The sequence below is a fragment of the Heterodontus francisci genome, chromosome 2 (assembly GCF_036365525.1).
Source record: "Heterodontus francisci isolate sHetFra1 chromosome 2, sHetFra1.hap1, whole genome shotgun sequence".
Lineage (NCBI taxonomy): Eukaryota > Metazoa > Chordata > Chondrichthyes > Heterodontiformes > Heterodontidae > Heterodontus > Heterodontus francisci.
The window spans coordinates 221,237,481-221,371,224 of record NC_090372.1 but is presented as its reverse complement, the minus strand read 5'-3'; the positions used below and the strand labels follow the sequence as shown (position 1 = coordinate 221,371,224).

Genomic DNA, 133,744 nt, shown 5'->3' with positions numbered 1-133,744 from the left:
TAGCGATGAGAGAGAGAGTGGGGAACAGAGCGAGAGAGAGAGTGGGGGAACAGAGAGAGAGAGAGTGGGGAACAGAGAGAGAGAGAGTGGGGAACAGAGAGAGAGAGAGTGGGGAACAGAGCGAGAGTGGGGAACAGAGAGAGAGAGAGTGGGGAACAGAGAGAGAGAGAGTGGGGAACAGAGAAGTAGAGAGAGTGGGGAACAGAGAGAGAGAGAGTGGGGAACAGAGAGAGAGAGAGTGGGGAACAGAGCGAGAGTGGGGAACAGAGAGAGAGAGAGTGGGGAACAGAGAGAGAGAGAGTGGGGAACAGAGCGAGAGTGGGGACAGAGACGAGCAGAGAGTGGGGAACAGAGAGAGAGAGAGTGGGGAACAGAGAGAGAGAGAGTGGGGAACGAGCGAGAGAGAGAGTGGGGAACAGAGCGAGAGAGAGAGTGGGGAACAGAGAGAGAGAGAGAGTGGGGAACAGAGCGAGAGAGTGGGGAACAGAGAGAGAGAGAGTGGGGAACAGAGAGAGAGAGTGGGGAACAGAGAGAGAGAGAGTGGGGAACAGAGAGAGAGAGAGTGGGGAACAGAGAGAGAGAGAGAGTGGGGAACAGAGAGAGAGAGAGTGGGGAACAGAGAGAGAGAGTGGGGAACAGAGAGAGAGAGAGTGGGGAACAGAGAGAGAGAGAGTGGGAACAGAAGAGAGAGAGTGGGGAACAGAGAGAGAGAGAGTGGGGAACAGAGAGAGAGAGAGTGGGGAACAGAGCGAGAGTGGGGAACAGAGAGAGAGAGAGTGGGAACAGAGAGAGAGAGAGAGTGGGGAACAGAGCGAGAGTGGGGAACAGAGAGAGAGAGAGTGGGGAACAGAGAGAGAGAGAGTGGGGAACAGAGAGAGAGAGAGTGGGGAACAGAGCGAGAGAGATGAGAGTGGGAACAGAGGAGAGAGAGTGGGGAACAGAGAGAGAGAGAGTGGGGAACAGAGAGAGAGAGAGTGGGGAACAGAGCGAGAGTGGGGAACAGAGAGAGAGAGAGTGGGGAACAGAGCGAGAGAGTGGGAACAGAGAGAGAGAGAGTGGGGAACAGAGAGAGAGAGAGTGGGGAACAGAGAGAGAGAGAGTGGGGAACAGAGAGAGAGAGAGTGGGGAACAGAGAGGAGAGTGGGGAACAGAGAGAGAGAGAGTGGGAACAGAGAGAGAGAGAGTGGGGAACAGAGAGAGAGAGAGTGGGGAACAGAGAGAGAGAGAGTGGGGAACAAGAGAGAGAGAGTGGGGAACAGAGAGAAGAGTGGGGAACAGAGAGAGAGAGAGTGGGGGAACAGAGAGAGAGAGAGTGGGGAACAGAGCGAGAGTGGGGAACAGAGAGAGAGAGTGGGGAACAGAGAGAGAGAGTGGGGAACAGAGAGAGAGAGAGTGGGGAACAGAGGAGAGAGAGGGGGGAACAGAGAGAGAGAGAGTGGGGAACAGAGAGAGAGAGAGTGGGGAACAGAGAGAGAGAGAGTGGGACAGAGCGAGAGTGGGAACAGAGAGAGAGAGAGTGGGAACAGAGAGAGAGAGTGGGGAACAGAGAGAGAGAGAGTGGGGAACAGAGAGAGAGAGAGTGGGAACAGAGAGAGAGAGAGTGGGGAACAGAGCGAGAGTGGGGAACAGAGAGAGAGAGAGTGGGGAACAGAGAGAGAGAGAGTGGGGAACAGAGAGAGAGAGAGTGGGGAACAGAGCGAGAGTGGGGAACAGAGAGAGAGAGAGTGGGGACAGAGAGAGAGAGGGGAACAGAGAGAGAGAGAGTGGGGAACAGAGAGAGAGAGAGTGGGGAACAGAGAGAGAGAGAGTGGGGAACAGAGCGAGAGTGGGGGAACAGAGAGAGAGAGAGTGGGGAACAGAGAGAGAGAGAGTGGGGAACAGAGCGAGAGTGGGGAACAGAGAGAGAGAGAGTGGGGAACAGAGAGAGAGAGAGTGGGGAACAGAGAGAGAGAGAGTGGGAACAGAGAGAGAGAGAGTGGGGAACAGAGCGAGAGTGGGGAACAGAGAGAGAGAGAGTCGGGGAACAGAGAGAGAGAGAGTGGGGAACAGAGCGAGAGTGGGGAACAGAGAGAGAGAGATTGGGAACAGAGAGAGAGAGAGTGGGGAACAGAGAGAGAGTGGGAACAGAGAGAGAGAGTGGGGAACAGAGAGAGAGAGAGTGGGGAACAGAGAGAGAGAGAGTGGGGAACAGAGAGAGAGAGAGTGGGGAAGAGCGAGAGTGGGACAGAGAGAGAGGAGTGGGGAACAGAGAGAGAGAGAGTGGGGAACAGAGAGAGAGAGAGTGGGGAACAGAGCGAGAGTGGGAACAGAGAGAGAGAGAGTGGGGAACAGAGAGAGAGAGAGTGGGGAACAGAGCGAGAGTGGGGAACAGAGAGAGAGAGAGTGGGGAACAGAGAGAGAGAGAGTGGGGAACAAGAGAGAGAGAGAGTGGGGAACAGAGCGAGAGTGGGGAACAGAGAGAGAGAGAGTGGGGAACAGAGAGAGAGAGAGTGGGGAACAGAGAGAGAGTGGGGACAGAGAGAGAGTGGGGAACAGAGAGAGAGAGAGTGGGGAACAGAGAGAGAGTGGGAACAGAGCGAGAGTGGGGAACAGAGAGAGAGAGAGTGGGGAACAGAGAGAGAGAGAGTGGGGAACAGAGAGAGAGAGAGTGGGGAACAGAGCGAGAGTGGGGAACAGAGAGAGAGAGAGTGGGAACAGAGCGAGAGTGGGACAGAGAGAGAGAGTGGGAACAGAGAGAGAGAGAGTGGGGAACAGAGAGAGAGAGAGTGGGGAAAGAGAGAGAGAGTGGGGAACAGAGCGAGGGGGAACAGAGAGAGAGAGAGTGGGGAACAGAGAGAGAGAGAGTGGGGAACAGAGCGAGAGTGGGGAACAGAGAGAGAGAGAGTGGGGAACAGAGAGAGAGAGAGTGGGGAACAGAGAGAGAGAGAGTGGGGAACAGAGCGAGAGTGGGAACAGAGAGAGAGAGAGTGGGGAACAGAGAGAGAGAGAGTGGGGAACAGAAAGAGAGAGAGTGGGGAACAGAGAGAGAGAGAGTGGGGAACAGAGAGAGAGAGAGTGGGAACAGAGCGAGAGTGGGGAACAGAGAGAGAGAGTGGGGAACAGAGAGAGAGAGAGTGGGGAACAGAGCGAGAGTGGGGAACAGAGAGAGAGAGAGTGGGGAACAGAGAGAGGAGACGAGTGGACAGGTGAACAGAGAGAGAGTGGGGAACAGAGAGAGAGAGAGTGGGAACAGAGAAGAGAGTGGGGAACAGAGAGAGAGAGAGTGGGGAACAGAGAGAGAGAGAGTGGGGAACAGAGAGAGAGAGAGTGGGGAACAGAGCGAGAGTGGGGAACAGAGAGAGAGAGAGTGGGGAACAGAGAGAGAGAGAGTGGGGAACAGAGAGAGAGAGAGTGGGGAACAGAGCGAGAGTGGGGTACAGAGAGAGAGAGAGTGGGGAACAGAGAGAGAGAGAGTGGGGAACAGAGAGAGAGAGAGTGGGGAACAGAGCGAGAGTGGGGAACAGAGAGAGAGAGAGTGGGGAACAGAGCGAGAGTGGGGAACAGAGAGAGAGAGAGTGGGGAACAGAGAGCGAGAGAGTGGGGAACAGAGAGAGAGAGAGTGGGGAACAGAGAGAGAGAGAGTGGGGAACAGAGCGAGAGTGGGGAACAGAGAGAGAGAGAGTGGGGACAGAGAGAGAGAGAGTGGGGAACAGAGCGAGAGTGGGGAACAGAGAGAGAGAGAGTGGGGAACAGAGAGAGAGAGAGTGGGGAACAGAGAGAGAGAGAGTGGGGAACAGAGCGAGAGTGGGTACAGAGAGAGAGAGAGTGGGGAACAGAGAGAGAGAGAGTGGGGAACAGAGAGAGAGAGAGTGGGGAACAGAGCGAGAGTGGGGAACAGAGAGAGAGAGAGTGGGGACAGAGCGAGAGTGGGGAACAGAGAGAGAGAGAGTGGGGAACAGAGAGAGAGAGAGTGGGGAACAGAGAGAGAGAGAGTGGGAACAGAGCGAGACAGAGAGAGAGTGGGAACAGAGAGAGGAAGAGAGTGGGGACAGCGAGAGTGGGAACAGAGAGAGAGAGAGTGGGGAACAGAGAGAGAGAGAGTGGGGAACAGAGAGAGAGAGAGTGGGGAACAGAGCGAGAGTGGGGAACAGAGAGAGAGAGAGTGGGGAACAGAGAGAGAGAGAGTGGGGAACAGAGAGAGAGAGTGGGGACAGAGCGAGAGTGGGGTACAGAGAGAGAGAGAGTGGGGAACAGAGAGAGAGAGAGTGGGGAACAGAGCGAGAGTGGGAACAGAGAGAGAGAGAGTGGGGACAGAGCGAGATGGGGTACAGAGAGAGAGAGTGGGGAACAGAGAGAGAGAGAGTGGGGAACAGAGCGAGAGTGGGGAACAGAGAGAGAGAGAGTGGGGAACAGAGAGAGAGAGAGTGGGGAACAGAGAGAGAGAGAGTGGGGAACAGAGCGAGAGTGGGGTACAGAGAGAGAGAGAGTGGGGAACAGAGAGAGAGAGAGTGGGAACAGAGCGAGAGTGGGGAACAGAGAGAGAGAGAGTGGGGAACAGAGCGAGAGTGGGGTACAGAGAGAGAGAGAGTGGGGAACAGAGAGAGAGAGAGTGGGGAACAGAGCGAGAGTGGGGAACAGAGAGAGAGAGAGTGGGAACAGAGCGAGAGTGGGGTACAGAGAGAGAGAGTGGGGAACAGAGAGAGAGAGAGTGGGGAACAGAGCGAGAGTGGGGAACAGAGAGAGAGAGAGTGGGGAACAGAGCGAGAGTGGGGTACAGAGAGAGAGAGAGTGGGGAACAGAGAGAGAGAGAGTGGGGAACAGAGAGAGAGAGAGCAAGAGTGGGGAACAGAAAGAGAGAGAGTGGGGAACAGAGAGAGAGAGAGAGGGGAACAGAGAGAGAGAGAGCAAGAGTGGGGAACAGAAAGAGAGAGAGTGGGGAACAGAGAGAGAGAGAGAGTGGGGAACAGAGAGAGAGAGAGAGGGGAACAGAGAGAGAGAGAGCAAGAGTGGGGAACAGAAAGAGAGAGAGTGGGGAACAGAGAGAGAGAGAGAGTGGGGAACAGAAAGAGAGAGAGTGGGGAACAGAGAGAGAGGGGGGTACAGAGAGAGAGAGAGAGTGGGAACAGAAAGAGAGAGAGTGGGGAACAGAGAGAGAGGGGGGTACGGAGAGAGAGAGAGCGAGAGTGGGGAACAGAAAGAGAGAGAGTGGGGAACAGAGAGAGAGGGGGGTACAGAGAGAGAGAGAGAGCGAGAGTGGGGAACAGAGAGAGAGGAGAGTGGGGAACAGAGAGAGATGGGGGTACAGAGAGAGAGAGAGAGAGAGAGTGGGGAACAGAAAGAGAGAGAGTGGGGAACAGAGAGATGGGGGTACAGAGAGAGAGAGAGAGAGAGAGTGGGGAACAGAAAGAGAGAGAGTGGGGAACAGAGAGAGAGAGGAGTGGGGAACAGAGAGAGAGAGAGCAAGAGTGGGGAACAGAAAGAGAGAGAGTGGGGAACAGAGAGAGATGGGGGTACAGAGAGAGAGAGAGAGTGGGGAACAGAAAGAGAGAGAGTGGGGAACAGAGAGAGAGGGGGGTACAGAGAGAGAGAGAGAGTGGGGAACAGAAAGAGAGAGAGTGGGGAACAGAGAGAGAGGGGGGTACGGAGAGAGAGAGAGCGAGAGTGGGGAACAGAAAGAGAGAGAGTGGGGAACAGAGAGAGAGGGGGGGGTACAGAGAGAGAGAGAGAGAGAGTGGGGAACAGAAAGAGAGAGAGTGGGGAACAGAGAGAGAGGGGGGGAAGAGAGAGAGAGAGAGCAAGAGTGGGGAACAGAGAGAGAGAGAGTGGGGAACAGAGAGAGAGAGAGGGGAACAGAGAGAGAGAGTGAGGAACAGAGAGAGAGAGTGAGGAACAGAGAGAGAGAGAGTGGGGAACAGAGAGAGAGAGAGCAAGAGTGGGGAACAGAGAGAGAGAGAGTGGGGAACAGAGAGAGAGAGAGAGGGGAACAGAGAGAGAGAGTGAGGAACAGAGAGAGAGCGTGAGGAACAGAGAGAGAGAGAGTGGGGAACAGAGAGAGAGAGAGTGGGGAACAGAGAGAGAGAGAGAGCAAACCAGCAGATCACAGAAAAACAATAGAGATGTGCAGAAAAACAAGAATACAAAAAATATCTACAGAAAGGTGAGAGAGAAACGCTGGTGGGATTTGCTGCTGTAACTTGTGTCTCAATAAACTCTTTGGGGAATTGAGAGAGAGGCAAAGGGAAGCTGGAGGTTGTGAAAGGAAGATTCAAACTTGGGATGTTGTCAGGAGAGTAGAAAAGCAGAGAGATAGTGAAGGGTTTGGGATTGGGTGGGTGCTGGAGGAGAGGAGAGGGGGACCGGAAATAGGAGCCCAGAGGAATATAGGAGATATGGTCAGAGTTTCATTAGGGTCAGGGTCACAGTGATTGTCAGGGTTAAGGTCAGAGATGTGGCTACAGTTCAGCATTAAACACTTGTGAGCAAACTTGTAGCTCATGGAATAAAAGGGACGGTAGCAACATGGATACAAAATTGGCTGAGTGACAGGAAACAGAGCAGTGGTTAATGGATGTTTTTCAGGCTGGAGGAAAGTTTGTTGTGGAGTTCCCCAGGGATCAGTGTTGGGACCCTTGCTTTTCCTGATATATATTAATAACCTAGACCTTGGTGTACAGGGCACAATTTCAAAGTTTGCAGATGATACAAAACTTGGAAGCATTGTGAACTGTGAGGAGGATAGTGTAGAACTTCACAAGGACATAGACAAGTTGGTGGAATGAGCAGACAGGTGGCAGATGAAGTTCAATGCAGAGAAATGTGGAGTGATTCATTTTGGTAGGAAGAACATGGAGAGACAATATAAAATAAAGGGTATAATTCTAAAGTGGGTGCAGGAGCAGAGGGACCTAGGTGTGTGTGCATAAGTCATTGAAGGTGGCAGGACAGATTGAGAGAGCAGTTAATAAAACATACAGAATCCTGGGCTTTATTAATAGGGGAATAGAGTACAAGAGCAAGGAGGTTATGTTGAATTTGTATAAGACACTAGTTCGGCCTCAGCTGGAGTATCGTTTCCAGTTCTGGGCGCCGCACTTTAAGAAAGACTTGAAGGCATTGGAGAGAGTACAGAAACGATTCACTAGAATGATTCCAGAGATGAGGAATTTCAGTTATGAAGATAGATTGGAAAAGTTGGGACTGTTTTCCTTGGAGAAGAGAAGGCTGAGAGGAGATTTGATAGAGATATTCAAAATCATGTCTGGATAGAGTAGATAGAGAGAAACTGTTCCCACTCATGAAAGGATCGAGAACGAGAGGGCACAGATTTAAAGTATTTGTTAAGAGAAGCAAAAGTGACATGAGGAAAAACTTTATTACACAGTGAGTGTTTAGGCTCTGGAATGCACTGTCTGAGAGTGTGGTGGAGGCAGGTTCAGTGAGTGTTTAGGATCTGGAATGCACTGTCTGAGAGTGTGGTGGAGGCAGGTTCAGTGAGTGTTTAGGATCTGTTTTTGCACTGTCAGACAGTGCATTCCAGATCCTAAACACTCACTGAACCTGCCTCCACCACACTCTCAGACAGTGCATTCCAGATCCTAAACACTCACTGAACCTGCCTCCACCACACTCTCAGACAGTGCATTCCAGAGCCTAAACACTCACTGAACCTGCCTCCACCACACTCTCAGACAGTGCATTCCAGATCCTAAACACTCACTGAACCTGCCTCCACCACACTCTCAGACAGTGCATTCCAGATCCTAAACACTCACTGAACCTGCCTCCACCACACTCTCAGACAGTGCATTCCAGATCCTAAACACTCACTGAACCTGCCTCCACCACACTCTCAGACAGTGCATTCCAGATCCTAAACACTCACTGAACCTGCCTCCACCACACTCTCAGACAGTGCATTCCAGATCCTAAACACTCACTGAACCTGCCTCCACCACACTCTCAGACAGTGCATTCCAGATCCTAAACACTCACTGAACCTGCCTCCACCACACTCTCAGACAGTGCATTCCAGAGCCTAAACACTCACTGAACCTGCCTCCACCACACTCTCAGACAGTGCATTCCAGATCCTAAACACTCACTGAACCTGCCTCCACCACACTCTCAGACAGTGCATTCCAGATCCTAAACACTCACTGAACCTGCCTCCACCACACTCTCAGACAGTGCATTCCAGATCCTAAACACTCACTGAACCTGCCTCCACCACACTCTCAGACAGTGCATTCCAGATCCTAAACAATCACTGAACCTGCCTCCACCACACTCTCAGACAGTGCATTCCAGATCCTAAACACTCACTGAACCTGCCTCCACCACACTCTCAGACAGTGCATTCCAGATCCTAAACAATCACTGAACCTGCCTCCACCACACTCTCAGACAGTGCATTCCAGATCCTAAACACTCACTGAACCTGCCTCCACCACACTCTCAGACAGTGCATTCCAGATCCTAAACACTCACTGAACCTGCCTCCACCACACTCTCAGACAGTGCATTCCAGATCCTAAACACTCACTGAACCTGCCTCCACCACACTCTCAGACAGTACATTCCAGATCCTAAACACTCACTGAACCTGCCTCCACCACACTCTCAGACAGTACATTCCAGATCCTAAACACTCACTGAACCTGCCTCCACCACACTCTCAGACAGTGCATTCCAGATCCTAAACTCTCCCTGAACCTGCCTCCACCACACTCTCAGACAGTGCATTCCAGATCCTAAACACTCACTGAACCTGCCTCCACCACACTCTCAGACAGTGCATTCCAGATCCTAAACACTCACTGAACCTGCCTCCACCACACTCTCAGACAGTGCATTCCAGATCCTAAACACTCACTGAACCTGCCTCCACCACACTCTCAGACAGTGCATTCCAGATCCTAAACACTCACTGAACCTGCCTCCACCACACTCTCTGACAGTGCATTCCAGATCATAAACACTCACTGAACCTGCCTCCACCACACTCTCAGGCAGTGCATTCCAGATCATAAACACTCACTGAACCTGCCTCCACCACACTCTCAGACAGTGCATTCCAGATCCTAAACACTCACTGAACCTGCCTCCACCACACTCTCAGACAGTGCATTCCAGATCCTAAACACTCACTGAACCTGCCTCCACCACACTCTCAGACAGTGCATTCCAGATCCTAAACACTCACTGAACCTGCCTCCACCACACTCTCAGACAGTGCATTCCAGATCCTAAACACTCACTGAACCTGCCTCCACCACACTCTCAGACAGTGCATTCCAGATCCTAAACACTCACTGAACCTGCCTCCACCATACTCTCAGACAGTGCATTCCAGATCCTAAACAATCACTGAACCTGCCTCCACCACACTCTCAGACAGTGCATTCCAGATCCTAAACACTCACTGAACCTGCCTCCACCACACTCTCAGACAGTGCATTCCAGATCCTAAACACTCACTGAACCTGCCTCCACCACACTCTCAGACAGTGCATTCCAGATCCTAAACACTCACTGAACCTGCCTCCACCATACTCTCAGACAGTGCATTCCACATCCTAAACACTCACTGAACCTGCCTCCACCACACTCTCAGACAGTGCATTCCAGATCCTAAACACTCACTGAACCTGCCTCCACCATACTCTCACACAGTGCATTCCAGATCCTAAACAATCACTGAACCTGCCTCCACCACACTCTCAGACAGTGCATTCCAGATCCTAAACACTCACTGAACCTGCCTCCACCACACTCTCAGACAGTGCATTCCAGATCCTAAACACTCACTGAACCTGCCTCCACCACACTCTCAGACAGTGCATTCCAGATCCTAAACACTCACTGAACCTGCCTCCACCACACTCTCAGGCAGTGCATTCCAGATCCTAAACACTCACTGAACCTGCCTCCACCATACTCTCAGACAGTGCATTCCAGATCCTAAACACTCACTGAACCTGCCTCCACCACACTCTCAGACAGTGCATTCCAGATCCTAAACACTCACTGAACCTGCCTCCACCATACTCTCAGACAGTGCATTCCAGATCCAAAACAATCACTGAACCTGCCTCCACCACACTCTCAGACAGTGCATTCCAGATCCTAAACACTCACTGAACCTGCCTCCACCACACTCTCAGACAGTACATTCCAGATCCTAAACACTCACTGAACCTGCCTCCACCACACTCTCAGACAGTGCATTCCAGATCCTAAACACTCACTGAACCTGCCTCCACCACACTCTCAGACAGTACATTCCAGATCCTAAACACTCACTGAACCTGCCTCCACCACACTCTCAGGCAGTGCATTCCAGATCCTAAACACTCACTGAACCTGCCTCCACCACACTCTCAGACAGTGCATTCCAGATCCTAAACACTCACTGAACCTGCCTCCACCACACTCTCAGACAGTGCATTCCAGATCCTAAACACACACTGAACCTGCCTCCACCACACTCTCAGGCAGTGCATTCCAGATCATAAACACTCACTGAACCTGCCTCCACCGCACTCTCAGACAGTGCATTCCAGATCCTAAACACTCACTGAACCTGCCTCCACCACACTCTCAGACAGTGCATTCCAGATCCTAAACACTCACTGAACCTGCCTCCACCACACTCTCAGACAGTGCATTCCAGATCCTAAACACTCACTGAACCTGCCTCCACCGCACTCTCAGACAGTGCATTCCAGATCCTAAACACTCACTGAACCTGCCTCCACCACACTCTCAGACAGTGCATTCCAGATCCTAAACACTCACTGAACCTGCCTCCACCACACTCTCAGACAGTGCATTCCAGATCCTGAACACTCACTGAACCTGCCTCCACCGCACTCTCAGACAGTGCATTCCAGATCCTAAACACTCACTGAACCTGCCTCCACCATACTCTCAGGCAGTGCATTCCAGATCCTAAACACTCACTGAACCTGCCTCCACCACACTCTCAGACAGTACATTCCAGATCCTAAACACTCACTGAACCTGCCTCCACCACACTCTCAGACAGTGCATTCCAGATCCTAAACACTCACTGAACCTGCCTCCACCACACTCTCAGACAGTGCATTCCAGATCCTAAACACTCACTGAACCTGCCTCCACCGCACTCTCAGACAGTGCATTCCAGATCCTAAACACTCACTGAACCTGCCTCCACCATACTCTCAGACAGTGCATTCCAGATCCTAAACAATCACTGAACCTGCCTCCACCACACTCTCAGACAGTACATTCCAGATCCTAAACACTCACTGAACCTGCCTCCACCACACTCTCAGACAGTGCATTCCAGATCCTAAACACTCACTGAACCTGCCTCCACCACACTCTCAGACAGTGCATTCCAGATCCTAAACACTCACTGAACCTGCCTCCACCACACTCTCAGACAGTACATTCCAGATCCTAAACACTCACTGAACCTGCCTCCACCACACTCTCAGGCAGTGCATTCCAGATCCTAAACACTCACTGAACCTGCCTCCACCACACTCTCAGACAGTGCATTCCAGATCCTAAACACACACTGAACCTGCCTCCACCACACTCTCAGGCAGTGCATTCCAGATCATAAACACTCACTGAACCTGCCTCCACCGCACTCTCAGACAGTGCATTCCAGATCCTAAACACTCACTGAACCTGCCTCCACCACACTCTCAGACAGTGCATTCCAGATCCTAAACACTCACTGAACCTGCCTCCACCACACTCTCAGACAGTGCATTCCAGATCCTAAACACTCACTGAACCTGCCTCCACCACACTCTCAGACAGTGCATTCCAGATCCTAAACACTCACTGAACCTGCCTCCACCACACTCTCAGACAGTGCATTCCAGATCCTAAACACTCACTGAACCTGCCTCCACCATACTCTCAGGCAGTGCATTCCAGATCCTAAACTCTCACTGAACCTGCCTCCACCACACTCTCAGACAGTGCATTCCAGATCCTAAACACTCACTGAACCTGCCTCCACCACACTCTCAGACAGTGCATTCCAGATCCTAAACACTCACTGTGTAAAAAAGTTTTTCATGTCACTGTTGCTTCTTTTGCCATTCGTCTTAAATCTGTGCCCTCTCGTTCTCGACTCTTCTGCCAATGGGAACAGTTTCTCCTGATCTTCTCTGTCCAGACCCCTCATGATTTTGAACACCTCTATCAAATCTCCTCTCAACCGTCTCCAAAGAAAACAGACCCAGCTTCTCCAATCTATCCAATGAAGTCCCTCATCCCTGGAAGTATTCTTGTGAATCTTTTCTGCACTCTCTCTAATGGCTTCACATCCTTCTAAAGTGCGGTGTCGAGAAGTGGACACAATACTCCAGCTGAGGCCAAACCAATGTTTTATAAAGATTCATCATAACTTCCTTGCTCTGTGCTCTACACCTTTATTTATGAAACCCAGGATCCCATATGCATAATTAACCACTTTCCCAACCTGCCCTGCCACCTTCAATGATTTGTACACATATACCCCCAGGTTCCTCTGCTCCTGCACCTGTGCACCCTTATTTTTATATTTCCTCTTCTCATACTTCCTACCAAAATCTATCACTTCACACTCTCTGCATTAAATTTCATCTGCCACAAGTTCACCCATTCCGCCAGCCTGTCGATGTTCTCTTGAAGTTTATCACTATCCTCCTCACAGTTCACAATACTTCCAAGTTTTGTGTCATCTGCAGATTTTGAAATTGTGCCCTACACGCCCAAGTCTGGGTCGTTAATATAGATCAGGAAAAACAGTGGACCTAATATCCAGCCCTGGGGAACCCTACTATATACCTCCCTCCAGTCTGAAAAACAGCCGGTCACCACTACGTTGTTTCCTGTCACTCAGATAACTTTCTATCCATGCTGCCTCAGGGTCTCGAACTTTGCTGACAAGTCTGTTATGTGGTGTTGTATCAAATGCCTTTTGAAAAGCCACGAACATCACATCAACTGTATTACCCTCACCAATCCTCTCTGTTACCTCATCAAAAAACTCAATCAAGTTAGTTAAACACTATTTGCCCTTAACAAATCTGTGCTGACTTTCCTTGACTAATCCACTTTTGTCCAAGTGACTGTTAATTTTGTCCCGGATTATTGTTTGCAAATGCTTTCCAACCACCAAGGTTAAACTGACTGGCCTGTAATTGCTGGGCTTATCTTTATAACGTTTTCAAACAAGGGTATAAAATTTGCAATTCTCCAGTCCATTGGCACCACCCCTGTATCCAAGGAACATCGGAGCAGGAGTAGGCCATTCAGCCCATCGAGTCTGCTGCACCATTCAATTAGATCATGGCTGATTATCCACCTCAAATCCACATTCCAATGCTTTCCCCATATTCCTTGATATCATTAGTATCCAGAGGAGAGATTCCAAAGGAGGATTGGAAGATTATGGCCAGTGCCTCCTGAATTTCCACCCTTTCTTCCCTCAGTATCCTCGGATGCATCTCATCCGGTCCTGTTGACTTATCAACTGTAAGTACAGCCAGCCTTTCTTTTACTTCCTCTTTATCAATTTTACCCCATTCAGTGTCTCCTCTTTCACTATGACTTTGGCAGCATTTTCTTCCTTGATAAAGACAGATGCAAAGTACTCAACTGTTACCTGAGCCAGGCCTTCCATGTGTCCCTAATCAGCCCCACTCCTCCTCTTATCACCCTTTTACTATTTATATACCTCGAGAAGACTTTTGGATTCCCTTTTATGTTAGCTGCCAGTCTCTTCTCATACTCTCACTTTTCTGCTTTTATTTCTTTTCTTGCTTCTCCTTTGAACTTTCCATAATCAGCTCCTGGTTCTCACTTGTATTATCAACCTGCCATACTCACCCCTTTTCTGCTTCATCTTACTCTCTATCTCTTTCATCATCCAGGGAGCTCTGGTTTGTTTATCCTACCTTTGCACCCCGTGGGAATGTACCTCAACTGTACCCGAACTATCTCCTCTTTAAAGACAGCCCATTGTTCTGTTACAGCTTTACCTGCCAGTCTTCGGTTCCAATTTACCAGGGCCGGATCTGTTCTCACCCCATGGAAATTGATCCTCCCCCAATTGATGTTCCCCTACAGACACTTAATCCCCTTGACCGACCTCATTCCCTAGCACCAGATCCAGTAATGCCTCCGTCTCCATCGGACTGGAAACATACTAATATAGAAAATTCTCCTGAATACACTTCAGAATCTCTACCCCCTCTCTGCCTTTTACACTATTACTATCCCAGTCTGTATTAGGATAATTAAAGTCCCCCATTAGAACTATTCTATAGTTTTTGCGCCCCTCTGTAATTTACATATCTGCCCGGACCGAGTAAGGGCTGCAGATTTCCTTCCTGAAGTAATTTAGTGAAGCAGATGGATTTTTACAATAATCTGACAGCTTCATGACCACTTTTACTGAGACCAGTTTTTTTATTTCCACTGCGGGATTTGAATACCCATGGTCTGGATGACAGGTCTGGTGACATAACAGCAGCGTTACTGTAACCCAACTGATGCACCTCATTTCTGATTGAATTCCTAGGGAGGGTGATGGCTCTTGACGCTGCTGTTGTTATGAACCAGTTCCGCACGGCTCGCCCCGATAAACGGTACCTGCACCATCTGAGGTGGGTGTTCCAGCAGTGACATGGAGCGGCCCACTGGGCGTCTGGACTCCCGGAGCTGCTGCAGTCTTCGTGGGAGATTACACTAAATGGTGGATTGTTTATGCAGCTCTGAAAGAGGAGGGTGCTTCATCAGAATGTGTAACAGGAGGTGGGGACCATCCTGAACCCCAATTACCCCATGAGTAGACCTACAGGGCGTCAACTGCAACCTGTGTCTGGGTGTCCAAGGACTGATAAATTGAGGAAAAGGCCGCCCTCCCCCCCCGTCACCGTTTTATTTTGCTTCTATTTCTGCTGTGTCTAATGCTTTCACACAGGCCTTTGTGACTTCCTTTGTTCCAGCTGTAACAAGAGGTTTTCCAATGGGAATTCTCTGTAATGACAGGTTTGGGAAAATGGAAGGAAGGGACCGATGGAGTGACGTCAGGGCCGAGGGTCAGGGTGACCGGAGGTTTGCTGTTGCTGCAGACAGAGGTGGGGGCTTGTCTTCCCAGGGAAAGCCTTGGCAATAGAGCACCCAGCACCACCCCCTCGATCGCATCACTGCACAGTTCATGCTTGGTTAATTATTTTGGGTCTTTCTTGCTAAGTAGCTGAGTCACTGTAATTTTTAAATTCATTCTTGAGATGTGGGCGTCACTGGCCAGGCCAGCATTTATTGCCCATCCCTAATTGCCCTTGAGAAGGTGGTGGTGAGCTGCCTTCTTGAACCACTGCAGTCCATTTGGGGTAGGTACACCCACAGTGCTGTCAGGAAGGGAGTTCCAGGATTTTGACCCAGCGACAGTGAAGGAACGGTGATATAGTTCCAAGTCAGGATGGTGTGTGACTTAGAGGGGAACTTGCAGGTGGTGGTGTTCCCATGTATCTGCTGCTCTTGTCCTTCTAGTTGGTAGAGGTCACAGGATTGGAAGGTGCTGTCGAAGGAGCCTTGTTGCATTGCTGCAGTGCATCTTGTAGATGGTACACACTGCTGTCACTGTGCGTCGGTGATGGAGGGAGTGAATGTTTGTAGATGGGGTGCCAATCAAGCGGGATGCTTTGTCCTGGATGGTGTCGAGCTTCTTGAATGTTGTTGGAGCTGCACCCATCCAGGCAAGTGGAGAGTATTCCATCACACTCCTGACTTGTGCCTTGTAGATGGTGGACAGTAGATGGGAAGTCAGGAGGTGAGATACTCGCTGCAGGATTCCCAGCCTGTGACCTGCTCTTGTAGCCACGGTATTTATGTGGCTACTCCAGTTCAGTTTCTTGGGCTCCTGACTCTGCAGCCTTGCAAAAGGCAACTGTGTAATTGAGATGCCGACAGGAGTTTTGCAGTTTTAATATGTCCTGTACCTGTAATTTTTCACCTACAAGTAATTTTCCATGGCCCGCACTAGAGGGCAGTCAAGATCTATCACAGTGTCTCAATTCCAATCGGTTTTGTCTGGAGAGTTTCGTGTGATTGGCCCAATCATCCTGGGAGTGGGATTTGCACAAGATTATATTCAGTTCCAACTCAGACAGCACAACACAGAAACCAACCTCACTGTTTCATGTAAATAAAAGCAAACTACTGCAGATGCTGGAAATCTGAAATAAACACAGAAAGTGCTGGAAATACTCAGCGGGTCTGGCAGCATCTGTGGAGAGAGAAATAGAGTTAACGTTTCAGGTCAGTGACCCTTCATCAGAACTGGCAAAGGTTAGAAATGGAACAGGTTATAAGCAAGTGAAGGGTGGGGGGGGGGGGGGTGGGGTTTAGTGGGGAAGAGAACAAAATGGGAGGTCTGTGATAGGGCAGAGGGCAGGAGGGATTAAATAACAAAGTGTCCTGGGACAAAGGCAAAGAGTGTGTTAATGCTTGTGGTGAGAGTGTTAATGGCAGACTAATGGACAGCTCTGACTACATGAAAAACAGGCACATGGTTAAAAAATAAAATATTAAAAAAGACCAGTCATGCTCTGAAATTATTGAACTCAATGTTCAGTCCGGCAGACTGTAGTGTGCCTAATCGGTAAATGAGATGCTGTTCCTCGAGCTTGCGTTGATGTTCACTGGAACACTGCAGCAATCCCAGGACAGAGAGGTGAGCATGAGAGTAGGGGGGAGTGTTGAAATGGCAAGCAACTGGAAGCTCGGGGTCCTGCTTGTGGACTGAGCAGAGATGTTCGACAAAGCAGTCACCCATTCTGTGTTTGGTCTCCCCAATGTAGAGGAGACCACACTGTGAGCAGCAAATACAGTATACTACATTGAAAGAAGTACAAGTAAATCGCTGTTTCACCTGAAAGGAGTGTTTGGGGCTTGGGATAGTGAGGAGAGAGGAGGTAAATGGGCAGGTATTACACCTCCTGCGATTGCAGGGAAAGGTGCCATGGGACGGGGATGAGGTGGTGGGGGTAATGGAGGAGTGGACCAGGGTGTTGCGGAGGGAACGATCCCTTCGGAATGCTGACAGGGGAAGGGAGGGGAAGATGCGTTTGGTAGTGGCATCACGCTGGAGGTGGCGGAAATGGCGGAGGATGATCCTTTGGATGTGGAGGCTGATGGGGTGGAAAGTGAGGACAAGGGGAACCCTGTCACGGTTCTGGGAGGGAGGGGAAGGGGTGAGGGTAGAGGTGCGGGAAATGGGCCAGACACGGTTGAGGGCCCTGTCAACCATAGTGAGGGGAATCCTCGGGTGAGGAAAAAGAAAGACATATCAGAAGCACCGCCATGGAAGGTAGCATCATCAGAGCAGATGTGTCGGAGACGGAGAAACTGGGAGAATGGAATGGAGTCCTTACAGGAGGCAGGGTGTCAAGAAGTGTAGTCGAGGTAGCTGTGGGAGTCGGTGGACTTATAATGGATATTAGTAGACAGCCTATCCCCAGAGATGGAGACAGAGAAGTTGTGGAAGGGAAGGGAAGTGTCAGAGATGGACCATGTAAAGGTGAGAGAAGGGTGGAAATTAGAAGCAAAGTTTTTGGACGGAGCTGCTCATTACTCTGCCATTAACACTCTCTCTGCACTAATGCTTTGTCATTCACCACAAGCATCAACACACTCTTTGCGTTTGTCCCTGGACACTTTGTTATTTAATCTCTCCTGCCCTCTGCCCTATCACACACCTTCCCCCCAACCCCCTCCCACCAAACCCCCTTCACTTGCTTAAAACCTAATTCTTTTCTAATCTTTCCAGTTGTGATGAAAGGTCACTGACCTGAAACGTTATCTTTGTTTCTCTCTCCACAGATACTGCCTGACCTTCCAGGCAGCACTTTTTGTTTTTATTGCCCATTGTTTCATGTATTTTATTTAATTGCTGTCAACATCCTAGGGTTACCATTGGTCAGAAACTGAACTGGAGTAGCCAAATAAATACCGTGGCTACAAGAGCAGGTCAGAGGCTGGGAATCCTGAGGTGAGTAACTCACCTCCTGACTCCCCAAAGCCTGTCCACCATCTACAAGGCACAAGTCAGGAGTGTGATGGAATACGCTCCACTTGCCTGGATGGGTGCAGCTCCAACAACACTCAAGAAGCTTGACACCATCCAGGGCAAAGCAGCCCACTTGATTGGCACACCATCTACAAACATTCACTCCCTCCACCACCAACACACAGTGGCAGCAGTGTGTACCATCTAGAAGATGCACGGCAGCAATGCGCCAAGGCTTCTTAAGCAGCACCTTCCAAACCCGCGACCTCTACCAACCAGAAGGACAAGGGACTCTATCGGAATGTCAGCTTGGAAGTTTGTGTTCAAGTCCTGGAGCAGGGACTCAGAACACTCCAATCAGGCAGCAGCCAACCCCATGCTGTACCTGCACTGGGAGTGTTTGATGGGACAGTGTAGAGGGAGCTTTACTCTGGATCGAACACCGTACTGTACCTGCACTGGGAGTGTTTGATGGGACAGTGTAGAGGGAGCTTTACTCTGGATCGAACACCGTACTGTACCTGCACTGGGAGTGTTTGATGGGGACACTGTAGAGGGAGCTTTACTCTGTATCTAACCCCGTACTGTACCTGCACTGGGAGTGTTTGATGGGGACAGTGTAGAGGGAGCTTTACTCTGTATCTAACCCCGTACTGTACCTGTCCTGGGAGTGTTTGATGGGGACAGTGTAGAGGGAGCTTTACTCTGTATCTAACCCCGTACTGTACCTGTCCTGGGAGTGTTTGATGGGACAGTGTAGAGGGAGCTTTACTCTGTATCTAACCCCGTACTGTACCTGTCCTGGGAGTGTTTGATGGGACAGTGTAGAGGGAGCTTTACTCTGTATCTAACCCCGTACTGTACCTGTCCTGGGAGTGTTTGATGGGACAGTGTAGAGGGAGCTTTACTCTGTATCTAACCCCGTACTGTACCTGTCCTGGGAGTGTTTGATGGGACAGTGTAGAGGGAGCTTTACTCTGTATCTAACCCCGTGCTGTACCTGCACTGGGAGTGTTTGATGGGACAGTGTAGAGGGAGCTTTACTCTGTATCTAACCCCGTACTGTACCTGTCCTGGGAGTGTTTGATGGGACAGTGTAGAGGGAGCTTTACTCTGTATCTAACCCCGTACTGTACCTGCACTGGGAGTGTTTGATGGGGACAGTGTAGAGGGAGCTTTACTCTGTATCTAACCCCGTACTGTACCTGCACTGGGAGTGTTTGATGGGGACAGTGTAGAGGGAGCTTTACTCTGTATCTAACCCCGTACTGTACCTGCACTGGGAGTGTTTGATGGGGACAGTGTAGAGAGAGCTTTACTCTGTATCTAACCCCGTACTGTACCTGTCCTGGGAGTGTTTGATGGGACAGTGTAGAGGGAGCTTTACTCTGTATCTAACCCCGTACTGTACCTGCACTGGGAGTGTTTGATGGGGACAGTGTAGAGGGAGCTTTACTCTGTATCTAACCCCGTACTGTACCTGTCCTGGGAGTGTTTGATGGGACAGTGTAGAGGGAGCTTTACTCTGTATCTAACCCCGTACTGTACCTGCACTGGGAGTGTTTGATGGGACAGTGTAGAGGGAGCTTTACTCTGGATCGAACACCGTTTTTTTTTTGTGCCTTTATACCCCAGGCCCCTTTAATATATTTTATGTCGAGGGGGCCTTTATTCCTCAGGCCCCCTTTATAAACATAAAGTTATTTTAAAAAAATATAAGTATTAAAACCAGAAATAAACAAAACTCAAATTAAAATGCCATTCTCGGCGTCGACAATGCACTCCAGTCCCCGCGGTGCCCTCCGGTCGCGGAAGGCCTCAAGCGTACCGGCGGACACCACATGCTCCTTCTCCAGGGACACCCGGGCGCGAACGTAACCGTGGAAGAGGGGCAGGCAATCGGGGAGGACGGACCCCCCCGATGGCCCGTAGCCTGGACCTGTGAATTGCCACCTTGGCCAGGCCCAAAAGCAGACCGACGAGGAGATCCTCCTCCCGGCCCAGGTCCCTCCGCACCGGGTGCCCAAAGATCAGGAGCGTGGGACTGAAGTGCAGCCAGAAATTGAGGAGCAGCCCATTCAGATATTCAAATAGGGGCTGCAACCTCGCACACTCCGTGTAAATGTGGAACACGGACTCGTCCAGGCCGCAGTAAGTACAGGTGGCCTGGGAGTCCTTGAACCTACTTAAAAGTCTATTGCACGGGACTGCTCTGTGCAGCACCCTCCACCCCAGGTCCCCGATGTAAAGGGGGAAGACTCCCGCGTAGAGAGACCTCCATCGGGGTTTCCCCTCGCCGCCAGATGGCAACGCGGACCGCCAGGGCGTGTCCGGCCGGCTGACGAGGGCGAGGAAGTGGAGAGTGTGCAAGAGCAGCCCGTACAGGAAACCCCTCCGCACCGATTGGAATGGCACGGAGGGCATTTCCGAGAGGCGGCTCGGGTTGTGCGGGACCGGCTCCCGAGGAGGGTTTCAGGGCCTGGGTCCGATGAGCAGTTCCAGCCGAGCGGGGGTCAGCTCGGCCGGGATCGCTCCGCACTCCCGAGCCCCCTCGCCACCCGCAGTGAGGGGCGTCTCGGGGGTTTCGGCTACTCCTTCGCCCGCCGGACCGTCCCCGGAGTCGGCCGCCCGGACAGCCGAGGCGCTCTCCTCCACGGGCGGGGGAGCGCCCTGACTGGAGGCGACCATGTTCCAGACTCGGAATAGATCCCGGTTAAAGACAGGCAACTCACTCAGAGAGGCGCGGCTAACAGACTCCACCGGGAGCTGCGTGTCGTCTTGAAGGCAGTGACACTGGCGGATGAAATACGTCGCCAGCGCACACCATCTGGGAGGACGCTCGACGTACAGGTATCTCTGCAGGGTCCGAAGGTGGAGAGTCGCAGCCTGGGTGCGGATGCACACCAGCGACTGACCGCCCTCCTCAATCGGGAGACTCAGGACCGCGGCAGAGACCCAGTGTTTCCTCTTGCCCCAGAAGAAATCGACGAGTTTCTTCTGGATCTTGGTGGCAAATACAGGGGGCGGGGCCAAAGTGACCAACCGGTACCACAGCATGGAGGCCACCAGTTGGTTTATGACCAACACTCGGCCCCTGTAGGAAAGCACTCGGAGCATTCCTGTCCAGCGCCCCAGCCGAGCGGTGACTTTCGCCTCCAACTCCTGCCTGTTTGCCGGCCAGGCTTCCTCAGCGGGGCTAAGGTGGACTCCCAGATAGAGGAGGTGCGTGGTGCACCACGGAAAAGGTGTCATCTCCTCCGGCAGGGAGTCCACCCGCCACTGACCCACCAGGAGTCCGGAACATTTCTCCCAATTGATCCTCGCGGAGGACACGGCAGAAAAGGTCTGCTGGCAGTCGCGCATCCTCCGCAAGTCAACGGGATCTGTGACCGCGAGGAGCACGTCGTCGGCGTAAGCCGAGAGGACGACCCGCATGGCCGGCTCGCGCAGAGCCAATCCCGTCAACCTCCTGCGAAGCAGGCACAGGAAGGGCTCCACGCAGATGGTATACAATTGGCCGGACATGGGGCATCCCTGACGCACTCCTCTCCCAAAGCGAAGGGGCGCCGTCAAGGACCCGTTAACTTTGACTAGATACTCTGCGGCGGCGTATAAAAGTCGGACCCGGGCCACGAAATGCGGCCCGAGTCCGAAAGCACGCAGAGTCCCGAAAAGGTATTCGTGATCCACCTTGTCGAACGCCTTCTCCTAATACAGGGAGAGAAAGGCGACCGACTGACCAGTCCTCTGGGAAAGATGGATCAGGTCCCGGACCAGGTGGATGTTGTCTTGGATGGACCGGCCCGGGACCATGTAGGACTGGTCGGGGTGGATCATGTGGGCCAGCACGGAGCCCAGGCGGGTAGACATAGCCCGGGCAAATATCTTATAATCAGTGCTGAGGAGGGAGACCGGACGCCAGTTTTTAAGCAGGCGGAGATCGCCCCTCTTCGGCAGCAGGACGATGACCGCCCTGCGCCACGAGAGGGGCATATCCCCGGTTGCCAGGCTTTCCCCCAGGACCCGCGCGTAATCGTCCCCCAGGACGTCCCAGAACGCCCTGAGGAACTCCACGGTCAGCCCGTCCAGCCCTGGGATTTGCCCCTCGAGAGCTGGAGGAGGGCGCCGGTCAGCTCCGCCAACGTGAGCGGAGCCTCCAACCCTTCGGCGCCCTCTGGGCTGACCTGCTGCAGGTCCTCCCACAAAACGCTGCGCGCATCCTCGCTGGATGGATCCGGAGAGAACAACGCACTGTAATAAGTACGGACCAGGAGCCCATTCCCTCCGGATCCGTGATGGAGGATCCGTCGTCGGCCAGCAGCTCGACGAGCTGCTTACGGACCCCCCGCCATTTTTCCAGCGAGTAGAAGAAGGGTGAGGCGCGGTCCAAATCTTCCAGGATCTGGATCCGCGACCTCACGTACGCGCCTCGGGACCCTATGAGCTGCAGGTCCCTCAGCGCGCCCTTCTTCTCTTTGTCCGCCTGCCACAGGGCCGGGTCCACGACGGCATGACCGAGGCGGGACTCCAAGTCGAGCACCTCCCTCTCAAGGCGCCCGATCTCGGCTTCCCGCCTCTTGGTCGACCCCTTCGCGTACTCCTGACAGAAGACGCGGATGTGAGTCTTGCCCCCATCCCACCATAGCCTCAAGGAGGGGAAGCCCCCCTGCTTCCTTCTCCAGTCGGCCCAGAATCGTCAGAACGAGTCCCGAAATCGCTCGTGCTCCAGCAGCCGGTTGTTGAAGTGCCAGTACGCGGACCCCGCCCGCGTGTGGAGCAGAATGAACTCCGCCCACACCAGGCGGTGGTCCGAGCACGGCACCAGCCGCATGGAGGCCGCCGAGATACGGGAGACTTACGCCTGCGAAAAGTAGAGGCGGTCGATTCGGGACCCTCCTCCTCCAGACCTCCACGTGAAGGCGCTGGAGTCGGGATGGAGATTCCGCCAGACGTCCACCAAGTTAAGGGAGCTGATCAGTCCCCTCAACTTCTCCACCGACGCTTGGCCGCGCTGGGGACCGGAGCGATCCCCCACCTCGAGGGTGCAGTTAAAATCCCCCCCGAGGATGATGCACTCGCTGCTATCGATGGAGCTCAAGAGAGCGGACACTTCTTCAAAGAAGCGCGCTTGCAACGCGCCGGGCCAGGGCGCGTACACGTTCACAAAGTGGAGCGGCACGCTACCCAGGCGAACGGCGAGGTGGAGCAAGCGGCCCGGCACTAGCTCCTTGACCCCCAAGATCTCCGGCTGAAAAGTCGGGGCCAACAAGATAGCCACCCCACTAGAAATAGGGGTGAGGTGACTCATGTAGACCCCATCCTGCCAGTCCAGGACCAGGTGGCTTCGTCTCCCGGAACGGTGTGGGTTTCCTGCAGAAAGCTCACCGCGTATGTCCCTTCCCTAAGGACTGAGAGATTGTGAAATCTGCGGTGAGACCCCCTGCTGCCGTTGATGTTGAGGCTGGCTATGGTTATCTTCATGTCAAAGGTACTTAAAACCCGTCACCAACACCTCACTGTGAGGAGGGAGTGGAAGTGTACCTGGCCTTCCACTCCCCCAGCAACCCATTGAGGAACACATTAAACCGGCGCCTCTCAACCAGTTTCACGCCCGTCCGCTTGCCCGCTTTCTTCAGGGCGGCACGGACGGACTGGATGATCAGCGCCAGATTCAACCAACGGCTGAGGGCCAGCTGAACTTTATCGCGGCAACCCCTGCAAGCCGCGTGGAAATCCCGGAGTTCCGCCGTGGGGATGAGAGGAGATTTGGTGGGAGGCACGAGGGACTCCACCACCTCACTGGCGATGGAATCAAGGTCATCCTCCGTGCCCCCCACCGAATCCCCATCCTCCTCCGGGTCGTCACCGCCAGCGGCCGACACATCCACCACACACTGTGGGGCGGACGTCCTGGCCGCGCCAGCTGATCCTGCCTCCGTCACGATCCCACCCCCAGGATCGATGGCAGAGGAGTCCTCTCTGGGTTCTACTGTGAAACTGGAGCCTGTGGGCACCAGCAGTTCAGGACCCCCCTCCACCTCCACTCCCAGGCCAATGAGTGGTCCAGGGGAGACAGAAGTTCCCGACTCCGGAAATCCAGCCGGAGCCGAGACCGGAGGTGGAGAGAGGAGGCCATCTCCCGCTCCGCCAGCACCCACAGGCCCAGCAGATGGGGCAGCATTCTCGGTTATAACCGGGTCGGGTGTCTCCTGGTTGGTGGTGGACTCCGGCTGGGAGGGCAGACCCTTTGGGGCTTCGCCCTCCCCTCTACTCAGGGCACCCGACCCAGTAGCAGTGGCAGAATGGGCGGCGTCCTCAGGCTCCCCCACCACAAGCAGGGCCCCACTTACTCCTTCAGGAAGGGCCTCATGTACCGGGGCCTTCCCCTCCCCTCCAGCCTGAGGAATAGGGAGCTCCTGCCCGGACTTTGTAGCCTTGGTGGTGGCGGTAGGGGAAACCTGGGGACCCGAAACAGGAGACAGCTCCCCTCTAACAGACGGGCCCTGCGCCTCAGGGTCCCTTGTTACCTCTGTGGAGGGGTGCCTTCTCTTTTTCCCACTAGGGCGCAGAGGCTCAGAGACCTCCATGTCGTCAGAGGCCTCCACTTCCGCACCCTCCTTTTTTTTAGTCACCCTGGGCCTGAGCCCAGCCCTGGGACAGGTGGATTCCGTGGGATTGAGCTTTGGGCTGAGCTCAGGCTCGGGTGTCAACGTGTCCAGGGGATGCGCCTCTTGATGTTTCTTTTTCCTCCACGTCTTCCTTCCACTCGGACGGGCACTCCACTCCCCGCCGGAGGCTGTGAAAACCACAGCCTCTGGAACCGACTGAGCGGTGTCTGTTGGATGTGTGGGGGGAGTGGGAGGAGGTGCTGTGGAACCACCCTGGCCCGCCAAGGTGGAGCTGGCGGCCGGGAGGTTGGGGCAGTTCTTACAAACATGCCCCACCCCCTTGCAGACGTGGCACCACGCCCCGTCCGAGGTCCAAAAGACGCGGTAGGCCGTCCCCTGGAACTCCACATTAAATTGGCCCTCCGTGTCCTCCTCCCGCGCCAGCTGCATAAATAACTGGCGGCGGAAGGAGTAGACATGTTGGAGGCTGTGTTCCCGAAGACCAAGCCGGACTGGGGTGAACCCCGACCTCACCTCCCCCAGATAGTGCAGGTGGGGGAGGAGGAGCTCACTGGGAATGAAGGGTGGGACGTTGGACAACATTATCCGATGCACAGTGGCCCCCAAAGGGTCCACTGGCAGGAAGGTCCCCCCCACAGTGAGCCCTTTACTCAGGGCCAGGGACACCGCCCGCTCGGTCTTCAAAAAGAACACAGTCTTCCCATACATCTTTGAGGCCGCAACAATGGCCGAGGGGCCGACAACCTCGGCCATTGCCTTTACGCAGGCCTCAATAGACATGTTGGGGTGGGGATCGCTCTTCACCCCATGGCTGCATGTCAACAACTTAAAGGGTGACGGGGCCACGTGGGCAGCCACAGAGGCTGCAGCTGCGTAGGTAGTAGAGGGCCCCGCCACCGGTGATGAAGGGCTTGCCATGGGTCCAAGAGCTAAACCCACCCCAAATTGTGGGCTTGCACACCAAATATCAGAGATTCACTGAAAATGTTGAATATGTATTAAAAACAAACAAACAACAGGTTAGGGGAGAGGCTGAGGTAAGAGAGGAGAGGCAAAGGCAGGCTGGAAGGGATGACTTGCTTTCTGGAGGTGGTGCTCACAGTACACTTAAAACAGTCTTTGAACTTGGTCTTCTGGTTGGGGGAGTCGTCTTCACCTGGGTCAGCTGAAGCTGCCCAGGCACTATCTATCCCCTTCCGTCTGTTTAGCTGGGCAGCTTCAGCTGACCCAGGCTTGGCAATTGGGGTGGGGAGGGAGCTTTCCTGCATGCTTGTTCCAGCAGCACAGATTCCTGCTGAATTGGCAGCCCCACCCCTTGTTGTTCCAGCCACTTGTTCCTCCCCCAACAGTCCAAAGTAAATTACTGGTGTTCAGCACCCACCTCCAGACAAAGCCTTGTTTCCAAAAAATGTCCCTTTCTTCTCTTTAATGGCGATTGTTGTTGAAGTTTTCCTCTGCTTGTTTGTAGAAGCTCTCCCTTGCTCAGTCTAGCTCCTCTCTCCACCTCTGCAACCTCCAACTGTCACCAGCACTCTCAGCTGAGGCTCGTTGCTGCAATCAGCAGTCAACACTCCAATTGGCCAGCAGCCAACCCCAGTGCTGTCCCTGTCCTGGGAGTGTTTGATGGGGGACAGTGTAGAGGGAGCTTTACTCTGTATCTAACCCCATGCTGTACCTGTCCTGGGAGTGTTTGATGGGGACAGTGTAGAGGGAGCTTTACTCTGTATCTAACCCCGTGCTGTACCTGTCCTGGGGAGTGTTTGATGGGGACAGTGTAGAGGGAGCTTTACTCTGTATCTAACCCCGTGCTGTACCTGTCCTGGGGAGTGTTTGATGGGGACAGTGTAGAGGGAGCTTTACTCTGTATCTAACCCCGTGCTGTACCTGTCCTGGGGAGTGTTTGATGGGGGACAGTGTAAGTTTTATACCAATGTTGCAATGTGTTGGTGTGTTTTCTTCCAGCCAGATTATTGGAGTGTTTTACCGAACTGCCAGTCTCCTGGAGAAGGGGATCAAGCCGGTATTTGTGTTCGATGGACCTGCTCCGAGAATGAAATCCCGAGTGGTCAGTGTCATTACCTCCTGATAACACACTTTGTCACAAATGCTCAGCCCACCTCCACACAGTCAGTGAGGTATTCATCGCAGGTTGGGGTGTGTGGGTGGGGCTGTGGTGCTAACCAGTAAGAATCTTGCATTTGGGTGCATCTTGTCCAGAAACATCACTTCCTGTTTTATGATTTGTGGCCAGTGCTTTTCTCTGTATGGTTCAGTATTGACCAGTACAGCTGCTGCTGTGGTGGTTACAAGACAAGATCATGGGTTCAAATTCCTTCCCATAAGAACATATGAAACAGGACGAGGAGGAGGAGGCCATTCAGCCCATCGAGCCTGCTCTGTCATCCATAAGATCATGGCTGATCGTCCACCTCATCTCCAATTTCCTGCACTATTCCCATATTCTGTAACTTCCTCAGTGTCCAAAAATCTATTGACCTCAGTCATAGTCTTAGTCATAGAGATACAGCACTGAAACAGGCCCTTCGGCCCACCGAGTCTGTGCCGACCAACAACCACCCATTCATAATAATCCTAAATTAATCACATATTCCCTATCACATCTCCACCATTCTCCTACCACCTACCTATACTAGGGGCAATTTATAATGGCCAATTTACCTATCAACCTGCAAGTCTTTGGATGTGGGAGGAAACCGGAGCACCCGGAGGAAACCCACGCAGACACAGGGAGAACTTGCAAACTCCGCACAGGCAGTACCCGGAATTGAACCCGGGTCGCTGAGGCTGTGAGGCTGCGGTGCTAACCAGTCTTAAACATACTCAATGACTGAGCTTCCACAGCCCTCTGGGATAGAGAATTCCAAAGATTCACTGTCCTCTGAGTGAAGAAATTCCTCCTCATCTCAGTCCTAAATGGCCTACCCCTTATTCCGAGACTGTGACCCTGTGTTCTAGATTCTCCAGCCAGGGGGAAACATATTCCTGGCATCTGCCCTGTTAAACCCCTTAAGAATTGTGTATGTTTGAATGGAATCACCCCTCATTCTTCTAAACTCGAGGGAATAAAGGTTTAGTCTCCTCATCAGACAATCCTCTCATCCCAGGAATCAGTCTAATGAACCTTCATTGTACTCCCTCTCGGACAAGGTATATCATAACGAGATGTGAAACTGGAACCTTGTCTGCAGTGACCTGGAACTGGTGTGTCAGATTATCGTCAAACATGACCAAGAAAGAGTTGCATTTGTATAGCGCCTTTCACCATTTCAGGGCAGCCGAAGCACGTCACAACCAATGAAGTCCTTTTGAAGTGTAGTCACTGTTGCAATGTAAGAAATGCAGCAGCCAATTTGCACACAGCAAGATCCCATAAACAGCAGTGTAACAATGACCAGATAATCTGTTCTGATGTTGATTAAGGGATATATATTGCCCAGGACACGGGGGAGAACTCACCTGCGCTTCTATAGAGTGCCCCTGGGATATTTTGCATCTGCCTGAGAGGGCAGACAGAGCCTCGGCTTAACATCTCATCTGAAAAATAGTACCTCCGACAGTGCAACACTCCCTCAGCACTGACCCTCTGACAGTGCAGCACTCCCTCAGTACTGACCTTCTGACAGTGCAGCACTCCCTCAGCACTGACCCTCTGACAGTGCAGCACTCCCTCAGCACTGACCCTCTGACAGTGCAGCACGCCCTCAGCACTGACCCTCTGACAGTGCAGCACTCCCTCAGTACTGACCCTCCGACAGTGCAGCACTCACTCAGTACTGACCCTCCGACAGTGCAGTACTCCCTCAGTACTGACCCTCCGACAGTGCAGCACTCCCTCAGTACTGACCCTCCGACAGTGCAGCACTCACTCAGTACTGACCCTCCGACAGTGCAGCACTCCCTCAGTACTGACCCTCCGACAGTGCAGCACTCACTCAGTACTGACCCTCCGACAGTGCAGCACTCACTCAGTACTGACCCTCCGACAGTGCAGCACTCCCTCAGTACTGACCCTCCGACAGTGCAGCATTCCCTCAGTACTGACCCTCCGACAGTGCAGCACTCCCTCAGTACTGACCCTCCAACAGTGCAGCACTCCCTCAGTACTGACCCTCCGACAGTGCAGCATTCCCTCAGTACTGACCCTCTGACAGTGCAGCACTGACTCAGTACTGACCCTCTGACAGTGCAGCACTCACTCAGTACTGACCCTCCGACAGTGCAGCACTCCCTCAGTACTGACCCTCCGACAGTGCAGCACTCCCTCAGTACTGACCCTCCAACAGTGCAGCACTGCCTCAGTACTGACCCTCCGACAGTGCAGCACTCCCTCAGTACTGACCCTCCGACAGTGCAGCACTCCCTCAGTACTGACCCTCCGACAGTGCAGCATTCCCTCAGTACTGACCCTCCGACAGTGCAGCATTCCCTCAGTACTGACCCTCCGACAGTGCAGCACTCCCTCAGTACTGCACTGGAGTGTTGATCTGGATTTCACACTCATGTCTCTGGGGTTGGATTGGAGCCCATGACCTTCGGACTGAGAGTGAAAGTGCTCTCCGGGTGGGTACAGCCTGGATCAGATGTGAGAGAGCCAGCCGTATTGCCTAAGCAACCAATAGGTTCACGAATGTCCTTTGGGAAGGTCCCCTAGGTACCTGCACAATGAGGCTCTGAGTGGTCGATCAACTACAAAGAGTAGAGTTTGCAAGCTCATTCCCACACCTGTGAAGGGATTTTGGGAACACAGTTGTGACCATAGACGACAGTATATTTCCACTGTACTACATGACTCCTCACCTCTGACACCCAGTCTCATCCAACTCCAATTGAACCCTCACTGGCAGATGTGATAGGCTGAAAGGAATTCAGACATCATCAGGCCACTGCACTGAGACCTACAATCACAAAATAAAATCAGGCAGAATTCAGCAATCTCACTGAATCAGCTTTACTCTCTATCTAACCTGTGCTGTCGCTCATCCAAAAGGCAGCATCTCTGACAATGAAGCATTCTCTCAGTAATGCCAGCCTAGATTTTTGTGCTCAAGTACTGGACTCGGAGGCAAGAGTGCGCCCCAATGAGCCACATCTTAGAGGGAGCTTGACTCTCTACTTAAGCCTGTTTTTTCTCTTTTTATAATTTTTTTAATCTAACCCCTTTTTTGCAAGGGTACCGGGGAATACCCGGGCGCGGACGTAACCTCAGAAGAGGGGCAGGCAATCGGGGAGGATGGACCCCCCGATGGCCCACAGCCTGGACCTGTGAATTGCCACCTTGGCCAGGCCCAGGAGCAGACCGACGAGGAGATCCTCCTCCCGGCCCAAGCCCCTCTGCACCGGGTGCCCAAAGATCAGGAGCGTGGGACTGAAGTGCAGCCAGAACTTGAGGAGCAGCCCCTTCAGATACTCAAAGAGGAGCTGCAACCTCGTACACTCAGTATAAACGTGGAACACGGACTCGTCCAGGCCGCAGAAAGTACAGGCGGCCTGGGAGTCCGTGAACCTACTTAAAAGCCTATTGCACGGGACTGCTCTGTGCAGCACCCTCCACCCCAGGTCCCCGATGTAAAGGGGGAAGACTCCCGCGTAGAGATACCTCCATCGGGGTTTCCCCTCGCCGCCAGATGACAACACGGACCGCCAGGGCGTGTCCGGCCGGCTGACGAGTGCGAGGAAGTGGAGAGTGTGCAGGAGCAGCCCGTACAGGAAACCCCTCCGCGCCGATTGGAATGGCACGGAGGGCATTTCCGATAAGTGGCTCGGGTTGTGCGGGACCGGCTCCCGAGGAGGGTTTCGGGGCCTGGGTCCGATGAGCAGTTCTGGCCGAGTGGGGGTCAGCTCGGCAGGGAGCGCTCTGCACTCCCGAAACCCCTCGCCACCTGCAGTGAGGGGCGTCCCAGGGGTTTCGGCTACTCCTCCGCCCGCCGGACCGTCCCCGGAGTCGGCCGCCCGGACAGCTGAGGCGCTCTCCTCCGCCGGCGGGGGAACGCCCTGACTGGAGGCGACCATGTTCCAGACTCGGAATAGAGAGGCATGGCTAACGGTCTCCGCCGGGAGCTGTGTGTCGTCTTGAAGGCAGTGACACTGGCGGAAAAAATACATCGCCAGCGGACACCATCTAGGAGGACGCTCGACATACAGGTATCTCTGCAGGGTCCGAAGGCGGAGAGTCGCAGCCTGGGTGCGGACGCACACCAGCGACTGGCCACCCTCCTCAGTCGGGAGACTCAGGACTGCAGCAGAGACCCAGTGTTTCCTCTTGCCCCAGAAGAAATCGATGAGTTTCTTCTGGATCTTGGTGGCAAATGCAGGGGGCGGGGCCAAAGTGACCAACCGGTACCACAGCATCGAGGCCACCAGTTGGTTTATAACCAGCGCTCGGCCCCTGTAGGAAAGCACTCGGAGCAGTCCTGTCCAACGCCCCAGCCGAGCGGTGACTTTCGCCTCCAACTCCTGCCAGTTTGCTGGCTAAGGTGGACTCCCAGATAGAGGAGGTGCGTGGTGCTCCACACAAAAGGTGTCATCTCCTCCGGCAGGGAGTCCACCCGCCACTGGCCCACCAGGAGACCAGAATATTTCTCCCAATTGATCCTCGCGGAGGACGCGGCAGAAAAGGTCTGCTAGCAGTCGCGCATCCTCCGCAAGTCAACGGGATCTGTGATTGCGAGGAGCACGTCATCGGCGTAAACCGAGAGGACGACCTGCATGGCCGGCTCGCGCAGAGCCAATCCCGTCAACCTCCTGCGAAGCAGGCACAGGAAGGGCTCCACGCAGATGGTATACAATTGGCCGGACATGGGGCATCCCTGATGCACTCCTCTCCCAAAGTGAAAGGGCACCGTCAAGGACCGTGTCCGAATGCGCGCAGAGTCCCGAAAAGGTATTCGTGATCCACCCTGTCGAACGCCTGCTCCTGATTGAGGGAGAGAAAGGCGACTGACAGACCAGTCCTCTGGGAAAGATGGATCAGGTCCTGGACCAGTTGGATGTTGTCCTGGATGGACGTCCCAGAAGCCCTGAGGAACTCCACGGTCAGCCCGTCCAGCCCCGGGGATTTGCCCCTCGAGAGCTGGTGGAGGGCGCCGGTCAGCTCTGCCAACGTGAGCGGAGCTGCCAATCCTTCGGCGCCCTCCGGTCTGACCTTCAGCAGGTCCTCCCACATAACTCTGCGTTCATCCTCACCGGACGGATCCAGAGAGAACAACGCGCTGGTGTGGACCAGGAGGCCCATTCTCTCCAGATCTGTGATGGAGGATCCGTCGTCGGCCAGCAGCTCAATGAGCTGCTTACGGACCCCCCGCGCTATTTTTCCAGTGAGTAGAAGAAGGGTGAGGCGCGGTCCAAATCTTCCAGGATCTGGATCCGCGACCTCACGTACGCGCCTCGGGACCCTATGAGCTGCAGGTGCCTCAGCGCGCCCTTCTTCTCTTTATACGCCTGCCACAGGGCTGGGTCTGTGACGGCATGACGGATGCGGGACTCCAAGTCGAGCACCTCCCTCTCTAGGCTCCTGATCTTGGCTTCCCGCCTCTTGGTCGACCCCTTCACGTACTCCTGACAGAAGACACGGATGTGAGTCTTGCCCACATCCCACCATAGCCTCAAGGAGGGGAAGCCCCCCTGCTTCCTTGTCCAGTCGGCCCAGAATTGACGGAATGAGTCCCGGAATCGCTCATGCTCCAGCAGCCGGTTGTTAAAGTGCCAGTACACGGACCCCGCCCATGTGCGGAGTGGAGTGAACTCCGCCCACACCAGGTGGTGGTACGAGCACGGCACCAGCCGCATGGAGGCCGCCGAGACACGGGAGACATACATCTGCGAAACGTAGAGGCGGTCGATTCGGGACCCCCCCTCCTCCAGACCTCCACGTGAAGGCGCTGGAGTCGGGATGGAGATTGCGCCAGACGTCCACCAAGTTGCGGGAGCTGATCAGTCCCCTCAACTTCTCCACTGAAGCTTGGCCGCGCAGGGGACCGGAGCGATCCCCCACCTCAAGGGTTCAGTTAAAAACCACGGCCTCCGGAACCGCCTGAGCGGTGGTTGTTGCAGGTGTTGGGGGAGTAGGGGGAGGGGCACCAGCACCACTCTGGGCCACCGAGGTGGAGTTGGTGGCCCGGAGGCTGGGGCAGCTCTTGCGAACGTGCCCTACCCTCTTACAGGCATGGCACCGCGGTAGGCCGTCCCCTGAAACTCTATACCGAAGTGGCCCTCCAAGACCTCCTCCCGCGCCAGCTGCATAAATAGCTGGCAGCGGAAGGAGTACACATGTCGGAGGCTGTGCTCCCAAAGACCGAGCGGGACTGGGGTAATCCCTGACCTCACCTCCCCCAGATGGTGTAGTTGGGGGAGGAGGAGCTCATCAGGACTGAAGGGTGGGACGTTCAACAAGATTACCCGATGTGCAGTGGCCCCCAGAGGGTCCACTGGCAGGAAAATCCCACCCACTGTGAGCCCCGTACTTAGGGCGAGGGACACAGCCCGCTCGGTCTTCAGGAAGAACACAGCCTTCCCATACATCTTTGAGGCTGCAACAATGGCCAAGGGGCCGACAACCACGGCCATTGCCTTAACACAAGCCTCAATAGTCATATTAGGATGGGTGTAACTCTTCACCCCATGCTTTGATGTTAAGATGTCATCCGAGGCCTCCGCCTCCGCACCCTTATTTTCCTTTTTAGTCACCCTGGGCCTGAGCCCAGCCCTGGGACAGGTGGATTCCATGGGAATGGGCTTTGGGCTGAGCTCAGGCTCGGGTTGAGTCAAAGTGTCCAGGGGACGCGCCTCATGATGTTTCTTCATCAGGGCCACAGGAGCAGCTGTCGCAGCTGCTGCAGCATAGGAGGGCCCCGCCACCGGAGAGGACTGAGAAGTCATGGGGTAGAAGAGTTACAGGCACTTTGTTGAGAGAAAAAAAAAGAGCAAATACAATAAATCAAAAAAGCAACACTTAAAGGATGTAGCACAGGGGAAGAGGCTGAGGGAGAGGAAGGCCAAGAGGAATCAGTCTTTGTTAGTATTGCACAAGTCTTGTAGCTGGTCTTCCAGTTGGGAGGGTGGGGTGATGTCTTCACCTGGGTCAGCTGTGAGCTGCCCAGGCACACGCCTCCTTCGATGTTCAGATAATAAGTCTCTTCACCTGGGCAGCTCCAGCTGTCCCAGGCTTAGTAGTTGGGGTGGGGAGGGAGCTCCCTATCCAAAGATGTTAAACACAGGAGCTCCCTATTGAACAATACAGCCCCACCCAAGGTCTTCAGGTCTCTTCTTTCCCCACCCCCAACAATCAATGAAAAAGACTTTCAGTACCAAGCAAACTCACAAAAGAGCTTCCAGTTCTTCCAGTTCTCTGCCTTCCTTGCTTTGTTGAAATTTGGAAAAAACTTTTGTTTCAGTTTGAGTCTCCCTCTTGCAGCAGTCACACAGCCTCCAACCTCTGCACACATCCACAGTCAACTGCACCTCGTTGATGCACTCAGGCTCCCAAATCAGAGAGCAGCCAATCCCAGTGCTGTACCTGTCCTGGGAGTGTTTTTGGGGACAGTGTAGAGGGAGTTTTACTCTGTATCTAACCTCCATGCTGTACCTGTCCTGGGAGTGTTTTTGGGGACAGTGTAGAGGGAGTTTTACTCTGTATCTAACCTCCATGCTGTACCTGTCCTGGGGAGTGTTTGATGGGGACAGTGTAGAGGGAGTTTTACTCTGTATCTAACCTCCATGCTGTACCTGTCCTGGGAGTGTTTTTGGGGACAGTGTAGAGGGAGTTTTACTCTGTATCTAACCTCCATGCTGTACCTGTCCTGGGAGTGTTTGATGGGGACAGTGTAGAGGGAGCTTTACTCTGTATCTAACCTCCATGCTGTACCTGTCCTGGGAGTATGATTGGGACGGTGAAGTCAATATTAACATCAGGTCGGAGGTGATCTGAACTGTGAGTGATATTATTCGAGTGATTTATGTGTGTTGTTGGACACGGTTTATGGCAAAGGCCCCACAAAGACTGAGATGGAATTTTACAGAAAGCCCAGGATTTGGATATGATTCAGGTAAACACCCAGACGGGAACCAGTTCTATCCTGTTCTCTCCTGCACCAACAGGCTATCCAGAGATTAACACCATAGTTCAGTCAGTATTCCCTGTTTCCATGGTGACTCACGCTGATTGTGCTCTGGATTTCAATATCGGCCTTTACCTGTGTTGTGTGTCTGACTGTTTGCAGCTCTCTAAAAGGCATGGCTGGACACCTGTGGCACAAACTCAGCAACCAGCGGCAAAAGGTGAGGAAACAAGCGTCATAATTTTAAATCGAGGTTGTTGGAGAAAGATTTCCCAGAAGCAAACTGCAAGAACATATTTCATTTAATTTAAACCTTAAAGATTGACCGACCATCAATCACCGTCCCCACTGACCATCAGTCTCCATCCCCACTGACCATCAATCACCGTCCCCACTGACCATCAGTCTCCATCCCCACTGCCCATCAATCACCGTCCCCACTGACCATCAGTCTCCATCCCCACTGACCATCAATCACCGTCCCCACTGACCATCAATCACTGTCGCCACTGACCATCAGTCTCCGTCCCCACTGACCATCAATCACTGTCCCCACTGACCATCAGTCTCCGTCCCCACTGACCATCAAGCACTGTCGCCACTGACCATCAGTCTCCGTCCCCACTGACCATCAATCACTGTCCCCACTGACCATCAGTCTCCGTCCCCACTGACCATCAAGCACTGTCGCCACTGACCATCAGTCTCCGTCCCCACTGACCATCAATCACTGTCCCCACTGACCATCAGTCTCCGTCCTCACTGACCATCAATCACTGTCCCCACTGACCATCAGTCTCCGTCCCCACTGACCATCAGTCTCCGTCCCCACTGACCATCAATCACTGTCCCCACTGACCATCAGTCTCCGTCCCCACTGACCATCAGTCTCCATCCCCACTGACCATAAATCTCCATCCCCACTGACCATCAATCACTGTCCCCACTGACCATCAATCTCCGGCCCCACTGACCATCAGTCTCCGTCCCCACGGACCATCAATCACTGTCCCCACTGACCATCAATCTCCATCCCCACTGACCATCAATCACTGTCCACACTGACCATCAGTCTCCGGCCCCACTGACCATCAATTACCATCCCCACTGACCATCAGTCTCCGTCCCCACTGACCATCAATTACCATCCCCACTGATCATCAATCACTGTCCCCACTGACCATCAGTCTCCGTCCCCACTGACCATCAATCACTGTCCCCACTGACCATCAATCACTGTCCCCACTGACCATCAGTCTCCATCCCCACTGACCATCAATCTCCGTCCCCACTGACCATCAATCACTGTCCCCACTGACCATCAGTCTCCATCCCCACTGACCATCAATCTCCGTCCCCACTGACCATCAATCACTGTCCCCACTGACCATCAAGCACTGTCCCCACTGACCATCAGTCTCCGTCCCCACTGACCATCAATCACCGTCCCCACTGACCATCAGTCTCCGTCCCCACTGACCATCAATCACTGTCCCAACTGACCATCAGTATCCATCCCCACTGACCATCAGTCTCCGTCCCCACTGACCATCAGTCTCCATCCCCACTGCCCATCAATCACCGTCCCCACTGACCATCAATCACTGTCGCCACTGACCATCAGTCTCCGTCCCCACTGACCATCAATCACTGTCCCCACTGACCATCAGTCTCCGTCCCCACTGACCATCAATCACTGTCCCCACTGACCATCAGTCTCCATCCCCACTGACCATCAATCACCGTCCCCACTGACCATCAGTCTCCGTCCCCACTGACCATCAATCACTGTCGCCACTGACCATCAGTCTCCGTCCCCACTGACCATCAATCACTGTCCCCACTGACCATCAGTCTCCGTCCCCACTGACCATCAATCACTGTCCCCACTGACCATCAGTCTCCGTCCTCACTGACCATCAATCACTGTCCCCACTGACCATCAGTCTCCGTCCCCACTGACCATCAGTCTCCGTCCCCACTGACCATCAATCACTGTCCCCACTGACCATCAGTCTCCGTCCCCACTGACCATCAGTCTCCATCCCCACTGACCATCAGTCTCCGTCCCCACTGACCATCAGTCTCCGTCCCCACTGACCATCAATCACTGTCCCCACTGACCATCAATCTCCGGCCCCACTGACCATCAGTCTCCATCCCCACGGACCATCAATCACTGTCCCCACTGACCATCAATCTCCGGCCCCACTGACCATCAGTCTCCATCCCCACGGACCATCAATCACTGTCCCCACTGACCATCAATCTCCGGCCCCACTGACCATCAATTACCATCCCCACTGACCATCAGTCTCCATCCCCACGGACCATCAATCACTGTCCCCACTGACCAGCAGTCTCCATCCCCACTGACCATCAATCACTGTCCCCACTGACCATCAATTACCATCCCCACTGACCATCAATCACTGTCCCCACTGACCATCAGTCTCCGGCCCCACTGACCATCAATTACCATCCCCACTGATCATCAATTACCATCCCCACTGACCATCAATCACTGTCCCCACTGACCATCAGTCTCCATCCCCACTGACCATCAGTCTCCGTCCCCACTGACCATCAATCTCCGTCCCCACTGACCATCAATCACTGTCCCCACTGACCATCAATCTCCGTCCCCACTGACCATCAATCACTGTCCCCACTGACCATCAATCTCCGTCCCCACTGACCATCAATCACTGTCCCCACTGACCATCAGTCTCCGTCCCCACTGACCATCAGTCTCCGTCCCCACTGACCATCAATCACTGTCCCAACTGACCATCAATCTCCGTCCCCACTGACAATCAATCACTGTCCCCACTGACCATCAATCACTGTCCCCACTGACCATCAGTCTCCGTCCCCACTGACCATCAATCACTGTCCCCACTGACCATCAGTCTCCGTCCGCACTGACCATCAGTCTCCATCCCCACTGACCATCAATCACCGTCCCCACTGACCATCAGTCTCCGTCCCCACTGACCATCAATCACTGTCCCAACTGACCATCAGTCTCCGTCCCCACTGACCATCAGTCTCCATCCCCACTGACCATCAATCTCCATCCCCACTGACCATCAATCACTGTCCCCACTGACCATCAGTCTCCGTCCCCACTGACCATCAATCTCCATCCCCACTGACCATCAGTCTCCATCCCCACTGACCATCAATCTCCATCCCCACTGACCATCAATCACTGTCCCCACTGACCATCAGTCTCCGTCCCCACTGACCATCAATCACTGTCCCCACTGACCATCAGTCTCCATCCCCACTGACCATCAGTCTCCATCCCCACTGACCATCAATCTCCATCCCCACTGACCATCAATCACCGTCCCCACTGACCATCAGTCGCCATCCCCACTGACCATCAGTCTCCGTCCCCACTGACCATCAGTCTCCATCCCCACTGACCATCAATCTCCGTCCCCACTGACCATCAATCTCCGTCCCCACTGACCATCAATCACTGTCCCCACTGACCATCAATCTCCATCCCCACTGACCATCAATCACTGTCCCCACCGACCATCAGTCTCCATCCCCACTGACCATCAGTCTCCGTCCCCACTGACCATCAGTCTCCATCCCCACTGACCATCAATCTCCGTCCCCACTGACCATCAGTCTCCATCCCCACTGACCATCAATCTCCATCCCCACTGACCATCAATCACTGTCCCCACTGACCATCAATCTCCATCCCCACTGACCATCAGTCTCCGTCCCCACTGACCATCAGTCTCTGTCCCCACTGACCATCAGTCTCCATCCCCACTGACCATCAATCTCCATCCCCACTGACCGTCAATCACCGTCCCCACTGACCACCAATCTCCATCCCCACTGACCATCAGTCTCCATCCCCACTGACCATCAATCTCCATCCCCACTGACCATCAGTCTCCGTCCCCACTGACCATCAGTCTCCGTCCCCACTGACCATCAGTCTCCATCCCCACTGACCATCAATCTACGTCCCCACTGACCATCAGTCTCCATCCCCACTGACCATTAATCACCGTCCCCACTGACCATCAATCACTGTCCCCACTGACCATCAGTCTCCATCCCCACTGACCATCAGTCTCCGTCCCCACTGACCATCAGTCTCCATCCCCACTAACCATCAATCACTGTCCCCACTGACCATCAGTCTCCGTCCCCACTGACCATCAGTCTCCGTCCCCACTGACCATCAGTCTCCATCCCCACTGACCATCAATCACTGTCCCCACTGACCATCAGTCTCCGTCCCCACTGACCATCAATCTCCATCCCCACTGACCATCAGTCTCCGTCCCCACTGACCATCAATCTCCGTCCCCACTGACCATCAATCTCCATCCCCACTGACCATCAGTCTCCGTCCCCACTGACCATCAATCTCCGTCCCCACTGACCATCAATCTCCATCCCCACTGACCATCAATCACTGTCCCCACTGACCATCAGTCTCCGTCCCCACTGACCATCAGTCTCCATCCCCACTGACCAGCAATCACTGTCCCCACTGACCATCAGTCTCCGTCCCCACTGACCATCAATCTCCATCCCCACTGACCATCAATCTCCATCCCCACTGACCATCAATCTCCGTCCCCACTGACCATCAATCACTGTCCCCACTGACCATCAGTCTCCGTCCCCACTGACCATCAATCTCCGTCCCCACTGACCATCAATCTCCATCCCCACTGACCGTCAATCACTGTCCCCACTGACCATCAGTCTCCGTCCCCACTGACCATCAATCTCCATCCCCACTGACCATCAATCACTGTCCCCACTGACCATCAGTCTCCGTCCCCACTGACTATCAATCTCCGTCCCCACTGACCATCAATCTCCGTCCCCATTGACCATCAATCTCCGTCCCCACTGACCATCAGTCTCCGTCCCCACTGACCATCAGTCTCCGTCCCCACTGACCATCAATCACTGTCCCCGCTGACCATCAGTCTCCGTCCACACTGACCATCAATCACTGTCCCCACTGACCATCAGTCTCCGTCCCCACTGACCATCAATCTCCGTCCCCACTGACCATCAATCACCGTCCCCACTGACCATCAGTCTCCGTCCCCACTGACCATCAGTCTCCGTTCCCACTGACCATCAATCTCCGTCCCCACTGACCATCAGTCTCCGTCCCCACTGACCATCAGTCTCCATCCCCACTGACCATCAATCTCCGTCCCCACTGACCATCAATCACTGTCCCCACTGACCATCAGTCTCCATCCCCACTGACCATCAATCTCCGTCCCCACTGACCATCAATCTCCGTCCCCACTGACCATCAGTCTCCGTCCCCACTGACCATCAATCTCCGTCCCCACTGACCATCAATCACCGTCCCCACTTACCATCAGTCTCCGTCCCCACTGACCATCAATCACTGTCCCCACTGACCATCAGTCTCCGTCCCCACTGACCATCAATCACTGTCCGCACTGACCATCAGTCTCCGTCCCCACTGACCATCAATCACCGTCCCCACTGACCATCAGTCTCCGTCCCCACTGACCATCAATCTCCGTCCCCACTGACCATCAGTCTCCATCCCCACTGACCATCAGTCTCCGTCCCCACTGACCATCAATCTCCGTTCCCATGACCATCAATCTCCGTCCCCACTGACCATCAGTCTCCGTCCCCACTGACCATCAGTCTCCATCCCCACCGACCATCAATTACCGTCCCCACTGACCATCAATCACCGTCCCCACTGACCATCAGTCTCCATCCCCACTGACCATCAATTACCGTCCCCACTGACCATCAATCTCCATCCCCACTGACCAGCAGTCTCCGTCCCCACTGACCATCAATCTCCGTCCCCACCGACCATCAATTACCGTCCCCACTGACCATCAATCTCCATCCCCACTGACCATCAGTCTCCGTCCCCACTGACCATCAGTCTCCGTCCCCACTGACCATCAATTACCATCCCCACTGACCAGCAATCACTATCCCCACTGACCATCAGTCTCCGTCCCCACTGACCATCAATCTCCATTCCCACTGACCAGCAATCACTGTCCGCACTGACCATCAGTCTCCGTCCCCACTGACCATCAGTCTCCGTCCCCACTGACCATCTATCACCGTCCCCACTGACCATCAGTCTCCGTCCCCACTGACCATCAGTCTCCGTCCCCACTGACCATCAATTACCATCCCCACTGACCAGCAATCACCATCCCCACTGACCATCAGTCTCCGTCCCCACTGACCATCAATCTCCATTCCCACTGACCAGCAATCACTGTCCCCACTGGCCATCAGTCTCCGTCCCCACTGACTATCAATCTCCGTCCCCACTGACCATCAATCTCCGTCCCCATTGACCATCAATCTCCGTCCCCACTGACCATCAGTCTCCGTCCCCACTGACCATCAGTCTCCGTCCCCACTGACCATCAATCACTGTCCCCGCTGACCATCAGTCTCCGTCCGCACTGACCATCAATCACTGTCCCCACTGACCATCAGTCTCCGTCCCCACTGACCATCAGTCTCCGTCCCCACTGACCATCAATCTCCGTCCCCACTGACCATCAATCACCGTCCCCACTGACCATCAGTCTCCGTCCCCACTGACCATCAGTCTCCGTTCCCACTGACCATCAATCTCCGTCCCCAGTGACCATCAGTCTCAGTCCCCACTGACCATCAGTCTCCATCCCCACTGACCATCAATCTCCGTCCCCACTGACCATCAATCACTGTCCCCACTGACCATCAGTCTCCATCCCCACTGACCATCAGTCTCCATCCCCACTGACCATCAGTCTCCATCCCCACTGACCATCAATCTCCGTCCCCACTGACCATCAATCACTGTCCCCACTGACCATCAGTCTCCATCCCCACTGACCATCAATCTCCGTCCCCACTGACCATCAATCTCCATCCCCACTGACCATCAATCACTGTCCCCACTGACCATCAGTCTCCGTCCCCACTGACCATCAATCACTGTCCGCACTGACCATCAGTCTCCGTCCCCACTGACCATCAGTCTCCGTCCCCACTGACCATCAATCACCGTCCCCACTGACCATCAGTCTCCGTCCCCACTGACCATCAATCTCCGTCCCCACTGACCATCAGTCTCCGTCCCCACTGACCATCAGTCTCCGTCCCCACTGACCATCAATCTCCGTTCCCACTGACCATCAATCTCCGTCCCCACTGACCATCAGTCTCCGTCCCCACTGACCATCAGTCTCCATCCCCACCGACCATCAATTACCGTCCCCACTGACCATCAATCACCGTCCCCACTGACCATCAGTCTCCATCCCCACTGACCATCAATTACCGTCCCCACTGACCATCAGTCTCCATCCCCACTGCCCATCAGTCTCCGTCCCCACTGACCATCAATCACCGTCCCCACTGACCATCAATCTCCGTCCCCACCGACCATCAATTACCGTCCCCACTGACCATCAATCTCCATCCCCACTGACCATCAGTCTCCGTCCCCACTGACCATCAGTCTCCGTCCCCACTGACCATCAATTACCATCCCCACTGACCAGCAATCACCATCCCCACTGACCATCAGTCTCCGTCCCCACTGACCATCAATCTCCATTCCCACTGACCAGCAATCACTGTCCGCACTGACCATCAGTCTCCGTCCCCACTGACCATCAGTCTCCGTCCCCACTGACCATCAATCACCGTCCCCACTGACCATCAATCTCCGTCCCCACTGACCATCAGTCTCCGTCCCCACTGACCATCAGTCTCCATCCCCACTGACCATCAATCACCGTCCCCACTGACCATCAATTACCGTCCCCACTGACCATCAATCACCGTCCCCACTGACCATCAATTACCGTCCCCACTGACCATCAGTCTCCGTCCCCACTGGCCATCAGTCTCCGTCCCCACTGACCATCAGTCTCCATCCCCACTGACCATCAATCACCGTCCCCACTGACCATCAATTACCGTCCCCACTGACCATCAATTACCGTCCCCACTGACCATCAATCACCGTCCCCACTGACCATCAGTCTCCGTCCCCACTGACCATCAGTCTCCATCCCCACTGACCATCAATCACCGTCCCCACTGACCATCAATTACCGTCCCCACTGACCATCAATCACCGTCCCCACTGACCATCAATTACCGTCCCCACTGACCATCAGTCTCCGTCCCCACTGACCATCAGTCTCCGTCCCCACTGACCATCAATCACCGTCCCCACTGACCATCAGTCTCCGTCCCCACTGACCATCAATCTCCACCCCCAATGACCATCAATTACCGTCCCCACTGACCATCAGTCTTCGTCCCCACTGACCATCAATTACCGTCCCCACTGACCATCAGTCTCCGTCCCCACTGACCATCAATCACCGTCCCCACTGACCATCAGTCTCCGTCCCCACTGACCATCAATCTCCATCCCCACTGACCAGCAATCACCATCCCCACTGACCATCAGTCTCCGTCCCCACTGACCATCAGTCTCCGTCCCCACTGACCATCAATCACCGTCCCCACTGACCATCAGTCTCCATCCCCACTGACCATCAATCACCGTCCCCACTGACCATCAATCACTGTCCCCACTGACCATCAGTCTCCATCCCCACTGACCATCAATCTCCGTCCCCACTGACCATCAATCTCCATCCCCACTGACCATCAATCACTGTCCCCACTGACCATCAGTCTCCGTCCCCACTGACCATCAATCACTGTCCGCACTGACCATCAGTCTCCGTCCCCACTGACCATCAATCACCGTCCCCACTGACCATCAGTCTCCGTCCCCACTGACCATCAATCTCCGTCCCCACTGACCATCAGTCTCCGTCCCCACTGACCATCAGTCTCCGTCCCCACTGACCATCAATCTCCGTTCCCACTGACCATCAATCTCCGTCCCCACTGACCATCAGTCTCCGTCCCCACTGACCATCAGTCTCCATCCCCACCGACCATCAATTACCGTCCCCACTGACCATCAATCACCGTCCCCACTGACCATCAGTCTCCATCCCCACTGACCATCAATTACCGTCCCCACTGACCATCAGTCTCCATCCCCACTGCCCATCAGTCTCCGTCCCCACTGACCATCAATCACCGTCCCCACTGACCATCAATCTCCGTCCCCACCGACCATCAATTACCGTCCCCACTGACCATCAATCTCCATCCCCACTGACCATCAGTCTCCGTCCCCACTGACCATCAGTCTCCGTCCCCACTGACCATCAATCACCGTCCCCACTGCCCATCAGTCTCCGTCCCCACTGACCATCAATCACCGTCCCCACTGACCATCAATCTCCATCCCCACTGACCATCAGTCTCCGTCCCCACTGACCATCAGTCTCCGTCCCCACTGACCATCAATTACCATCCCCACTGACCAGCAATCACCATCCCCACTGACCATCAGTCTCCGTCCCCACTGACCATCAATCTCCATTCCCACTGACCAGCAATCACTGTCCGCACTGACCATCAGTCTCCGTCCCCACTGACCATCAGTCTCCGTCCCCACTGACCATCAATCACCGTCCCCACTGACCATCAATCTCCGTCCCCACTGACCATCAGTCTCCGTCCCCACTGACCATCAGTCTCCATCCCCACCGACCATCAATTACCGTCCCCACTGACCATCAATCACCGTCCCCACTGACCATCAATCACCGTCCCCACTGACCATCAATTACCGTCCCCACTGACCATCAATCACCGTCCCCACTGACCATCAATTACCGTCCCCACTGACCATCAGTCTCCGTCCCCACTGACCATCAATCACCGTCCCCACTGACCATCAGTCTCCGTCCCCACTGACCATCAATCTCCACCCCCAATGACCATCAATTACCGTCCCCACTGACCATCAATCACCGTCCCCACTGACCATCAATTACCGTCCCCACTGACCATCAGTCTCCGTCCCCACTGACCATCAATCACCGTCCCCACTGACCATCAGTCTCCGTCCCCACTGACCATCAATCTCCATCCCCACTGACCAGCAATCACCATCCCCACTGACCATCAATCTCCGTCCCCACTGACCATCAGTCTCCGTCCCCACTGACCATCAATCACCGTCCCCACTGACCATCAGTCTCCGTCCCCACTGACCATCAGTCTCCGTCCCCACTGACCATCAATCAACATTCCACTCAGTTTGAGGAATGAATCTGAATTGTTCAGTTATTGCATTCCAGAAAATAGGAGCATGGATCCCATCGCAATCCCAGACCTAGCCAGGACAGAGGACAGAGAGTCCCAGGAACGAGCCAGGCATCCGGTAGTGATCAGGGTAAGAATGAAACAGAATCACTAATCCAAATTTTTTGATGCTAAATTGTTCAGATTTTGATGAGGAAACATTGGTGTGTCCCTATCCCAGTATGGAGTGTTTCTGGGAGTGAGTGTGTCCCTATCCCAGTCTGGAGTGTCTCTGGGAGTGAGTGTGTCCCTATCCCAGTATGGAGTGTTTCTGGGAGTGAGTGTGTCCCTATCCCAGTATGGAGTGTCTCTGGGAGTGAGTGTGTCCCTATCCCAGTATGGAGTGTCTATGGGAGTGAGTGTGTCCCTATCCCAGTGTGGAGTGTCTATGGGACTGAGTATGTCCCTATCCCAGTATGGAGTGTCTCTGGGAGTGAGTGTGTCCCTATCCCAGTATGGAGTGTCTCTGGGAGTGAGTGTGTCCCTATCCCAGTATGGAGTGTCTCTGGGAGTGAGTGTGTCACTATCCCAGTGTGGAGTGTCTCTGGGAGTGAGTGTGTCCCTATCCCAGTGTGGAGTGTCTATGGGACTGAGTGTGTCCCTATCCCAGTGTGGAGTGTCTCTGGGAGTGAGTGTGTCCCTATCCCAGTGTGGAGTGTCTATGGGACTGAGTGTGTCCCTATCCCAGTATGGAGTGTCTCTGGGAGTGAGTGTGTCCCTATCCCAGTATTGAGTGTCTCTGGGAGTGAGTGTGTCCCTATCCCAGTATGGAGTGTCTCTGGGAGTGAGTGTGTCCCTATCCCAGTGTGGAGTGTCTCTGGGAGTGAGTGTGTCCCTATCCCAGTATGGAGTGTCTCTGGGAGTGAGTGTGTCACTATCCCAGTATGGAGTGTCTATGGGAGTGAGTGTGTCCCTATCCCAGTATGGAGTGTCTCTGGGAGTGAGTGTGTCCCTATCCCAGTATTGAGTGTCTCTGGGAGTGAGTGTGTCCCTATCCCAGTGTGGAGTGTCTCTGGGAGTGAGTGTGTCCCTATCCCAGTGTGGAGTGTCTCTGGGAGTGAGTGTGTCCCTATCCCAGTATGGAGTGTCTCTGGGAGTGAGTGTGTCCCTATCCCAGTGTGGAGTGTCTCTGGGAGTGAGTGTGTCCCTATCCCAGTGTGGAGTGTCTCTGGGAGTGAGTGTGTCCCTATCCCAGTATGGAGTGTCTCTGGGAGTGAGTGTGTCCCTATCCCAGTATGGAGTGTTTCTGGGAGTGAGTGTGTCCCGATCCCAGTATGGAGTGTCTCTGGGAGTGAGTGTGTCCCTATCCCAGTATGGAGTGTCTCTGGGAGTGAGTGTGTCCCTATCCCAGTGTGGAGTGTCTCTGGGAGTGAGTGTGTCCCTATCCCAGTGTGGAGTGTCTATGGGACTGAGTGTGTCCCTATCCCTGTATGGAGTGTCTCTGGGAGTGAGTGTGTCCCTATCCCAGTGTGGAGTGTCTCTGGGAGTGAGTGTGTCCCTATCCCAGTCTGGAGTGTCTCTGGGAGTGAGTGTGTCCCTATCCCAGTGTGGAGTGTCTATGGGACTGAGTGTGTCCCTATCCCAGTATGGAGTGTTTCTGGGAGTGAGTGTGTCCCTATCCCAGTATGGACTGTCTATGGGAGTGAGTGTGTCCCTATCCCAGTCTGGAGTGTCTCTGGGAGTGAGTGTGTCCCTATCCCAGTGTGGAGTGTCTCTGGGAGTGAGTGTGTCCCTATCCCAGTATGGAGTGTCTCTGGGAGTGAGTGTGTCCCTATCCCAGTATGGAGTGTCTATGGGAGTGAGTGTGTCCCTATCCCAGTATGGAGTGTTTCTGGGAGTGAGTGTGTCCCTATCCCAGTCTGGAGTGTCTATGGGAGTGAGTGTGTCCCTATCCCAGTATGGAGTGTCTATGGGAGTGAGTGTGTCCCTATCCCAGTGCGGAGTGTCTCTGGGAGTGAGTGTGTCCCTATCCCAGTATGGAGTGTCTATGGGAGTGAGTGTGTCCCTATCCCAGTATGGAGTGTCTATGGGAGTGAGTGTGTCCCTATCCCAGTGTGGAGTGTCTCTGGGAGTGAGTGTGTCCCTATCCCAGTATGGAGTGTCGAGGGAGTGAGTGTGTCCCTATCCCAGTGTGGAGTGTCTCTGGGAGTGAGTGTGTCCCTATCCCAGTGTGGAGTGTCTCTGGGAGTGAGTGTGTCCCTATCCCAGTATGGAGTGTTTCTGGGAGTGAGTGTGTCCCTATCCCAGTGTGGAGTGTCTCTGGGAGTGAGTGTGTCCCTATCCCAGTATGGAGTGTCTCTGGGAGTGAGTGTGTCCCTATCCCAGTGTGGAGTGTCTCTGGGACTGAGTGTGTCCCTATCCCAGTGTGGAGTGTCTCTGGGAGTGAGTGTGTCCCTATCCCAGTGTGGAGTGTCTCTGGGAGTGAGTGTGTCCCTATCCCAGTCTGGAGTGTCTCTGGGAGTGAGTGTGTCCCTATCCCAGTATGGACTGTCTATGGGAGTGAGTGTGTCCCTATCCCAGTATGGAGTGTTTCTGGGAGTGAGTGTGCCCCTATACCAGTGTGGAGTGTCTCTGGGAGTGAGTGTGTCCCTATCCCAGTGTGGAGTGTCTCTGGGAGTGAGTGTGTCCCTATCCCAGTGTGGAGTGTTTCTGGGAGTGAGTGTGTCCCTATCCCAGTGTGGAGTGTTTCTGGGAGTGAGTGTGTCCCTATACCAGTGTGGAGTGTTTCTGGGAGTGAGTGTGTCCCTGTCTCAGTGTGGAGTGTCTCTGGGAGTGAGTGTGTCCCTATCCCAGTGTGGAGTGTCTCTGGGAGTGAGTGTGTCCCTATCCCAGTGTGGAGTGTCTCTGGGAGTGAGTGTGTCCCTGTCTCAGTGTGGAGTGTCTCTGGGAGTGAGTGTGTCCCTATCCCAGTGTGGAGTTTTTCTGGGAGTGAGTGTGTCACTATCCCAGTGTGGAGTGTCTCTGGGAGTGAGTGTGTCCCTATCCCAGTGTGGAGTGTCTCTGGGACTGAGTGTGTCCCTATCCCAGTGTGGGGTGTTTCTGGGAGTGAGTGTGTCCCTATCCCAGTGTGGAGTGTCTCTGGGAGTGAGTGTGTCCCTATCCCAGTGTGGAGTGTTTCTGGGAGTGAGTGTGTCCCTATCCCAGTGTGGAGTGTCTCTGGGACTGAGTGTGTCCCTATCCCAGTGTGGAGTGTCTCTGGGACTGAGTGTGTCCCTATCCCAGTGTGGAGTGTCTCTGGGAGTGAGTGTGTCCCTGTCCCAGTGTGGAGTGTCTCTGGGATTGAGTGTGTCCCTATCCCAGTGTGGAGTGTCTCTGGGACTGAGTGTGTCCCTATCCCAGTGTGGAGTGTCTATGGGAGTGAGTGTGTCCCTATCCCAGTGTGGAGTGTCTCTGGGAGTGAGTGTGTCCCTGTCCCAGTGTGGAGTGTCTCTGGGAGTGAGTGTGTCCCTATCCCAGTGTGGAGTGTCTATGGGAGTGAGTGTGTCCCTGTCCCAGTGTGGAGTGTCTCTGGGACTGAGTGTGTCCCTGTCCCAGTGTGGAGTGTCTCTGGGAGTGAGTGTGTCCCTATCCCAGTGTGGAGTGTCTATGGGAGTGAGTGTGTCCCTGTCCCAGTGTGGAGTGTCTCTGGGAGTGAGTGTGTCCCTGTCCCAGTGTGGAGTGTCTCTGGGACTGAGTGTGTCCCTATCCCAGTGTGGAGTGTCTCTGGGACTGAGTGTGTCCCTGTCCCAGTGTGGAGTGTCTCTGGGACTGAGTGTGTCCCTGTCCCAGTGTGGAGTGTCTCTGGGACTGAGTGTGTCCCTATCCCAGTGTGGAGTGTCTCTGGGACTGAGTGTGTCCCTGTCCCAGTGTGGAGTGTCTCTGGGACTGAGTGTGTCCCTATCCCAGTGTGGAGTGTCTCTGGGACTGAGTGTGTCCCTATCCCAGTGTGGAGTGTCTCTGGGACTGAGTGTGTCCCTATCCCAGTGTGGAGTGTCTCTGGGACTGAGTGTGTCCCTATCCCAGTGTGGAGTGTCTCTGGGACTGAGTGTGTCCCTATCCCAGTGTGGAGTGTCTCTGGGACTGAGTGTGTCCCTATCCCAGTGTGGAGTGTCTCTGGGAGTGAGTGTGTCCCTATACCAGTGTGGAGTGTCTCTGGGACTGAGTGTGTCCCTATCCCAGTGTGGAGTGTCTCTGGGAGTGAGTGTGTCCCTATACCAGTGTGGAGTGTCTCTGGGACTGAGTGTGTCCCTATCCCAGTGTGGAGTGTCTATGGGAGTGAGTGTGTCCCTGTCCCAGTGTGGAGTGTCTCTGGGACTGAGTGTGTCCCTGTCCCAGTGTGGAGTGTCTATGGGAGTGAGTGTGTCCCTATCCCAGTGTGGAGTGTCTCTGGGACTGAGTGTGTCCCTGTCCCAGTACGGCATATATTTACTTGGTCTCTGTGATCTCCTTTCTTTCTCGATGTGTATATTGACCAACACCCCCCTGCCCGGTTGCTGACTGAAACCTCATTCTATAATATTGGCACAGAGGTCCCAGGATCATGTTTATCAAATTATATTGCCTGTCATCAAGTGTAACGTGCAATAGGAAATAGACAATATCCACAATGACTACAAAGCTGGAGACTGGCAGTGCGTGCACCACTGTCCTAGTAATCCAGAGGTACGGATTTCAAATCCCACTCTCACAATATCAATTCACTTTAGAAAGCAGGAAATGAAAAGCTGATCTCAGTAATAGTGCCCACAGAGCTGTCGGATTGTCGGAAAAACCCATCTGGTTCATTAATGTCCTTTCGGGAAGGAGATCTGCCGTCCTTACCTGGTCTGGCCGACATGTGACTCCAGACCCACAGAAATGTGGTTGACCCTGAATTGCCCTCTGAAATATTCCAGCAAGGCACTCACTTCTATCGAAACGATACACAGAGGTTCAAGAAGTTGATTCATCACCAACTCAGGGCATTGAGCAATGGGCCGTGAATTAATGATTGAAGGTGTTGAGGCCGTCCAGCAGATGTACCATTGTGAGGGTGTCAACTGGGAGGGGGCAGGGCCAGAGAGTAGGAACCGACAGGGAAGGTGCAGGAGGAGAAAAGCATGGTCAATCGTCAAAACAATTTGAACAAAACTGTACAAGTTAGGGCAAAGGGCAGAAGGGGATTTGAAAGTGATTCTTGTTCAATATCTTCTCCCATTGGCTGTTGGTGTCTTTCTCTGAAGAAATATTATTTTCTTTTACAGCCAAATGAAGAAATGGAATCACAGCCTCAAAGACAGATTACAAAAGGAAATGCAGGTGAGAATGATATTCAGCAGGACAATGGGCCAGGCAGAACAAAGGTGAAGTAGTTACAAAGCAGGCCATTCAGCGCTTTGTGTGTGCTAGCTCATTCCGAGAGCAATCCAAATCTAATCCCACTGCCCCACTCTCTCCCCATAGCCCTGTATCAATCCCAAACTAATCCCACTGCCCCACTCTCTCCCCATAGCCCTGTATCAATCCCAAACTAATCCCACAGACCCACTTTCTCCCCATAGCCCTGTATCAATCCCCAAACTAATCCCACTGCCCCGCTCTCTCCCCATAGCCCTGTATCAATCCCCAAACTAATCCCACTGCCCCGCTCTCTCCCCATAGCCCTGTATCAATCCCCAAACTAATCCCACTGCCCCACTCTCACCCCATAGCCCTGTATCAATCCCAAACTAATCCCACTGCCCCACTCTCTCCCCATAGCCCAGTATCAATCCAAAACTAATCCCACTGCCCCGCTCTCTCCCCATAGCCCTGTATCAATCCCAAAACTAATCCCACAAACCCGCTTTCTCCCCATAGCCCAGTATCAATCCCCTAACTAATCCCACTGCCCCGCTCTCTCCCCATAGCCCTGTATCAATCCCCAAACTAATCCCACTGCCCCGCTCTCTCCCCATAGCCCTGTATCAATCCCCAAACTAATCCCACTGCCCCACTCTCACCCCATAGCCCTGTATCAATCCCAAACTAATCCCACTGCCCCACTCTCTCCCCATAGCCCAGTATCAATCCAAAACTAATCCCACTGCCCCGCTCTCTCCCCATAGCCCTGTATCAATCCCAAAACTAATCCCACAAACCCGCTTTCTCCCCATAGCCCAGTATCAATCCCCTAACTAATCCCACTGCCCCGCTCTCTCCCCATAGCCCTGTATCAATCCCCAAACTAATCCCACTGCCCGACTCTCTCCCCATAGCCCTGTATCAATCCCAAACTAATCCCACTGCCCCACTTTCTCCCCATAGCCCTGTATCAATCCCAAACTAATCCCACTGCCCCACTTTCTCCCCATAGCCCTGTATCAATCCAAAACTAATCCCACTGCCCCGCTCTCTCCCCATAGTCCTGTATCAATCCCAAACTAATCCCACTGCCCCACTCTCTCCCCATAGCCCTGTATCAATCCCAAACTAATCCCACTGCCCTACTCTCTCCCCATAGCCCTGTATCAATCACAAACTAATCCCACTGCCCCACTTTCTCCCCATAGCCCTGTATCAATCCCAAACTAATCCCACTGCCCCGCTCTCTCCCCATAGCCCCGTATAAATCCCCAAACTAATCCCACTGCTCCGCTCTCTCCCCATAGCCCTGTATCAATCCCAAACTAATCCCACTGCCCCGCTCTCTCCCCAAAGCCCAGTATCAATCCAAAACTAATCCCACACACCCGCTTTCTCCCCATAGCCCTGTATCAATCCCCAAACTAATCCCACTGCCCCACTCTCTCCCCATAGCTCTGTATCAATCCCCAAACTAATCCCACTGCCCCACTCTCTCCCCATAGCCCTGTATCAATCCCTAAACTAATCCCACTGCCCCGCTCCCTCCCCATAGCCCTGTATCAATCCCAAACTAATCCCACTGCCCCGCTCTCTCCCCAAAGCCCAGTATCAATCCAAAACTAATCCCACACACCCGCTTTCTCCCCATAGCCCTGTATCAATCCCCAAATTAATCCCACTGCCCCGCTCTCTCCCCATAGCCCTGTATCAATCCAAAACTAATCCCACAGACCCACTTTCTCCCCATAGCCCTGTATCAATCCCCAAATTAATCCCACTGCCCCGGTCTCTCCCCATAGCCCTGTATCAATCCAAAACTAATCCCACACACCCGCTTTCTCCCCATAGCCCTGTACCAATCCCAAACTAATCCCACTGCCCCGCTCTCTCCCCATTGCCCTGTATCAATCCCCAAATTAATCCCACTGCCCCGCTCTCTCCCCATAGCCCTGTATCAATCCCAAACTAATCCCACTGCCCCGCTCTCTCCCCATAGCCATGTATCAATCCCCTAACTAATCCCACTGCCCCACTCTCTCCCCATAGCCCCGTATCAATCCCCAAACTAATCCCACTGCCCCGCTCTCTCCCCATAGCCCTGTATCAATCCCAAACTAATCCCACTGCCCCGCTCTCTCCCCATAGCCCTGTATCAATCCCAAACTAATCCCACTGCCCCGCTCTCTCCCCATAGCCCTGTATCAATCCAAAACGAATCCCACTGCCCCGCTTTCTCCCCATAGCCCTGTATCAATCCCAAACTAATCCCACTGCCCTGCTCTCTCCCCATAGTCCTGTATCAATCCCCAATCTAATCCCACTGCTCCGCTCTCTCCCCATAGCCCTGAATCAATCCCAATCTAATCCCACTGCCCCACTCTCTCTCCATAGCCCTGTATCAATCTCAAACTAATCCCACTGCCCCGCTCTCCCTCCGTGGCCCTGTATCAATCCCAAACTAATCCCACTGCCCCACTCTCTCCTCATAGCCCTGTATCAATCCCCAAACTAATCCCACTGCCCCACTCTCTCCTCATAGCCCTGTATCAATCCCAAACTAATCCCACTGCCCCACTTTCTCCCCATAGCCCTGTATCAATCCCCAAACTAATCCCTCTGCCCCACTCTCTCCCCATAGCCCTGTATGAATCCCCAAACTAATCCCACTGCCCCACTCTCTCCCCATAGCCCTGAATCAATCCCAAACTAATCCCACTGCCCCACTCTCTCCCCATAGCCCTGTATCAATCCCAAACTAATCCCACTGCCCCACTCTCTCCCCATAGTCCTGTATCAATCCCAAACTAATCCCACTGCCCCACTCTCTCCCCATAGTCCTGTATCAATCCCAAACTAATCCCACAGACCCACTCTCTCCCCATAGTCCTGTATCAATCCCAAACTAATCCCACAGACCCACTCTCTCCCCATAGTCCTGTATCAATCCCCAAACTAATCCCACTGCCCCGCTCTCTCCCCATAGTCCTGTATCAATCCCAAACTAATCCCACAGACCCACTCTCTCCCCATAGTCCTGTATCAATCCCAAACTAATCCCACAGACCCACTCTCTCCCCATAGTCCTGTATCAATCCCCAAACTAATCCCACTGCCCCGCTCTCTCCCCATAGCCCTGTATCAATTACAAACTAATCCCACTGCCCCGCTCTCTCCCCATAGTCCTGTATCAATCCCAAACTAATCCCACAGACCCACTCTCTCCCCATAGTCCTGTATCAATCCCCAAACTAATCCCACTGCCCCGCTCTCTCCCCATAGCCCTGTATCAATTACAAACTAATCCCACAGACCCACTCTCTCCCCATAGTCCTGTATCAATCCCAAACTAATCCCACAGACCCACTCTCTCCCCATAGTCCTGTATCAATCCCCAAACTAATCCCACTGCCCCGCTCTCTCCCCATAGCCCTGTATCAATCCCCAAACTAATCCCACTGCCCCGCTCTCTCCCCATAGTCCTGTATCAATCCCAAACTAATCCCACTGCCCCGCTCTCTCCCCATAGTCCTATCCCTTCCCCTGTTTCAAATACAATGGTCTCTGCTTATGTTGGGTATTCATAGGCAGAGAGGAAGTCAGGGATGTGCCATTAGCTGGAATGAGTTAGGAAGAGTAAAGGGTGTAGGAGACTGAGTGAGGAATGGCTTAACTTGGAAGAGCCCATCCCAATTGCAGTAACGTGGAGATGGTCAGATTTCCCTCAGAAAGACCATAAGGGCAGTCAGTATCAGAGAGTTTACTGGAAAAATTATAATTTAATAGATATTTGTTGAGCAGGTTGATCATAGGTAATCTGTGCAACTGAAGTCGGCAACCAGCACATGTCCAATACCACTCTAAAGTGTCACACTCAAGGTGTAAGTGTCACTCCCTTATCACACTCAAGATCACACTCAGTCACATTCCAGGTCTCACACTCAGTGTCATCCTCAGAGTCACGCTTAGTATCACACTTTGTATCGTAGAATGGTTACAGCACAGAAGGAGGCCATTCAGCCCATCATCTTTGCCTTTATCCCGTAGTCCTGCAAATCTTTACTATTCAGCTAATTATCCAATTCTCTTTCGAAAGCCATGATTGAACCTGCCTCCACCACACTCTCAGACAGTACATTCCAGATCATAAACACTCACTGAACCTGCCTCCACCACACTCTCAGGCAGTGCATTCCAGATCCTAAACACTCACTGAACCTGCCTCCACCACACTCTCAGGCAGTGCATTCCAGATCCTAAACACTCACTGAACCTGCCTCCACCACACTCTCAGGCAGTGCATTCCAGATCCTAAACACTCACTGAACCTGCCTCCACCACACTCTCAGACAGTGCATTCCAGATCCTAAACACTCACTGAACCTGCCTCCACCACACTCTCAGGCAGTGCATTCCAGATCCTAAACACTCACTGAACCTGCCTCCACCACACTCTCAGGCAGTGCATTCCAGATCCTAAACACTCACTGAACCTGCCTCCACCACACTCTCAGACAGTGCATTCCAGATCCTAAACACTCACTGAACCTGCCTCCACCACACTCTCAGACAGTGCATTCCAGATCCTAAACTCTCCCTGAACCTGCCTCCACCACACTCTCAGACAGTGCATTCCAGATCCTAAACTCTCCCTGAACCTGCCTCCACCACACTCTCAGACAGTGCATTCCAAATCCTAAACACTCACTGAACCTGCCTCCGCCACACTCTCAGACAGTGCATTCCAGATCCTAAACTCTCCCTGAACCTGCCTCCACCACACTCTCAGACAGTGCATTCCAGATCCTAAACTCTCCCTGAAACTGCCTCCACCACACTCTCAGACAGTGCATTCCAGATCCTAAAGTCTCCCTGAACCTGCCTCCACCACACTCTCAGACAGTACATTCCAGATCATAAACACTCACTGAACCTGCCTCCACCACACTCTCAGACAGTGCATTCCAGATCCTAAAGTCTCCCTGAACCTGCCTCCACCACACTCTCAGACAGTGCATTCCAGATCCTAAACTCTCCCTGAATCTGCCTGCACCACACTCTCAGACAGTCCATTCCAGATCATAAACACTCACTGAACCTGCCTCCACCACACTCTCAGACAGTGCATTCCAGATCCTAAACTCTCCCTGAACCTGCCTCCACCACACTCTCAGACAGTGCATTCCAGATCCTAAACTCTCCCTGAACCTGCCTCCACCACACTCTCAGACAGTCCATTCCAGATCCTAAACACTCACTGAACCTGCCTCCACCACACTCTCAGACACTGCATTCCAGATCCTAAACACTCACTGAACCTGCCTCCACCACACTCTCAGACAGTGCATTCCAGATCCTAAACACTCACTGAACCTGCCTCCACCACACTCTCAGACAGTGCATTCCAGATCCTAAACACACACTGAACCTGCCTCCACCACACTCTCAGAGAGTGCATTCCAGATCCTAAACACTCACTGAACCTGCCTCCACCACACTCTCAGAAAGTGCATTCCAGATCCTAAACACTCACTGAACCTGCCTCCACCACACTCTCAGACAGTGCATTCCAGATCCTAAACTCTCCCTGACCCTGCCTCCACCACACTCTCAGACAGTACATTCCAGATCCTAAACACTCACTGAACCTGCCTCCACCACACTCTCAGACAGTGCATTCCAGATCCTAAACTCTCCCTGAACCTGCCTCCACCACACTCTCAGACAGTGCATTCCAGATCCTAAACACTCACTGAACCTGCCTCCACCACACTCTCAGACAGTGCATTCCAGATCCTAAGCACTCACTGAACCTGCCTCCACCGCACTCTCAGACAGTGCATTCCAGATCCTAAACACTCACTGAACCTGCCTCCACCACACTCTCAGACAGTGCATTCCAGATCCTAAACACTCACTGAACCTGCCTCCACCACACTCTCAGACAGTGCATTCCAGATCCTAAACACTCACTGAACCTGCCTCCACCACACTCTCAGACAGTGCATTCCAGATCCTAAACACTCACTGAACCTGCCTCCACCACACTCTCAGACAGTGCATTCCAGATCCAAAACTCTCCCTGAACCTGCCTCCAGCACACTCTCAGGCAGTGCATTCCAGATCCTAAACACTCACTGAACCTGCCTCCACCACACCCTCAGGCAGTGCATTCCAGATCCTAAACACTCACTGAACCAGCCTCCAGCACACTCTCAGACAGTGCATTCCAGATCCTAAACACTCACTGAACCTGCCTCCACCACACTCTCTGACAGTGCATTCCAGATCCTAAACACTCACTGAACCTGCCTCCACCACACTCTCTGACAGTGCATTCCAGATCCTAAACACTCACTGAACCTGCCTCCACCACACTCTCAGACAGTGTATTCCAGATCCTAAACACTCACTGAACCTGCCTCCACCACACTCTCAGACAGTGCATTCCAGATCCAAAACTCTCCCTGAACCTGCCTCCAGCACACTCTCAGACAGTGCATTCCAGATCCTAAACACTCACTGAACCTGCCTCCACCACACTCTCAGACAGTACATTCCAGATCATAAACACTCACTGAACCTGCCTCCACCACACTCTCAGACAGTGCATTCCAGATCCAAAACTCTCCCTGAACCTGCCTCCAGCACACTCTCAGGCAGTGCATTCCAGATCCTAAACACTCACTGAACCTGCCTCCACCACACTCTCAGACAGTGCATTCTAGATCCTAAACACTCACTGTGTAAAAAAAGTTTTTTCTCAAGTTGCTGTTGCGTCTTTTGCCAGTCACCTTAAATCAGTGTCCTCATGTTCTGGATCTGTCTGCCAATGGGAACAGTTTCTCTCTATCTACTCTGTCCAGACCCCTTATGATTTTAAACACCTCTATCAAATCTCATCTCAACCTTCTCTTTCAGGAGAACAGCCCCAGCTTCTCCAATCTATCGGTGTAACTGAAGTCCCTCATCCCTGGAACCATTTTCGTTAATCTTTTCTGCACCCTCTCCAATGTCTTCACATCCATCCTAAAGTGTGGTGCCCAGAATTGGACACAATACTGCAGTTGAGGCTGAACCAGGGTTTTATAAAGGTTCACCATAACTTCCTTGTTTTTGTCCTCTATGCCTCTGTTTATAAAACCCAGGAACCTGTATGCTTTATTAACCACTTTCTCAACCTGCTCTACAACTTTCTATGGTTTGTACTCATGCACCCCCATGTCCCCTTGCTCCTGCATTCCTTTTAGAATTGCATCCTTTATTTTATACTGCCTCTCTTCATTCTTCCTCCCAAAATGTATCACTTCACACTTCTCTGCTTCAAATTTCATCTGCCACATGTCCACCCATCCCACCAGCCTGTCTATGTTTTCTTGAAGTCTATCACTATCCCCCTCACACTTCCAAGTTTTGTGCCATTTGCAAATGTTGAAACTGTGCCCTGTACACCAAGTGCAGGTCATTACTATATCAGGAAAAGCAGGGGTCCAAACACTGACCTCTGGGGAATTCCACTATAACCTCCCTCCAGTCCAAACAACAATTCACCACTACTCTCTATTTCCTGTCACTCAGCCAACTTCGGACCCACACGGTCACTGTTCCTTTTATTCCCTGGGCTTTAACTTTGCTAACAAGCCTGTTATGTGGACTTTATCAAATGTTCTTTGGAAAGTGTGTCACACTCAAACGGCCCTTTTTGGCAAAAAACACTCCTGATTATTGTAAATCAATCGAGCAGCAAATGACAATTAATTGGAAGATGCTGATTGGCTGCAATATGACTGCACTGCTGCCAGACTTTCAATTAACCAATTGCCAAAAACCTGCCAATCAGCAAACAGGATGAACCACAGCACTGAGAGTCTCACAGACTAACCACACTTGCTCAGTTTACATTCGGAGTTCCTGAGGAATCTGCCCTGCTCACTAACCCCTCTCTCCGAGACTGGGCAGGAGTGGCGAATGAATGTCCCCATTGACCTGGTTGTTGTCGAGTCATTTTGGCACAGAAGGAGGCCATTCGGCCCATTCAGTCCACGCCAACTCTCTATGGAGCAGTCCAGTCCGTCCCCCTCCCCCCGCTCTATCCCCGTTGCTCTGTAAGTTTATTTCCCTCAAATGCTCATCCAAATTCCTTTAGAAATCTTTAATTGTCTCTGCTTCTACCATCCTTATGGGCAACGAGTTCCAGGTCATTATCACTTGCTGTGTAAAATAAGTTCCTCCTCACATTCCCCCTGCATCTCTTGCCCAAATCATTAAGTCTGTGTCCCCTTGTCCTCGTACCATTAGTTAATGGGAACAGTTTTTCTAAACCTGTCACAATCTTGTACGCCTCTGTCAAATCTCCCCTCAATTCCTAGTCCTGATGAAAGGTCACTGACCTGACACGTTAACTCTGCTTCTCTCTCCACAGATGCTGCCAGACATGCTGAGTATTTCCAGCATTTCTTGTTTCTTTTTTTCAGATTTCCAGCATCTGCAGTATTTTGCTTTTATATTATTGCTGCTCTCAATCTCCTTTGCTCCAGGGAGAATAACCCCAGCTTTTCCAACCTAACCTTGTAACTAAAATCCCCCATCCCTGGAACCATTCTGGTAAATCTCCTCTGCAGCCTCTCGAGGACCCTCACATCCTTCCTGAACTGTGTTGATCAGAACTGGGGCCTAACCAGAGCTTTATAAAGGTTCAGCATAATTTCCCTGCTTTTGTATTCCATGCCTCTATTTATAAATCCCAAGGTCCCCTATGCTTTACTGACACTCTCTCAGTATGTCCTGCCACCTTCAAAGATCGATGCACATTCACCTCCAGGTCCCTCTGTTCCTCTACACGATCTGCCATTGAGCCTATATTGCCTCACCCTATCCTTTCTGTTAAAAAGCATCACCTCACACTTCCTGTCCTATCCTGCTGATGTCTCGCCCCCATTCACCATATTCCAGCTCAAACGGAAGTCAGTGACAACCGGATAACTGTCATTTTAATCCCGACAAAATCCCGGAGCCACCAACATTGTGCCATAAGTACAGCAACAACTTACATTATTCAACAATTTAAAGATCATAAAACATCCCAAGGAGCTTCAGAGGAACAATCACCAAACAAAATTAGACACCGAGCCACATAAGGAGATATTGGGGAAGATGGCCAAAAACCTGGTCCAAGAGTTTTAAGGAGTTTTAAGAGAGAGAGAGGCGGAGAGGTTTAGGGAGGGAATTCCAGAGCTTGGGGCCCAGGCAGCTGAAGGCACGGCCACCAATGGTGGAGGGATTGAAATCAGGGATGCTCAAGAGGCCAGAATTAGAGTATAGATATCCCGGAGGGTTGTGGGGCTGGAGGAGATTACAGAGATAGGGAGAGGCAAAGCCACGGAGGGATTTGAAAACAAGGATGAGAATTTTGAATTTGAGGTGTGACTTGACCAGGAGCCAGTGTAGGTCAGTGAGCACAGCGGTGATAATTAACCAGAGCCATCACTCTCTCTAACTGAAATAAATCAACTCGGGACTTTCTGAATTAATTGTTCAGAAACAGATCAAGACAGAGGAGAAAACTCCCCAAGGTATTCAGTTAGAGGGAAGAAATATTCTGAGAGGGGATTGGAACACAGAACTGAGTGATACCAAGCTAGACAGGGCATGTGCTTTTCTCCTAGTCATCAGCTGTTTTATTCTTTCTCTCCATTAGATGCCTCTGAAAGTGAGTCCAGACCAGTGTTTGTACCAAGGAATGGCCGGAGAGATTGCCAGCGTCTCCTCACCCTCTTAGGGGTCCCTTATATTGAGGTAAATACAACGAGTCACACAGAATGTGCAGCACAGAACAGGCCATTCTGCCCAACAGCACCATGCTGTTTTGGACTATCAACTGTTGCTGCTGCTACTTGTCCCAAGTTAGTCTCAAACTAATATCAGCTGCTCGGTCAGTCCAACGACACGTCAGATTGATTAACTGTACTGGTGTTAGCTGTGGATCACAGACTCACCTGAGTCACTCAGTACTGACCCTCTGACAGTGCAGCACTCCCTCAGTACTGCCCCTCTGACAGTGCAGCACTCCCTCAGCACTGCCCCACCAACAGTGCAGCACTCCCTCAGCACTGCCCCACCAACAGTGCAGCACTCCCTCAGCATTGCCCCTCCAACAGTGCAGCACTCCCTCAGTACTGCCCCTCCGACAGTACAGCACTCCCTCAGTACTGCCCCTCTGACAGTGCAGCACTCCCTCAGTACTGCCCCTCTGACAGTGCAGCACTCCCTCAGCACTGCCCCACCAACAGTGCAGCACTCCCTCAGCATTGCCCCTCCAACAGTGCAGCACTCCCTCAGTACTGCCCCTCCGACAGTACAGCACTCCCTCAGTACTGCCCCTCCAACAGTGCAGCACTCCCTCAGTACTGCCCCTCCAACAGTGCAGCACTCCCTCAGTGCTGCCCCACCAACAGTGCAGCACTCCCTCAGTACTGACCCTCTGACAGTGCAGCACTCCCTCAGTACTGACCCTCTGACAGTGCAGCACTCCCTCAGTACTGACCCTCCAACACTGCAGCACTCCCTCAGTACTGACCCTTTGATAGTGCAGCGCTCCCTCAGTACTGACCCTCTGACAGTGCAGCACTCCCTCAGTACTGACCCTCCGACAGTGCAGCACTCCCTCAGTACTGACCCTCCGACAGTGCAGCACTCCCTCAGTACTGACCCTCCGACAGTGCAGCACTCCCTCAGTACTGACCCTCCGACAGTGCAGCACTCCCTCAGTACTGACCCTCCGACAGTGCAGCACTCCCTCAGTACTGACCCTCCGACAGTGCAGCACTCCCTCAGTACTGACCCTCCGACAGTGCAGCACTCCCTCAGTACTGATCCTCAGATAGTGCAGCACTCCCTCAGTACTGACCCTCCGACAGTGCAGCACTCCCTCAGTACTGACCCTCCGACAGTGCAGCACTCCCTCAGTACTGATCCTCAGATAGTGCAGCACTCCCTCAGTACTGAACCTTTGATAGTGCAGCACTATCTCAGTACTGAGCCTCACTAGCCTCACACAGCACTGTGGGAATGCTGCACTGTCAGAGGGTCCATACTGATGATAAGACATTAAACCAAGGCCCCGATGATTGACCTCCAACAGCCATCTTCCTTTGCACTGGGTATGACTGCAACCAGCGGAGAGTTTTCCCCCTGATTCCCATTGACTCCAGTTTTGCTAGGGCTCCTTGATGCCATATTCCGTCAGATGCTGCCTTGATGTCAAGGGCAGTCACTCTCACCTCACCTCTTGAGTTCAGCTCTTTTGTCCATGTTTGGACCAAGGCTGTAATGAGGTCAGGAGCTGAGTGGCCCTGGCGGAACCCAAACTGAGCGTCACTGAGCAGGTTATTGCTGTTTAATTGGTGCTTGATGGCACTTTTGACGACACCTTCCATCATTTGGCTGATGATTGGGAGTAGACTGATTGGGTGGTGTAAGATTTAGGTCTGAGAGTCACAGATACCCAAAGAAGGGGGTCGAGCTCATAATATGATTTTGAACGCAGTGGTTAGCACCGCAGCCTCACAGCTCCAGTGACCCGGGTTCAATTCTGGGTACTGACTGTGTGGAGTTTGCAAGTTCTCCCTGTGTCTGCATGGGTTTCCTCCGGGTGCTCCGGTTTCTTCCCACATGCCAAAGACTTGTAGGTTGATAGGTTAATTGGCCATTATAAATTGCTCCTAGTATAGGTAGGTGGTAGGGAAATATAGGGACAGGTGGGGATGTGATAGGAATATGGGATTAGTGTAGGATTAGTATAAATGGGTAGTTGATGGTCAGCACAGACTCGGTGGGCCGAAGGGCCTGGTACAGTGCTGTATCACTAAATAAAAATTAAAAAATAAAATAAATAGCTGTGGAGCCACCTCCTCCAGTTAGTTATAAAAGCAAAATACTGCAGATGCTGGAAATCTGAAATAAAAACAAGAAATGCTGGATCCACTCAGCAGATCTGGCAGCATCTGTGAAAAGAGAAGCAGAGTTAACGTTTCGGGTCGGTGACCCTTCTTCGGAACTGACAAATATTAAAAATGTCACAGGTTATAAGCCAAGTGAGGTGGGGGTGGGGCAAGAGATAACAAAGGAGGTCTAGATTGGACCAGACCACATATCTGACCAAAAGGTCATGGAGCAAAGGCAAACAATATGTTAATGGTGTGTTGAAAGACAAAGCATTAGTACAGAAAAGGTGTTAACGGTCTGAATATTGAACAGCAGCAAGTGCAAACATGAAAAAAAACAGTGGATAAGCAAACTGAACAAACTAGGATGAAATGAAATAAATGCAAAAAAAAAGGTTGTAAAAAATGTCAAAAAGAAGAAAAAAGAAAAAACAACTAAAAATGAAAGTAAAATGGGGGGCTGTCATGCTCTGAAATTATTGAACTCAATGTTCAGTCCGGCAGGCTGTAGTGTGCCTAATCGGTAGATGAGATGCTGTTCCTCGAGCTTGCGTTGATGTTCACTGGAACACTGCAGCAATCCCAGGACAGAGATGTGAGCATGAGAGAAAGGGGGTGGTGTTGAAATGGCCAGCAACCGGAAGCTCGGGGTCCTGCTTGCGGACTGAGCAGAGATGTTCCGCAAAGCAGTCACTCAGTCTGCGTTTGGTCTCCCCAATGTAGAGGAGACCACATTGTGAGCAGCGAATACAGTATACTACATTGAAAGAAGTACAAGTAAATCGCTGCTTCACCTGAAAGGAGTGTTTGGGGCCTGGGATAGTGAGGGGAGAGAGGAGGTTTGCCTTTGCTCCATGACCTTTTGGTCAGCTATGTGGCCTTGTCCAATCTGCACCTTCTCCTTTGTTATCTCTTGCCCCACCCCCACCTCATTTGCTTATAACCTGTGACATTTTTAATATTTGTCAGTTCCGAAGAAGGGTCACTGACCCGAAACGTTAACTCTGCTTCTCTTTTCACAGATGCTGCCAGACCTGCTGAGTAGTTCCAGCATTTCTTGCTTTTATTCCTCCAGTTAGTTATTTAATTGTCCACCACCATTCACGGCTGGATGTGGCAGGACTGCAGAGCTTAGATCTGATCCGTTGGTTATGGGATCGCTTAGCTCTGTCTATCGCATGCTGCTTACGCAGTTTGGCACACAGATAGTCCTGTGTTGTAGCTTCACCAGGCTGACACTTCATTTTGAGGTATGCCTGGTGCTGCTCCTGGCATGCCCTCCTGCAGTCTTCATTGAACCAGGGTTGGTCTCCCAGCTTGATGGTAATGGTAGAGTGGGGGATGCACCAGGCCATGAGGTTACAGATTGTAGTTGAGTACAATTCTGCTGCTGCTGATGGCCCACAGTGCCTCATGGGTGCCCAGTTTTGAGCTGCTAGATCTGTTCGAAATCTATCCCATTTAGCACGGTGATATTGTCACACAACATGATGGAGGGTATCCTCAATGTGAAGGCGGGACTTCGTCTCCACAAGGACTGTGCGGTGGTCACTCCTACCAATACTGTCATGGACAGATACATCTGCGGCAGGCAGATTGGTGAGGACAAGGTCAAGTATGTTTTTCCCTCTTGTTGATTCCCTCACCACCTGCCGCAGACCCAGTCTAGCAGCTATGTCCTTTAGGGCTCTGCCAGCTCGGTCAGTAGTGGTGCTACCGAGCCACTCTTGGTGATGGACATTGAAGTGCCCCTTGCAACTTACTAATTGTCATTTGTGGGATCTTGTTGTGTGCAGATTAGTTGATGCATTTCTTGCATGACCTGGGCTTAAAGGGTTAAAACATGAGGCCAATTTACATAATGTTCCCTTGTGTTGAGGAATGATCTAATTGAGGGGTTTAAGATAATTAAATGATTTGATAGGGTCGACAGGGAGAAACTATTTCTTCTGGTGGGGGGAGTCCAGAACAAGGGCTGTGGAAATCTGGAACTTTTTTGATTAGATTAGAGATACAGCACTGAAACAGGCCCTTCGGCCCACCGAGTCTGTGCCGAACATCAACCACCCATTTATACTAATCCTGCACTAATCCGATATTCCTACCAAACATCCCCACCTGTCCTGATATCTCCCTACCACCTACCTATACTAGTGACAATTTATAATGGCCAATTTACCTATCAACCTGCAAGTCTTTTGGCTTGTGGGAGGAAACCGGAGCACCCGGAGAAAACCCACGCAGACACAGGGAGAACTTGCAAACTCCACACAGGCAGTACCCGGAATCGAACCCGGGTCCCTGGAGCTGTGCGGCTGCGATGCTAACCACTGCGCCACTGCGCCACTTTCTCCCACAGAAAAATCAGTGGGTGCTGAGGATCAATTGGAGCTTTCAAGAGAGATATTGAACAAAGGCTTGAGGAGTTGAGATACAGATCAGCTGATCAGCTGTGAGCTCACTGAATGGTGGAACAGGCTTGAGGGGCTGAATGGCCTCCTTCTATTCCTGTGACAAGACAAACAAGAAACCAAAGGTGGTGAACAGTCTTTGTTTTTTGTTTGTGGGATGTGGGTGTCACTGGCCAGGCCAGCATTTATTGCCCATCCCAAATTGCCCTTGAGAAGGCGGTGGTGAGCTGCCTTCTTGAACCGCTGCATTCCATGTGGTGTCGGTACTGTCACCCAGAACCCGAGGGGATGGGGTCGGAGGTGAGGGGGTAAAGGTTGCACAGTTGAATGTTGGCGTGAGCTGTGGTTCTGCCAGACTCCCCGGTGATTCTGTGCTTTGCCGGTGACAGGCCCCCAGCGAAGCAGAGGCCACGTGTGCGGCACTGGTAAAGGCCGGGAAGGTTCACTGCACTGCCACTGAGGACATGGACGCTCTCCCGTTTGGATGTACCTTACTGGTCCGGAATGTCAACGCCAAGAAGGATGCGTGAGTTTGAAGTCAGCTGCCCGAACACGGGGGTGCTGAGGTGCCTCACGGTTATATACGGTCCGAACGCGATCCACTGTCATCCTACAGCAGAGTTACAGCGAGAATCAGGATGATGCTCCCAGGAGGAGAATTATATATTTCCTATCATACTTGTAAATGTATCCTGGGAGAGTCCTGGGGACAGTGTAGAGGGAGTTTTACTCTGTATCTAACCCCATTGTTATATTTTATTTTATTTTTTGAAGTTGGCCTTTATACCCCAGGCCCCTTTTATATATTTTTGCCGAGAGGTCCTTTATTCCTCAAGCCCCCTTTATATACATTTCAAAATAACTTTATTAAAAGAGAGACCTCCATCGGGGTTTCCCCTCGCCACCAGATGGCAACGCGGACCGCCAGGGCGTGTCCGGCCGGCTGACGAGGGCGAGGAAGTGGAGAGTGTGCAGGAGCAGCCCGTACAGGAAACCCCTCCGTGCCGATTGGAATGGCACGGAGGGCATTTCCGAGAGGCGGCTCGGGTTGTGCAGGTCCGGCTCCCGAGGAGGGTTTCGGGGCCTGGGTCCAATGAGCAGTTCCGGCCGAGCGGGGGTCAGCTCCGAACTCCTGAGCCCCCTCGCCACCCGCAGTGAGGGGCGTACCGGGGGCTTCAGCTACTCCTCCGCCCGCCGCTTCATCCCCAGAGTCGGCCGCCGGACAGCCGAGGCGCTCTCCTCCGCCGGCAGGGGAGCGCCCTGACTGGAGGCGACCATGTTCCAGACTCGGAATAGATCCCGGTAAAAGACAGGCAACTCCCTCAGAGAGGCGCGGCTAACAGACTCCACAGGGAGCTGCGTGTCGTCTTGAAGGCAGTGACACTGGCAGAACAAATACGTCGCCAGCGCACACCATCTAGGAGGACGCTCGACGTACAGGTATCTCTGCAGGGTCCGAAGGCGGAGAGTCGCAGCCTGGGTGCGGACGCACACCAGCGACTGACCACCCTCCTCAATCGGGAGACTCAGGACCGCGGCAAAGACCCAGTGTTTCCTCTTGCCCCAGAAGAAATCGATGAGTTTCTTCTGGATCTTGGTTGCGAATGCAGGGGGCGGGGCCAAAGTGACCAACCGGTACCACAACATGGAGGCCCCCAGTTGGTTTATGACCAGCGTTTGGCCCCTGTAGGAAAGCACTCTGAGCAGTCCTGTCCAATGCCCCAGCCAAGTGGTGACTTTCGCCTCCAACTCCTGCCAGTTTGCCGGCCAGGCTTCCTCAGCGGGGCTAACATGGACTCCCAGATAGAGGAGGTGCGTGGTGCTCCACACAAAAGGTGTCAACTGCACTGGCAGGGAGTCCACCCGCCACTGGCCCACCAGGAGACCAGAACATTTCTCCCAATTGATCCTCGCGGAGGACGCAGCAGAAAAGGTCTGCTGGCAGTCGCGCATCCTCCGCAAGTCAACGGGATCTGTGACCGTGAGGAGCATGTCGTCGGCGTAAGCCGAGAGGACGACCTGCATGGTCGGCTCGCGCAGAGCCAATCCCGTCAACCTCCTGCGAAGCAGGCACAGGAAGGGCTCCACGCAGATAGTATACAATTGGCCGGACATGGGGCATCCCTGACGCACTCCTCTCCCAAAGCGAAGGGGCGCCGTCAAGGACCCGTTAACTTTGACCAGACACTCTGCGGCGGCGTATAAAAGTCGGACCCGGGCCACAAAATGTGGCCCGAGTCCGAAAGCGCGCAGAGTCCCGAAAAGGTATTCGTGATCCACGCTGTCGAACGCCTTCTCCTGATCGAGGGAGAGAAAGGCGACCGACTGACCAGTCCTCTGGGAAAGATGGATCAGGTCCCGGACCAGGTGGATGTTGTCCTGGATGGACCGGCCCGGGACCGTGAAGGACTGGTCGGGGTGGATCATGTGGGCCCGCACAGAGCCCAGGCGGGTAGACATAGCCCGGGCAAAGATCTTATAATCAGTGCTGAGGAGGGAGACCAGACGCCAGTTTTTAAGCAAATGGAAATCGCCCCTCTTTGGCAGCAGGACGATGACCGCCGTGCGTCACGAGAGGGGTGTCTCCACGGTTGCCAGGCTTTCCCCCAGGACCCGCGCGTAATCGTCCCCCAGGACGTCCCAGAACGCCCTGAGGAACTCCACGGTCAACCCATCCAGCCCTGGGGATTTGCCCCTTGAGAGCTGGTGGAGGGCACCAGTCAGCTCCGCCAACGTGAGCGGAGCCTCCAATCATTCGGCGCCCTCCGGGCTGACCTGCGGCATGTCCTCCCACAAAACTCTGCGCACATCCTCGCTGGACAGATCCGGAGAGAACAACGCACTGTAATAAGTACGGACCAGGAGGCCCATTCCCTCCGGATCCGTGATGGAGGATCCGTCGTCGGCCAGCAGCTCAACGAGCTGCTTACGGACCCCCCCGCCATTTTTCCAGCGAGTAGAAGAAGGGTGAGGCGCGGTCCAAATCCTCCAGGATCTGGATCTGCGACCTCACGTACGCGCCTCGGGAGCCTATGAGCTGCAGGTCCCTCAGCGCGCCCTTCTTCTCTTTGTATGCCTGCCACAGGGCCGGGTCCACGACGGCATGACCGAGGCGGGACTCCAAGTCGAGCACCTCCCTCTCTAGGCGCACGATCTCGGCTTCCCGCCTCTTGGTCGACCCCTTCGCATACTCCTGACAGAAGTGTCTTGCCCACATCCCATCATAGCCTCAAGGAGGGAAGCCCCCCTCCTTCCTTCTCCAGTCGGCCCAGTATCAACGGAACGTGTCCCGGAATCGCTCGTACTCCAGCAGCCGGTTGTTAAAGTGCCAGTACGCGGACCCTGCCCGCGTGCGGAGCGGAGTGAACTCCGCCCACACCAGGTTTTGGTCCGAGCACGGCACCAGCCGCATGGAGGCCGCCGAGACGCGGGAAAATACACCTCCAAAATTTAGAGGCGGTCGATTCGGGACCCTCCTCCTCCAGACCTCTGAAGTCGAGATCGAGATACCGCCAGACGTCCACCAAGTCGAGGGTGCTGATCAGTCCCCTCAACTTCTCCACCGATGCTTGGCCACCCTGGGGACCGGAGCGATCCCCCACCTTGAGGGTACAGTTAAAATCCCCCCCGAGGATGATGCACTCGCCGCTATCGATGGAGCTCAAGAGAGCGGACACATCTTCAAAGAAGCGCACTTGCAACGCGCCGGGCCTGGGCGCGTACACGTTCACAAAGTGGAGCGGCACGCTACCCAGGCGAACGGCGAGGTGGAGCAAGCGGCCCGGCACTGGCTCCTTGACCCCCATGATCTCCGGCTGAAAAGTTGGGGCCAACAAGATAGCCACCCCACTAGAAATAGGGGTAAGGTGAATCATGTAGACCCCAACCTGCCACTCCAGGACCAGGTGGCTTCGTCACCCGGAACGGTGTGGGTTTCCTGCAGAAAGCTCACCGCGTATCTCCCTTCCCTAAGGACTGAGAGATTGTGAAATCTGCAGTGAGACCCCCTGCTGCCGTTGATGTTGAGGCTGGCTATGGTTATCTTCATGTCAAAGATACTTAAAACCCGTCACCAACACTTCACTGTGAGGAGGGAGTGGAAGTGCACCTGGCCCTCCACTCCCCCAGCAACCCATTGAGGAACACATTAAAATGGCGCCTCTCAACCAGTTTCACGCCCGCGCGCTTGCCCGCTTTCTTGAGGGCAGCACGGACAGACTGATCAGCGCCAGATTCGACCAACGGTCGAGGGCCAGCTGAACTTTATCGCGGCAACCCCTACAAGCCGCGAGGAAATCCCGGAGTTCCGCCGTGGGGATGAGAGGAGACTCGGTGGGAGGCACGAGAGACTCCACCACCTCACTGGCGATGGAATCAAGATCATCCTCCGTGCCCCGCACCGAATCCCCATCCTCCTCCGGGTCGTCACCGCCAGCGGCCGACACACCGACCACACGCTGTGGGGGGGACGTCCCGGCCGCGCCAGCTGGACCCGCCTCCGTCACAATCCCACCCCCAGGATTGATGGCAGAGGAGTCCTCTCTGGGTTCTAGAATGGAACTGGAGCCTGTGGGTACCAGCGGTTCAGGACCCCACTCCACCTCCATCCCCAGGCCAATGAGCGGACCAGGGGAGACGGTAGTTCCCGACTCCAGAAATCCAGCCGGAGCCGAGACTGGAGGCAGAGTGAGGGGGCCATCTCCCGCTCCGCCAGCGCCCACAGACCCAGCAGTCCGGGACCAGAGGCAGAGAGAGGGGGCCATCTCCTGCCCCGCCAGCGCCCACAGACCCAGCAGTCCGGGACCGGAGGCCGAGAGAGGGGGCCATCTCCTGCCCTGCCAGCGCCCACAGACCCAGCAGTCCGGGACCGGAGGCAGAGAGAGGAGGCCATCTCCTGCCCCGCCAGCGCCCACAGACCCAGCAGACAGGGAATTACACAAATTGGCCTCTGGGTCAGCCACATCCTGGGTGGCAGTGTCAGGCAGCTGGTAGCGTTGACCCTCACAGGGCTCGTCCCCACCCAGGACACACGACCCAGTGGCAGATGGAATATTTTCACCGGGTGGGTCCACAGGCTCCCCCACCATGGGCGGTCCCCCCACCTCAGGAGTTGCCGAGATTACAGCGGCATCTCCCCCACTTCCGTTCCAAGGGGCAGAGAGTTCCCGCCCAGGGCTCAAGGCCCTCATTGTGCTGGTGGTGGGAGGAGCCTGAGGACTCGGGCCAGGTGATGGGCCCTGCAACTCACTGCCCTCTTCAGAGGAAGGACATCGCCCCCTCTTATTTCGGGAGTTGCGCAGAGGCCGAGAGACCTCCATCTCAGCAGAGGCCTCTGCTTCTCCCTCTGCGACCCCCTTGCCCAGGTTCTTTGGGCCCGAGCTCAGCCACGGGGCAGGTGAGCTCCCCTGGATCAATGTAGGGCTGAGCTCAGGCTCAGGAATTTTTTTCCGTGTCCACGGGGTGCGCCTTCAGATGTTTTGTTTTGCGCCGCGCCTTCCTTCCACCCGGACGGGACTCCACCTCCCCACCCGGAGGCCGTGAAGACCACAGCCTCCGGAACCGCCTGACCGGTGGTAGTTGCAGGTGTCGGAGGAGTAGGGGGAGGGGCAGCGATGCCAGCCTGGGCCACCGAGGTGGAGCTCTTCCGAACATGCCCCACCCCCTTGCATGCATGGCACCGCACCCCGTACAAGGTCCTGAAGACGTGGTAGACGGCCCCCTGGCACTCCACAATAAACTGGCCCTCTGTAACCTCCTCCTACGCCAGCTGCATAAAGAGCTGGCGGCGGAAGGAGTACACATGCTGGAGGCTGTTCTCCCAAAGACTGAGCGGGACTGGGGTAAGTCCTGTCTTTACTTCCCCCAAATGGTGCAGGTGGGGAAGGAGGAGCTCACCAGGAATGAAGGGCAGGACATTTGACAGAATGACCCTTTGTGCAGTGGCCTCCAGGGGGTCCACTGGCAGAAAGGTCCCGCCCACGGTGAGCCCCTTGCTCAGAGCCAGGGACACCGCCCGCTCGGTCTTCAGGAAAAACACTACCTTCCCGTACATTTTAGAGATAGCAACAGTGGCCAATGGGCCGACAACCTCGGCCATTGCTTTCACACATGCCTCTATAGTCATGTTCCGGTGGACGTAGCTCTTGACTCCATACTTAGATGTTCTCAGGGCAAAAGGTGATGGGGCAAGAGGAGCAGCTGCAGGAGCCGGGGCAGCGTACGTGTGGGAGGACCCCGCCACCGGTGAAGAAGGGCTTGCCATGGAGTCTAAGAGCCATGCCCACCCTTAACAAACAATGTCAATTGACTCAGTTGAAACAAAAAAATAAAAACTTGAAATAAAATGGTGTGGGAGCAGAGGAGGAGGATAGGGGTAGGAAGGTAAAAGAAAAGGGGAGGATAGGTAACTGAGTGGAGGAAGGGAGAGAAAGGCGATGAAGGATGTTTGCTCCAACTGCTCGTTGGAGGACCTTAATAACAGTCAATCCAAAACTATGAGTTGTCTTCCAGTTGGGGGAGGTTGCTTCGCCCGGGACGGATAGAGCCGCCCGGCACTCTCTTCTTCCGTTTTTCACAAAGAGTCTTCACCCGGGCAACTCCAGCTGTCCCGAACAGGCAGTCGGGGTGGGGAGGGAGCTCCCTGTGTGCAGGATGGAAATCGGCACCAATACAACGACAGGGAGAGCCGACTGGTTTTGGCAGCCCCACCCCTGAGTCTTCCGGCCTCTTCTCCCTCCCCCAAACAGTCCAAAGAGTCTTTCAGGTGCTCTAACACCCACCTCTCCAAAACGAATTGCGGCCTTCCTTGCTGGTTTCACTTGTCCTGTCTCTCTACACCCTGTAGTCTACACACTCTCCTCTCTCCACTCTGCAATCACCTCTCTCCGGTTACTCCACTCTCCACTCTGCAATCAAATCTCTTGGGTTACTCCACTCTCCAATCTCTCCTCTCTCCAATCTGCAATCACCTCTCTCAGGATACTCCACTCTTCACACTCTCCTCTCTCCACTCTGCAATCACCTCTCTCGGGTTACTCCACTCTCCTCTCTCCACTCTGCAATCACCTCTCTCGGGTTACTCCACTCTCCTCTCTCCACTCTGCAATCACCTCTCTCGGGTTACTCCACTCTCTGCTCTCTCCTCTTTCCACTCTGCAATCATATCTCTTGGGTTACTCCACTCTCCAATCTCTCCTCTCTCCAATCTGCAATCACCTCTCTCAGGATACTCCACTCTTCACACTCTCCTCTCTCCAATCTGCAATCACTTATCTCCGGTTACTCCACTCTGCACCCTCCCCTCTCTCCACTCTGCAATCATATCTCTTGGGTTACTCCACTCTCCACACTCTCCTCTCTCCACTCTGCAATCACCTCTCTCGGGTTACTTCACTCTCCACTCTCTCCTCTCTCCACTCTGCAATCACCTCTCTCGGGATACTCCACGCTCCACTCTCTCCACTTTCCAATATGCAATCACCTCTCTCGGGATACTCCACTCTCCACTCTCTCCACTTTCCAATATGCAATCACCTCTCTCGGGTTACTCCACTCTCTCCTCTCTCCACTCTGCATCACCTCTCTCGGGATACTCCACTCTCGACTCTCTCCTCTTTCCAATCTGCAATCACCTCTCTCAGGATACTCCACTCTTCACACTCTCCTCTCTCCAATCTGCAATCACTTATCTCCGGTTACTCCACTCTGCACCCTCCCCTCTCTCCACTCTGCAATCATATCTCTTGGGTTACTCCACTTACCACACTCTCCTCTCTCCACTCTGCAATCACCTCTCTCGGGTTACTTCACTCTCCACTCTCTCCTCTCTCCACTCTGCAATCACCTCTCTCGGGATACTCCACGCTCCACTCTCTCCACTTTCCAATATGCAATCACCTCTCTCGGGATACTCCACTCTCCACTCTCTCCACTTTCCAATATGCAATCACCTCTCTCGGGTTACTCCACTCTCTCCTCTCTCCACTCTGCATCACCTCTCTCGGGATACTCCACTCTCGACTCTCTCCTCTTTCCAATCTGCAATCACCTCTCTCAGGTTACTCCACTCTCCAATCTCTCCTCTCTCCAATCTGCAATCACCTCTCTCAGGATACTCCACTCTTCACACTCTCCTCTCTCCAATCTGAAATCACCTATCTCCGGTTACTCCACTCTCCTGACTCTCCTCTTTCCACTCTGCAATCACCTCTCTCGGGTTACTCCACTCTCCTCTCTCCACTCTGCAATCACCTCTCTCGGGTTACTCCACTCTCTGCTCTCTCCTCTTTCCACTCTGCAATCATATCTCTTGGGTTACTCCACTCTCCAATCTCTCCTCTCTCCAATCTGCAATCACCTCTCTCAGGATACTCCACTCTTCACACTCTCCTCTCTCCAATCTGCAATCACTTATCTCCAGTTACTCCACTCTGCACCCTCCCCTCTCTCCACTCTGCAATCATATCTCTTGGGTTACTCCACTCTCCACACTCTCCTCTCTCCACTCTGCAATCACCTCTCTCGGGTTACTTCACTCTCCACTCTCTCCTCTCTCCACTCTGCAATCACCTCTCTCGGGATACTCCACGCTCCACTCTCTCCACTTTCCAATATGCAATCACCTCTCTCGGGATACTCCACTCTCCACTCTCTCCACTTTCCAATATGCAATCACCTCTCTCGGGTTACTCCACTCTCTCCTCTCTCCACTCTGCATCACCTCTCTCGGGATACTCCACTCTCGACTCTCTCCTCTTTCCAATCTGCAATCACCTCTCTCAGGTTACTCCACTCTCCAATCTCTCCTCTCTCCAATCTGCAATCACCTCTCTCAGGATACTCCACTCTTCACACTCTCCTCTCTCCAATCTGAAATCACCTATCTCCGGTTACTCCACTCTCCTGACTCTCCTCTTTCCACTCTGCAATCACCTCTCTCCGGTTACTCCACACTCCACTGTCTCCTCTCTCCACTCAGCAATCACCTCTCTCGGGATACTCCACTCTCCACTCTCTCCACTTTCCAATCTGCAATCACCTCTCTCGTGTTACTCCACTCTTCACACTCTCCTCTATCCACAATGCAGTCATCTCTCTCGGGTTACTTCACTCCCCACACTCTCCTCTATCCACTCTGCAGTCATCTCTCTCGGGTTACTTCACTCCCCACACTCTCCGCTCTCCACTCTGCAGTCACCTCTCTCTGATTACTCCACTCTCCACCCTCTCCTCTCTCCAATCTGCAATCACCTGTCTCGGGTTACTCCACTCTCCACTCTCTCCTCTTTCCACTCTCCACACTCTCCTCTTTCCACTCAGCCACCACCTCTCTCGGGTTACTCCACTCTACACACTCTCCTCTCTCCACAATGCAGTCATCTCTCTCGGGTTACTTCACTCCCCACACTCTCCTCTCCCCACTCTGCAGTCACCTCTCTCGGGTTACTTCACTCCCCGCACTCTCCTCTCTCCACTCTGCAGTCACCTCTCTCGGGTTACTCCACTCTCCACTGTCTCCTCTCTCCACTCTGCAGTCACCTGTCTCGGGTTACTCCACTCTCCACTCCCTCCACTCTGCAATCACCCCTCTCGGGATACTCCACTCTCCACTCTCCACTCTCTCCTCTTTCCACTCTGTAATCACCTATCTCGGGATACTCCACTTTTCACACTCTCCTCTCTGCACTCTGCAATCACCTCTCTCCGGTTACTCCACTTTCCACTATCTCTTCTCTCCACTCTGCAGTCACTTCTCTCGGGATACTCCACTTTTCACACTCTCCTCTCTGCACTCTGCAATCACCTCTCTCGGATTACTCCACTCTGCACCCTCTCCTCTCTCCAATCTGCAGTCACCAGTCTCGGGTTACTCCACTCTCTCCTCTCTCCACTCTGCAATCACCTCTCTCGGGATACTCCACTTTTCACACTCTCCTCTCTCCACTCTGCAATCACCTCTCTCGGGATACTCCACTTTTCACACTCTCCTCTCTCCACTCTGCAATCACCTCTCTCGGGTTACTCCACTCTCCACTCTGTCCACTCTCCACTCTGCAATAACCTCTCATGCGTTACTCCACTCTCCACCCTCTCCTCTCTCCACTCAGCCACCACCTCTCTCCGGTTACTCCACTCGGCACACTCTCCTCTCTCCACTCTGCAGTCACCTCTCTCGGGTTACTCCACTCTCCTGACTCTCCTCTCTCCACTCTGCAATCACCTCTCTCCGGTTACTCCACTCTGCACTCTCTCCTCTCTCCACTCTGCAATCTCCGCTCTCCGGTTACTCCAGTCTCCACTCTCTCCTCTCTCCACTCTGCGATCACCTATCTCCGGTTACTCCACGCTCCACCCTCTCTTCTCTCCACTCTGCAATCACCTCTCTCGAGATACTCCACTCTTCACACTCCCCTCTCTCCACGCTGCGATCACCTATCTCCGGTTACTCCACTCTCCATACTCTCCTCTCTCCACAGTGGAGCCGGGTGGCGGGGAGATGGAGCAGTGGGGGAGAGATGGAGCGGGGGGGGGGGGGAGAGATGGAGCGGGGTGGGAGAGATGGAATGGGGGGGAGAGATGGAGGGGAGGGTGGGGATATGGAGCGGGTGGGAGAGCGATGGAGCGGGGGGAGAGAGATGGAGCGGACGGGGGGAGAGATGGAGCGGGGGTGGTGGAGATGGAGCGGTGGGGGGGAGATGGAGCGGTGGGGGGGAGATGGAGCGGGGGTGGTGGAGATGGTGTGGCGGGGAGAGATGGAGTGGGGTGGGGAGAGATGGAGTGGGTGGGGGGAGATGGAGCGGGGGGGTGGAGAGATGGAGCGGTGGGGGGGAGATGGAGCGGGGGGGTGGAGAGATGGAGCGGTGGGGGGGAGATGGAGTGGATGGGGGGAGATGGAGCGGGGGGGTGGAGAGATGGAGCGGTGGGGGGGAGATGGAGCGGGGGGGTGGAGAGATGGAGCGGTGGGGGGGAGATGGAGTGGGTGGGGGGAGATGGAGCGGGGGGGTGGAGAGATGGAGTGGGTGGGGGGAGATGGAGCGGGGGGGTGGAGAGATGGAGGGGGGTGGGGAGAGATGGAGGGGGGTGTGGAGGCTGAACAGAGAGGGCCTTCTGTCCATAAACATTCTGAGGTTCGAGTGATCTTGTGCTATTTTTCCCTCATTTATAGAAGGGTTGAAGAAATCTCTCTACCGGAAATCCTGAGAGCTCTGGACCTCACCCAGGAGCAGGTTTGTAAATGTCTAAATCACCACATTCTCAGTTAGCTTCGGACCTTTGACCATCCGTCTAGCTTCTAATGCCATCCACCATTGACCCTGGGCTGTAGGGGTGGGGGTGATGGGGAGGGGGTGTAGGTGAATCAGACGAGAAACCCAGGACCGAGTCCTGGGCCAGGACATTGCCAAGGTTATCTCAAGAGAGCTGGAACACAAAGGGGTGAAGGTTGTACAGTGCCGGTCAGACTCCATCCGGAGTGACTGTGTTCAGTTCCGGTCAGACTCCATCCGGAGTAACTGTGTTCAGTTCCGGTCAGACTCCATCCGGAGTGACTGTGTTCAGTTCCGGTCAGACTCCATCCGGAGTAACTGTGTTCAGTTCCGGTCAGACTCCATCCGGAGTGACTGTGTTCAGTTCCGGTCAGACTCCATCCGGAGTAACTGTGTTCAGTTCCGGTCAGACTCCATCCGGAGTGACTGTGTTCAGTTCCGGTCAGACTCCATCCGGAGTAACTGTGTTCAGTTCCGGTCAGACTCCATCCGGAGTGACTGTGTTCAGTTCCGGTCAGACTCCATCCGGAGTGACTGTGTTCAGTTCCGGTCAGACTCCATCCGGAGTAACTGTGTTCAGTTCCGGTCAGACTCCATCCGGAGTGACTGTGTTCAGTTCCGGTCAGACTCCATCCGGAGTAACTGTGTTCAGTTCCGGTCAGACTCCATCCGGAGTGACTGTGTTCAGTTCCAGTCAGACTCCATCCGGAGTAACTGTGTTCAGTTCCGGTCAGACTCCATCCGGAGTAACTGTGTTCAGTTCCGGTCAGACTCCATCCGGAGTGACTGTGTTCAGTTCCGGTCAGACACCATCCGGAGTGACTGTGTTCAGTTCCGGTCAGACTCCATCCGGAGTGACTGTGTTCAGTTCCGGTCAGACTCCATCCGGAGTGACTGTGTTCAGTTCCGGTCAGACTCCATCCGGAGTGACTGTGTTCAGTTCCGGTCAGACTCCATCCGGAGTGACTGTGTTCAGTTCCGGTCAGACTCCATCCGGAGTGACTGTGTTCAGTTCCGGTCAGACTCCATCCGGAGTGACTGTGTTCAGTTCCGGTCAGACTCCATCCGGAGTGACTGTGTTCAGTTCCGGTCAGACTCCATCCGGAGTGACTGTGTTCAGTTCCGGTCAGACTCCATCCGGAGTGACTGTGTTCAGTTCCGGTCAGACTCCATCCGGAGTGACTGTGTTCAGTTCCGATCAGACTCCATCCGGAGTGACTGTGTTCAGTTCCGGTCAGACTCCATCCGGAGTGACTGTGTTCAGTTCCGGTCAGACTCCATCCGGAGTGACTGTGTTCAGTTCCGGTCAGACTCCATCCGGAGTGACTGTGTTCAGTTCCGGTCAGACTCCATCCGGAGTGACTGTGTTCAGTTCCGGTCAGACTCCATCCGGAGTGACTGTGTTCAGTTCCGGTCAGACTCCATCCGGAGTAACTGTGTTCAGTTCTGGTCAGACTCCATCCGGAGTGACTGTGTTCAGTGCCGGTCAGACTCCATCCGGAGTGACTGTGTTCAGTTCCGGTCAGACTCCATCCGGAGTGACTGTGTTCAGTTCCGGTCAGACTCCATCCGGAGTGACTGTGTTCAGTTCCGGTCAGACTCCATCCGGAGTGACTGTGTTCAGTTCCGGTCAGACTCCATCCGGAGTGACTGTGTTCAGTTCCGGTCAGACTCCATCCGGAGTGACTGTGTTCAGTTCCGGTCAGACTCCATCCGGAGTGACTGTGTTCAGTTCCGGTCAGACTCCATCCGGAGTGACTGTGTTCAGTTCCGGTCAGACTCCATCCGGAGTGACTGTGTTCAGTTCCGGTCAGACTCCATCCGGAGTAACTGTGTTCAGTTCCGGTCAGACTCCATCCGGAGTAACTGTGTTCAGTTCCGGTCAGACTCCATCCGGAGTTACTGTGTTCAGTTCCGGTCAGACTCCATCCGGAGTAACTGTGTTCCGTTCCGGTCAGACTCCATCCGGAGTTCTGGGCCTCGCTGCTCAGGAAGGATATACTGGCCTTGGAGAGGGGGCATCACAGATTGACCAGAATGATCCCGGGGTTAAAAGGGTTAAATTATATAAACGTTGCACAGACTGTGCTTGTATTTCCGAGTATAGACGATTAAGGGGTGATTTAAACGAGGGGTTTAAGATGATAAACTATTTCCTCTGGTGGGGGAGTTCTGAACAAGGGCCTGGGCCTATCAGAGCTGGGATTCTCTCTGGTGTCCTGACCAACAAATATCATTGAAGACAGATATTCTGGCCATTTAGTTTAGTGATACAGCACTGAAACAGGCCCTTCGGCCCACCGAGTCTGTGCCGACCATTAACCACCCATTTATACTAATTCCTACCACATCCCCACCTGTCCCTATATTCCCCGACCACCTACCTATACTAGTGGCAATTTATAATGGTCAATTTACCTATCAACCTGCAAGTCTTTCGGCTGTGGGAGGAAACCGGAGCACCCGGAGGAAACCCACACAGACACAGGGAGAACTTGCAAACTCCACACAGGCAGGACCCAGAATTGAACCCGGGTCGCTGGAGCTGTGAGGCTGCGGTGCTAACCACTGCGCCACTGTGCAGCCCCACATTGATAATTGTGGTATCTTGCTGTGTACAGATTGGCTGCCGCGTTTCCTACATTATAGCAGTGACTGCATTTCAAAAGTATTTCAGTGGCTGTGATGTGTTTTGAGATGGTGGTGGATGTGATAGGCACTACAGGAATGCAAGGCCTTTCTCCTTCTGGAATTCAGTGAGGATGTGCAGAGAAGGAAGAGCTGTCGACCAGAATCGTTGCTTAGATAGAGCGAGGGAGGACAGGCCAGAGACAGCTGGTGTTAGTAGCTTTGAGTCAGATGAAAGTTGGCCGCTGGTGAGGATCCCGAGGTTGACACAATGAGGAGATGAGAAATGAAAACGAGTCTCTAACAGAACACAGACCAAAAGCGAAATACTGCAGATGCTGGAAATCTGAAATAAAAACAAGAAATGCTGGAATTCCATAAGTTTTAAGGTACTTGTGGATAAGGATAAGAGTAGTCTTCGGGTGAAGGTGCTAAATTGGGGAAGGCTAATTATAACAATATTAGGCAGAAACTGAAGTATTTAGATTGGGGGCGGCTGTTTGAGGGTAAATCAACATCTGACATGTGGGAGTCTTTCAAACATCAGTTGATTAGAATCCAGGACCGGCATGTTCCTGTGAGGATGAAGGATAAGTTTGGCAAGTTTCGGGAACCTTGGATAACGCAGGATATTGTGAGCCTTGTCAAAACGAAAAAGGGCTGGAAGGCTAGGAACAGACGAATCCCTTGAGGAATATAAAGACAGTAGGAAGGAACTTAAGCAAGGAGTCAGGGGGGCTAAAAGGGGTCATGAAAAGTCATTGGCAAACAGGATTAAGGATAATCCCAAGGCTTTTTATACGTATATAAAGAGCAAGAGGGTAACTAGGGAAAGGGTTGGCCCACTCAAGGACAGAGAAGGGAATCTATGTGTGGAGCCAGAGGAAATGGGCGAGGTACTAAATGAGTACTTAGCATCAGTATTCACCAAGGAGAAGGACTTGGTGGATGATGAGCCTAGGGAAGGGAGTGTAGATAGTCTCAGTCATCTCATTATCAAAAAGGAGGAGGTGTAGGGTGTCTTGCAAAGCATTAAGGTAGATAAGTCCCCAGGGCCTGATGGGATCTACCCCGGAATACTGAGGGAGGCAAGGGAAGAAATTGCTGGGGCCTTGACAGAAATCTTTGCATCCTCATTGGCTACAGGTGAGGCCCCAGAGGACTGGAGAATAGCCAATGTTGTTCCTTTGTTTAAGAAGGGTGGCAAGGATAATCCAGGAAGTTATAGGCCGGTGAGCCTTACATCAGTGGTAGGGAAATTATTAGAGAGGATTCTTCGGGACAGGATTTACTCCCATTTGGAAACAAACAAACTTATTAGCGAGAGGCAGCATGGTTTTGTGAAGGGGAGGTCGTGTCTCACTAATTTGATTGAGTTGTTTGAGGAAGTGACAAAGTTGATTGATGAAGGAAGGGCAGTGGATGTTGTCTTTATGGACTTCAGTAAAGCCTTTGACAAGGTCCCGCATGGCAGACTGATACAAAAGGTGAAGTCACACGGGATCAGAGGTGAGCTGGCAAGATGGATACAGAACTGGCTCTGTCATCGAAGACAGAGGGTAGCAGTGGAAGGGTGCTTTTCTGAATGGAGGGATGTAGCTAGTGGTGTTCCGCAGGGATCAGTGCTGGGACCTTTGCTCTTTGTAGTATATATAAATGATTTGGAGGAAAATGTAGCTGGTTTGATTAGTAAGTTTGCGGACGACACAAAGGTTGGTGGAGTTGCGGACAGTGATGAGGATTGTCAGAGGATACAGCAGGATATAGATCGGTTGGAGACTTGGGCGGAGAAATGGCAGATGGAGTTTAATCCGGACAAATGTGAGGTAATGCATTTTGGAAGGTCTAATGCAGGTGGGAAGTGTACAGTAAATGGCAGAACCCTTAGGAGTATTGACAGGCAGAGAGATCTGGGCGTACAGTTCCACAGGTCACTGAAAGTGGCAACGCAGGTGGATAAGGTAGTCAAGAAGGCATACGGCATGCTTGCCTTCATCGGTTGGGGCATAGAGTATAAAAATTGGCAAGTCATGCTGCAGCTGTACAGACCCTTAGTTAGGCCACACTTAGAATATTGTGTGCAATTCTGGTCGCCACACTACCAGAAGGACGTGGAGGCTTTGGAGAGGGTACAGAAGAGGTTGACCAGGATGTTGCCTGGTCTGGAGAGCATTAGCTATGAGGAGAGGTTGGATAAACTCGGATTGTTTTCACTGGAACAACGGAGATGGAGGGGCGACATGATAGAGGTTTACAAAGTTATGAGCGGCATGGACAGAGTGGATAGTCAGAAGCTTTTTTCCCAGGGTGGAAGAGTCAGTTACTAGGGGGCATGGGTTTAAGGTGAGAGGGGCAAATTTTAGAGTGGATGTGCGAGGCAAGTTTTTTACACAGAGGGTGGTGAGTGCCTGGAACTTGTTGCCGGGGGAGGTGGTGGAAGCAGGTACGATAATGACGTTTAAGAGGCATCTTGACAAATACATGAACAGGATGGGAATAGAGGGATACGGACCCCAGAACAATCGAACATTAGAACGTTACAGCGCAGTACAGGCCCTTCGGACCTCGATGTTGCGCCGACCTGTGAAACCAAATGGGGGAAGTGCAGAAGGTTTTAGTTTAGACAGGCATCAAGATCGGCGCAGGCTTGGAGGGCCGAATGGCCTGTTCCTGTGCTGTACTGTTCTTTGTTCTTTGTCCTTTGAAATACTCAGCAGGTCTGGCAGCATCCATGAAGAGAGAAACAGCGTTAATGTTTCAGGCCTCCAACCACCTATCATTTTAATTCTCCTCCCTGCTCTCACACTGACCTCACTGACCTCTCTATCCTCAGCCTGCTGTGGTACTGCAATGAAGCTCAATGCAAACTCGAGGAACAGCACCTCATTTTCCGATTGAACACTTTACAGCCTTCTAGACTCAACATTGAGTTCAACAATTTCAGACCATCACCTCTTCCCCCATTTTGTTTCCTTTTTCTTTGCAGATTTTGTTTTTTTTCTTGTTTTCTCTTGTTTTTTTCCTTTTGGACAGCAGCCGTTCATCATTCTGCCATTCACACCTCCTCGAGACAATTCATTTGTTTCTTTATTTGTTCCATTACCATTCCTTTTAGCCCTGCACCACAAACTCTTTTATCATTTAATCTTCCCTGCCTTCCACCCTATCACAGAACCTATTACACTTCTAACCTTTGCCACTTCTGATGAAAGGTCACTGACCTGAAACGTTAACTCTGTTTCTCTCTCCACAGATACCTGCTGAGTATTTCCAGCAGGCTCTGTTTTTAATGAAACACAGTGCCTGTACACCAGGCCGAGAGAAATGGCTGGGTAGTTTGTTTTTTACAGTGTTAACTGACCACATCAAGGCCAGACGTTAGTGCGAGCTTTGACCACATTCAGACACTGAGAATGTCTGACTGGAAGGAGAGTCCAAAACTGGTCACTAATAAATCCAATCGGGAATTCAGGAGAAACTTCTTTCCGCAGAGAGTGGTGAGAATGTGGAACTCACTACCACAGGGAGTGGTTGGGGTGAACAGTATTGATACATTTAAGGGGAAGCTGGATAAACACATGAGGGAGAAAGGAATAGAAGGATATGTTGATTGAGTGAGATGAGGAAGGGTGCAAGGAGGCTCATGTAGAGCATAAATGCTAGTATGGATCTGTTGGGCTGAATGGCCTCTTTCTGTGCTGTTCTATGTAATTCTATATAAATACTTGGCCCTCTGGCAGGGAATTCCCATGATCATCACCAGCTGGAGGGGTGAAAAGAGGAAAGATAACTTGACCTCTCGATCCTAACTTGACCTCTTTTCTTGACATCACTTTCTCAGTTTGTTGACCTCTGCATTCTGATGGGATGCGACTACTGTGATAAGATTAAAGGTATCGGGATAAAACGAGCACTACCACTTATTCAAAGTCACAAAAGCATCGAGGAGATAATCAGGAACATTGACTGTCTGGTAAGTGCTGCCAAACATTCCTGACTCCAAGACATTCGGTACTCTGCCAGAAAGTAAATCATCCCAATCATCACCATCAACTCAACCGTACAACTCCTCAGATACTGAAGCAGTCCGTGTAGAAATGCAGCAAGACCTGGACAATATCCAGGCTTGGGCTGATAAGTGGCAAGTAACATTTGCGCCACACAAGTGCCAGGCAATGACCATCTCCAACAAGAGAGAATCTAACCATCTCCCCTTGACATTCAGTGGCATTACCATTGCTGAATCCCCCACTATCAACATCCTAGGGGTTACCATTGACCAGAAACTGAACTGGAGTAGCCATATAAATACCGTGGCTACAAGAGCACATCAGAGGCTAGGAATCCTGAGGTGAGTAACTCACCTCCTGTCTCCCCAAAGCCTGTCCACCATCTACAAGGCACAAGTCAGGAGTGTGATGGAATACTCTCCACTTGCCTAGATGGGTGCAGCTCCAACAACACTCAAGAAGCTCAGCACCATCCAGGACAAAGCAGCCCGCTTGATTGGCACCCCATCCACAAACATTCACTCCCTCCACCACCGACGCACAGTGGCAGCAGTGTGTACCATCTACAAGATGCACTGCAGCAATGCACCAAGGCTGCTTAGACAGCACCTTCCAAACCCACGACCTCTACCACCTAGAAGGACAAGGGCAGCAGATGCATGGGAACACCACCACCTGCAAGTTCCCCTCCAAGTCACACACCATCCTGACTTGGAACTATATTGCCGTTCCTTCACTGTCGCTGGGTCAAGATCCTGGAACTCTCTTCCTAACAACACTGTGAGTGTACCTACCCCACATGGACTGCAGCGGTTCAAGAAGGCAGCTCACCACCACCTTCTCAAGGGCAATTAGGGATGGACAATAAATGCTGGCCTGGCCAGTGACACCCACATCCCATGAAAGATTAAAAAAAACACAGATTCCAGCTCACAATGAGAGGCATTTATTCAAGTACATCCTAAGTTGCAATATCATAGATACCCCACCACACCCCTTCTGGGACCCCAGATACCCCACCACACCCCTTCTGGGACCCCAGATACCCCATCACACCCCTACTGGGACAGCTAGATACCCCACCAGACCTACTGGGACCCCTAGATACCCCATCACACTACCTCTATGTTATCGATATCACATTATGGCAGTGTTTTGTTTGACTCGTGTTGCCTTTAGAAAAGCTTTCTCTTCATCGAGACGGGTGAGGGTTGTTGGGAAGAAGACAGAGTAAAGCGAGATAGGGTGGACTGTGTAAATATAGAGAAGGACAGACAGGATCAGAAACATATGAAAATATTGATCTCCGGGGAAAGCCGAGGCTCAGTTTTCTCTCTTGCTTTGACAGAAATACCGTCCGCCTGAGGGCTGGCCTTTCAAAGAGGCTCGGGAACTGTTCCTGCAGCCCGAAGTGGTGAACACAGATGAGGTGCTTCTGGAGTGGAGGAACTTGGACGAGGAGGGCCTCGTTCAGTTACTCGTACACGAGAAAAACGCCAAGTACGTGAGCAGTATCTCGGCTTCTATCTCCCTGAGCTTTTTGTGATTGGAACAAAAATAGGGAAACAAAACCCGGTTAAAATCGTCCAGCTGGAATCATGGTAAAAACTGTGCGATGCAAACTTCAGCCGGAAGCAGCGGGAGCTGCAGGTACTGTCTTCAATTCCGGGCTCCACACTTTAGGAAGGATGTCAGGGTCTTGGAGAGGGTGCGGAGGAAATTTAATAAAAACGGTTCCAGGGATGAGAGACTTCAGTTAATGTGGAGAGACTGGAGAAACTGGGATTGTTCTCCCGAGAGCAGATTTCATAGAGGGGTTCAAAATCGTGAGGGGTTATGATAGAGTAAATAAGGAGAAACTGTTTCCAGTGCCAGGAGGGTCGGTTACCAGGGGGACAGTAAGGGGAATAAGAAAAGTGATAGGCAGAGAAATCAGGGGCCAGAATCAATCAGGGCCACAGTGAAAAATAGTGGGAAGGGAACATGTTAAAAAGACAAACCTTTAGGCTTTGTGCTTATACGCGCGGAGCATTCGCAATAAAGTGGATGAATAAATTGCACAAATAGATGTAAACAGGTATGATATAGTCGGGATTACGGAGACATGGCTGCAAGGTGACCAGGGATGGGAAATGAACATCCAGGGGTATTCAGTATTTCGGAAGGATGGAAAAAAAGCAAAAGGCGCTGGAGTTGCATTGCTGGTTAAAGAGGAAATTAACGCAATAGTGAGGAAGGATATTAGCTCTGAGGATGTGGAATCTGTATGGGTAGAGCTGAGAAACACTAAGGGCAAAAAACATTAGTGGGGGTTGTATATAGACCCCCAAACTGTAGTAGTGATGTTGGGAATGGCATTAAACAGGAAATTAGAGTTGCATGCGATAAAGGAACATCTGTAATTATGGGTGAGTTTAATCTGCATATAGATTGAGCAAATCAAATTAGTCACAATACTGTAGAGGAGGAATTCTTGGAGTGTATACGGGATGGTTTTCTGGACCAATACGTTGAGGAACCAATTAGAGAACAGGCCATCCTAGACTGGGTATTGTGCAATGAGAGAGGAATAATTGACAATCTAGTGGTGCGAGACCCCTTGGGGATGAATGACAATAATATGATAGAATTCTTCATCAAGATGGAGTGTGACGTAGTTGATTCTGAGACTAGGGTCCTGAATCTTAATAAAGGAAACTACGAAGGTATGAGGCACGAGTTGGCCATGACGGATTGGGAAACGTTACTTAAAGGGATGATGGTGGATAGGCAATGGCAAACATTTAAAGAGTGCATGGATGAACTGCCACAATTGTTTATCCCTGTCTGGCACAAAAGTAAAACGGGAAAGGTAGCCAAACCATGGCTGACAAGGGAAATTAGAGATAGCATTAGATCAAAGGCAGAGGCATATAAATTTGCCAGAAAAAAAACAACAGGCCTGAGGATTGGGAGCAGTTTAGAATTCAGCAAAGGAGGACCAAGGGATTGGTTAAGAAGGGGAAAATAGAATACGAGAGCAAGCTTGCAGGAAGAATAAAAAGTGACTGTAAAAGTTTCTATAGGTATGTGAAGAGAAAAAGATTGGTGAAGACAAATGTAGGTCCCTTACAGTCAGAATCAGGGGAATTTATTATGGGGAACAAAAAAATGGCTGACCAACTAAATGCATACTTTGGTTCTGTCTTGACAAAGGAGGACACAAATATCATACCAGAAATGTTGGGGAACACAGGACTTAGTGAGAGAGAGAAATGATGTTGGGGAAATTGATGGGATTGAAGGCCGATAAATCCCCAGGGCCTGATGGTCTGCATCCCAGAGTAATTAAGGAAGTCGCCCTAGAAATAGTGGATGCATTGGTGGTCATCTTCCAAGATTCTATAGACTCTGGAACAGTTCCTACAGATTGAGGGTAGCTAATGTAACCCCACTATTTAAAAAGGGAGGTAGAGAGAAAGCAGGGAATTATAGACCAGTCAGCCTGACGTCGGTAGTGGGGAAAATTCTAGAGTCCATTATCAAAGGTTTTATAGCAGAGCACTTGGAGAACAGTGGTAGAATCGGGCAGAGTCAGCATGGATTTATGAATGGGAAATCATGCTTGACAAATCTACTAGAATTCTTCGAGGATGTAACTAGTAGAGTTGATGAGGGGGAGCCAGTGGATGTGGTTTATTTGGACTTTCAGAAGGCTTTCGACAAAGTCCCACATAAGAGATTAGCATGTAAAATTAAAGCGCATGGGATTGGGGGTAGTGTATTGCGATGGATAGAAAACTGGTTGGCGGACAGGAAACAAAGAGTAGGGGTAAATGGGTCTTTTTCCGAATGGCAGGCAGTGACTAGTGGGGTACCGCAGGGATCGGTGCTAGGGCCCCAGCTATTCACAATATATATTAATGATTTAGATGAGGGAACTAAATATAATATCTCCAAATTTGCAGATGACACAAAACTGGGTGGGAGGGTGAGTTGTGAGGAGGATGCAGAGAGGCTTCAGAGTGATTTGGACAAGTTGAGTGAGTGGGCAGATGCATGGCAGATGCAGTATAATGTGAATAAATGTGAGGTTATCCACTTTGGTAGCAAAAACAGGAAGGCAGATTATTATCTGAAAGGCTAGAAACTGAGAGAGGGGAATATGCAGCGAGACCTGGGTGTTCTCATACACCAGTCGCTGAAGGTAAGCATGCAGGTGCAACAGGCGGTAAAAAAGGCAAATGGTATGTTGGCCTTCATAGCGAGAGGATTCGAGTACAGGAGCAGGGATGTCTTGCTGCAATTATACAGGGCCTTGGTGAGGCCACACCTGGAATATTGTGTGCAGTTTTGGTCTCCTTATCTGAGGAAGCATGTTCTTGCTATAGAGGGAGTGCAGCGAAGGTTTACCAGACTGATTCCTGGGATGGTGGGACTGACGCATGAGGAGAGATTGAGTCGGTTAGGATTATATTCGCTGGAGTTCAGAAGAGTGAGGGGGGATTTCATAGAAACCTATAAAATTCTAACAGGACTTGACAGGGTAGATGCAGGAAGGATGTTCCCGATGGTCGGGGAGCCCAGAACCAGGAGTTGGATGATCAGCCGTGGTCATAATGAATGGCGGAGCAGGCTCGAAGGGCCGAATGGCCTACTCCTGCTCGTATTTTCTATGTTTCTATATTTCGATGTCTATGACACAGATTGAAGATAATTTTCAAAAGAACCAGAGGAGGAGATGAGGAGAATATTTTTACACAGTGAGTTGTTGTGATCTGGAACGTGCTGCCTGAAAGGGCAGTGGAAGCACATTCAATAATAACTTTCACAAAGAAATGATGCTCCACTCGAGCCCCCTCCCATCTTTCCTCCTCTAAGTCTATCATCATAACCCTCTATTCCCTTCTCCCTCACATGCTCGTCTGATTTCCCCTTAAATGTATCTAGACTGTTCACCTCAACCACTCCCTGTGGTAGCGAGTTCCACATTCTCCCACTCTCTGGGTAAAGGAGTTTCTCCTGAATTCCCTACTGGATTTCTTGATGACTATCTTATATCAATGGCCTCTAGTTATGCTCTTTCCCACAGGAGGAAACATTCTCTCTGTATCCACTCTATCAAAACCTGTCATCATTTTAAAGATCTCTATGAGGTTACCCCTCAGCCTGTCAATCCTTTTCGATAGGTATTAACACAGATTTCTAGTATCATCCTTGTCGATCTTCTCTGCACCCTCCCCTGTGCCTCTATATTGTTTCTAGAATATGGTGACCAGACCTGCACACAGTACTCTAAGTGTGGGCTTAGCAAAGTTCAGACAGGTTTAGGATAACTTCCCTACATTTCAATTCTATCTCTATAGAAATAAAGCTGAGTTCTTGGTTTGCATTATTCTGGCCTTGCTAACTTGTGGCCCCACTTTTAGTGATTGTTCTATTTGTTCTCCCAGTTCCCATAGTTCCCCTACATCATTAAGGTTGATTTTCTAAGTAATATTAGACCTCCCTATTCTTCTTGCCAAATGTAATATACCTGCTAATTATACGTGTTGAAATTAATTTGCCAATTATATACCCATTCTGGAAGTTTCTTAATGCTATGATGTAGTTTGTTGCCATCCTCCACAGTATCCCCGCTGGAGATGGGGGAGTTTCCGCCCCCAGGCAGCTGCTGTCCTTATTCCTCGAGACAGTCAAGGTGACAGGTCAGGGAGATGGTGCCACACACTCACTGGGGGTTACAGAGTTGCACCCTGCTGAATATTTGATATAATAATATCAGGGACTGATGGCGGTTGCTTCCGCAGAATTATTCCCGCTTTGTGTTTTCCAGGGAGAAGCGGGTTCGCAATCGGATCCAGAAACTCCGGAAGTCATTATGTGATGTTGAACGCAGGAGTATGACTTTCACTCTGGAGAGACAGATGCGCTTGGATGCATTCTACACTAAAGTGAAGACCTATTATTACAAGAAAGAGGTAACAAACTCTCATGTATCAAATCCGCCTATTCTCAGGAATAATACATCACAGCCACCGAGTGTTAACTATAGAACACTGTCGCCTCCTTCTGTCTCTCTTTTTTCTCTCACTGTTTCACTCAATCTCTGTCTTATTGTTTTTTTTTTATTTAGAGATACAGCACTGAAACAGGCCCTTCGGCCCACCAAGTCTGTGCCGACCAACAACCACCCATTTTATATTAATCCTACATTAATCCCATATTCCCTACCACATCCCCACCATTCTCCTACCACCTACCTACACTGGGGGAAATTTATAATGGCTAATTTACCTATTAACCTGCAAGTCTTTGGCTGTGGGAGGAAACCGGAGCACCCGGAGGAAACCCACGCGGACACAGGGAGAACTTGCAAACTCCACACAGGCAGTACCCAGAATTGAACCCGGGTCGCTGGAGCTGTGAGGGTGCAGTGCTAACCACTGTGCCGCCCTGTCTCCCTGTCTCTCTCTTTTTCTCTCTTTCACTCTGTTTCTTTCTCTCTGTTTTTCTCTCTCTCTTTTTCTCTCTCTTTTTCTCTCTGTCTCTCTCGCTGTCTCTCTTTTTTTCTCTCTCTCTGTCTCTCTCTCTCTCTGTCTCTCTCTTTTTGTCTCTCTTTTTCTCTGTCTGTCTCTCTCTCTCTCGCTGTCTCTCTCTCTCTCGCTGTCTCTCTCTCTCGCTGTCTCTCCCTGTCTCTCTTTTCTCCCTGTCTCTCTTTTTCTCTCTTTCACGCTGTTTCTCTCTCTTGCTCTCACTGTTTCTCTCTGACCGTCTCTCTCTGTCTCTCTCTACCAATTATTTACCGATTAGGCAAACTACAGCCTGCCGGACTGAACATTGAGTTCAATAATTTCAGAGCATGACAGCCCCCCATTTTACTTTTATTTTTAGTTATTTTTTTCCTTTTTCTTTTTTAATATTTTTTTTGTGCTTATTTTATTTTATCTTAGTTTGTTCAGTTTGCTTACCCACTTTTTTTTCATGTTTGTACTTGCTACTGTTCAATTATCAGTCCGTTAACACCCTCTCTGTACTAATGCTTTGTCTTTCAACACACCATTAACATATTGTTTGCCTTTGCTCCATGACCTTCTGGTCTATTCTGTGACCTTGTCCTATCTACACCTTCTCCTTTGTTATCTCTTGCCCCACCCCCACTTTACTTGCTTTAAACCTTTCACATTTCTAATATTTGCCAGTTCTGAAAAAGGGTCACTGACCTGAAACGGTAACTCTGTTTCTCTCTCCACAGATGCTGCCAGACCTGCTGAATATTTCCAGCATTTCTTGTTTTTATGTCTGTCTCTCTCTGTCATCTCTCAGTCTCTGTCTCTGTTTCTGTCTCTCTCTCTCTCTCTCTCTCTGTTTCTCTCTCTCTGTCTCTTTTTTTCTTTCTCGTTCTTGCTCTCTCGCTGTCTCTCTCTCTCTCTGTCTCTCTCTGTCTGTCTGTCTCTTTTTCTCTCTCGCTCTGTCTGTCTCTTTTTCTCTCTCTCTCTCTATCTCTCTCTGTCTCTCTCTTTGTCTCTCTCTCTCTCTCTCTATCTGTCTGTCTGTCTCTCTCTCACTGTCTATCTGTCTGTCTCTCTCTCTGTCTCTCCCTCTCGCTCTGCGTTTGTCTCTCTGTCTGTCTCTATCTTTTGCTTTTCTCTTTCTCCCTCACTCTCTCACTCTCTTTCTCTCCACAGGGGAATGAGTCCTTTTTCCGGTCAACCATCAAGAGACGTAAAGCTGTGAAGCGGAATCTATCCAAGATTCCTCTGCGTCGCTGTGTCCGTGTCCGTCTCCCGCAGAGTAAACCAGCAGTGCCCAACACAGTCTGCGATGCTGTCGTGTCCACCCCGCCTGACGAGCCACAGAATATTCCAGAGACTCTACATACCATTTAATCTTTTCTTCATGTTTGAAGCCTGTTTCTGTGGTTCCCTCGCTCCACTTCATCCCTACCTTTCTTCCCTGGATGTGAACCCCACCTGATCCCATTCCCATACGGATCAGTCATTGTTGTGGGTCAATTAGCATTTTATCAACGGGAGCAATCGCCATTAATTCAAATCTCAATCTCCCCCCTCACCGACTCTCCCCTCACCGACTCCTCCCCCCAACCCACTCCCCCTCCCCCACCCCCAGCCCACCCGCTCTGTCTCCCTCCTGTGCCCTGGCGGGTGAACTGTCACATTCAGAGGCCGGAGGGTCCTGGGCCCAGCTCCCAGCCAGGATTGGATGTGCTGTTCCTTCCCTCATGCCGGGGCGGGTGGGGGAATGGGGGGATCAGCCTGGATTATCGATTCCCGATGGGTAAAGGTGCTGGGTATCGGGTGTGACAACCAGATTGGGACTGCTAGTGCTGCCTTACTTGGTCGAATAGTCCTGCAGCAGCACCCTTCCCCCTGCACAGGTTAACTAGACCATGGATGAGGGGTTCGGTAACCAGACCCTGGCTGCAGAACCTACACCCCCATTGGAGGACCCACCACGGGCCATCCAAGACCCAACTCCATATTTTGCGCCCCTGCCCCAGGCAGTGGGGGGCCAATCAAAGCAGCTCCCAAGGTAGTGGCCTGATGAAGATGAGGATAGGATCCCATTTACGATGCCCTCCACAGTCGAGCAGCTTGTCGCCTCTCGCTGCCTCTCCTGAAGTACGTCCTCTTGGGAACCTCCAATCTGCGGAGGTCTGCTGGAAGCCTGCTGCTTGTGGGGGCCTGCTGGGGTTCTAGTGTTGCTGGAGCCTGTGGGGATTCTGCTGGAGCCTGTGGGGATTCTGCTGGAGCCTGTGGGGATTCTGCTGGGGCCTGTTGGGGTTCTGGTGTCGCTGCAGCCTATGGAGGTTCTGCTGGGGCTGTGGGGGTTCTGCTGGGGTTCTCGTGTCGCTGGGGCCTGTGGGGGTTCTGCTGGGGCCTGTGGGGGTTCTGCTGGGGCCTGTGGGGGTTCTGCTGGTGTCTGTGAAAGCCCTTTTATCGAAGGTTGCCAACTTTGGTTGGGTGCATTCCTGGAGGTTTCATCACATGACCGCCTGCTTCCAATGTCCCACCCCCATCAGTGGCCCAACATGTCAATCATCACAGTGCCCTGCCTTTCCTAGCCAATCAGAAAGCCAACAGACTCTTAATGCCTGATTGGATGATTCATCAGTCAACACCTGCAAAGGAAATTTATTTAAAAAGTACAATTTTTAAGCCCCCTGTGATTTTTCTCCTGAGTTTGTGCGAGCTGGGTCCTGGAGAGGTCGGGGTAATCCTGGAGCATTGGTGACCCCTCCCTTTAATCTTGTGATGTGTTGCGTTGTCCTGTATCTCTCGACGTGTCACAGTCTTTGTTAATTGTTTGTTTACATCACTCTCGGTGCTAAGCAAGGTGGGACCAGCCTGGCCAAGGTGACACAGCGAGAATCGTACCTACACCTTTACTCCGAACTACTTAAGATATTGAAGCACTGAATGAGACTGAGAGGATGCGTGTGAAGGACCAACCCCCACCACACAAGGAAACAAATAGTTTTTATCCTCAGTCAATATTTATAAAAACGGAGAAGACATTCGACCTGCAGTATAAACTCGGCATTCTTCATTCACTCTCACAGTATGGTGCTAACTCTACTCCAAACCTTTATAGGGTTACTACCTCTCCTTCAAGGGATCTGTTATTCTAAATGCTGAGTTCCAGGCAGTGGTTTGCTATAAAATGGCTGCCTTGGTCATTGTTGCTTATGGACAAGTCAACTGCCCAATGGAAGTGGGTGCCAGTATTGTGTCATTGCTGCTCCTAAACTGCTCAATACTTAACGCCTATGTAAAGTAAGACTTGTATTTATACTCCAGCATTCTCTCAAAGTAGATCACAAGCCACGAGTTAGTGAAATATGTTGTTTCATGAGCACAGATGACGCTAGTTTCCATCAGCAGAATCCCACAAAGACTAAATGAGATGAATGACTAGAATCTGCCACTGTCGTGGTGTTTGAGGGAGGAATGCACGAGAACGGCTCCCCTGCTCGTCTGCTGGAGCAGACTGCGTTCTTAAAATCCACTGTGTTTCTTATTGGGTTGTGGGGAGTGTACATCTCACTGTGTGCAGTGGGGCACAACAAGACTTTCCAATTTTACTGAGGTCTCTGGTACAGTATACACACATCTTACTCATTAGTCTGATCAGCTTAACCCCGTGCTGTACCTGTCCAGGGAGTGTTTGATGGGGGCAGTGTAGAGGGAGTTTTACTCTGTATCTAACCCCGTTTTTTTTTTCTTTTTTTTAATCTAAACCCCATTTTTCTTTTTCTTTCTATAAGGTGGCCTTTATACCCCAGGCCCCTTTTATATTTTTCACATCGAGGGGGCCTTTATTCCTCAGGCCCCCTTTATATACATATTTACAGTTTTAAAATAACTTTATTAAAACCAGATAAATAAACAAAAAAAAAACTCAAATTAAAATGCCATTCTCGGCGTCGACAATGCACTCCAGTCCCTGCGGTGCCCACCGGTCGCGGAAGGCCTCAAGCGTACCGGCGGACACCGCATGCTCCTTCTCCAGGGACACCCGGGCGCGAACGTAACCGCGGAAGAGGGGCAGGCAATCGGGGAGGACGGACCCCGAGACGGCCCGCAGCCTGGACCTGTGAATTGCCACCTTGGCCAGGCCCAGGAGCAGACCGACAAGGAGATCCTCCTCCCGGCCCAAGCCCCTCCGCACCGGGTGCCCAAGGATCAGGAGCGTGGGACTGAAGTGCAGCCAGAATTTGAGGAGAAGCCCCTTCAGATACTCAAAGAGGGGCTGCAACCTCGCACACTCCGTATAAACGTGGAACACGGACTCGTCCAGGCCGCAGAAAGTACAGGTGGCCTGGGAGTCCGTGAACCTACTTAAAAGCCTATTGCACGGGACTGCTCTGTGCAGCACCCTCCACCCCAGGTCCCCGATGTAAAGGGGGAAGACTCCCATGTAGAGAGACCTCCATTGGGGTTTCCCCTCGCCGCCAGATGGCAACGCGGACCGCCAGGGCGTGTCCGGCCGGCTGACGAGGGCGAGGAAGTGGAGAGTGTGCAGGAGCAGCCCGTACAGGAAACACCTCCGCGCCAATTGGAATGGCACGGAGGGCATTTCTGAGAGGCGGCTCGGGTTGTGGGGGACCGGCGCCCGAGGAGGGTTTCGGGGCCTGGATCCGATGAGCAGTTCCGGCCGAGCGGGTGTCAGCTCGGCCGGGATCGCACCGCAATCCCGAGCCCCCTCGCCACCCGCAGTGAGGGGCGTCCCGGGGGTTTCGGCTACTCCTCCGCCCGCCGGACCGTCCTCGGAGTCGGCCGCCCGGACATCCGAGGTGCTCTCCTCCGCTGGCGGGGGAGCGCCCTGACTGGAGGCGACCATGTTCCAGACTCGGAATAGATCCCGGTAAAAGACAGGCAACTCCCTCAGAGAGGCACGGCTAACGGACTCCACCGGGAGCTGCGTGTCGTCTTGAAGGCAGTGACACTGGCAGAAAAAATACGTCGCCAGCGCACACCATCTGGGAGGACGCTCGACGTACAGGCATCTCTGCAGGGTCCGAAGGTGGAGAGTCGCAGCTTGGGTGCGGACGCACACCAGCGACTGACCGCCCTCCTCAATCGGGAGACTCAGGACCGCGGCAGAGACCCAGTGTTTCCTCTTGCCCCAGAAGAAATCGACGAGTTTCTTCTGGATCTTGGTGGCAAATACAGGGGGCGGGGCCAAAGTGACCAACCGGTACCACAGCATGGAGGCCACCAGTTGGTTTATGACCAACGCTCGGCCCCTGTAGGAAAGCACTCGGAGCAGTCCTGTCCAGCGCCCCAGCCAAGTGGTGATTTTCGCCTCCAACTCCTGCCAGTTTGCCGGCCAGGCTTCCTCAGCGGGGCTAAGGTGGACTCCCAGATAGAGGAGGTGCGTGGTGCACCACGGAAAAGGTGTCATCTCCTCCGGCAGGGAGTCCACCCGCCACTGACCCACCAGGAGTCCGGAACATTTCTCCCAATTGATCCTCGCGGAGGATGCGGCAGAAAAGGTCTGCTGGCAGTCGCACATCCTCCGCAAGTCAACGGGATCTGTGATTGCGAGGAGCACGTCGTCGGCGTAAGCCGAGAGGACGACCCGCATGGCCGGCTCGCACAGAGCCAATCCCGTCTACCTCCTGCGAAGCAGGCACAGGAAGGGCTCCACGCAGATGGTATACAATTGGCCGGACATGAGGCACCCCTGACGCACTCCTCTCCCAAAGTGAAGGGGCGCCGTCAAGGACCCGTTAACTTTGACTAGACACTCTGTGGCGGCGTATAAAAATCGGACCCGGGCCACGAAATGCGGCCCGAGTCCGAAAGCGCGCAGAGTCCCGAAAAGGTAATCGTGATCCACCCTGTCGAACGCCTTCTCCTGATCGAGGGAGAGAAAGGCGACCGACTGACCAGTCCTCTGGGAAAGATGGATCAGGTCCCGGACCAGGTGGATGTTGTCCTGGATGGACCGGCCCGGGACCGCGTAGGACTGGTCGGGGTGGATCATGTGGGCCAGCACGGAGCCCAGGCGGGTATACATAGCCCGGGCAAAGATCTAATAATCCGTGCTGAGGAGGGAGACCGGACGCCAGTTTCGTCTCCTGGAACAGTGTGGGTTTCCTGCAGAAAGCTCACCGCGTATCTCCCTTCCCTGAGGAATGAGAGATTGTGAAATCTGCGGTGAGACCCCTCTGCTGCCGTTGATGTTGAGGCTGGCTATGGTTATCTTCATGTCAAGGGTACTTAAAACCCGTCACCAACACCTCACTGTGAGGAGGGAGTGGAAGTGCACCTGGCCCTCCACTCCCCCAGCAACCCATTGAGGAACACATTAAAACGGCGCCTCTCAACCAGTTTCACATCCACGCGCTTGCCCGCTATCTTAAGGGCAGCACAGACGGACTGGATGATCAGCGCCAGATTCGACCAGCGGTCGAGGGCCAGCTGAACTTTATTGCGGCAGCCCCTGCAAACCGCGAGGAAATCCCGGAGTTCCGCCGTGGGGATGAGAGGAGATTCGGTGGGAGGCACGAGGGACTCCACCACCTCACTGGCGATGGAATCAAGGTCATCCTCCGTGCCCCGCACCGAATCCCCATCCTCCTCCGGGTCGTCACCGCCAGCGGCCGACACATCCACCACACACTGTGGGGCGGACGTCCCGACCGCGCCAGCTGGTCCTGCCTCCGTCACGATCCCACCCCCAGGATTGATGGCGGAGGAGTCCTCTCTGGGTTTTACTGTGAAACTGGAGCCTGTGGGCACCAGCAGCCCAGGACTCCCCTCCACCTCCGTCCCCAGGCCAATGAGTGGTCCAGGGGAGACAGGTTCCCGACTCCGGAAATCCGGAGGCGGAGAGAGGAGGCACTCTCCCGCTCCGCCAGCAACCACAGGCCCAGCAGATGGGGCAGCATTCTCAGTTTTCACCGGGTCGGGTGTCTCCTGGTTGGTGGTGGACTCCGGCTGGGAGGGCTGACCCTCTGGGGCATCGCCCTCCCCTCCATTCAGGGCACCCGACCCAGTAGCAGTGGCAGAATGGGCGGCATCCCCAGGCTCCCCCACCACAAGCAGGGCCCCACTTACTCCTTCAGGAGGGGCCTCATGTACCGGGGCCTTCCCCTCTCCTCCATCCTGAGGAATAGGGAGCTCCTGCCCGAACTTTGTAGCCTTGGTGGTGGTGGTAGGGGGAACCTGAGGACCCGAAACAGGAGACAGCTCCCCTCCAACAGATGGGCCCTGCACCTCAGGGCCCTGTGTTATTTCTGTGGAGGGGTGCCTTCTCCTCTTTTTCCCACTAGGGCGCGGAGGCTCAGAGACCTCCATGTCATCAGAGGCCTCCGCCTCCGCACCCTTTTTTTCCTTTTTAGTCACCCTGGGCCTGAGCCCAGCCCTGGGACAGGTGGATTCCATGGGAATGGGCTTTGGGCTGTGCTCAGGCTTGGGTTGTGTCAAAGTGTCCAGGGGACATGCCTCATGATGTTTCTTTTTTCCCCGCCTCTTCCTTCCACTCGGACGGACGCTCCCCTCCCCGCCGGAGGCTGTGAAAACCACAGCCCCGGGAACCGACTGAGCGGTGTCTATTGGATGTGTGGGGGGAGTGGGAGGAGGTACTGTGGAACCACCTTGGGCCGCCGAGGTGGAGCTGGCGGCCGGAAGGTTGGGGTAGTTCTTACGAACATGCCCCACCCCCTTGCAGACGTGGCACCGCGCCCCATCCGAGGTCCAAAAGACGCGGTAGGCCGTCCCCTGGAACTCTATACTGCAGTGGCCCTCCAAGACTTCCTCCCGCGCCAGCTGCATGAATAGCTGGCGGCGGAAGGAGTAGACATGTCGGAGGCTGTGCTCCCGAAGACCGAGCGGGACTGGGGTGATCCCTGACCTCACCTCCCCCAGATGGTGTAGGTTGGGGAGGAGGAGCTCATCAGGAATGAAGGGTGGGACGTTCGACAAGATTACCCGATGTGCAGTGGCCCCCAGAGGGTCCACTGGCAGGAAAATCCCACCCACTGTGAGCCCCATACTTAGGGCGAGGGACACAGCCCGCTCGGTCTTCAGGAAGAACACAGCCTTCCCATACATCTTTGAGGCTGCAACAATGGCTGAGGGGCTGACAACCACGGCCATTGCCTTAACACAAGCCTCAATAGTCATATTAGGATGGGTGTAACTCTTCACCTCATGCTTTGATGTTAAGATTTTAAATGGTGACAGGGCCACAGGAGCAGCTGTCGCAGCTGCTGCAGCATAGGAGGGCCCCGCCACCGGAGAGGACTGAGAAGTCATGGGGTAGAAGAGTTACAGGCACTTTGTTGAGAGCAAAAAAAAAGAAAAGAGCAAATACAATAAATCAAAAATGTAACACTTAAAGGATGTAGCACAGGGGAAGAGGCTGAGGGAGAGGAAGGCCAAGAGGAATCAGTCTTTGTTAGTATTGCACAAGTCTTGTAGCTGGTCTTCCAGTTGGGAGGGTGGGGTGATGTCTTCACCTGGGTCAGCTGTAAGCTGCCCAGGCACACGCCTCCTTCGATGTTCAGATAATAAGTCTCTTCACCTGGGCAGCTCCAGCTGTCCCAGGCATAGTAGTTGGGGTGGGGAGGGAGCTCCCTATCCAAAGATGTTCAACACAGGAGCTCCCTATTGAACAATACAGCCCCACCCAAGGTCTTCAGGTCTCTTCTTTCCCCACCCCCAACAATCAATGAAAAAGACTTTCAGTACCAAGCAAACTCACAAAAGAGCTTCCAGTTCTCTGCCTTCCTTCCTTTGTTGAAATTTGGAAAAATCTTTTGTTTCAGTTTGAATCTCCCACTTGCTGCAGTCACACAGCCTCCAACCTCTGCACACAGCCACAGTCAGCTGCACCTCGTTGATGCACTCAGGCTCCCAAATCAGAGAGCAGCCAATCCCAGTGCTGTACCTGTCCTGGGAGTGTTTGATGGGGACAGTGTCGAGGGAGCTTTACTCTGTATCTAACCCCCAAATTTTTTTTCAGTGTAGAGGGAGCTTTACTCTGTATCTAACCCCGTGCTGTACCTGTCCTGGGAGGCCTCAGTGGGTTGGGAAGGTGATTCCATTCTCCACACTAATATCCCACCGCTTCCTGAGCCCAAACAATACAGAGAAGAGCTTTGGATGTCTGGGTTATGAATAGAGAAGATTCACTGTGTGGGAGCCCTCAGTCCATTAGTTTGTTTGTCAGTTGATGTATTTTCTGTGTCCCAGTGTGTAACTGTGATTGTGTGTACCAGTGTGTAACTGTGATTGTATGTCCCAGTGTGTAACTGTGATTGTGTGTCCCAGTGTGTAACTGTGATTGTATGTACCAGTGTGTAACTGTGATTGTGTGTCCCAGTGTGTAACTGTGATTGTATGTACCAGTGTGTAACTGTGATTGTGTGTCCCAGTGTGTAACTGTGATTGTATGTACCAGTGTGTAACTGTGATTGTGTGTCCCAGTGTGTAACTGTGATTGTATGTACCAGTGTGTAACTGTGATTGTGTGTCCCAGTGTGTAACTGTGATTGTATGTACCAGTGTGTAACTGTGATTGTGTGTCCCAATGTGTAACTGTGATTGTGTGTACCAGTGTGTAACTGTGATTGTGTGTCCCAGTGTGTAACTGTGATTGTATGTACCAGTGTGTAACTGTGATTGTGTGTCCCAGTGTGTAACTGTGATTGTGTGTACCAGTGTGTAACTGTGATTGTGTGTCCCAGTGTGTAACTGTGATTGTATGTACCAGTGTGTAACTGTGATTGTGTGTCCCAGTGTGTAACTGTGATTGTGTGTACCAGTGTGTAACTGTGATTGTGTGTCCCAGTGTGTAACTGTGATTGTATGTACCAGTGTGTAACTGTGATTGTGTGTCCCAGTGTGTAACTGTGATTGTGTGTACCAGTGTGTAACTGTGATTGTGTGTCCCAGTGTGTAACTGTGATTGTGTGTACCAGTGTGTAACTGTGATTGTGTGTCCCAGTGTGTAACTGTGATTGTGTGTACCAGTGTGTAACTGTGATTGTGTGTCCCAGTGTGTAACTGTGATTGTATGTCCCAGTGTGTAACTGTGATTGTATGTACCAGTGTGTAACTGTGATTGTGTGTACCAGTGTGTAACTGTGATTGTGTGTCCCAGTAGGTTTACATAAAAGGATTTATATTTCCTTGATGACATTCTGTGTGTGGTGAACAAAAGAGATTTAGGAATGAAGGAAGTTTATTATGAGGAAGACTTCTGGATTGAGATTCCAAATTAGCGGGGAAATACCTTGAGTCCAGAGTCAGAGCAGAGTTTAACTCGCCAACCAGCACCATCACTGATTATCACTCAATTCTCCAAGGATTGAGGAATTCATAGCTCAGAAAGGACATTTACTTTCAAAATCCCACTCAGACCACGTGGAGGTCTGGTCAGTATTTTCCATATCTTCACATTGTAAATGGGGCCTTGATTTAATATCTCTTGCAGAAGGTGACATCACTCAGCACTGACCCTCTGACAGTGCAGCACACCCTCAGCACTGACCCTCCGGCAGTGCAGCACTCCCTCAGTACTGACCCTCCGACAGTGCAGCACTCCCTCAGTACTGACCCTCCGACAGTGCAGCACTCCCTCAGTACTGACCCTCCGACAGTGCAGCACTCCCTCAGTACTGACCCTCCGACAGTGCAGCACACCCTCAGTACTGACCCTCCGACAGTGCAGCACTCCCTCAGTACTGACCCTCTGACAGTGCAGCACTCCCTCAGTACTGACCCTCCGACAGTGCAGCACTCCCTCAGTATTGACCCTCCGACAGTGCAGCACTCCCTCAGTACTGACCCTCTGACAGTGCAGCACTCCCTCAGTACTGACCCTCCGACAGTGCAGCACTCCCTCAGTACTGATCCTCTGACAGTGCAGCACTCCCTCAGAACTGACCCTCCGGCAGTGCAGCACTCCCTCAGTACTGATCCTCTGACAGTGCAGCACTCCCTCAGTACTGATCCTCTGACAGTGCAGCACTCCCTCGGTACTGACCCTCCGGCAGTGCAGCACTCCCTCAGTACTGACCCTCCGACAGTGCAGCACTCCCACAGTACTGACCCTCTGAAAATGCAGCACTCCCTCAGTACTGATCCTCCGACAGTGCAGCACTCCCTCAGTACTGACCATCCGACGGTGCAGCACCCCCTCAGCACTGATCCTCCGCCAGTGCAGCACTCCCTCAGTAGTGACCCTCCGACAGTGCAGCACTCCCTCAGTACTGACCCTCTGACAGTGCAGCACTCCCTCAGTACTGACCCTCTGACAATGCAGCACTACCTCAGTACTGACCCTCTGACAGTGCAGCACTCCCTCAGTACTGACCCTCTGACAGTGCAGCGCTCCCTCAGTACTGACCCTCCGACAGTGCAGCACTCCCTCAGTATTGACCCTCTGACAGTGCAGCATTCCCTCAGTGCTGACCCTCTGACAGTGCAGCACTCCCTCAGTATGACCCTCTGACAATGCAGCACTCCCTCAGTACTGACCCTCTGATAGTGCAGCACTCCCTCAGTACTGATCCTCTGACAGTGCAGCACTCCCTCAGTACTGACCCTCCGGCAGTGCAGCACTCCCTCAGTACTGACCCTCTGACAGTGCAGCACTCCCTCAGTACTGATCCTCCGGCAGTGCAGCACTCCCTCAGTACTGATCCTCTGACAGTGCAGCACTCCCTCAGAACTGACCCTCCTGCAGTGCAGCACTCCCTCTGTACTGATCCTCTGACAGTGCAGCACTCCCTCAGTACTGATCCTCTGACAGTGCAGCACTCCCTCAGTACTGACCCTCTGACAGTGCAGCACTCCCTCAGTACTGACCCTCTGAAAATGCAGCACTCCCTCAGTACTGATCCTCCGACAGTGCAGCACTCCCTCAGTACTGATCCTCTGACAGTGCAGCACTCCCTCAGTACTGATCCTCTGACAGTGCAGCACTCCCTCAGTACTGACCCTCCGGCAGTGCAGCACCCACTCTGTACTGATCCTCCACCAGTGCAGCACTCCCTCAGTACTGACCCTCTGACAGTGCAGCACTCCCTCAGTGCTGACCCTCCGACAGTGCAGTACTCCCTCAGTATTGACCCTCTGACAGTGCAGCATTCCCTCAGTGCTGACCCTCCGACAGTGCAGCACTCCCTCAGTACTGCAGAAGCTACAACATGGGACTACTTGCGTGCCACACAGCAGAAGCAGCATGAGACAGGCAGGGCTAAGCGAGCCCATAACCAATGGGCTAGATCTAAGCTCTGCACTTGTGCCACATCCAGCCGTGAATGGTGGTGGACAATTAAACAACTAACTGGAGGAGGTGGCTCCACAAATATCCCCATCCTCAATGATGGGGAAGCCCAGCACATTAGTGTGAAAGATAAGGCAGAAGCATTTGCAACAATCTTCAGCCAGAAGTGCTGAGTTGATGATCCATCTCGGCCTCCTCCTGAAGTCCCCAGCATCACAGATACCAGACTTTAGCCAATTCGATTCACTCCGCGTGATATCAAGAAATGACTGAAGGCACTGGATTCTGCAAAGGCTATGAGCCCTGACAATATTCCGGCAATAGTACTGAAGACCTGTGCTCCAGAACTAGCCATGCCCCGAACCAAGCTGCTACAGTACAGCTACAACACTGGCATCTACCTGACAATGTGGAAAATTGCCCAGGTATGTCCTGTGCACAAAAAGCAGGACAAGTCCAACCCGGCCAATTACCACCCCATCAGTCTACTCTCAATCATTAGTAAAGTGATGGAAGGTGTCATCAACAGTGCCATCAAGCAGCACTTAATTAGTAATAACCTGCTCAGTGACGCTCAGTTTGGGTTCCGCCAGGGCCACTCAGCTCCTGACCGCATTACAGCCTTGGTTCAAACATGGACAAAAGAGCTGAACTCAAGAGGTGAGGTGGGAGTGACTGCCCTTGACATCAAGGCAGCATTTGACCGAGTATGGCATCAAGGAGCCCTAGCAAAACTGGAGTCAATGGGAATCAGGGGGAAAACTCTCTGCTGGTTGGAGTCATGCCTAGTGCAAAGGAAGATGGTTGTGGTTGTTGGAGGTCAATCATCTGAGCTCCAGGACATCACTGCAGGAGTTTCTCAGGGTAGTGTCCTAGGCCCAACCATCTTCAGCTGCTTCATCAATGACCTTCCTTCAATCATAAACTATAGTGCTATAATGAGTCATGTTTGACAGTGAGATTTCAATATGTATTTATACACATATTCACATCTCTGAAATCCTCTCAGGAGCAGTTTTGAATGACAACTGTGAAAGAGCCAGTGAGGTAATGAGCAAGAGACCATAAATCTATCTATCCCAGCCTTAAATGTGTTCAACAATACAGCATCCACAAGCCTCTGGGGTAGAGAATTCCAAAGATTCACAACCCTTTGAGTGAAGTAATTTCTCCTCATCTCAGTCCTAAATGATCAGCCCCTTATCCCAAGGCTGTGCCCCCTTATTCTAGATTCCACAGCCAGGGGAAGCAACCTCTCAGTGTCTGACTGCTCAGGGTCTCCTGTTATACCTGAATGAAAGGGCCAACCATTAAAGCATTAAAGGTGATTTTGTTACGACTGAGGTGGGAGGAGTGCATTGTCTTTTCAGGTCCCATTTCTCCGCAGGCCACGACATATATTTTAAAAATGTTTACCCAGTTACTGATTCGGTCAATCATACGGTGATGGGTCACTGGGATCTTTTCTAAAGCAGTTCTTTTCAGATAGTGTTGAGAATTAATCTGGCAGGTTTTTCAGCTTCTCAGGAGAGATGCAACACCTGGGATTTTAGCTCTCCCGCACTGGATCTTTGCAGGGTTTCTTCAAAGAGGTAGAGAAAGAGATGAGCTGGTGTTTTTCCCTTGGCAAGTTGAACTCCAACTGTCTTCAAAACAGTTCATGTCCCTACTGAACTGAAAAACAGTATCCAAACCCCAAACAGCAGTTCAGAACCTCCTGGCCACTCATAAATCTTGACATGTCACTTCTCTGTAAACATCTTCCCCAGGTCACCAAGGTTTCTGTTGTTTATTGAGCTTAAGGCACATGATTTCCAGTAAAGGTTGTTTTCAAACAACATCTCATGACCTTTCAGTGAACTTGGTCAAAGTAACCACCGTGGAATCTTTGCAGTTTTAAAACACAAGTCCTCAAAAAAAAATGTTTTAAATGGAAGCATTTTTGTAATAATATATGCTAGGACCATTGTTTTTTTTTTTGATATCTATAAATGGGGGTTTATGTGTATAGATCTCTGAAGGTGGCAGGACATATTGACAGTGTGATTAGTAAAGCAAATGGGATCTTGGGCTTCATAAATAGAGGCATAGAGTACAAAAGCAGGGAAGTTATGCTGAACCTTTATACAGCTCTGGTTAGGCCCCAGTTCTGATCACCAAACTTTAGGAAGGATGTGAGGGCCCTTGTAAGGGAGCAGAGGTGATTTACCAGAATGGTTCCAGAGATGAGGGATTTTAGCTAGAAGGTTAGGTTGGAAAAGATGGCGTTGTTCTCCTTGGAGCAAAAGAGATTGATGGCAGATTTGATGGAGGTTTACAAGATTCTGACAGGTTTATATAGGGTAGACAAAGAAAAGCTGTTCTCATTAATTGATGGTACAAGGACTAGGGTTAGGGTTAGAGTTAGGGATAGGGTTAGGGTTAGGGATTAGGGTTAAGGTTAGGGGACACAGATTGACGGTATTGGGCAGGAAGTGCTGGGGACATATGAGGAAGAATTTGTTTACGCAGCGAGTGATAATGATCTGGAACTCACTGCCTACACGTTAGGGTTAGGGTTAGGGTTAGGGTTAGGGTTAGGGTTAGTGTTAGGGTTAGGGTTAGGGTTAAGGTTTAGGGTTAGGGTTAGGGTTAGGGTTAGTGTTAGGGTTAGGGTTAGGGTTAAGGTTTACGGTTAGGTGTTAAGGTTAGGGTTAGGGTTAGGGTTAGGAGTTAAGGTTAGTGTTATGGTTTAGGGTTAGGGTTAGGGTTAGGGTTAGGGTTAGGAGTTAAGGTTAGTGTTATGGTTTAGGGTTAGGGTTAGGGTTAGGGTTAGGGTTAGTGTTAGGGTTAGGGTTAAGGTTTAGGGTTAGGGTTAGGGTTAGTGTTAGGGTTAGGGTTAGGGTTAAGGTTTACGGTTAGGTGTTAAGGTTAGGGTTAGGGTTAGGGTTAGGAGTTATGGTTAGTGTTATGGTTTAGGGTTAGGGTTAGGGTTAGGGTTAGGGTTAGGGTTAGGGTTAGGAGTTAAAGTTCGCGTTAGGGTTAAGGTTTAGGGTTAGGAGTTAAGGTTAGGGTTAGGGTTAAGGTTTAGGGTTAGGATTAGGGTTAGGGTTAGGGTTAGGGTTAGTTGTTAAAGTTAGGGTTAGTGTTAGGGTAGGGGTTAGGATTAAGGTTTAGGGTTAGGGTTAGGGTTAGGGTTAGGGTTAAGGTTTAGGGTTAGGAGTTAAGGTTAGGGTTAAGGTTAGGGTTAGGGTTAAGGTTTAGGGTTAGGAGTTAAGTTTAGGGTTAGGGTTAAGGTTTAGGGTTAGGGGTTAAGGTTAGGGTTAGGGTTAAGGTTTAGGGTTAGGAGTTAAGGTTAGGGTTAGGGTTAAGGTTTAGGGTTAGGGTTAGGGTTAAGGTTTAGGGTTAGGTGTTAGGGTTAGGGTTCAGAGTTAAGGTTAGGGTTAGGGGTTAGGGTTAGGGCTAGGAGTTAAGGTTAGGGTTCGTGTTAAGGTTTAGGGTTAGGAGTTAAGGTTAGGGTTAGGGTTAAGGTTTAGGGTTAGGGTTAGGGTTAGGGTTAAGGTTAAGGTTTAGGGTTAGGTGTTAAGGTTAGGGTTAGGGTTAGGGTTAGGAGTTAAAGTTAGGGTTAGGGTTAAGGTTTTGGGTTAGGAGTTAAGGTTAGGGTTAGGGTTAAGGTTAGGGTTAGGGTTAGGGTTAGGGTTAGGGTTAGGGTTAGGGTAGGGGTTAGGATTAAGGTTTAGGGTTCGGTGTTAAGGTTAGGGGACACAGATTAATGGCATTGGGCAGGAAATGCTGCGGTTAGGGTTAGGGTTAGGGTTAGGGTTAGGGTTAAGGTTTAGGGTTAGGGTTAGGGTTAAGGTTTAGGGTTAGGTGTTAAGTTTAGGGTTAGGGTTAGGGTTAGGGTTAAGGTTTAGGGTTAGGAGTTAAGGTTAGGGTGAGGGTTAAGTTTTAGGGTTAGGATTAGGGTTAGGGTTAAGGTTTAGGGTTAGGTGTTAAGGTTAGGGTTAGGGTTAGGAGTTAAGGTTAGTGTTATGGTTTAGGGTTAGGGTTAGGGTTAGGAGTTAAAGTTCGCGTTAGGGTTAAGGTTTAGGGTTAGGAGTTAAGGTTAGGGTTAGGGTTAAGGTTTAGGGTTAGGATTAGGGTTAGGGTTAGGGTTAGGGTTAGGTGTTAAAGTTAGGGTTAGTGTTAGGGTAGGGGTTAGGATTAAGGTTTAGGGTTAGGGTTAGGGTTAGGGTTAAGGTTTAGGGTTAGGAGTTAAGGTTAGGGTTAAGGTTAGGGTTAGGGTTAAGGTTTAGGGTTAGGAGTTAAGTTTAGGGTTCGGTTAAGGTTTAGGGTTAGGAGTTAAGGTTAGGGTTAGGGTTAAGGTTTAAGGTTAGGAGTTAAGGTTAGGGTTAGGGTTAAGGTTTAGGGTTAGGGTTAGGGTTGGGGTTCAGGTTTAGGGTTAGGGGTTCGGGTTAGGGTTAGGAGTTAAGGTTAGGGTTCGTGTTAAGGTTCAGGGTTAGGAGTTAAGGTTAGGGTTAGGGTTAAGGTTTAGGGTTAGGTGTTAAGGTTAGGGTTAAGGGTTAGGGTTAGGGTTAGGGTTAGGGTTAGTGTTAGGGGTTAGGGTTAGGGTTAGGGTTAGGGTTAGGGTTTAGGGTTAGGGTTAGGAGTTAAGGTTAGGGTTAAGGTTTAGGGTTAGGGGTTAGGGTTAGGGTTAGGGTTAGGTGTTCAAGTTAGTGTTAGGGTTAGTGTTAGGGTTAGGAGTTAAAGTTAGGGTTAGTGTTAAGGTTTAGGGTTAGGAGTTAAGGTTAGGGTTAGGGTTAAGTTTTAGGGTTAGGAGTTAAGGTTAGGGTTAGGGTTAGGGTTAGGGTTAAGGTTTAGGGTTAGGAGTTAAGTTTAGGGTTCGGTTAAGGTTTAGGGTTAGGAGTTAAGGTTAGGGTTAGGGTTAAGGTTTAAGGTTAGGAGTTAAGGTTAGGGTTAGGGTTAAGGTTTAGGGTTAGGGTTAGGGTTGGGGTTCAGGTTTAGGGTTAGGGGTTCGGGTTAGGGTTAGGAGTTAAGGTTAGGGTTCGTGTTAAGGTTCAGGGTTAGGAGTTAAGGTTAGGGTTAGGGTTAAGGTTTAGGGTTAGGTGTTAAGGTTAGGGTTAAGGGTTAGGGTTAGGGTTAGGGTTAGGGTTAGGGTTAGTGTTAGGAGTTAGGGTTAGGGTTAGGGTTAGGGTTAGGGTTTAGGGTTAGGGTTAGGAGTTAAGGTTAGGGTTAAGGTTTAGGGTTAGGGGTTAGGGTTAGGGTTAGGGTTAGGTGTTCAAGTTAGAGTTAGGGTTAGTGTTAGGGTTAGGAGTTAAAGTTAGGGTTAGTGTTAAGGTTTAGGGTTAGGAGTTAAGGTTAGGGTTAGGGTTAAGTTTTAGGGTTAGGAGTTAAGGTTAGGGTTAGGGTTAGGGTTAGGAGTTAAGGTTAGGGTTAGGGTTTAGGGTTAGGAGTTAAGGTTAGGGTTAGGGTTAGGGTTAAGGTTAAGGGTTACGGTTAGGGTTAGGGTTAAGGTTTAGGGTTAGGTGTTAAGGTTAGGGTTAGGGTTAGGGTTAGGGTTAGGGTTAGGGTTAGGGTTAAGGTTTAGGGTTAGGTGTTAAGGTTAAGGTTAGGGTTAGGGTTAGGGTTAGGGTTAGGGTTAGGGTTAAGGTTTAGGGTTAGGTGTTAAGGTTAGGGGACACAGATTAATGGTATTGGGCAGGAAATGCTGGGGACATATGAGGAAGAATTTGTTTACGCAGCGAATGATAATAATCTGGAACTCATTGCCTTCAAGGGTGGTGGAAGTGGAGATAATGAATGATTTGAAAAGGAAATTGGATGGACTCTTGAGGGAAATAAACTTGCAGGACTACGGGGATTGAGCGTTAGGGTTAGGGTTAGTGGTTAAGGTTAGGGTTAGGGTTAGGGTTAGGGTTAGGGTTAGGAGTTAAAGTTAGGGTTAGGGTTAGGAGTTAAAGTTAGGGTTAAGGTTTCGGGTTAGGGGTTAGGGGTTAGGGTTAGGGTTAGGTGTTAAAGTTAGGGTTAGGGTTAGTGTTAGGGTTAGGGTTAAGGTTTAGGGTTAGGGTTAGGGTTAGGGTTAGGGTTAGGGTTAGGGTTAGGAGTTAAGGTTAGGCTTAGGGTTAAGGTTTAGGGTTAGGAGTTAAGGTTATGGTTAGTGTTAAGGTTTAGGGTTAGGAGTTAAGGTTAGGGTTAGGGTTAGGGTTAGGGTTAGGGTTAGGGTTAGGGTTAGGGTTAGGGTTAAGGTTTAGGGTTAGGGTTAGGGTTAGGGTTTTGGTTAGGGTTAGGGTTAGGAGTTAAGGTTAGGCTTAGGGTTAAGGTTTAGGGTTAGGAGTTAAGGTTATGGTTAGTGTTAAGGTTTAGGGTTAGGAGTTAAGGTTAGGGTTAGGGTTAGGGTTAGGGTTAGGGTTAGGGTTAGGGTTAGGGTTAGGGTTTAGGGTTAGGGTTAGGGTTAGGTGTTCAAGTTAGAGTTAGGGTTAGTGTTAGGGTTAGGAGTTAAAGTTAGGGTTAGTGTTAAGGTTTAGGGTTAGGAGTTAAGGTTAGGGTTAGGGTTAAGTTTTAGGGTTAGGAGTTAAGGTTAGGGTTAGGGTTAGGGTTAGGAGTTAAGGTTAGGGTTAGGGTTTAGGGTTAGGAGTTAAGGTTAGGGTTAGGGTTAGGGTTAAGGTTAAGGGTTACGGTTAGGGTTAGGGTTAAGGTTTAGGGTTAGGTGTTAAGGTTAGGGTTAGGGTTAGGGTTAGGGTTAGGGTTAGGGTTAGGGTTAAGGTTTAGGGTTAGGTGTTAAGGTTAAGGTTAGGGTTAGGGTTAGGGTTAGGGTTAGGGTTAGGGTTAAGGTTTAGGGTTAGGTTAGGGTTAGGGTTAGGGTTAGGGTTAGGGTTAGGGTTAGGGTTAGGGTTAGGGTTAGGGTTAGGTGTTAAGGTTAGGGGACACAGATTAATGGTATTGGGCAGGAAATGCTGGGGACATATGAGGAAGAATTTGTTTACGCAGCGAATGATAATAATCTGGAACTCATTGCCTTCAAGGGTGGTGGAAGTGGAGATAATGAATGATTTGAAAAGGAAATTGGATGGACTCTTGAGGGAAATAAACTTGCAGGACTACGGGGATTGAGCGTTACGGTTAGGGTTAGTGGTTAAGGTTAGGGTTAGGGTTAGGGTTAGGGTTAGGGTTAGGAGTTAAAGTTAGGGTTAGGGTTAGGAGTTAAAGTTAGGGTTAAGGTTTCGGGTTAGGGGTTAGGGGTTAGGGTTAGGGTTAGGTGTTAAAGTTAGGGTTAGGGTTAGTGTTAGGGTTAGGGTTAAGGTTTAGGGTTAGGGTTAGGGTTAGGGTTAGGGTTAGGGTTAGGGTTAGGAGTTAAGGTTAGGCTTAGGGTTAAGGTTTAGGGTTAGGAGTTAAGGTTATGGTTAGTGTTAAGGTTTAGGGTTAGGAGTTAAGGTTAGGGTTAGGGTTAGGGTTAGGGTTAGGGTTAGGGTTTAGGGTTAGGGTTAGGGTTAGGTGTTCAAGTTAGAGTTAGGGTTAGTGTTAGGGTTAGGAGTTAAAGTTAGGGTTAGTGTTAAGGTTTAGGGTTAGGAGTTAAGGTTAGGGTTAGGGTTAAGTTTTAGGGTTAGGAGTTAAGGTTAGGGTTAGGGTTAGGGTTAGGAGTTAAGGTTAGGGTTAGGGTTTAGGGTTAGGAGTTAAGGTTAGGGTTAGGGTTAGGGTTAAGGTTAAGGGTTACGGTTAGGGTTAGGGTTAAGGTTTAGGGTTAGGTGTTAAGGTTAGGGTTAGGGTTAGGGTTAGGGTTAGGGTTAGGGTTAGGGTTAAGGTTTAGGGTTAGGTGTTAAGGTTAAGGTTAGGGTTAGGGTTAGGGTTAGGGTTAGGGTTAGGGTTAAGGTTTAGGGTTAGGTTAGGGTTAGGGTTAGGGTTAGGGTTAGGGTTAGGGTTAGGGTTAGGGTTAGGGTTAGGTGTTAAGGTTAGGGGACACAGATTAATGGTATTGGGCAGGAAATGCTGGGGACATATGAGGAAGAATTTGTTTACGCAGCGAATGATAATAATCTGGAACTCATTGCCTTCAAGGGTGGTGGAAGTGGAGATAATGAATGATTTGAAAAGGAAATTGGATGGACTCTTGAGGGAAATAAACTTGCAGGACTACGGGGATTGAGCGTTAGGGTTAGGGTTAGTGGTTAAGGTTAGGGTTAGGGTTAGGGTTAGGGTTAGGGTTAGGAGTTAAAGTTAGGGTTAGGGTTAGGAGTTAAAGTTAGGGTTAAGGTTTCGGGTTAGGGGTTAGGGTTAGGGTTAGGTGTTAAAGTTAGGGTTAGGGTTAGTGTTAGGGTTAGGGTTAAGGTTTAGGGTTAGGGTTAGGGTTAGGGTTAGGGTTAGGGTTAGGGTTAGGAGTTAAGGTTAGGCTTAGGGTTAAGGTTTAGGGTTAGGAGTTAAGGTTATGGTTAGTGTTAAGGTTTAGGGTTAGGAGTTAAGGTTAGGGTTAGGGTTAGGGTTAGGGTTAGGGTTAAGGTTTAGGGTTAGGTGTTAAGGTTAGGGTTAGGGTTAAGGTTTAGGGTTAGGGTTAGGGTTAGGTTTAGGGTTAAGGTTTAGGGTTAGGTGTTAAGGTTAGGGGTTAGGGTTAGGGTTAGGGTTAGGGTTAGTGTTAGGGTTAGGGTTAGGGTTAGGGGACACAGAATAATGGTATTGGGCAGGAAATGCTGGGGACATATGAGGAAGAATTTGTTTACGCAGCGAATGATAATGATCTGGAACTCACTGCCTACAAGGGTTAGGGTTAGGTTTAGGGTTAGGGTTAGGAGTTAAGGTTAGGGTTAGGGTTAAGGTTTAGGGTTAGGAGTTAAGGTTAGGGTTAGGGTTAAGGTTTAGGGTTAGGGTTAGGGTTAAGGTTTAGGGTTAGGTGTTAAGGTTAGGGTTAGGGTTAGGGTTCGGGTTAGGGTTCGGGTTAAGGTTTAGGGTTAGGTGTTAAGGTTAGGGTTAGGGTTAGGGTTAGGGTTAGGGTTAGGGTTAGGTTTAAGGTTTAGGGTTAGGAGTTAAGGTTAGGGTTAGGGTTAAGGTTTATTTTTCGGAGTTAAGATTAGTGTTAGGGTTAAGGTTTAGGGTTAGGTTTTAAGGTTAGGGGACACGTTAGGGTTAGGGTTAGGGTTAGGGTTAGGGTTAGGTGTTAAGGTTAGGGGACACAGATTAATGGCATTGGGCAGGAAATGCTGGGGACATATGAGGAAGAATTTGTTTACGCAGCAAGTGATAATGATCTGGAACTCACTGCCTACAAGGGTTAGGGTTAGGGTTAGGGTTAGGGTTAGGAGTTAAGGTTAGGGTTAGGGTTAAGGTTTAGGGTTTGGAGTTAAGGTTAGGGTTAGGGTTAAGGTTTAGGGTTAGGGTTAGGAGTTAAGGTTAGGGTTAGGGTTAAGGTTTAGGGTTAGGAGTTAAGGTTAGGGTTAGGGTTAAGGTTTAGGGTTAGGGTTAGGGTTAGGGTTAGGGTTAGGGTTAGGGTTAGGGTTAGGAGTTAAGGTTAGGGTTAGGGTTAAGGTTTAGTTTTAGGAGTTAAGATTAGGGTTAGGGTTAAGGTTTAGGTTTAGGAGTTAAGGTTAGGGTTAGGGTTAAGGTTTAGGGGTAGGTTTTAAGGTTAGTTGACACAGATTAATGGAATTGGCAGGAAATGCTGGGGACATATGAGGAAGAATTTGTTTACGCTGCAAGTGATAATGATCTGGAACTCACTGCCTGCAAGGGTTAGGGTTAGGGTTAGGGTTAGGGTTAGGGTTAGGAGTTAAGGTTAGGGTTAGGGTTAAGGTTTAGGGTTAGGAGTTAAGGTTAGGGTTAGGGTTAAGTTTTAGGGTTAGGAGTTAAGGTTAGGGTTAGGGTTAGGGTTAGGAGTTAAGGTTAGGGTTAGGGTTTAGGGTTAGGAGTTAAGGTTAGGGTTAGGGTTAAGGTTTAGGGTTAGGTGTTAAGGTTAGGGTTAGGGTTAGGGTTAGGGTTCGGGTTAAGGTTTAGGGTTAGGTGTTAAGGTTAGGGTTAGGGTTAGGGTTAGGGTTAGGGTTAGGGTTAGGGTTAAGGTTTAGGGTTAGGTGTTAAGGTTAGGGTTAGGGTTAGGGTTAGGGTTAGGGTTAGGAGTTAAGGTTAGGGTTAGGGTTTAGGGTTAGGAGTTAAGGTTAGGGTTAGGGTTAAGGTTAAGGGTTACGATTAGGTTTAGGGTTAAGGTTTAGGGTTCGGTGTTCAGGTTAGGGGACACAGATTAATGGTATTGGGCAGGAAATGCTGGGGACATATGAGGAAGAATTTGTTTACGCAGCGAATGATAATGATCTGGAACTCACTGCCTACAAGGGTTAGGGTTAGGGTTAGGGTTAGGGTTAGGAGTTAAGGTTAGGGTTAGGGTTAAGGTTTAGGGTTAGGAGTTAAGGTTAGGGTTAGGGTTAAGGTTTAGGGTTAGGTTTAGGGTTAGGGTTAGGGTTAAGGTTTAGGGTTAGGTGTTAAGGTTAGGGTTAGGGTTAGGGTTAGGGTTCGGGTTAAGGTTTAGGGTTAGGTGTTAAGGTTAGGGTTAGGGTTAGGGTTAGGGTTAGGGTTAGGGTTAGGGTTAGGGTTAAGGTTTAGGGTTAGGTGTTAAGGTTAGGGTTAGGGTTAGGGTTAGGGTTAGGGTTAAGGTTTAGGGTTAGGTGTTAAGGTTAGGGTTAGGGTTAGGGTTAGGGTTCGGGTTAAGGTTTAGGGTTAGGTGTTAAGGTTAGGGTTAGGGTTAGGGTTAGGGTTAGGGTTAGGGTTAGGGTTAGGGTTCGGGTTAAGGTTTAGGGTTAGGTGTTAAGGTTAGGGTTAGGGTTAGGGTTAGGGTTCGGGTTAAGGTTTAGGGTTAGGTGTTAAGGTTAGGGTACACAGATTAATGCTATTTGGCAGGAAATGCTGGGGACATATGAGGAAGAATTTGTTTACGCAGCGAGTGATAATGATCTGGAACTCACTGCCTACACGTTAGGGTTAGGGTTAGGGTTAGGGTTAGGGTTAGGGTTAAGGTTTAGGGTTAGGGTTAGGGTTAGGTGTTAAGGTTAGGGTTAGGGTTAGGGTTAGGGTTCGGGTTAAGGTTTAGGGTTAGGTGTTAAGGTTAGGGTTAGGGTTAGGGTTAGGGTTCGGGTTAAGGTTTAGGGTTAGGTGTTAAGGTTAGGGTTAGGGTTAGGGTTAGGGTTAGGGTTAGGGTTAGGGTTAAGGTTTAGGGTTAGGTGTTAAGGTTAGGGTTAGGGTTAGGGTTAGGGTTCGGGTTAAGGTTTAGGGTTAGGTGTTAAGGTTTAGGGTACACAGATTAATGCTATTTGGCAGGAAATGCTGGGGACATATGAGGAAGAATTTGTTTACGCACCGAGTGATAATGATCTGGAACTCACTGCCTACACGTTAGGGTTAGGGTTAGGGTTAGGGTTAGGGTTAGGGTTAGGGTTTGGAGTTAAGATTAGGGTTAGGGTTAGGGTTAGGGTTAGGGTTAGGGTTAGGGTTAGGAGTTAAGGTTAGGGTTAGGGGTTAAGGTTAGGGTTAAGGTTTAGGGTTAGGGTTAGGGGTTAAGGTTAGGGTTAGGGTTAGGGTTAGGGTTAGGGTTAGGGTTTGGGGTAAGGTTAGGGTTAACGTTTAGGGTTCGGGGTTAGGGTTAGTGTTAGGTGTTAAAGTTCGCGTTAGGGTTAAGGTTTAGGGTTCGGAGTTAAGGTTAGGGTTAGGGTTAAGGTTTAGGGTTAGGAGTTAAGGTTAGGGTTAAGGTTTAGGGTTAGGGTTAGGGTTAGGGTTAGGGTTAGGAGTTAAGGTTAGGGTTAGGGTTAAGGTTTAGGGTTAGGGTTAGGGTTAAGGTTTAGGGTTAGGTGTTAAGGTTAGGGTTAGGGTTAGGGTTCGGGTTAGGGTTCGGGTTAAGGATTAGGGTTAGGTGTTAAGGTTAGGGTTAGGGTTAGGTTTAAGGTTTAGGGTTAGGAGTTAAGGTTAGGGTTAGGGTTAAGGTTTATTTTTCGGAGTTAAGATTAGTGTTAGGGTTAAGGTTTAGGGTTAGGTTTTAAGGTTAGGGGACACGTTAGGGTTAGGGTTAGGCTTAGGGTTAGGGTTAGGTGTTAAGGTTAGGGGACACAGATTAATGGCATTGGGCAGGAAATGCTGGGGACATATGAGGAAGAATTTGTTTACGCAGCAAGTGATAATGATCTGGAACTCACTGCCTACAAGGGTTAGGGTTAGGGTTAGGGTTAGGGTTAGGAGTTAAGGTTAGGGTTAGGGTTAAGGTTTATGGTTAGGAGTTAAGGTTAGGGTTAGGGTTAAGGTTTAGGGTTAGGGTTAGGAGTTAAGGTTAGGGTTAGGGTTAAGGTTTAGGGTTAGGAGTTAAGGTTAGGGTTAGGGTTAAGGTTTAGGGTTAGGGTTAGGGTTAGGGTTAGGGTTAGGGTTAGGGTTAGGAGTTAAGGTTAGGGTTAGGGTTAAGGTTTAGTTTTAGGAGTTAAGATTAGGGTTAGGGTTAAGGTTTAGGTTTAGGAGTTAAGGTTAGGGTTAGGGTTAAGGTTTAGGGGTAGGTTTTAAGGTTAGGGGACACAGATTAATGGAATTGGCAGGAAATGCTGGGGACATATGAGGAAGAATTTGTTTACGCTGCAAGTGATAATGATCTGGAACTCACTGCCTACAAGGGTTAGGGTTAGGGTTAGGGTTAGGGTTAGGGTTAGGGTTAGGAGTTAAGGTTAGGGTTAGGGTCAAGGTTTAGGGTTAGGAGTTAAGGTTAGGGTTAGGGTTAAGTTTTAGGGTTAGGAGTTAAGGTTAGGGTTAGGGTTAGGGTTAGGGTTAGGGTTAGGAGTTACGGTTAGGGTTAGGGTTTAGGGTTAGGAGTTAAGGTTAGGGTTAGGGTTAAGGTTAAGGGTTACGATTAGGGTTAGGGTTAAGGTTTAGGGTTCGGTGTTCAGGTTAGGGGACACAGATTAATGGTATTGGGCAGGAAATGCTGGGGACATATGAGGAAGAATTTGTTTACGCAGCGAATGATAATGATCTGGAACTCACTGCCTACAAGGGTTAGGGTTAGGGTTAGGGTTAGGGTTAGGAGTTAAGGTTAGGGTTAGGGTTAAGGTTTAGGGTTAGGAGTTAAGGTTAGGGTTAGGGTTAAGGTTTAGGGTTAGGTTTAGGGTTAGGGTTAGGGTTAAGGTTTAGGGTGAGGTGTTAAGGTTAGGGTTAGGGTTAGGGTTAGGGTTCGGGTTAAGGTTTAGGGTTAGGTGTTAAGGTTAGGGTTAGGGTTAGGGTTAGGGTTCGGGTTAAGGTTTAGGGTTAGGTGTTAAGGTTAGGGTTAGGGTTAGGGTTAGGGTTAGGGTTAGGGTTAAGGTTTAGGGTTAGGTGTTAAGGTTAGGGTTAGGGTTAGGGTCAGGGTTCGGGTTAAGGTTTAGGGTTAGGTGTTAAGGTTAGGGTACACAGATTCATGCTATTTGGCAGGAAATGCTGGGGACATATGAGGAAGAATTTGTTTACGCAGCGAGTGATAATGATCTGGAACTCACTGCCTACACGTTAGGGTTAGGGTTAGGGTTAGGGTTAGGGTTAGGGTTTGGAGTTAAGATTAGGGTTAGGGTTAGGGTTAGGGTTAGGGTTAGGGTTAGGGTTAGGAGTTAAGGTTAGGGTTAGGGGTTAAGGTTAGGGTTAAGGTTTAGGGTTAGGGTTAGGGGTTAAGGTTAGGGTTAGGGTTAGGGTTAGGGTTAGGGTTAGGGTTTGGGGTAAGGTTAGGGTTAACGTTTAGGGTTCGGGGTTAGGGTTAGTGTTAGGTGTTAAAGTTCGCGTTAGGGTTAAGGTTTAGGATTCGGAGTTAAGGTTAGGGTTAGGGTTAAGGTTTAGTGTTAGGAGTTAAGGTTAGGGTTAAGGTTTAGGGTTAGGGTTAGGGTTAGGGTTAGGGTTAGGAGTTAAGGTTAGGGTTAGGGTTAAGGTTTAGGGTTAGGGTTAGGGTTAAGGTTTAGGGTTAGGTGTTAAGGTTAAGGTTAGGGTTAGGGTTCGGGTTAGGGTTCGGGTTAAGGATTAGGGTTAGGTGTTAAGGTTAGGGTTAGGGTTAGGGTTAGGGTTAGGGTTAGGTTTAAGGTTTAGGGTTAGGAGTTAAGGTTAGGGTTAGGGTTAAGGTTTATTTTTCGGAGTTAAGATTAGTGTTAGGGTTAAGGTTTAGGGTTAGGTTTTAAGGTTAGGGGACACGTTAGGGTTAGGGTTAGGCTTAGGGTTAGGGTTAGGTGTTAAGGTTAGGGGACACAGATTAATGGCATTGGGCAGGAAATGCTGGGGACATATGAGGAAGAATTTGTTTACGCAGCAAGTGATAATGATCTGGAACTCACTGCCTACAAGGGTTAGGGTTAGGGTTAGGGTTAGGGTTAGGAGTTAAGGTTAGGGTTAGGGTTAAGGTTTAGGGTTAGGAGTTAAGGTTAGGGTTAGGGTTAAGGTTTAGGGTTAGGGTTAGGACTTAAGGTTAGGGTTAGGGTTAAGGTTTAGGGTTAGGAGTTAAGGTTAGGGTTAGGGTTAAGGTTTAGGGTTAGGGTTAGGGTTAGGGTTAGGGTTAGGGTTAGGAGTTAAGGTTAGGGTTAGGGTTAAGGTTTAGTTTTAGGAGTTAAGATTAGGGTTAGGGTTAAGGTTTAGGTTTAGGAGTTAAGGTTAGGGTTAGGGTTAAGGTTTAGGGGTAGGTTTTAAGGTTAGGGGACACAGATTAATGGAATTGGCAGGAAATGCTGGGGACATATGAGGAAGAATTTGTTTACGCTGCAAGTGATAATGATCTGGAACTCACTGCCTACAAGGGTTAGGGTTAGGGTTAGGGTTAGGGTTAGGGTTAGGGTTAGGAGTTAAGGTTAGGGTTAGGGTTAAGGTTTAGGGTTAGGAGTTAAGGTTAGGGTTAGGGTTAAGTTTTAGGGTTAGGAGTTAAGGTTAGGGTTAGGGTTAGGGTTCGGGTTAAGGTTTAGGGTTAGGTGTTAAGGTTAGGGTACACAGATTCATGCTATTTGGCAGGAAATGCTGGGGACATATGAGGAAGAATTTGTTTACGCAGCGAGTGATAATGATCTGGAACTCACTGCCTACACGTTAGGGTTAGGGTTAGGGTTAGGGTTAGGGTTGGGGTTAGGGTTTGGAGTTAAGATTAGGGTTAGGGTTAGGGTTAGGGTTAGGGTTAGGGTTAGGAGTTAAGGTTAGGGTTAGGGGTTAAGGTTAGGGTTAAGGTTTAGGGTTAGGGTTAGGGGTTAAGGTTAGGGTTAGGGTTAGGGTTAGGGTTAGGGTTAGGGTTTGGGGTAAGGTTAGGGTTAACGTTTAGGGTTCGGGGTTAGGGTTAGTGTTAGGTGTTAAAGTTCGCGTTAGGGTTAAGGTTTAGGGTTCGGAGTTAAGGTTAGTGTTAGGGTTAAGGTTTAGGGTTAGGAGTTAAGGTTAGGGTTAAGGTTTAGGGTTAGGGTTAGGGTTAGGGTTAGGGTTAGGAGTTAAGGTTAGGGTTAGGGTTAAGGTTTAGGGTTAGGGTTAGGGTTAAGGTTTAGGGTTAGGTGTTAAGGTTAAGGTTAGGGTTAGGGTTCGGGTTAGGGTTCGGGTTAAGGATTAGGGTTAGGTGTTAGGGTTAGGGTTAGGGTTAGGGTTAGGGTTAGGGTTAGGGTTAGGTTTAAGGTTTAGGGTTAGGAGTTAAGGTTAGGGTTAGGGTTAAGGTTTATTTTTCGGAGTTAAGATTAGTGTTAGGGTTAAGGTTTAGGGTTAGGTTTTAAGGTTAGGGGACACGTTAGGGTTAGGGTTAGGCTTAGGGTTAGGGTTAGGTGTTAAGGTTAGGGGACACAGATTAATGGCATTGGGCAGGAAATGCTGGGGACATATGAGGAAGAATTTGTTTACGCAGCAAGTGATAATGATCTGGAACTCACTGCCTACAAGGGTTAGGGTTAGGGTTAGGGTTAGGGTTAGGAGTTAAGGTTAGGGTTAGGGTTAAGGTTTAGGGTTAGGAGTTAAGGTTAGGGTTAGGGTTAAGGTTTAGGGTTAGGGTTAGGAGTTAAGGTTAGGGTTAGGGTTAAGGTTTAGGGTTAGGAGTTAAGGTTAGGGTTAGGGTTAAGGTTTAGGGTTAGGGTTAGGGTTAGGGTTAGGGTTAGGGTTAGGAGTTAAGGTTAGGGTTAGGGTTAAGGATTAGTTTTAGGAGTTAAGATTAGGGTTAGGGTTAAGGTTTAGGTTTAGGAGTTAAGGTTAGGGTTAGGGTTAAGGTTTAGGGGTAGGTTTTAAGGTTAGGGGACACAGATTAATGGAATTGGCAGGAAATGCTGGGGACATATGAGGAAGAATTTGTTTACGCTGCAAGTGATAATGATCTGGAACTCACTGCCTACAAGGGTTAGGGTTAGGGTTAGGGTTAGGGTTAGGGTTAGGAGTTAAAGTTAGGGTTAGGGTTAAGGTTTAGGGTTAGGAGTTAAGGTTAGGGTTAGGGTTAAGTTTTAGGGTTAGGAGTTAAGGTTAGGGTTAGGGTTAGGGTTAGGGTTAGGGTTAGGGTTAGGGTTAGGAGTTAAGGTTAGGGTTAGGGTTTAGGGTTAGGAGTTAAGGTTAGGGTTAGGGTTAGGGTTAGGGTTAGGGTTAGGGTTAGGGTTAGGGTTAGGGTTAGGAGTTAAGGTTAGGGTTAGGGTTAAGGTTTAGGGTTAGGTGTTAAGGTTAGGGTTAGGGTTAAGGTTTATTTTTCGGAGTTAAGATTAGTGTTAGGGTTAAGGTTTAGGGTTAGGTTTTAAGGTTAGGGGACACGTTAGGGTTAGGGTTAGGCTTAGGGTTAGGGTTAGGTGTTAAGGTTAGGGGACACAGATTAATGGCATTGGGCAGGAAATGCTGGGGACATATGAGGAAGAATTTGTTTACGCAGCAAGTGATAATGATCTGGAACTCACTGCCTACAAGGGTTAGGGTTAGGGTTAGGGTTAGGGTTAGGAGTTAAGGTTAGGGTTAGGGTTAAGGTTTAGGGTTAGGAGTTAAGGTTAGGGTTAGGGTTAAGGTTTAGGGTTAGGGTTAGGAGTTAAGGTTAGGGTTAGGGTTAAGGTTTAGGGTTAGGAGTTAAGGTTAGGGTTAGGGTTAAGGTTTAGGGTTAGGGTTAGGGTTAGGGTTAGGGTTAGGGTTAGGAGTTAAGGTTAGGGTTAGGGTTAAGGATTAGTTTTAGGAGTTAAGATTAGGGTTAGGGTTAAGGTTTAGGTTTAGGAGTTAAGGTTAGGGTTAGGGTTAAGGTTTAGGGGTAGGTTTTAAGGTTAGGGGACACAGATTAATGGAATTGGCAGGAAATGCTGGGGACATATGAGGAAGAATTTGTTTACGCTGCAAGTGATAATGATCTGGAACTCACTGCCTACAAGGGTTAGGGTTAGGGTTAGGGTTAGGGTTAGGGTTAGGAGTTAAAGTTAGGGTTAGGGTTAGGGTTAAGGTTTAGGGTTAGGAGTTAAGGTTAGGGTTAGGGTTAAGTTTTAGGGTTAGGAGTTAAGGTTAGGGTTAGGGTTAGGGTTAGGGTTAGGGTTAGGGTTAGGGTTAGGAGTTAAGGTTAGGGTTAGGGTTTAGGGTTAGGAGTTAAGGTTAGGGTTAGGGTTAAGGTTAAGGGTTACGATTGGGGTTAGGGTTAAGGTTTAGGGTTCGGTGTTCAGGTTAGGGGACACAGATTAATGGTATTGGGCAGGAAATGCTGGGGACATATGAGGAAGAATTTGTTTACGCAGCGAATGATAATGATCTGGAACTCACTGCCTACAAGGGTTAGGGTTAGGGTTAGGGTTAGGGTTAGGAGTTAAGGTTAGGGTTAGGGTTAAGGTTTAGGGTTAGGAGTTAAGGTTAGGGTTAGGGTTAAGGTTTAGGGTTAGGTTTAGGGTTAGGGTTAGGGTTAAGGTTTAGGGTTAGGTGTTAAGGTTAGGGTTAGGGTTAGGGTTAGGGTTCGGGTTAAGGTTTAGGGTTAGGTGTTAAGGTTAGGGTTAGGGTTAGGGTTAGGGTTAGGGTTAGGGTTAGGGTTAAGGTTTAGGGTTAGGTGTTAAGGTTAGGGTTAGGGTTAGGGTTAGGGTTAGGGTTAGGAGTTAAGGTTAGGGTTAGGGTTTAGGGTTAGGAGTTAAGGTTAGGGTTAGGGTTAAGGTTAAGGGTTACGATTAGGTTTAGGGTTAAGGTTTAGGGTTCGGTGTTCAGGTTAGGGGACACAGATTAATGGTATTGGGCAGGAAATGCTGGGGACATATGAGGAAGAATTTGTTTACGCAGCGAATGATAATGATCTGGAACTCACTGCCTACAAGGGTTAGGGTTAGGGTTAGGGTTAGGGTTAGGAGTTAAGGTTAGGGTTAGGGTTAAGGTTTAGGGTTAGGAGTTAAGGTTAGGGTTAGGGTTAAGGTTTAGGGTTAGGTTTAGGGTTAGGGTTAGGGTTAAGGTTTAGGGTTAGGTGTTAAGGTTAGGGTTAGGGTTAGGGTTAGGGTTCGGGTTAAGGTTTAGGGTTAGGTGTTAAGGTTAGGGTTAGGGTTAGGGTTAGGGTTAGGGTTAGGGTTAGGGTTAGGGTTAAGGTTTAGGGTTAGGTGTTAAGGTTAGGGTTAGGGTTAGGGTTCGGGTTAAGGTTTAGGGTTAGGTGTTAAGGTTAGGGTACACAGATTAATGCTATTTGGCAGGAAATGCTGGGGACATATGAGGAAGAATTTGTTTACGCAGTGAATGATACGTTAGGTTTAGGGTTAGGGTTAGGGTTAGGTTTAAGGTTTAGGGTTAGGAGTTAAGGTTAGGGTTAGGGTTAAGGTTTATTTTTTGGAGTTAAGATTAGGGTTAGGGTTAAGGTTTAGGGTTAGGTTTTAAGGTTAGGGGACACGTTAGGGTTAGGGTTAGGGTTAGGGTTAGGGTTAGGGTTAGGATTAGGGTTAGGGTTAGGGTTAAGGTTTAGGGTTAGGGTTTGGGTTAGGGTTAGGGTTAGGGTTAGGGTTAGGGTTAGGGTTAGGAGTTAAGGTTAGGGTTAGAGTTAAGGTTTAGGGTTAGGGTTTGGGTTAGGGTTAGGGTTAGGGTTAGGGTTAGGGTTAGGAGTTAAGGTTAGGGTTAGGGTTAAGGTTTAGGGTTAGGGTTTTTTGTTAGGGTTAGGGTTAGGGTTCGGGTTAGGGTTAAGGTTTAGGGTTAGGTGTTAAGGTTAGGGGACACAGATTAATGTCATTGGGCAGGAAATACTGGGGACATATGAGGAAGAATTTGTTTACGCAGCAAGTGATAATGATCTGGAACTCACTGCCTACACGTTAGGGTTAGGGTTAGGGTTAGGGTTAAGGTTTAGGGTTGGGAGTTAAGATTAGGGTTAGGGTTAAGGTTTAGGGTTAGGGTTAGGGTTAAGGTTTAGGGTTAGGAGTTAAGGTTAGGGTTAGGGTTAGGGTTTAGGGTTAGGGTTAGGGTTAGGGTTTGGGGTTAAGGTTAGGGTTAACGTTTAGGGTTCGGGGTTAGGGTTAGTGTTAGGGTTAAGGTTTAGGGTTAGGAGTTAAGGTTAGGGTTAGGGTTAGGGTTAGGAGTTAAGGTTAGGGTTAGGAGTTAAGGTTAGGGTTAGGGTTAGGGTTAGGGTTTGGGTTAGGGTTAGGGTTAGGAGTTAAGGTTAGGGTTAGGGTTAAGGTTTAGGGTTGGGGTTAGGGTTAGGGTTAGGGTTAGGGTTAGGAGTTAAGGTTAGGGTTAGGGTTAAGGTTTAGGGTTAGGGTTTGTGTTAAGGTTTCGGGTTAGGGTTAGGGACACAGATTAATGTCATTGGGCAGGAAATGCTGGGGACATATGAGGAAGAATTTGTTTACGCAGCGAGTGATAATGATCTGGAACTCACTGCCTACACGTTAGGGTTAGGGTTAGGGTTAGGGTTAGGGTTAGGGTTAGCGTTAGGGTTAAGGTTTAGGGTTTGGAGTTAAGATTAGGGTTAGGGTTAGGGTTAGGGTTAGGGTTAGGGTTAGGGTTAGGGTTAGGAGTTAAGGTTAGGGTTAGGGGTTAAGGTTAGGGTTAAGGTTTAGGGTTAGGGTTAGGGGTTAAGGTTAGGGTTAGGGTTAGGGTTAGGGTTAGGGTTAGGGTTAGGGTTTGGGGTAAGGTTAGGGTTAACGTTTAGGGTTCGGGGTTAGGGTTAGTGTTAGGTGTTAAAGTTCGCGTTAGGGTTAAGGTTTAGGGTTCGGAGTTAAGGTTAGGGTTAGGGTTAAGGTTTAGGGTTAGGAGTTAAGGTTAGGGTTAAGGTTTAGGGTTAGGGTTAGGGTTAGTGTTAGGGTTAGGAGTTAAGGTTAGGGTTAGGGTTAAGGTTTAGGGTTAGTGTTAGGGTTAGGGTTAGGGTTAGGGTTAGGGTTAGGAGTTAAGGTTAGGGTTAGGGTTAGGGTTAGGGTTAGGGTTAGGGTTAAGGTTTAGGGTTAGGGTTTGTGTTAAGGTTTAGGGTTAGGGTTAGGGTTAGGGTTAGGGTTAGGGTTAGGGTTAGGTGTTAGGGTTAGGTGTTAAAGTTAGGGTTAGGGTGAAGGTTAGGGTTAGGGTTAGGGTTAGGGTTAGGGTTAGGTGTTAAAGTTAGGGTTAGGGTGAAGGTTTACGGTTAGGAGTTAAGGTTAGGGTTAGGGTTAAGGTTAAGGGTTAGGAGTTAGGGTTAGGGTTAGGGTTAGGGTTAGGGTTAAGGTTTAGGGTTAGGAGTTAAGGTTAGGGTTAGGGTTAGGGTTTAGGGTTAGGTGTTAAGGTTAGGGTTAGGGTTAGGTGTTAGGGTTAGGGTTAGGGTTAGGGTTAGGGTTAGGGTTAGGGTTAGGGACACAGATTAATGGTATTGGGCAGGAAATGCTGGGGACATATGAGGAAGAATTTGTTTACGCAGCGAGTGATAATGATCTGGAACTCACTGCCTACAAGGGTGGTGGAAGTGGAGATAATGAATGATTTCAAAAGGAAATTGGATGGACTCTTGTGGGAAATAAACTTGCAGGACTACGGGGATTGAGCGCGGGCAAGGGACTGACTGGATTGTTCCACGGAGAGCTGGCATAGACTCGATGTGAAGAATGGACTCCTTCTGTGCTGTAATGACTCTATAGCCTGTTACAATAAACATAGCGAAGGCCTCAAGCAGCTCAGTGTTTGATAGCAGCTGGATAGTTTACATCCCTCAATCTAATGAGCCCAAAATCTGCATAAAAATGCCATTTACAAAACTTTTAAACTTTAACCTGCAACTGGAATTCATTCAGAATGGCAATTGCTGTGTGATGAATTTAAAACCTAAACTTGGCATCACTAGACCCTTTGCTTAATGTTCCCCCGGTTCCCACCATGGCACCCAGTGCAGTTGTTGCTTAACTTTCAAGGTTGTCCTGTTCCTCGCTATCTAACCTTGACCGTGCCCTGCACTGTCAACTTTGGCTCTTTGCCACGATTCCCTCAGTTCTGCCAACCTTCCAGAATCTTTAAATCCAAGTTGGTGTCATTTAATCACCAGCTGCTGATTTACAGCCTCTGCACATTAAGGACCAAAGATCTTAAGAAGAAAATAACACAGCGCTGGGACTGAAATTATCCCGAATTATAGAGTAATTCTGACTGAGAGGAGGGTGAGGCTGACACAGAGTGTGTTAAAATAACACTGGGCAGGAATCCCCATGACCAGCTCAGTATTTCCACAATATTTATACCAAGTAAATAAGCAGTAAAAACATGAAGTTAGATGTTCACATCATGGGAGGAGGCCATTCGCCCATTCGTGCCTGTGCTGGCTCTTTGAAAGAGCTATCCCATCAGTCCCATTCCTCTGCTGTTTCCTCATAGCTCTGCACAGTTTTCCCTTTTCAAGTATTCATCCAATTCCCTTTTGAAAGTTATTATTGAATCTGTTTCCACCGCCCTTTCAGGCAGCGCATTCCAGATCACAACAATTCACTGAATAAAAATTATCCTCACTTCCCTCTCTGGTTCTTTTACCGATTATCTGAAATCTGTGTCCCTCTGGTTACCGACCCTCCTGCCACTGGAAACAATTTCTCCTTATTTAGTCACAAATGACATCCTCTATGACTGTGACAAAGGTAAACTTTCCCTCCTCATCCTTCTCGACCTGTCTGCAGCCTTTGACATGGTTGACCACACCATCCTCCTCCAACACCTCTCCACTGTCATCCAGCTGGGACTGACTGCTCTCACCTGGGTCCATTCTCATCTATCGAATCGTAGTCACAGAATCACCGACAATGGCTTCTCTTCCTGCTCCTGCCTTGTTACCTCTGGTCTCCCCCAAGGATCTATCCTTGGCCCCCTTCTATTTCTTATCTATATGCTGCCCCTTGGCGATATCATCTGAAAACACAGTGTTAGTTTTCGCACATATATTAACTATACCCAACTCTACCTCACCACCACCTCTCTCAACTCCTCCAACCTTGCTAAATTATCAGACCGATCATCCAACATCCTTCTTTGGCCTCCTTATCTCGAGAGACAATGGGTAAGCGCCTGGAGGTGGTCAGTGGTTTGTAAAGCAGCGCCTGGAGTGGCTATAAAGGCCAATTCTAGAGTGACAGACTCTTCCACGGGTGCTGCAGAAAAATTTGATTGTCGGGGCTGTTACACAGTTGGCTCTCTCCTTGTGCCTCTGCAACAGCCAATACTGGATAAACAGAAATTTCCTCCAATTAAATATTGGGAATACTGAAGCCATTGTTTTCAGTCCCCACTCCAAACTCCATCCTCCAGCTCCCGACTTCGCCCCTCTCCCTGGCAACAGTCTGAGATTAAGCCAGTCTGTTCACAACCTTGGTGTCCCATTTAACCCTGAGATGAGCTTCCGGACCTCATTCGCACCATCACCAAGACGCCTATTTCCACCTCTGCAACAGCACCCGACTTGGCCCCTGTCTCAGCTCATCTGCTGCTGAAACCCTCATTCATGCCTTTGTTATCTCTAGACTTGACTCTTCCGACGCTCTCCTGGTTGGTCTCCCACATTCTACTCTCTGTAAACTTGAGGTCATCCAAACCACACATACAATGAAATTACAGAAATATACAGTCAGTCAGTCAAAGTAGTTAAAGTTGGTTTTCGTTCATTAGCAAGAAAACCCAATGTAGGGATTTCCCAGGACTGTTACAGTAAACGAACCCGACACTAGATCTTGTTCCCCGATCACCCCTATGCTCGTTGACCTGCATTGGCTCCCAGTTAAACAATGCATCAATTTTAAAATTCACATCCTTGTTCTCAAATCCCTCCGTGGCCTTGTCCCTCCCTATCTCTGTAATCTCCTCCAGCCCTACAACCCTCCGCGATATCTGCAATCCTCTAATTCTGGCCTCTTGGGCGCTAATGATTTCCAAGGCTCTACTGTTGGTGGTCGTGCATTCAGCTGCCGAGGCCCTAAGCTCTGCAATTCTCTCCCTAAACCTTTCAACCTCTTAATATCTCTCTCCTCCTTTATGACCCTCCTTAAAACCTAACACTTGACCCACCTTTAGTCACCTGACCTAATTATCTCCTTTTGTGACTTGAAGTCATATTTAGTTTAATAAGACTTGTGTGAAGCTCCTTGGGATGTTATACTATTTTAAAGGCACAATATAAATGCAAATTATAGTTCTTTATGCGATCAAAAACTTTCACAGATTGGAACGCTGTTGTAGTTCTCTCATATCCTCACACCGTTCACTAACTGTCTTTAACCTGTGCTGAAGTTCCTAGAGATACAGCACTGAAACAAGCCCTTCGGCCCACTGAGTCTGTGCTGACCAACAACCACCCATTTATACTAACCCTACATTAATTCCATATTCCCTACCACCTACCTATACTAAGGGCAATTTACAATGGCTAATTTACCTATCACTTTGGCTGTGGGAGGAAACTGGAACACCTGGTGAAAACCCACACGGTCACAGGGAGAACTTGTAAACTCTGCACAGGCAATACCCAGAATTGAACCTGGGTCCCTGGAGCTGTGAGGCTGCGCTGCTAACCACTGCGCCACTGTGCTGCCCGATTCTCTCATGTCCTCACACTGCAGAGTGTTGCCTGGTTTCGCTAAGGTCATCTTCCTGATCTGAAGCAGACCTGCCCGCCTGTACCCAATCCGTGTTACGGGGCTGGTTCCGAGTTGGCCATTGATCAGCTGACTCGTGTGGTTTCAGGCAGCAGTAAATGCACTGTGGGAACCAGGAACTCCTGCATTGCAACATTACAACCCACCTGACCACATCAATGACCGAAGAGATCTCTGAAGGTGTCAGGGTAAGTTGAGAAGGTTAAGAAGACATTTGGGATCCTGGGCTTTATTAATTAGACGCACAGCACACAAAAGCTGGGAAGTTATGCTAAAGCTTTATAAAACATTGTCTCGGCCCCAGCTGGAGTTTTGTGTCAGGTTCTGGTCCACATTTTAGGAAGGATGTCACGCCTTGGAGAGGGTGCGGAGAAGATTTACTCGAATGGTTCCAGGGATGAGGGAGTTCAGTTAATGTGGAGAGACTGGAGAAACTGGGATTGTTCTCTTAGAGCGGAGAAGGTTAAGGGGAGATTTAATCGAGGTGTTCAAAATCATGAGGGGTTTTTATATAAGGAGAATCTATTTTGAGTGGCAGGAGGGGTGTTAATGTGAGAACACAAATTCAAGACAGTTGACAGGGGAAATAAAGAGACATTTTTTTTTACTCAGTGAGTGATCTGGAATGTGCTGCCTGAAAGGGCAGTGGAAGCAGATTCAATAATAACTTCCGAAAGGAAATTGGGTGAATACTTGAAGGGGAAAGAATTGGTAAGGCTATGGGGAAAGAGCGGGGTGGGGTGATGGGACTGATTGGATAGCTCTTTCAAAGAGCTAGCAGAGGCATGATGGGCCAAATAACCTCCTCCATGATTCTAACGGATGTTCCGTCGGGTGGGTAGCTCCTTCCTCCACAGTCCTTGATTGTGTAACCGATGGGGAGACCCAGAGACTCAGGCTGGAGATCTAAGAGTTGACACTGGAGACCAAGCTGTGGGAAAGTGAGAACAATCATGTTCCACTCATTATCCATGAGGAGTTGAACAGTTGAACACTCCCCCCTCTGCAGCTCAGTCCAATCACGACCAAGACCTGGATCCTTCAGCCCTTGCCTGGATGGGTGCAGCTCCAACAACACTCAAGAAGCTCAACACCATCCAGGACTAAGCAGCCAGTTTGATTGGCATCCCATCTACAAACATTCACTCCCTCCATCACCGACGCACAGTGGCAGCAGTGTGTACCATCTACAAGATGCACTGCAGCAATGCACCAAGGCTCCTTCGCCAGCAGCTTCCAAACCCGCCACCTCTACCACCTCGAAAGACAAGAACAGCAGATGCATGGGAACATCACCACCTGCAAGTTCCCCTCCAAGCCACCCACCATCCTGACTTGGAACTATATCACCGTTCCTTCACTGTCACTGGGTCAAAATCCTGGAACTCCCTTCCTAACAGCACTGTGGGTTTACCTACCTCACATGGACTACAGCGGTTCAAGAAGGCAGCTCACCACCACCTTCTCAAGGGCAATTAGAGATGGGCAATAAATACTGGCCTGGCCAGCGATGCCCACATCCCATGAATACATTTTTAAAAAGCACCCATTCTCACATTTGAGACTGAGGTTTCTCTGTGGCACTCAGTGCATAGAAATTTCTGCTTAAGTTCCAGTTAACCCCATACAGCTGCTCTAGTTCCTCGTTACAATGGACACATCCACTCACAGTGGTGGTAGGGCCTCCCTAGAGTAGTTTGTGTCATTCCAGTCACCATGATGTTGCTATTCAGTTCAATATGTAATGTCATTACTCATTACCAACTGCTTCCTGCAGGTTTTCAGTAGAACATCTGTGTCACAGAGCGACACTCACCCTCACACTGATCCCCCTCCATGGCACACAGTACAGTTGCTACTTAACATCCAAGTTTGAGTTTGTCCTGTTCCTCGCTCTCTCTAAACTTGACCGTGCCCTGCACTGTCACCTTTGGTTCTTTGCCACGATTCCCTCAGTTCTGCCAACCTTCCAGAATCTTTAAACCCAAGGTTGGTGTCACCTAATCACCAGCCTCAGGGACCAAAGATCTTAAGAAGAAAATAACACAGCGCTGGGACTGAAATTATCCCGAATTATAGAGCAATTCTGACTGAGAGGAGGGTGAGGCTGACACAGAGTGTGTTAAAATAACACTGGGCAGGAATCCCCATGACCAGCTCAGTATTTCCACGAGGTATTTATACCAAGTCAATGAGCAGTAAAAACATCAAGCTCTCCTCCATCGTACACACAGTTGAGACCTTGCTCTCTCTCACTGTCACACACACACACACACACGGTCATTCTTCTCACCATGACAAACTGGACACTTTGGATGTCGTTGGGGTTCGTGGCTTTCATCATGCTGATCCAAGCCGGGGGTAAGATACTGATCCGGAATCAATTGTTGGCCGTATTCCTTTAGTATCAAGGAATGATGATGTTGTATGTGAAACTTGGAGATGTAGCCGAGTAAATATTCCCGGTCCGTGTGAGCAGACCAGCTCGGAGCTCTGAGAGAATGTGCACAGGCACCGTCTCGCTGGGCAACCCGGGTGGGCGCACGTTGGGTACGGACTGTAACAGTGTTTGGCTGTGGGTCCCCACTCTCTGCTCAACCTGGATAATGAGTGGTTATCCTTTCCAGGAGAATGGGCGGCACAGTGGAGCAGTGGTTAGCACCGCAGCCTCACAGCTCCAGCGACCCGGGTTCAATTCTGGGTATTGCCTGTGCGGAGTTTGCAAGTTCTCCCTGTGACTGCGTGGGTTTCCTCCGGGTGCTCCGGTTTCCTCCCACAGCCAAAGACTTGCAGGTTGATAGGTAAATTGGCCGTTGTAAATTGCCCCTAGTGTAGGTAGGTGGTAGGGAATATGGGATTACTGTAGGGTTAGTATAAATGGGCGGTTGTTGGGCGGCACAGACTCGGTGGGCCGAAGGGCCTGTTTCAGTGCTGTATCTCTAAATAAAATAAAAATAGGCAGCCACTTAACTGGGAATCAGGAGAGACTATCAGAGATGGATGGATTATTGTTTGGTATTGGGAGAGGTAGAACAAAGGCAGGAAATGAGGCTGTGATACCGATCAGCCATGATCTGACTGAATCGCAAAAACAGGTTTGAGGGGTTGAATGGCCTCCTCCTATTCCTGAATTACCACATGGACTGCAGCGGTTCAGTAAGGCAGCTCACCAACACTTTCTCCAGGGCAATTCAGGATGGGCAATAAATGCTGGCCTGGCCAGCGACACTGACAGCCAAGAATGAACAAAAAAAGAGTTTCTTATTTTTCTCTCTCTTTCTGTCTGTCTCTCGCTCGCTACTTCCCTATTTACTGTCTCCCTCCCTCTCTATTTCTATTTCTCTCTCACTACATCCCTATCTTTTGTGTTTGTTTCTCTCTCTGCCTATCTCTCCATCTCTATCTTTCTCTCTCTTCCTCCCTATCTACTGTGTCTCTATCTTTCTCTGTCTCTCTTTTTCTGTCTCTCTCTTTTTCTGTCTCTTTCTCTGTCTCTCTCCGTCTCTCTCTTTCTCTGTCTCTCTCTCTTTGTGTGTCTCTCTCTCTGTATCTCCCTCTCCCTCTCTTTCTCCCTGTCTCTTTCTCTATCTTTCTCCCTGTCCCTCTCTCTGTCTCTCTCTCTCTGTCCCTCTCTCTTTGTGTGTCTCTCTCTCTGTATCTCCCTCTCCCTCTCTTTCTCCCTATCTCTTTCTCTATCTCTCTCCCTGTCTCTCTCTCTCCCTCCCTTTCATGCTTTTCAGACTGGGAGGCCACTTTCAGCTATCCACTTGTCTGTTTCTCGAGATTAGCTGGCAGGTACTTGATGAACGAGCACACAGGGAGATCAACCAGGTAATTATCTTGATCCAACACGGAGCCAGTGTTTGAGAAGCAGCTGAAGACTGGAGCTGCCTTCATCAGCTTCTCATTGACTGCTGGCACTGTGTGACCTGAATATCTGTTAATAAAACTTTCAACAATCATTTAATACCACAAATCTCTTTGGCTTATCAACACCTAACGAGCAACCCTAACAGACACAGTCTCTCAGCAATGCTCTACTGCAGGGCTCGGAACACCTACACAGGCATCAATACTCGAGGAAGAAAGTCAGACACTCTCCAGGTCCCGGATCTTCTGGAATGCTGCTTCCAGACCTGGAGCCTCCGTCCAATCAGCGTTCCCTCTGAATAATAACCCTGATAAGAAATATCTCAAGGTTTCCTTCTGTAGAAAGTGACTTAACCATGACACCTACCCAAAATACCAGGACATTACCCTTGATAGGACTCACCCTCAAGAGGACCCTCACCCTCAAGAGGACCCTCACTCTGGACAGGACCCTCACTCTGGACAGACCCCTCACTCAGACAGGACCCTCACTCTGGAGATGACTCTCACTCTGGACAGGATCCTCACCTTCGAAAGGTCGTTTCTTGATATCACGCGGAGTGAATCGAATTGGCTGAAGTCTGGCATCTGTGATGCTGGGGACTTCAGGAGGGGGCTGAGATGGATCATCAACTCGGCACTTCTGGCTGAAGATTGTTGCAAATGCTTCAGCCTTATCTTTCGCACTGATGTGCTGGACTCCCCCATCATTGAGGATGGGAATATTTGTGGAGCCACCTCCTCCAGTTAGTTGTTTAATTGTCCACCACCATTCACGGCTGGATGTGGCAGGACTGCAGAGCTTAGATCTGATCTGTTGGTTGTGGGATCACTTAGCTCTGTCTATCGCATGCTGCTTACGCAGTTTTGCATGCAAGTAGTCTTGGGTTTTGGCTTCACCAGGTTGACACCTCATTTTGAGGTTTGCCTGGTGCTGCTCCTGGCATGCCCTCCTGTACTCTTCATTGAACCAGGGTTGGTCTCCTGGCTCCTAGAGTAGGGGATATGCCGGGCCATGAGGTTACAGATTGTGGTTGAGTACAATTCTGCTGCTGCTAATGGCCCACAGTGCCTCATGGATGCCCAGTTTTGCATTGCTAGATCTGTTCGAAATCTATCCCATTTAGCACGGTGATAGTGCCACACAACACGATGGATGTATCCTCAATGTGAAGACGGGACTTCGTCTCCACAAGGACTGTGCGGTGGTCACTCCTACCAATACAGTCATGGACAGAAGCATCTGCAGCAGGCAGATTGGTGAGGACGAGGTCAAGTATGTTTTTCCCTCGTGTTGGTTCCCCCACCACCTGCCGCAGACCCAGTCTAGCGGCTATGGCCTTTAGGACTCGGCCAGCTCGGTCAGTAGTGGTGCTACCGAGCCACTCTTAGTGATGGACATTGAAATCCCCCACCCAGAGTACATTTTGGGCCCTTGCCACCCTCAGTGCTTCCTCCAATTGGTGTTCAACATGGTGGAGTACTGAGTCATCAGCTGAGGGAGGGCGGTAGGTGGTAATCAGCAAGAGGTTTCCTTGTCCATGTTTGACCTGATGCCATGAGACTTCATGGGGTCCGGAGTCGATGTTGAGGACTCCCAGGGCAACTCCCTCCCTACTGTATACCACTGTGCTGCCACCTCTGCTGGGTCTGTCCTGCTGGTGAGACAGGACATACCCGGGGATAGTGATGGCAGTGTCTGGGACATTGTTTGTAAGGTATGATTCTGTGAGTATGACTATGTCAGGCTGTTGCTTGACTAGTCTGTGGGACAGCTCTCCCAACTTTGGCACAAGCCCCCAGATGTTAGTAAGGAGGACTTTGCAGGGTCAACAAGGCTGGGTTTGCCATTGTCATTTCCAGTGCCTAGGTCTATGCTGGGTGGTCCGTCCGGTTTCATTCCTTTTGCTGCTGATAGTCATCTTAGTGGTCCTGTTGACAGACCATCTTGTTCTTATTGGCTATTGGGTTGAGTGTGTCATTCGTGTACTTTGTATGTAATCATTTCTCTTAAAATTAAAACTATTGTATTGTATTGCCTTAATTGCTAAGTACAATTCTTCATTAACCAGAATTTTTTCAATTATCTGGCAGCTTTCAGGTCTGGCAAATGCCAGATATCAAAGTTTTTAATATATTTTATATCCATCTTCACAGTAGAAGACACAAAAATCATCCCAAGAATAGTAGAAAATCAAGAGGCAAAAGGGAGAAGGAACTTAAAACAATCACAATCACTAGAGCAAAAGCGGGTTAAATGGGGAATTTTCAGGTTGGCAAATTGTAACTAGTGGAGTGCCAAAGGGATCAGTGCTGGGACCTCAACTATTTACAATCTATATTAATGACTTGGATGAAGGGACCGAGTGTATTGGAGCCAAACTTGCAGATGATACAAAGATAGGTAGGAAAGCCAGTTGTGAGTAGGACACCCCTGGCCTGATTCCTCGGCCTGATGTCAGGGTCCCTGGCGAGGGTGGGAGGGGTGGAGGTGGCTATTGGAGAACCAGAGTGGTCACAGCCACCATGGAACCCCATGCCAGGGTTGCCGGACGCCATCTTCCCGGGGGGCGGGCAATCTCCATGGCGACACTTCCGCAAGTCGGCGACGGGACCTGAGATTAAATATTTAAAATACGTCGCCGCATAAATTTCAATGTCATCCGCCACGATGTTCCCATCCATTCTCCACTCACCCTTCACTTTCCCATCCACAAGAAGATGGCGCCACTGAGAAGGGGAAAGGGGGAAACTCTGAATTCTGAGTATAGATGGGGGGAAAGGGGGAAACTCTGCATTCTGAGTATAGATGGGGGGAAAGGGGGAAACTCTGCATTCTGAGTATAGATGGGGGGAAAGGGGGAAACACTGCATTCTGTGTATAGATGGGGGGAAAGGGGGAAACTCTGAATTCTGAGTATAGATGGGGGGAAAGGGGGAAACTCTGAATTCTGTGTATAGAGGGGGGAAGGGGGAAACTCTGCATTCTGAGTATAGATGGGGGGAAAGGGGGAAACTCTGAATTCTGAGTATAGATGGGGGGAAAGGGGGAAACTCTGAATTCTGAGCATAGATGGGAGGTAAGGGGGAAACTCTGAATTCTGAGTATAGATGGGGGGAAAGGGGGAAAATCTGCATTCTGAGTATAGATGGGGGGAAAGGGGGAAACTCTGAATTCTGAGCATAGATGGGAGGTAAGGGGGAAACTCTGAATTCTGAGTATAGATGGGGGGAAAGGGGGAAACTCTGTATTCTGAGTATAGATGGGGGGAAAGGGGGAAACTCTGCATTCTGAGTATAGATGGGGGAAAGGGGGAAACTCTGCATTCTGAGTATAGATGGGGGGAAAGGGGGAAACTCTGAATTCTGAGTATAGATGGGGGGAAAGGGGGAAACTCTGCATTCTGTGTATAGAGGGGGGAAGGGGGAAACTCTGCATTCTGAGTATAGATGGGGGGAAAGGGGGAAACTCTGAATTCTGAGTATAGATGGGGGGAAAGGGGGAAACTCTGAATTCTGAGCATAGATGGGAGGTAAGGGGGAAACTCTGAATTCTGAGTATAGATGGGGGGAAAGGGGGAAACTCTGTATTCTGAGTATAGATGGGGGGGAAGGGGGAAACTCTGCATTCTGAGTATAGATGGGGGAAAGGGGGAAACTCTGCATTCTGAGTATAGATGGGGGGAAAGGGGGAAACTCTGCATTCTGAGTATAGATGGGGGGAAAGGGGGAAACTCTGCATTCTGTGTATAGAGGGGGGAAGGGGGAAACTCTGCATTCTGAGTATAGATGGGGGGAAAGGGGGAAACTCTGAATTCTGAGTATAGATGGGGGGAAAGGAGGAAACTCTGAATTCTGAGCATAGATGGGAGGTAAGGGGGAAACTCTGAATTCTGAGTATAGATGGGGGGAAAGGGGGAAAATCTGCATTCTGAGTATAGATGGGGGGAAAGGGGGAAACTCTGAATTCTGAGCATAGATGGGAGGTAAGGGGGAAACTCTGAATTCTGAGTATAGATGGGGGGAAAGGGGGAAACTCTGTATTCTGAGTATAGATGGGGGGAAAGGGGGAAACTCTGCATTCTGAGTATAGATGGGGGAAAGGGGGAAACTCTGCATTCTGAGTATAGATGGGGGGAAAGGGGGAAACTCTGCATTCTGAGTATAGATGGGGGGAAAGGGGGAAACTCTGCATTCTGTGTATAGAGGGGGGAAGGGGGAAACTCTGCATTCTGAGTATAGATGGGGGGAAAGGGGGAAACTCTGAATTCTGAGTATAGATGGGGGGAAAGGGGGAAACTCTGAATTCTGAGCATAGATGGGAGGTAAGGGGGAAACTCTGAATTCTGAGTATAGATGGGGGGAAAGGGGGAAACTCTGTATTCTGAGTATAGATGGGGGGAAAGGGGGAAACTCTGCATTCTGAGTATAGATGGGGGAAAGGGGGAAACTCTGCATTCTGAGTATAGATGGGGGGAAAGGGGGAAACTCTGCATTCTGAGTATAGATGGGGGGAAAGGGGGAAACTCTGCATTCTGTGTATAGAGGGGGGAAGGGGGAAACTCTGCATTCTGAGTATAGATGGGGGGAAAGGGGGAAACTCTGAATTCTGAGTATAGATGGGGGGAAAGGG

The 133,744-nt window shown here is 50.9% G+C and overlaps 1 protein-coding gene across 3 annotated transcripts; it reads left to right on the top strand.

The window, feature by feature from the left end:
* Positions 1-14,556: 14,556 nt before the first annotated feature.
* LOC137380451 (flap endonuclease 1-like) lies at positions 14,557-91,357 on the top strand. Of its 3 annotated transcripts, none has more exons than XM_068052377.1 (12): positions 14,557-14,636; positions 26,635-26,737; positions 34,908-34,965; positions 45,005-45,099; positions 50,231-50,285; positions 60,007-60,104; positions 65,052-65,188; positions 75,827-75,887; positions 82,396-82,527; positions 83,913-84,064; positions 88,380-88,524; positions 90,232-91,357. In XM_068052377.1, the coding sequence occupies exons 1-12, from the start codon at positions 14,560-14,562 to the stop codon at positions 90,430-90,432; spliced, it is 1,314 nt and encodes a 437-aa protein (XP_067908478.1). In that variant the 5' UTR covers positions 14,557-14,559; the 3' UTR covers positions 90,433-91,357. The 3 variants fall into 3 exon arrangements, with proteins under 3 accessions (XP_067908478.1, XP_067908480.1, XP_067908479.1); XM_068052378.1 differs by lacking the exon at positions 14,557-14,636 and adding an exon at positions 14,697-14,784; XM_068052379.1 differs by lacking the exon at positions 82,396-82,527.
* Positions 91,358-133,744: the final 42,387 nt, after the last annotated feature.

Excerpts from the sequence above, each read along its gene's own strand:
- LOC137380451 (XM_068052377.1), top strand. The coding sequence starts at position 14,560 with ATGGCTCTTGACGCTGCTGTTGTTATGAACCAGTTCCGCACGGCTCGC. Across the intron at positions 65,189-75,826 it reads GTCAACGCCAAGAAGGATGC|AAGGGTTGAAGAAATCTCTC; the intron begins GTGAGTTTGAAG and ends CCTCATTTATAG. Across the intron at positions 75,888-82,395 it reads TGGACCTCACCCAGGAGCAG|TTTGTTGACCTCTGCATTCT; the intron begins GTTTGTAAATGT and ends TCACTTTCTCAG.